This window comes from Camponotus vicinus, unplaced genomic scaffold (genome assembly GCF_025532165.1).
Source record: "Camponotus vicinus isolate PSW18456_S1 unplaced genomic scaffold, iyCamVici1.0 SCAF_6, whole genome shotgun sequence".
Classification (NCBI taxonomy): domain Eukaryota; kingdom Metazoa; phylum Arthropoda; class Insecta; order Hymenoptera; family Formicidae; genus Camponotus; species Camponotus vicinus.
In genome coordinates, this window is record NW_028141978.1 from 3,952,385 (window position 1) to 4,060,479 (window position 108,095).

Genomic DNA, 108,095 nt, shown 5'->3' on the forward strand with positions numbered 1-108,095 from the left:
TCAAAATGATTATTTAATATTTTGGATTCCTATCATTATATTTCGATTCTCGATTAAATTGTATATTGTTTAATTAACAAGGATTGAGAAAATTTAAAGCATTGTTCGAAATATATTTAATTATAATATTGTTAAAGAAATATTATAATAAGCATCAATGATCGAAAGATCATAACATAATTAATTCTCTTATCCCTTTTTATGTATCCCCTGTTTCAATTTTTATTTAATTAATGATTGTGATTCGATCAAGATTTCGTAGACAATAAATTCAGAAATCAAAGTCGCGCGAACGTTGAGCGTAGTAATGGCCATGCGCAGAAACGAATGCGCACCGGTTCGGCCGCCATGTTAGTTCCGCGTTGTCTACGTCATACGTGAATCGGAGTCATACGCAGTTCGTCGTACCTCCGCATTTTTCGCGTCTTTTAACCGTAAATAAACGAATATCGCGAGTGAACGAGCGTTGAGAGTGTCCAAGGATGATCGCGCGACTTTTATAACATGTCAGTGGAAGCGCGCAACAGCTGTTTTTGACAGTATTCAGTGATGGCGTCATCGCAAAAGTGGAACGAAGTCGCGACGCGTTTTTCGCGCCCTTGATGATAATTATCGGATGCGAACGAGTATCGGGAGTGCCGAATAAAGTGTCGCGCGTTCGCGTTGGTGATATCGTGAGAGTTTGTGTGCATCGAGATCGCAATGGGACATCCCGAGGCGAGTGAAGGAGCGACCTGTGGAACAGCCGGTGAACGGTGAGTTGATTTGATTTATCATATTTGCGTGACAATTCGTGTTCATTCGATGTTTATACAGCATCGCGATATCTCGAATTACGTTCGGGCAAATCGGCGCCGCATCATAATTCGATGCGACGCAATGCAATTCAAATAAAGTCGATCGCGTGAAGATGGTTAGGCTAGAAGCGATTTGAAATTTACTTTGTATACGCGCGCGCAGTGCTTGCGCAGTCTATCTTGTAGGGATGCCAACTGTCAAACATAATTTTCGATCTAACCTAATCTAACCTAGTCTAACCTCTGACCAGGAAATCGATCATGAATCTTTTTCCTTAGCGAACTCGTGAACTCGTGAAAAATGAAAAGTTTCATTGACGAATTCAGTATTCGTAAAAAGATTCATGATCGATTCCAGATGTCGAATGTAAACACGAGCATATGTTGCGTGGATTTACCATGCTTTTAAAAATAATATTTATAATTATTAGTGTAGTACATTTTATTACATAGTATATTAATCGTATTAAGTGTGCGACGTAACAGTGGTACAGTTTTATACATTTTAATGAAGAGCATATAATATAATTAGTTAGGTTAGATTAAATTAATCAAAACAAGCTAGTGTGATGATACATTTATTTAACATAATAGTATTCATTTGACGAATGTGCAGCTACTGAAGTTAAATGATATATTTGTGGACATATTTTTAAAGTAATCATAAAAGTCTCGTATCTCAATTACATGAAACTAAACTACAAAATATTCATGTATTCCACATTAACGTTATTCATTACAAGTACTATATTATTTTTCTTATATCTCAATCGTATTCAATCACATTATTTCATCGATGAAGCTTTTCATATACTGCAGACAATACGATACTCTGTGCATGGAATTTTACGCAGGTAATACATGGCAGAAAAATAATTTGCTCTTGTAATGAAATTTATGTTTTTATCCTCTTTACTTTAATTTTTATTTGTGATAATAAATAATTCCATAAAAATTTATCAAAATAGTTTCGTGTACATCAAGAGTTTAATAATCATTAATTATAATAATTATAATATTAATTATGTTTCCATATTAATCACAAGCACGTTCAGATGTATTGCTTTACTCTTCGAGAGTCGCCTTACGAATGACGAGACCGTAATATGTAAACATTAACGCGTTACTGTTTATGTTACCAAGGCTGAACATGTTATTGATAATTCGTTATCGGAATATTCTACGTATTATAAGATAAAAGAAAAAAAACGAGCAATATGTCTATTTTAAATAATATAATATGATAAATAATTTATATAAATTATATATATATGGCACATGTATGCTCCGTATGTTGCCCGATGTTTTTCCGGATCTGCTTTTCTTTGTTTACACATCCTTTGCTTTCTTTCACTCATTCGCGAAAATACGATCAATGATTATGTGGATTATATCGAATACGTGGGATATTTTGCATGGCACTTCCGATCATAGAATGATTACACTCATATACTTATTTTATTATATCGTAAATGAAAAAAAAACATTTACAAGAATCAAAATTATGCTCGATTACATCAATGTTTATCATTGCTATTGATATAAGTATATGCATTTATATATATTATATATTTATTATAATATTAGATATCAATAGCATTTTTAGCTTCGGTCTGATCACGCGATTATACAGATAATAGATTATACAGATCTTTTGGCATATATATAAATTCTAAAGGCGTTGATAAATTTCAATGATCGATAAATCGAATATTAATACATAGTTTACAAATTTAAAATAATAATTTTCTTATAATTAGTAGTCTTTCTTATAATTAGTAGTCTTTAAAAAACGCACGAAAATTAGCAAAAAAATTGTATTTTATATTTTTATACTTTCTCCTTTCCGTAAAAAATTATTTATTTACTTGCAGCAATTTACTATACATCTTGTATAAAATAACAAGATGTTTAAAACCAATGGACTTCTTTTTGGTCCCAATCGAATCACTTTATCAATTAATTTGTACTAACTGGTACATACTTTTATTGAATCGTTGTGAAATGTAATTTCTGTTTTGATTTGCGATTATGTATTGTGTTACTATATACATAAATTATCATTTATAACTTTAAATATATGTTATTAAATTATACAAATACAAATTATGCACCTTTACATATCAACTGGAATATTAAAACCGAAATATTATACCAAAAAATTAATTTTCTGAAATATTTATCACAAATTTCTTTGTAATTTTTTCTTACATACTTCTTAAATATAAGATACAGGGAAAATGTGATTTTAATAAATTTTATACGAAAACTCTACATCATTCGCGATTTGCTAAGAATGATAATGAAAATTAATGTTTCTTCTAAAGGAGATTAGCACTGTTTTTCATTCTTTTTTCAAAAAATCCAACATTTATAAAACCAATATCTATTCAGTCGAACTCTAAGCAATATTTTAGCTTTATATTCACGCACGCATATGCATATACACATATATAAAATAAAAATTGTAAATATTTCTTAGAGAAGAATTTTTTATATTTTAAGATTCTTTCATAGGTCCATTTTAAGAATTACGAGGAATGCATTTTGTAAGAATTCTAGTCTAATCTAACTTGTGCATTGTATATAAATTCATTCATAATTTTCTTTTTGTCTACACACATGATAAATAAATAGGAAACAACACGGATATATATCTCTATGGTGATCTTTAACAGATAATTTCTTGATCATTAATAATAAAATAATGTAGGCAAGAAAAAATAGGAAAAGAGCAGTGAATCGAGTGAAACGAAGGATCAAGTGAACTAATAGAATACATATGTATTAAAATATGAAAATTCTTTTTATAATAATCGAATAGATTTAAAAATAAATTACAGAATTTTGACTAAATGTACGTATGTCTACATTATATAATTATTAACATTAAATATAATAATATTTTGCATATATTATACAAAATATCCTGCAAGGATTATAAAAATTATGCAATATAGACATTCATCTGTCTATATTACAAACCAGAGTCTATGCAACCAGAGAAAATTTACTTAATAGAATAAATTTCTTATTTTTACTGTTTCTTTTTCCTCTCTCTATGTTGTGATATATACAATGATTCTTTATGAAGTTACAAGTTACTGTGGTAACATATTGAGTCTGGCTCTTATAGCCTTAGATATTTGAATATTTATAAACATCTATTGAGATATACATATCATTTTTAAACTAATATTAATTACAATATTCATCTCGAAAGTAATCAACACGATCATTTATAATACGAGGAACAATTAATATTTATTATTATAATATTTATTATAATAATTATTCTAATAATATTTATTATTATAATATTTATTATAATAATAATAATTATTATATTTATTATAATTGTTGCAATTATAATAATTGAAGAATACAGCTTAAGTAGAACTACTTATAATTTATCTAAATCAAATAACAAAGAAAGGTATTCACATCTAAACGTAATGTGTTATACGAGTGTTATTGACTGAGTTCGTGTATTTGTTCACGAAGCTAAAAGACCAAAAGAAAAATAACAAGAGTTCAACGTAATTGCACGAAGACACATACTGCCTTCGCGTGAAACAATCTCATCCTTCTCATTCGATGAAGTGTCGTAATGATCACGAGACTTTTATAATTATCATCGATGCGAGTCACGCATCTCTTATATCACGACTAAACCGCATATAATAATGACAGTGATTTATTGCGATAGTGCTTTGCATTGTTTACAGTTTTCCATTCGTTCATTGAATTCCTCTATTTGTAACGTCATCTCGAAGAATTTGTATTTATCGTGGATATTTCTCGTGGCGGTGCGTAAGATATTCTGGGGACTCGCTCCAGGTTCTGTAAGAAACATTACGTTAAATCCTAAACGTTACACATCTTAATAAGAAATAAGTGGCACGAAATAACAAATGAAATGGACATGAATAATATTCATAATTATGTATATATATTGTTGCACAACGAAATTCATCAAGAAGAATTTATATAAATTTTTTTCTAAGTTAGAAAATATTGAAATTTAAAGGTTTGCTAAATGATTTGTCAAGAATATAAATGTTAGGGGTCTAAAAATATAAACTTCTAGCGTCCCCTGACAGAGTAAGATATTTTAAGACTCAAGAGTAATTGAGTTGCATAAGTGAAATACATAAATAAGAAATATATATATTGAATTATATTTTTAGATAAGAGCTTACTTATAGCGAGATGTGCCGACAGGGCAGTTTTGTCGAGCGAGAGCGCCCAAATTCTAAGATTATGAACCTTAACGACTCCATCTATTTGCATGAACGTATTTTCCACTTGGGAATATTCGAAACCTTTGGGAATTCCCTCCATCAGGACGTTAACTACGTCTTTAATAATCGCTACGGTAGTGAGAATAACTAATACGGAGAAGAGAAACGTGCATATCGGATCCACTAAACTCCACGTCGGCTGAAATGTAAACAAATTGGTATTTTACGTAATAGTATTTTTTAAGAGAAAACTGCAAAACTGCAATTTAAATTGATTTATCGAATTGCACATATACATATAAATATTAACTTTTCATCGTAAAAGATAACATAATGGAAAAATAAGATTTAATCTTTAATTTTTGTAAAAAAATTATAAAAGTATTACATATAAATTACATATTAATGAAAATTTGATACCTTGAAGTAAATGATTAATGCGGCGATGAATACTCCTACACTTTGAATAAAATCACCTAAAACATGAATGAAGGCGGCGCGTACATTGATATTCTTTTTCAACTGCTCCGCTTTGAGATCATTATCGAGTACATTTTCCAGGTCATTGTTCCCACCATGGTTATGGCCACCGTGGCTATGGCCATGTTGATGCAACGACAGGCCCATTCTGCAATGCCAAATTATTTATTGCATACGTCTCTCTTTAAGAAAAGGAGATACAAGTGCAGTTTCGAAAATTCTACTACAATCGATATACTTTAAATATGCGTACATTTTTAACGAATCTTTCAAATTAGTAGGCACATAATATTATCAGCATTTTTAAAGCATAAATTTCTCATCAAAATGACAGATTTTTATATTATTTACTCTCGCTTTAACATCACCGATGATTGTTTAAAGAATGATTCGATTGATGTTACACTATAATTCCGATTGTTATCAAAACTTTAGAAACAAACGTGCATGTGATATTATGAATTATATTATGAATTGAAAGCTGCGCAAAGCATTAAATAAATATTATCGTTAATATCACTAACACTAGATTTACCACAACACCAACTGCAGATGTGATCAGCATCACCGTCGCGTCCAACTCAAAGTTTTTGTGAACGATCCTTTCAACCGCGAGGTAGAATAAAATGCCAGTGACTACCCATATTAATAAAACCGAAGTCAACGCGCCGATAACCTAAATTAATATATAAAAAAATTTATCAGTTTTCATGTATAATAATAATCTATTATTTTTGCAAAATATATATATTATGTTACAGATTACGGAAACACACACTGTGACCAAATTTTATTAAATTTTCTATAAATAAATTTTCTATAAATATCCATATAAATCGTGAATATTTTTAGATTACATCAAAACAATTTTTAACTTTATACATTGTATGAAAAATGTACTTTTAATATTTTCAAGATAGTGAAATTAATTTAGATACAGATTAGCAATAATAAAGAATAAATATTTTTAACATTTTATATTATTGCTAATCTCTATCTGTATTAAATTCATAATTTACTAATATACATTTACTAATATACATAATGTACATAAAATATCGATTATATTCAATATCTTTTTTTAAAATTTGTCACATATAGATAAAAATATTGTTATATATACAATTATATAATAATTTTGTATATACGTATATACAATTATAATATATTGCATATATAATATTAATATAAATTTATCATTTTCATATTTATGTAAGAAAACTACTTACTTCTGCACGATACCAACCAAAAGGCATTTTTCTGGTGGCTGGTCTACTTGCAACCCAGATAGAAAAGAGAGATATCATAAACGAGGCAAAGTCAGTCAATAAATGTGCAGCATCGGTCGCTATCGCCAAACTATTCGATAATACTCCGCCTGAGAAAAGAAATTGTCGCTGATAAAATGATATAAAATGACTTGATTAAATGCCTGCCTTCGTAAATACATTCTACAAAATATTCTTTTATATTTTGATAAAGTCATCAGGAATTTTGTTTTATATTACCAACTATTTCTGCTATCATGAAAACGACGCAAAGCACGCTGGCAATCAATAACTTTCTTCGGGCCTTTTTGTCAATCTCCTCGTTCCTTTCTCTGTGACAATGATCTTCCGGAGATACTGAAAATATAAGAAAAGAAAAAAGAAATAAATAATATTTATTTAAAAAATAGTTCAAAAATTTAAATTCATATATAATTATTAAATGTCAATTATTTTGCATAAGATATATATTATGCTACAATTTTAAAAGGGCGCATTATGAGAAATGCAAATTTCTCTGCATACATTAAGTTTCTTTAACATATGAAATATATTAAAATAACTATTAATTACATATAATATATTATTCAATATATATTCAATTATTGCTAACTTTTATTTATTTAATTAATTTTTAATGCACACAATCGCAATTATATAAAACAATTTTTAATAATTTTTTGAATAATTTTTTATGCACACTATAGCAATCATATAAAACAATTTTTTGACTTTTGAACTTTTTTTATTTTTAAAGACCAATTGCTAAATCAATATTTTTTTATAAATATTAATTATTATTATTTTTTATTGTTATTTCCTGATATTTTTAATTTTTTTAAATATCATCACATAACTATTTGTTAAATAAAATATATTTTAAACATACTTGGATTCTGCTGATAATCCGTAGCTGCATTTTCATCAAGAGTGCCCTTCACCACTGTGCAACAGCCTGATAATTTTCCGTGAACGCAAAAGATCACCTTCCGCGATGATATTTCATTCTCCTCGTCTTCATTATTATTAGGCGGGATGCTTGTTCCGTAGCCATAAATCGCCTTGTCTTTAAACCTGTAATCCATTGTAAATTTATTTTTATTTCTTATTTTATTCCGTATTTAAATATTATCAAAAGTTGAATTTTGAGCAGAAAAATAGACGACTTTCTCATATAAATGTGTGCGTTGCTTACTTTAACGCTTTCAATTATGAGACGGAACACTTTCGATTATTATTTCTTATTTATCAAAAAGATATTGTTACTTTCTTCCTGATCTTGTCGCGTAAATAGTGCATGTCCGCTATTTCTCTCAAGTTATGTAACAAAAGAAAGTGATTACGTATTCACTGAATAATTGCATACAAATTAATATTAATGATCCAGAAATGAGGAAAAATTAAATATCTGTTTTGAGTTTCTTGATAAATATAATTAATTTCATCTTTCAGCCATCATTTTATGTCAGTTTTATTTTTATTAAAATTTTTTCCAATATACATCGAAATGATATCGATGATAATTAATTTGCCGGTTGACAAATTATGATGGAAGCACATCACAGTAATCTTTTAGTTATCTCTGATATCTTATACCTTTTATATTTTCTTAGATAAAATTTATATACAGATACAACTTGTATACACGCTTATGTGATAAAGAGAAACGATATAAATATTGGTGAAAAAAATAATAATGCGTTTGCTGATTAGAATCTAGAATAAAGATTTATTAAAAATCTGCGACTCGCGTACACAACTTGTAAACTTGATTCGCGTATACAACTATTAAACTATACAACTATACAACTTATTTAACTTGTTTTTCTTTTAGTTTTTTATTGAAATTTAGGCAGATTTTTTTCACAAAATCCACAAATATTTCTTATAAATAACATTTATAAGAAATCGGAAAAAGATGAAAAAGTATTTCATTTTATTATTACATCAAGATTTTATCCTAATTATATAATTGTATTAATTATTTAATTTCATAATAAACCTGATGGAGACATTTAAATTTATAATATGTATTGTTGATAATATTACACATTTGATAATGCTACACTTTAATAACATGGTGTGACATTACAGAAGACTTACAGTCCTTATCGTTTTCTATAAAGGGCCATTATCTATCAACTACATATCGATAATGCTATATGCACAAACATGTGTATAATCATTCATGTGTTTACTCACAGACAGTCCTCTATCGCTGGCTGTGGTTCAATGATGGTGGTAAATGATGCCGTGTGCAAAATCATACGATTAAGAATTATCGATAGACAGTGCTTTGTGCACTATTATATTAAAAACTGCGCAAAGAAAGTAAATAAAATCAGATCTGAATCTTTCTCTTTCTTTCTTTTTTTTTCTAAATTATATATATATATATATATATATATATATATATATATTTAATTTTTTTAAATTAAATAATTTAAGATATTTACAGAATTTAATTTAAACTTTATATAAAATATTATTATATATACGTTTATATATCAATTAATAGTGTGATGCTTCCAAATATTTTCAGATTGATCTGCGGATTGTAATAATTAATTAGTTTTATTTTTTTTTCACAATGAGATTGAGTTGTTAAAGTATGAGATTTATAATTCTCATCATATCACCATCGAATTACTAATTGAAATTTTTGTTCGCGTCCAGATTCGAATTAAATTTGCACAATGTTTGTATTCTTTTAATAAAATAGCCTTGGTCTCCATGGAGGCCACGCTATCTGATCTCGAAACTGTGTCCTTCGGTTAGACGAACCTATTACATCGTGATCAGATTTTTATATAGATGGCTTCCATACAGATTTTATGTAGATGGCTTGTTAAATCAAGGTAGTCTAAAAGTCCTTGGATTCAGAAGAGATGCATGAGGGTAAACGCAAGGGTTCGCATGAGATATTTATCTTGAGAGTTGTGATGAATATGTCTCGATGAAAATTTCTTTTGAAATACGCATGTCCCATTTCAATCCGCTTATCTTCCTTTTCCTACACGCTTGTCGCTCAATGTAAGTGATAATCAGTTTTACAGTTATATGAAAATTCCACTATTTATTACTCTTTTAAATAAAACCAATAAGATAACAGTCTTTTTTATACTAAATTGATGAATTTTGCAAAATAGTTATTTTGTTATTAAGAAGAAGATAGAGATAATTTGTCTCTCTTTCTCTCTCTCTCTGTCATAGCAATTATCATATTCAAAAATTAGCTCTTATTTTACAAAGAGAGTCCGATTTGAAGAGAAATAATTCTTATTTTATTAAATAAACTTTTAATTAATATACATGACTTATAATTAATATACTTGAATTATTATACGCATAGATTATTTTAATTAAATCATTAATTAAGTCAGTTTCTGGGATTACAATAAATTTATTTTAATATGTAATTTAACTTTTATATTTTAGTATTTAATTTTTTCATGTATATCACAATATTAAAAATCTTAAGGGAGTTTTTTATTTTTTGTTGGATTTTTTTATATTAAAACTAATTGAAAAATTTTATTGCGTAAATTCAATGTAGATATTCATATTTTAAAAATGCGAATTAATGCAGAATCTTTTTATCCTTCATAAAAATTAATAAGTAAAAAAAATTAAATAAATATATATGTATATATTAAAAAATACAATTACAATTAATAAATTTAACTAATTTAGATAATTATATAATAATATAATTAAATAATTGGTCATGCAATTATTAAAAATATAATATATAATTTAATTTTTATATTTAATATAAAAATTAAATTTATCTTTAATAAATTAAAAATTATTTTCTTGAGATCGTTCATTTGAATCATATTATACGGTCGAATGATTTACATGAATTATCACTGCGAGCTTCTATATAACCAGATATTAAATCAACGACGGTCGCTACATTTGTTGCACTTGTCGTTATCTTACATCATATTAGTTTCATATTATATATATATATATATATATACTATAATACTACAAGAACAATAATAAAACCTTGCTGAGAGAGAATCGCTCTCATGGGCGTCGACATGGAATATTTTATAGAAAATCACTGAAAAATAGCTGATGAAGACTATGACATAAGCTGTGACAGAAATTCTATAAAGTTATTAATTTTCTTTAAAAAAAATTTCTTAACATTTAATAAGACTCGAAAAATCTAAAAATGCAAACCAAACAGTTTTAATAAAAATAAAATCTGAATGCATTTAATGCAGATAAATGTAAAAATCATCGAAAATCATCAAAAATACATTAGCATTGTTTAGAAGACGAGAATACTTTTTTGAACATTCTAATTAATTACTCTGAAAAGTTTGACAGATGCGAGTGCATTTTTCGATGTCGCGCCTATGATCATCTCAGAATCGCACAATCGCAATCACACACGTGGACATACATATCCTCTTCGTGACAAGACATTATCATTATAGTTGTAAAAATATCCGCTTTGCAAATGCTGTGTTGCTTGGTACTTAACATGAAATGAAACGTATCGATTTAACTGGATTAATATGTTCGACATAGATGAATTAGCTCGTAAAATTAAAGCGGAACAAGTTCTGCAGGTGAGTGGACAATATAATATAATCGCATCCACAATTCTGATTGAACTTCGGATTAGATATTTCTTTATATATTTTTATAGGATGTAATAGATCCGATATAATATCGATAATTATCAATTAAAAAAATTTGTGGCACGGATGCGGTTTTACAGATAGTACAACGAGAAAGAAAGATTTTATCTAAGAACCGCGAACGTATTAAATTGCGATCATACTTTTTAAACGATCGTTTATTCCGTAATTAATTGACAGCGTATCTTTAAAGAGGATAGTACAACAAGATTATCTATTTATCAAATACTACTATTCAATAAATTTATATGACTTAATTGTCATCACTTTATTATATCTCTTACTGATTTGTAAAATTATATTTTTTTTAAAAGATCATTTATACTTTTTTAAATATAAATCTAAAGAAAATGTTTTCTTTAATATATAATTTCAGAAATAGATATAAATAACTTAGATGAATACATAGAAATCTTATATATGTATATTATTTTTACCGAATGTGCATCTAATCGCCTAATCAATTTAGTTAATCAATCTAATATACCTTTACTTTATTTCAAATTATTTAATAAATGAATGAATATAAATATAAATTCATGAAAGAGATATGAATATCAAAAAGTATTTCAAGGCTACGTGTTATAGGCACTGGAAGCAATGTTTTCGGGTCATTCGAAACCGGTCCGGTTAGTCTATCAATATTACAAGATTAGAAAATATTTTGTAATATTAGAAAATATTTTGTAATGAATAAAAGGGCGGAGATCATAAAAAATTGCGCTCTTTATCATTTTTGCATGAATTATAGTAATCCTTAAACTGCTTTATGACATAAATATCGTTGCAATTATATCTTGTAAGTTTGATATATTAAAAAAATATCGCGGGGAAAATGGAACAACAAACTAATTCCACGAAAATTACCGTTGGCAACACGAGATGATCGTTCTCGTCCACGATTCGATAAAATATTTCAATTCTTATCGGAATTTTATTTTATAGGAGAAATTTTGAAATATTTTATTACGAAATGAATCTCACATAAAAATCGATTTAAAAAGAAGTGTGAAGTAAAAAAAATTGCCTCGTTTTATACAAAAAAATCGCACGTTATCTTGGATCAAACATAAACAATTTTTGCGAAACAGCTGATCTGTCACTTTTACGCGCGAGAAATTTGTCCCACAACAGCTACGCTCGACCAGACTTAACGGAAAGAACCGTGCGTTTTTTTTCTTTTTATTAATTCTCGTTAAACTGGTTGCACGACCTCACATCATGTTCGAGATCCTGTCGCGCGTGCAGCAAAGTGAAGGGGAATCTCTCGCGGCCTTGTTGTTTGCGTAGAACTATATTGTATGCCGCGCACAGTAATTGCGGTAATTTTGGCAATCAGCGCACCGGCACTTTCCGACGCTTGTTAATCTGCAAAGAGACATTGCCCGAGGAAAGAGAAATCGAAGGGAGAAGCTTTCTCGCGTCGACGACACGTCAACAGGTGGGTCTCGTCGAACGATGACTCGTTAACGATTATACGGCGCTGCTATTGCCATATCGCGATAAACAGTAGGAATATTTCTCATAATCTTTTTTCGATAACGAGATATTCTCATATATATCGGATATTCCAAGAAACTCTGCTGCGCAATATTGTACTCGACATGGTGCAATATATGCTTCATAAATACATGAATTTTATAAGATTTAAAAACTATAAGATGCAAAGTACAAAATATAAAATACATTACAACTCTCGTTAATTCAGACAATTTTGTTAATAATTCGAAAATAATTGGATCTCAAGCTTTTTCCTTCTAAGATAATTTTCACTTTGCATATAAATAAGGAAATTGTCTTGAAACCTTTCATGCGATACTTATGAATCATCGTAGATAATGTGTTATCGAAAAACTGCAGTGATTAACGATATATTTGCAGGCATATAATTTCTCAAACTCTCCTCGTGTTATTTTTCAATAGATTCCAATTAGCACAATCACGTCCCATATATTTTCCTGCTAGAATTTGGGAGAGGGCAGGAGAGAGTACCTCTCGAGAATATACGCGTAAAATATTTCAAAATAGCACTCCATAAAGGATCAAAGCATGGGAAATGAGTGGGACATGACTCTGAAGAGATCAATTGATTAATTTTCCAAAAACCACTTCAATCGATTGCACACCACTCACAAAATTTTAACAGAGAAATCTCTTCAATTTTCTTCTAAAAATCTCAAAATTTAATTCACGGAGCACCGAGGGAACAATTAGGCACGTGACTAATCCAAGTATATCCACAGATATCAAATACGGCTCCGAAATTGAACGAATTAACATATTATCGCGTTGTACAGATCACATTTCGAAATTAAATAATAGTCTCCATAATTTCGTGCAATTTTGCATCGATTTTGTGTCGATTTTTTCGCTTTTTCAATCATGAGACAACGTCTTTCGCCTGCCACGCACAATGAAAATAACGAAGACAGATACACAAAAAGAACTCACAGCTTGATCTTTTCGTCGTCCATGATCGAACAAAGCTGAAGAGATCGTGAATCCAGTCAGCTCGCGGTCGGTCACCAACAATCGCGCAACGTCGTCACAATTCTTCCTCGGATAATCCGTCGTCAATTTTGTCGCTCGCGAATGCCAAGCGCCAAAAAAAAAGAAGATGAGAAGAAACGCGGATGGAGGCGATGACAACGAGGAATGAAGCGACGTGTTGTAATCAGCGAAGTCTTGTAATGTCGTCGTGCTGTCGTCCCTCGGATCGTAAAGACGCGAGTGGTGAACACGTGTCACTCGTCAAATGCGAATAACGAGAGTCCAAGCACGACATGTCCGTTGGAAGAGGATCCACGTCCTGCTCGGGGCCCCTTCGTCCAACAGATAAAACGATTAACATCGAGAGACCTCTCACTCCACCTCTGTTTCTCTTTCTCTCTCTTTCTGATATTTCTACCTTCTCGATCTCTCTGCTTTTCCTCTCAGTTAGTCTGTCTTTATCGCAAACTTCCTCCCACTCAATGATGCGTCCCTCTCTCACTTCCTTTCTATCTCTACTCTTTTTGTCTTTCTCTGTCTATTTTTTTCTGTCTCCGTTTGATGAAGATATGTCTCGTTACAATCGTGACTTCGTCCCACATTTGAAATTCGAGATATAGTACATATAATGTTTGGATGCCTTATAACGCTAAATGATGTCTTGCTTGAAGAAATAATTCGAAAATATGCCTACATGGCTATAAAAAATAACTGCTTTTTAAATGAAGATCTTTCTTCTTATGTGTTGTCTTTGAAATATTTGAAAATAATCTCGGAGCTTGAAGATTTTACACACATTCACTGATACATTTCGAAACGCGAATCTTAAATTTAACGCTTCAATATTCTTGAATCCATATTCGTCATTTGCATATCAATAAATAAATCGAATGCAGTTTATTAGGTCCGCAATGAATTTAAGAATCGCGCGATTTATTCATACGATTTATCGGCGAGCACGTGCGATCGATTGTCATTTATCTCTCTTTCTCTCTCACGCACTGACATCTTGAACAATAATCGAGTTATTTCTGATACTTGTCTTGTCATATTCATTCGAGAATCTCAAATTCGAGATATTTGGAACCGGGATTTTTAAAAAGTTGCTCATCCAGCCTTCCGCAGTATCAGTGATCGATCGTCCAGCGCGAATTGTCGCTCGCGTTTCTTCTTTCACGATTTTATAAAGAGAACAATCTTCCCTTGAAGATCGGTAATATATTTCTCTCTACAAGAGATCACCAATACTATACGATAATACTAAGGCGAGAAATTAATCCATTAAACCTCGAGCGAATAAGACAAATCAGTGATCACCGAACATACCGTGGATCACGGATCGAGACTGAACGAATGGCGAACGTGAAACGAACGCGAAACGTTCGCCACATAACTTTCTACAGCCAGGAAGAGAGGCACTGTCGGCGCACGTGTTGCACAAACAACACGTTGATTCAGAAATCGTTATACGCGTGCTGATTGCTCGTGGAAGCGAGTTAAGCAGAGTATCTCTTGAATGGGATGCAACCGCGCATTTTAACAGCGGATACTCTGATTAACGTGATCGATTTCTAAAGAGCTGATTTTAAAATTCTCAAAATGAATATTTAAGTATCGCCAGCAATTTTTATCTATGATAATAAATTAATAATCTTATGGGACAGAAATACGGAAATGCTGAGATAGAAAAACTTTCGATAAAGATGTTAAGAATTGGCGTAGTATTTTCAAATTTTTAAAAAAAGATATAATTATACGGAGAAAAGAATAATGAATTTATACGAATAAATAAAATAAATAATTAGTTTAAATAAAACAAATATTCTTAAAAAAATATATATGCTCTTTATATGAATATATTATGCTAAATATATTATATACAATATACAATATAATTGCTTTTTTTCTGAGATATTAAATTTTCGATGTAACATCTGTATGGAAGAGAGACAAACGAAGAGAAATTCAAAATAAAATTTTAAAAAACTTAAAACAAAAGTACATTTTTTCTTCTTTTCATTTATAATTCTAATAAAACAAATTAAGAGAAATAGCAATTAAATTAAAACAAATTAAATTAAAACAAATCTAATAGTACTAAAAATGTACTTTTGAAGTTTTAGTTATATTATTAAAGTATATATATGAAAGTATATATCATATATATATATCTGTATGTTTTAAATATAACATAAAAATTAAATAACCATAATTTTAAATATGCATGATATAAATATGAGATATTAAAAATTATTCATTCATTACAAAATTTTCGAACACGGTTTAACGTTACACAATCATAAGTAATTACATATGCAAATACATGTAATTAAGTAAAATAATAAGAAAAATGAACATCAATGACATAATTAAGCTCTATGAAATATATTTATGGATTATCTTTAATCTTCACCTTCATAAATCTTCACTTTGTTATCGTTTTGTTGATAATTTAAATACGTGAAAGACACGGAAGTCAATACAATATAATACGGAAGTCTTGCTTTTGAGTATGATATATGATCTACGAATTATTAAATAAATTTTCAAATACAACAAAATTATATATTTTGAAATTGCGACATGTTTTTATTCAATTGAAATCATCATTGAATTAAAATCATCATTAGTTTATTGAAATTAAGTTTAAATTATTTGTCGGAATAAAATTTTTCACAAATATGAAAAAGTGGAAGAACGTAATTAATCAATTTTTTTTTAAATTGTAAAGAATTTTTAAAAAAGAAAATATAAGAAAGTATTACGAATAAGTATTATATAATAAAGTATAAGAGTGTAATATATAATATTAAAAAAAATAATATATTAAATTTATTATTTACTCGTCGATGATGCAACCCAAATCCATTTTCGTAGTGATCGACATTCCGGTGCTGAAACGAAACTATCGGTTCCTACTAGTAGCGACAGTATTTTGTAATTCTTTCAGCAATATATATCGCGAGGTAGGAGTAGGGTTTCGTGTAACACAATTGGATACTTGGGACTATATTTTTACGTTTATACGGAACCGTGAAAAATGTCGTCAAAGTGTCAATCAAAAAGAAAATAATATTTATTAAAGAATAATCTTTCCCTCCCTTTTATCTCACAAAATAAATAAAATATAAACACGATCATGCATTATGATAAAAAACGTTATAAAATGATCATGGAATATTTAAAGGTTTGCGTGTCCCTGACGTGAACAATTTAATGTGCGCAATTCAAAATTTTTAAATATACTATATTTTTGTATTATGATTATAATATTATATTATGATCGTAATAATTAGAATATTAATTTCAAGCTAAATTATTATAAATATTAACAAATTCCTGACAACAATTAGTTGACAAACAAAATTGTTTTCTATTTATCATATTTTTTTTTTGCCAAGAAGAAGTTGATTGATATTCCATAATTTATAAAATAGTTGTAATTATAGATGAAGTATTAATCACAGATGAATTATTGGAATATCTTTGATACCGCACAAAACTTGATAAAAAAACGAATTTATTTATTTTATTCTATCAATTTCAGACGATTTTCTTTTCTGCAAAATTAAACTTTCAATTTCTTCCAAACTACAGAAGAATTTGACAGAAGATTTAAATATTTGCATGTATTCTTTCCTATTTAATTTTTTCTTTATTTGTGACACAAGTGTGTTATTTAAATTATTTGAATTTAAACTTATATTTAAATTAAACCATTACTTCATCGCGAAGCATATTTATAAAAATACTCATAAAATGTACGTGTAAAACTCTGTCAAATAAGAGGAATAAAGTGATTCTTTTGTTGTATAATAACAATAACACAACATTATTATCGAAGCGTGACTTACTCATTGGCTTTGTTGTTTCGCTCGACAGTCTCTAATTCCACAGAACTATTTCCGCTGTTTTCCATATCGCCCTGAATGAAGTTATGAGGCGGACTGTCGGCGAGGAGGAGCGCGAACGATGCGGGCGCGCGGACAATTGACAGAGGCGAAGCTGAGAGGAGCCAAGTTGATCGGCGGCAAATCCGCGACAGCGCGGGGATTACGATGCGTCGGGAGATGTCATTAGATGTGCGTGCTTGGCTCTCTCCTGACGTGTTTACATATAAATATTATGAACGCGGGCGAGAGAGGCGGACGACGCGCGCGCAAGACACGACGATGACCCGGATCGGTGTCCGTTTAATGATTATCTTCTATCCGTTTAACAAAGGCGTTTCTCTTTGATTTGATACAGACGATGCAAGATGATCGATTTGCATCGTTCCAATTTCACGCGTTTGTCGATTCAGAGAATCGAGCAAAATATAAGAGATTATAATAGATATAACAGATTTTTTATTGCAAAAAATTGATTTTTATTTTGCGCTATCGGCATATGTTTGATCTCCGATCGAATGATCGTGAAAGATAAGACGAAATAATTTCAAGTCGGTTGTCGCATCGTTGTTTTAAAGTTTCCAGATCGATATGATCGAGATCGAGAATTATTAGATTATCAATTGGAATGTTTTTCGAATTTCTTCGTTCGCTTCGCTCTGATTCGCTTCGTCGCCGCGGCCAAAATAAATTCTTTTGAAAAGAACAATCGTCATTAGCGCGTGAAATGATCTGTGTCGAAAAATGTAGACTATTGTAAAAAACTCATCATTAATAATGGAATTGAGTATTTCCTACGATCGAATATTATCTACGAATAGATTTACTCGTACATATGTCGCGCCCACAATGTATCTATTAAGTTTTGATAGTTCCTTTGGCTGTTTTTAAATTTTCTCTTTCTCTACATCTATTATATAAAAGGGAAATATCAAAAATATTTTACAAATGTTACAAGTTTATTCCTTATAACTATCGTAGTAGACAATTATAAATCACATTGGCTTAATAATGAATTGAACGTGCACGTTCATAAATAACCAGAAGAATACTGTAAACTCTCAACAATTATTAATTATTTCGGATTTTATCGAGTTTTCGCTTCTGAATCGAATAAATCTTGTCTTGAAGAAGTAGTAACCTTATTCATTATAAGACGCATTTCATAAAATCCATAATTTATGATTATACAAAATATGGATCTATAAGAACAAGAGTAACAAAAACCCCTTCGGCTTCGAATTGTTTCTGAGAGTTTATACGAGTACTGATGGCAAGTATTTACACAAAAAGTGCCAAATATCAGTTACAAAAGTGAAATATGGAAAATGTTATCAATACTTATTAATCTATTGCAAATGGAAATTTCTTTTTTTGAATTTCCTATAGAATTTTATAAAATTTTTTCATAAATTATACACAAATTTAATTTACAATTCTTCATGTTTCGAGACATCATCAACAATTTCTGCAATAAAAAATAAATGTAAAATTTTCGTGGAAAAAAGTACAAATACATACACATATAAAAACGTACCACTCTCTTTTTCCGTTTGTCTATTTGCATTCTCTACTTTTTGTTGTAGAGCTTTAATTTCTTCGTCATAACCCACCCATTCGGGCAAAATACGCATAGCTGCTTGTAATTTAGCTTCTTTAGTCATTGGATTATTGCACTAAAAAGAAAAAAAAGAAGTATTTGAGTAAATATAAAAATATAATTCATTATCATTCATCATCATATATTGATATATAAATGAAAATACATACTAGATCTATGGTTTTAGCATATCGCTTGGATGCATCATCACACCATGTTTCACACCACAGCCATTCCTGTGGTAATGTCTTGATAGCCACTTGATGAATCATATTATTTGGGAGATCCTAAGATTGATTATCGATTATTTTACAAGTGCAAAAAAATCATAACGATATTTTGGAATAATTAATAAAAATATAATCTATTATCTTCTTTTTATATTTTTATAAATATTAAAATCATTCGTTTTATGTACCTGATCAAGATTTGATAAGCTGTTTGGATCTTGACTCAATGCTTGATACTGTCCTCGCAATCTATCTCCGGCTGCGATACGACGGAACCGTTTGAGATCCACTACGTATAACGCACTAATGTGATAAGCCCGTCCTTGTAAATGATTTCTCCAATATCCTTGTTTCCAAAACCGGAATCCATCCATTTCAGTTCTACTATCACAGAACGGTGTATATGCATATGGCGCACCGCCGAGATCCAAGGTTGCTAGTTCCTTCAAATCTGCTCTTACCACCTGTATAAAAACGACTATGTGTAAAGCAATTTTATACAACAAATATTTATATCTTTACAATTTTTTTAAAATGTGTTTGAATTGTGCTTATATTATGTGTACCTGATCAGCATCAACGAATATTATTTTTTTAACGTTCAACGGGAATAACACGTCGAGGAACAAAATCTTGTATCCCCAAATAGTTCTCTGTTTCTCGGTTTGTTGATGAAGCCAACGAGGCCATTTGTATTGAACAAGTTCGTATTCAAAACCATATTCATTAGCCATATGTGGCAAAAAATCCTATGTCATGAAAAAGATTTTGATAATTATTTTCATAATTAGTATTATTATTTATAAAAATATATATAGATATACATGTTTCACTCTGCTATATGTCGTTAGTCACTTACTTTTACAGTTGGTGAAAGGTAATTCTTTAAGAACCAAAACTTCACTGGCGTCTTGGTATGCTTAATAACACTCAGCATCATGATCTTCAGAAATCTTTCGTATAAATGGCCAGAAGCAAGAGAGAAGATATTTAATTTTTCATCTTGATCTTCGTTTTCGTCTGTTGCGGTAAACGTCCTAGTTTTGAAAGTACATCAAAGTACATGTAAGATATATCAAACATTAGTAATAGTTTAGCTACTTGATATCAATCACGCGATTAGGTTTTTAAATCAATATAAATTACATTATCAAAGGAGAGAATGATATGTTAAGTTAATTAATAGGACAGCAGGCGAAAGACTAGAATACATATTGGTGACTTGGAATTAAAGCAGCTAATGTAAATGAATTAATATAATAAAGTTTAAAATACATTAAGATCGTTGATTAATCAAATGTTATAATTTCAAGCCACAAATATATTCGTTTTTATAATACATATGTATTTCCTGGATTTTTTGTCATTTGGTACTTAATTATATGTACTTATAGAAAATGATAGATGTACTTAACTACATAATGAGAAGCTTACCAAAATTTGGCAATGCTAAAAAAGAGAGAACAAATAAAAGTTAAGTTTAAAGGTAACCGAGAACACCATGCTACGCATTAAGTACTAACACCCAGCATTAGGAAATGTGGAATACAAAAATAGTTCAAGTGAGTTAAACGTACCTAGAAATAGAGTTCCACAATCCGGAATCCTTCTCATCGTCCGATAAAAGATCGAGTCTCGCCTTGTCTGGCTTCTTGGATACCTTGACTTTCAGCACGTGACTTCTTAAAGAGCTTATTAGAACTTTCACATCATTGCCGTTTTGAATAACGTCCTGTCCTTCGACCGTGGTGAAGTCGTATATTTCCGCGGATCTTCCCTGTCGAAGTCGCAGCACCCATTCGCCAGGATTCGCTTTGAGCTGGAAGTATCCTAAATTTGCCATTACTATAGTATCAACCATCACGGGTTGTTTCTCGGTGCCTAATGTGAATTGAAGGCCTCTCGGTGGATTTCCCATTACTGCTTCGAAACAATGGCCTTCGAGCAGCAAATATTCCAATTCAAATTCACTAAAACAATATACATATAAAAGTCAGTGAAATTGAAACTAAAAGATTGCATTGTATTTCGATTCTTATACCTATGTACGCCAATCGCGACGTTATCCAGCTTAATGTTGTCTAGATCATAAACACTGCGGACTACTTCTACCAGCCAATTTTCAGGAGCGTGAATATATTGTGTTAGTAATGAAGAAGTGGGAAGTTTTGTGAACTTTGCGATAGAGCCACTGATGTCTCCTTCGGTTGTGAATTGTAACTCAGGTTCGAGCACAAATCGGTAAAAGCTAAGATGAAATAGAACAATGTGTTATAAAAAAATATATATTATTGAGGGAAAAAATTATGAAGAAAATAAATATAAATAAATAATATTACTTTACCTCTTCAATGGCATGTCGCTATTCTTATCCAAGCAGTTCAAAAATACTTTTATATTACAATTTAAGGCTTGTTGTACTGTTTTCAATATTGGGCCCAATTTTTGAGCACCACGTGAAACCGGATCTACAATGGCGATAAAGTTGAAGGCAACTTTATCGGAATCGGCTGCTGAAATTTTTATGACACTGCAAATGAAAATAAGCATTTTTACATATAATATCAATATTCAAGAGTTTCACATGTGTTGTATTCTAAATTTTTGTTATACAGGGTGTTTCATTTTAATCCGACCAGTCGAATATCTCGAAAACCAAGCCCGGGAGAGAAAAATATTTCAGACAAAAGTTGTTTGGTTTCGAGGGGGCCATAAGATGGTATCATTGGTTTGACCTTGAAGAGTCATTTGAAGGTCACGTGAAGGTCACTTCAATTTTTTAAAATGGAACACCCTATATATTTTTGCACACTCTTGTAGTTTATCTCGAGAGCTTTCCAAAACACTATAATTAAGTACCTTTTCGTTAAGTACTTTTTGAGTTATGAGGGTTGAAATAATTTCTTAATTTTACATAAACCGTAAAATATCTTGTAAAATATTCACTTTTCGATTATCTTACCTTAATACTTTTATGTACAAAATAATGAGAGGAATCAATTGGTGTAAAAAAAACACATAGTTGTTTTTAAGAAAAAATATGGAATTGTTAATTGCAAATTACATATTTTTTCTTCAAAACAACTATGTGTTTTCTTTACACCAATTGATTCCTCTCATTATTTTGTACGTAAAAGTATTAAGGTAAGATAATCGAAAAATGAATATTTTACTAGATATTTTACGGTTTATGTAGAATTAAGAAATTATTTTAAGCCTCATAACTCAAAAAGTACTTAACGAAAAGGTACTTAATTATAGTGTTTTGGAAAGCTCTCGATGTCAGCTACAAGAATGTGCAAAAATATATAGGGTATTCCATTTAAGAAATTTAAGGTGACCTTTATGTGACCTTCAAATGACTGTTCAAGGTCAAATCATTGTCACCATCTTATGGCCCCCTCGAAACCAAACAACTTTTGTCTGAAATATTTTTCTCTCCCGGGCTTGGTTTTCGAGATATTCGACTGGTCGGATTAAAATGAAACACCCTGTATATATATATTTTAGAAAAATTATTTTACCTGTGATCATCCCCATGGAAAGGAACATCGTATCGATTTCGTGTTTGAGGACGTGGCACCAAGAGTGAAGTGATCTTCATAATCATATCATCCGTGATATTATTTTCCTCTTCTAGAAAATATCATAAATATTTTATTATTTCTATTACAATAATTGAAAAAATATTACAAATAATACATATTGTATATACATATTGTATATACCATATTATCATACCGTATTCATCTTCATTAAAGATTCGGTCCTTGATCAATTTCATAAATAATTTATCTCCATAAGTGCTTTGGCTAAATCTTTCTAATAAAGAAAAATCTTCGCTTGTAAATTCTTCGCCGCTATCCAAGGGACCAATAATACGGCCGTTGCATAAAACTGCTCTCGCTCCCGTTTCCAAGTTTAAGACATTTTTAATATAATGTTGATGTAACAATAATATTGGATTTTGATTTTCCAACAACGCCGCTACAGATTCATCCTGAAATAAAGTCGAGTTATTAACGCGAAATGATTTATAATGTTCAATATGTATATATCACTTAAAATACGTTTCTTACTTCAATCTCAAAACTACCATCAGCAATGAGAGCTGCATTATCTTCTTTAATTACTTTACGTGTGTAGAGTATAGCTCTTTCCGGTGACAATGCATTTAATGCAGCAAGAACAATTTTGTTAATATCAGATTTTAAATTCACGTTATCTTCCTCATTAATGATAATGCTAATTCGCGCATCAGTATTTGATTCCTATAGAAAAGTATAAGAACTTTATATATTCTGTGAAAGTACAGGGAGATTCTATAAAGTTTAATTTTTGAAATCACATACTACATATTCAAGTGCTTCTCGTAATAATTGTCTACCAGAAAATGATCTCAAATCGGTTACAATCCAAAAGGAATATAAATGATGCACGTTACTGCGGCGTGGTACGAAGAAATAAAGCATCTTCTTCATTAAATAAGTTGATAGATCTTGAGGACTCCACTTGGTATAATTGTCATCTTCAGGAATCGTGCCGATTAAATTTAACCATGCGTTCTTGTCCACTTTTAAAATACGCTCATTCAAACTAAAATACGAAATAAAAAGTGAAATAGTATATAAATTTATTGTAACTTGTAGAAATAATTAAAAGAATTATATTTACCGTGGCATAACATTTGGCTGATTCATGAGAAAATCAAGAACGTCATCCCCTTCCGTTACTTCACCGCGATATACTGCTTTCTGTAATGCAGGTGTTTGCGATATAATACTAGATAGTACTGCTTCCTCGTATGATTCGGTATTTATCTGACTGGGCGTCAAAGGTACACCATTCAATAGAGCTTGTGGGAATTTTTTGAAACCACATCGTTTTATAAAATCGCTAGCTAAATGGCGTCCCACATCGTATTCAGATTCTTCTCCGAGAATGTAAGGTATACTGGCAGATGAATCTTTAGATCTGATAACTTTTTTTATATCGTCTATGTCAGCACCATCAGGCCCAATGTAATTTCCTAACTAAAATAAAAATAAATTCATCTTTTCTCTTAATATAGCGAGATATCAAGATATCAAATAAAGTTTTACCTCCGATAAGAAATGTAAAGCCTCTTTAGGACTTTTATTGTCTGCAAAATAATGATATGCATTGTTAACTGCAACACTAGCATCTGTTAAACCTGTTATAGATGTATTAAAATTCGTCACAAAGACAAATCCGACTCTCAGTGGAGCAGAATGTGCATAAAGAGATTGTGCTAGAGCTATTAGTGACATGGAATCTTCACTTAGGGGATCAATAATTAATACCTAAAAAAAATCATAGAATTAAGTATTTAAAACAAAATATTAATTATTATCATTTAGAAGAGTCAGCAATACTAACTAGATTATATAAATTTCTCCTAATATTTCTGAGCATGCCAGGGAAAGTTGGTCGTAATAATTCTGTTAATGACCGTGACCATTTACTGTAACGTGAATCATTTTCAATATCGTTAATCCAATTAATCGCGGAATCTCTTATATCCATTGCAAAATTTTGATTGTCGGTGCTTCCAGATAAATCCAATGCTAACAATTTACTCATCTTTTTGTTACTAAAACCTGTAATAATTGTAAAAATATAATTCTTGATTTGGAAATATAATAATGAAGTATTTAACTGATACAAATATATAGCTCTTGTACCAATTTTATGGAGAGATTCCATTACTCGTAATTCGCTTCTCAAAGACTCTAAAAGAGTTAGTACATCAATAGCTTCCAAATCAAAAAATAAGCCATTAATAAAAAGCGCAGTGTCAGTTGGCTGTATATTCAAACTTGCCATAAATATTTCCTGATTTAATTTCATTTCCTTCTTCATATCACTATTCACTTTAGTTCTAATCAAAGATTTCGCCTATGATATAAAAATACATAAATTGTTATATGATTAAATCATAAATATTATAATAATAATTTGTAATGTATATACACTATGTATATACTTAATCATATTATCTTAAATCATATGTGTTTAGAATCGGATATTTTAAATAAATACCTGCATAGGAAAATTCTGCGATATATCAGTTAAAACATTTATTGCTTCTGCAGAAGGGGAATTCATAATCCTTTCAGCTGCCTGATGACTCAATTCTTGAAACTGCCATACTTTAAAAGCTCCAATCTCATGACTAGTTTCCAATAAATGCATTTGTATTTTATCCAGTTTAGCTTGTTGATCAGGATATAATTTTCTAGAAAGATGATATGTTATAGTAATGCAATGCAAAATATTATACAGAGAGATACAAAGCAAGTACTTTACTAACCACCTTACTTTAAAATCGTGAAGTTGATTCCTTCAATTTCTTCCATGCCCTCATTTTCCACTTCTGAGTCCTTTCCTGTGTTATCCTTGATATCAGAATCGTCTGTCGCTTTGTATTCTGTAGACTTCATTTGCAACTCTACACCATAGCCTGATAAACGTAATTTCTTATCTGCTCTATTCTGTAAATTGTTTTTAATATGAAAAATGCAATTGTTTTGCAATATATTAAATGTCTAGGATACATTTCTATCTATTGTTACCTTTACATAATGACGAAGGATATAATTGATCTTTTTTGTTTCTGCTATATTTTTTAATTTTTCATGAAAATCAATGAATGTAGAAGTTCCGATCTGACCGTATAGTATGATTGCTTTATGAGATTCTGAAGTATCCAAGTATCGATGGTCTACATCATATGTATCTGCAGTTTCCCATGTATCCTGAAAGAACAGAACATGATAATGATATCCTGCAAATTATATTGGAACAAGGGATTTAAAATTATAAATTACCAACCTGCTCTAATAATAATCTATCTATATCTTCTAAAGAACAAGTAAATGTTCCACCAATGTTAACAACATTGTTGCAGTCATATAAAGAAACGTTTTTATTCACAGCCATTTGAGAAAACATTTCAACACGTGCGGAATAAATACGTAAAGACAATCCTAATTTAAAAACTGCTATTTCTGATTCAGATAAATATTTTCTAGCCAGTTCCAGAATTAAGTCATAATTTTCTTTTTCTGTAGCTGTTTGGAGTAAATTACGAATATTGAGAAAATGACTATCTTGAGAATATATATTTTATCAAATCAATTAAATTATAACCATATTACCTATTACAAGATCACTAATTTTTGTGGAATATGCATCGATAAATTTCCAAAAGTAATTTGGATTTTCATCGCTGAGATATTCAGCTGCTTCGAGAACCAAAGGTGTCTCATTCCATTTGGCATTAATTAAAGTTGTTACATATTTATTAATCTTGTCAGCTCCAAGTTGAGTGGAGCATAACAAGAGTGCGTAAAAAAATATGAGCACCCCCATCTGCAACATGAAAAGAAATTATATAAAAATATGTTATCGAGTATATTATAATCTCATTTTTATTAACAAAACGATAGATTTTAAACAAAAAGACGCGTTTTTAAGTGTAACAAAGAAACTGTTTTGTTAACAAAATTTGGCACGATAAATCTTCACTGAAATTCGCTGTCAATTGTATTTTAATACACGTGCCGATCACATTCGACACATCAACATGTAAGATGTCAGATCAAATCCATACGTGCCACATCCGGTAATCATTGACAAGTACTATTACGTTTACACGATGCTCTCTAATTTCGCCGATAACCTAACAAGACTCTCTCTCTCGCTGAGATCCTTTACCTACCTCTAAAGCTTTACAAAAAAATTATTATTTTAACTACGAAGAAGATACATCAATGATTATAGTCAATCCATGCAGCGCACATGCCACGCGCGCAATATCTTGAGACAGCGAACAGCTGATCTATGAGCAATCGGAATCGGAGTATTCGGACTATCATACAGTGATGCAATGTACGCTTGTATATATCGTCGCTACTGCTGAGCTGATAACTGATGGCTGGTCATTAATCACAGATTTCAATGAAACAGAATGGCGCAATATTTTCGGAATACGTTCGAAAATCTGATCCGTACAGTAGCATTTAATTGACCAATTAGGATAGAGAGATCGTCTCTCTCCTCTTATCCTGATTGGTCAGTTAAACAATACTTTATCCTACGAGTAAGATTTTCGAACGCCCTCTCGACAGATCGTGTGTAACGCTCTACTAGCGCGAGAATCTTGGTCGGATTTTGGTATTAGTCGGATTTATCTATTCAAATCAAATCATTGAGCATTTTATTGAATAAAAATAGGTAAAAATAAATTTCATATTTACATTTGCGTATATAAAATAATTCTACATATTTATTTATTTCAATAAATAGGAAATTTGTTCCAAATTATTTCAGAGCTTAATTTCCATAAAGTCTAAAAAGAGTGTATGTATTATATATATATATATATATATATATATATATATATATATATATATATATATATATATTATATATATGTTTAGATTTATATATGTATAACTATTTGAATGTAATTGCTACATCAATAAATAGCAAGAATTATTTAATAATTTTTATAACAATTGTACTAATATATCGGACAGGCTCTCTTAATGAATTATGTTATATCAATTGATAAAAAATATTTTTAAGTTGTACTTAAGCTATCTCTTAGAAGGAGACCAATGTACGAATTGTATAATATACAACGTACAATCTATTTATTATTTACAACAATGTACCAATGTTACGTAAAATGTACCACATTGTGTTCTAATAGTAGATCGCTTATCACACTGTTTTTAAAAATCGCGCGTGATCGTGCTGTGAAGGGGGAGGCGGTTCTCGATAATGATTTCGAATCGACCCAAACTAGCGTAACTTTACGATCGATCGAGCAATTTCGCGCCTTTGACGTAACGTATGAAGTGCAACGGGACGAGAATCGCCGCGCGATAAACGTATTTCGTTTTTCATTCGTGATTCTTTTTAAATCGAGCAATCTTCGGTACGTTATTCCAGCGATAGTATCATCGATGTGTCAGCATTCGGTATGAATAATTTACATGAATTTGCGTAGGTTCTCTTCGCAGCTGTGTTTTGAGACTGTCGCCTTCCAAAGATGGACGATACTATCGCATTGATACAATTGCATCGCCCGAGGAGATCTCTTTGTTAAGCAGTGAACCCGATTATCTACGCATCTACTGTGAGTCTTGTGAAGTTTTTTTATTATTTTTGAATTTAGCAAAGCTGTAAATGTAAGAGAGAAGGAGAGAGAGATATTTGTGGAGGATTGATTTACATCGATCTAAATTCCCCCCTTCCCCCTCATTCGACAATATGAATAATACGTTGCACGATTGATTGAAATTTTTATATGGAAGAAAGAATTTTTAAACAATTTTGAAGTGAAAAGGAATATTTCAATATATATAATATACTGAATACGACAGTTTCCAAAACGCAGTCACAATATATTGTATAAATATTTTGTGTGTGGATGTAATATATATAAGATATCTGAAACAATATTTTAAAGATAAATTTTTTGAGCAAATTGAAATAAATTGTTCTCGAATAAAAATGACTAATGTATGTATATATACATACATACACATACATATATACACATATTAATAAATATAAAATATGCTAACATTTATGATAACAAATAAATTTTGTAATTTTATATTAAAGAAAATTTTAATTTTTTAAATATTTAATTATAAAAATTTTTAATGTTAAATATATTTGCATATTGCTACATTAATGTAACATCTAATAATAAAAATTGAAAACTTCCTTACACTGGTTCCTTACAACTTCCTGGTTAAGAAATAATTAAAATCGAATATTTCAAATTCACAGAACGCTTCCTGCCTTTAAAATATCATATGCTGTTTTATATTATGTTTATATTATAATTATGTGTATATATGTGTGTCTGTATGAAACATCTTATATAAATGTAAGGATACACATTTTTCGTGAATATAAGTAATATTATATATATTATAAAATATAATAATAATACAAATAATAGTAATATAATTTATATAGAAATATTTATCATAATAATAAAACAAATAATAACAAATAATTCGAGTTTTCTTTCTCAAAAAAAAATTTTTAGTAAAAAATTTTTAGTATCTTTAATAAAATCATTAGTAAAATTAAAGAAAAAATAAAAAATTTCTTTATATTTTTTATGAAAAATTATGTATCTTGCTGAAATTTACACTGTAAATCGTGTTTGATTCGCTGTATTTGACAATGTTCAGTGAAGCCCGTAATCCCCCCCTCCATGCTGATAATATATATTTATATATATATTGCTACAAATAAGTAATCAATAGAATCGTTTTATATATTTCGGCAAAAACACGAGGCGCGGCGATCTCAATGATAAAGGCCGTTAGATTTTTCGTTTCACACGTTCGTATTCATCGGCTCATTATGTTTATCGTGATGGCAAATTTAATGGCTTCTCACAATATGAATTTTATTGACATGTATGTGGCAAACGCCCATCACATATAGAAATATTTACGTGTCGCGTATATTCACACAGCTACATCCATACACTCATATCATATTTTATCATGTGTGTACGTGTGCTTGTGTATTATACAATATATATATATTATACATGGCACGTTCAACGTGACGCGTAAACAAAAATTAATTAACATTACAACCCCATTGTATTATCTCGCTGTTTACGTTATCTATAATGTAGTTAATTAACGTAGTTATATTTATATTTTTTTGAGAATAAAGAGAAGAGAAGATTGAATCATTTAAAAATAAACAAAAACTATACATGTATATATATATGTACTTTTGCAGAAACAATTTAAATGTGTGATATTTTGAAAGAGTTTACATATTAATGCAAGTATTAATTAATTCTTTTTTTATCCTTTTGGTGAAATTACTATTGTTTTTTTACTTTGCATTTATAATCTATTGATTCTTTCAATTTAATAATGCTCAGACTTTTTTTGCATAATACTCACCGATATAACGTTTTTTTTTTCATCACGATTAAAACAGAATTTTATATATATATATATATATATATATATATATATATATATATATATATATAGAAACAAAGTTATACATGTATATAGAATATATCTTCAATCATTACATTTTTGAATTAACAGTAAAACACTCGTGTTTAAATAATTAAGCCTTTTAAGAAAAAGATTATTCAAGAGAGAAGCTCCTCTTGTGCTTGAGCGCCATGATTATGCTTCTAACTTTCTAGCGATCATAACGATAACAACTTATAAACGCTGTGTACATTTGAATACTAAATCTCGCCCGCGAGAACCAAAGAATTTCATATCGGAATCCTAACACTGTAATAATCGCGCATGTTTGCCTTTTGTGACATGGACAGCCGAAAGGATGGACGGATGGCTGCCGTGGTATACGCGTGCGAGGGAATTTTTCGTTAAATTTAAAAGGAAAATGGACGAGTTTTATCCTTTGAGATTACAATGCGAACCCTGTCTCACCATGTGTCTTGGATTGCACAGGCTGAAAATACTATATATACAACACTATTGCGGTTTATGATTATAGGAAGATCACGATACGTTTAATTCGATTATTAACTCTCTCGAGTGACATAGACGGTTGAGAATAGTTGCGATTGTTGTTAATAAAAATGAATTTTAATGATCCTAAAAATTGTAACAAAAGCTAGAAAATTAAAATAGAATAAAAATCATAAAAAAATAAATTTCACAAGTATGAGCAAAGAGGGAGGGGCAAACAAAATATAGAAAATTCATAAATTAAAAAACGATACGTGTTTTTTACTTCATAAAATATTACTAATCTAAGATAAGATAGAAAGAAGGGAAACGCATTTATTAAATACTTTAATTATGTAAAATATAAATGCGTTAAAATAAAGGAATATCAAATAAGGTTAAATATATTAATATTCGTATTTTCATATCGAATTAATTAAATAAAGTGCTTAGTTTTCCTGAAATGAAACGAATCGTGATCTTCCTCGTGTGCACACTTGTGCCAGATATCCAAATATACAAACAGTAAATTCCTAGCCATAACACGCGTATACTAAATTCGCACACGCGTTTATATCTATGTGTAGAGATGAACAAACGCGCAGAGAGACGCATACACACATACACTCGCACACACAAAGCATATATTTTTGTTCGCACACACGCGCGCCCACACAAACATATATATATATATATATATATATATATATATATATATATATATATATATATATATATATATATATATATATATATATATATATATGTAATGTGTATATAAAAGTAACTTCGTAACATACAATAAATCGTATTTTTCTTTGGCACACACACCTCATCAACTATTGAATTTATAATTATACCTGGCTAGGAATGCACACATGTATATACGTATATATATACAATATATATGTATATGTATATATGTATATATATACATTCGCATTTTAATCTCTAATATTTACTAGATGTGTACGCATTTTTCTTATATAATATCGGTCCAGATGCATTTAATTATTCCTCAAATATTTTCAAATACATGAAGGAATTCGAATTTCGAAAACATTTAATATTTCGAGGATTGAGATGAAACGTGTTTCATCTTGTTATTTAAGGGAATTTAGGGGTTTATAAACTGATTTTAAATATTCATTCAAAGTATAAACGCGTATCCCCTTCTGTCTAATGGGAAAAGGAAAGAGTTGGAATGGAAATTCCGCTCTGTTTATGTATATAAATATTTATGAAAGTACTAACATTATCAGTTATTAAAATATACACCTGAAATACTTTATCAACTTGAAAAAATACCAATTATGACTTAGACCCTGGAAAATGCATCTGCATCGACATTATTAAGCATGCACTGCACAAATATTTCACCGAAATTAACATTAGTACGTATGTATTTTATATATATTATATATATATATATATGTATATATTTATGTCTATCTATATTTTTAAACGTACTTTCCGCATAATCAATTTTAGTGCGTTGTCGACCCTATCTATAACGCTAGAAAATTATAAGAGGAACGCAGTTAGATTTGTATCATTTATTTATATATTGTATGCCGTTAAAATGTTATTATATGTGCCGCGCCGAACAAAGAGCAGGCTTGGCAGGCGGACGCATCTGCGTGGGAGTCGCAGTCTCGCGAGCTCGCCGATCTCTTCCCGTATTTCACCGAAAAATCTCTTTTTTTTTGTAAGTCTTTTCCGATCTAAACCTCGCCTATCAAAGGCGAGTTATTGAAAACACGATAGATCGTTAGAAATTGCGTAAAATTGAAAATAATGACACGCATATATATATATATATATGGAAATTCGAAGGCTGCGATTCCTTTCCGCAATTTTGCGAGAATGGATCGTTTTTAGGAACGAGAAAAGAGATGAAAATTGTCGTTCGACGAGAGCGCGACTCCGTGGACCCATTCAGAAAATCCGGCGCGCAGTCGGAATTAAATCGTCGATTAGGACTTTTTGCATATTTTTTGTTGTGTTCTCTCTCTCCCCCCCTCTCTCTCTCTCTCTCTGTTTAAATAATATATATCCACGTACAAGGCACTCTCTGTTCAACGGAAGGGTTTTCGCCGGAAATCCTTCGTTCTTGCGCACCAACGAGTGTAGAGTCTTTGTTGCCGCGTCGGGCTTTCTCGAAAAGATCGAGTAAAAAATGGTCGGGGGTGCGCTTTAGAATATTTCGGTAGGAGCTCTCGCATGATCCAACATCGAAAACTCCGGGGGTTTACGGCTCTAGATTGGACAGATTTTACTTATAAAGCTGGTGAATTTGTTATTTTTTTTTTCTTCATCTTTTTCTCTGTCATTCGAAAGTCATAAAATCGAAGTTTGTTACCTACTTTCGAGAGGACATTGTTCCACTTAACTAATAGAATATTAATAACATCTCGAGCAAAGAGATTTCTGTGATCCCGTTTCGTCTATCGTAATAATCTAGTTTTATATTATGCGAAATAATGACATTTGATAAACGTACATCATATGCTTACAAATTTTCTCCCATATTTCTTTACTTTTTATCATTTTTCCCACGTTTATTGTATCTTATCTAACATTGTCGGAAAAGTGACGCAAAGAATGTGGCAAGAAAAATTTTGATAAGCTAAAAGTTTCAGTATTCAGCAAATGCCATTATTATAACCGTTTTTACAAAGAGTATAAGTAAATCTTTTCTTCGCTCATCTATACGACTAATTTCGACTAACTAACTAAAAGCATTAATGTACAAAGTCATTTTATAAGACAAGCATTATCAGAAAAATATCCGCGTGCAACGCGAATACATCACGACACTTTCTTCATCTAGAATCTAGACGATATATTGACGAGGTTTCAATTATCAATTTGTTTAATCTCAGAAGCAACGTAAAGGAATGTCACGCTCGTATCGAAAGAAGATGAATATAAAATCGTAATTATCTATCATTATACGAATTATTGAATCTGTTTAACCCTTTTAGTATCTACCGTGATAGTAATTTTTTATAAGTTTTTAATGAATGATTTTTTATATTTCTCTTATTAATGTGTGATTATAAATAAATACGTTCTTCAAGCAAACAAACAATTTGTGAAAAGTGTTAAAGAGTATCTTAAAAGTTGTATTACAATTTCAAAAAAATCGCGAAAATAAATGAAAATGTAGAACAATTTTTTGTTCAATATATTGTGTGTTTTAAATATTAATAATATTAAAAATTATTAAAAACTCAAATAAGAAAAATGTGTATAATATTTTGTTAAAGTATTCATATTCGATGTTTTACAAACATCTAATCACTCGTATGTAATATTTGGTATACAATACTGAAAGGATTAAAGCGAAATACAATGAACGCGTTATTTGCGCATCCATCTTTCTCACGATAGGAGCACGAGAATTGACGCCGTCGCAGAGAGAATCTCGCCCACGGGCAGGTCGACGTGCGTTATAAAGGGACACACTTTGTCCGTTTTTGGCTAACAACCGATCGGCAGTCGACCTTAGAACCGAGGGTGAAATTTTCCGGCTTGACGGTCTCCTCGACGGAGATTTTTCCGAGTCGCTTTTTAACGCGGAACGGCGTTGACCGAGGCGATATAATCTCGTAGAGATCGCTGGTGCGCTCTTGGACGTCTTCGCCTTTGGAACTGTTGATCCTCTGATCGATCGGAATAGCAATGTCCATCTCAGCGTAATGATTCTGGCTAGGCTTCCTTGGCTGTTCCGTCTCCGATATTAGTTCATCGACTTTTCTGTCTATCTCTTCTGACGGGGAGTTGAAGACGTCTGAGGAGCAGCTCTTCGAGTCGCAAATTAGATCGGGATAGTCGTCGGTCTCTTCAATTTCGAACGGCAGATCCTTCGTAGATGCCAAAGAGATAGCTCGAGCTTCCGGTTTCTGAGGCTTCTCTTCATCAGCGTAATCCAATGATAGGCATCTCTTCTCGAACAGAGCTGGCCCGGGTGATTTTCGATCGACTTTCGTCTCGCTATTCGATTGATTTTCCTTGCCTTCTTTATTCTCGCGATTCGACGTAACTTTGTTCTCGTCCGTGGTCTCCAGCGAATTGATCATTTTTGATGGTCGTCGTACGCTATTCTCTCGTTCCACCGAGAGGCAGAATTCCTTGTCCGTCAGCAAAATGCGCTTCGGCATTTGCACTGGCTTTTGATCAAGATCCAAATCCTTCTCCCAGGACGGAGTTTTCAGCAAACTCTTCACTTTGCGCAGTTCTGTTAGTAAATCCATGGTCTCCTGTGATGGTTCGTGAAAGATCCGTCTCTTCGGTCGTCTGATGGATGCGTTCGTGTCTGATTCGTGATCACTAAGATGATCGATCTCTTCCTGCTTTTTCAGAATAGCTCTCACCGTACCTTCTTGACTTGAATTTTGTTTCTCCTCGGCAGTTCCGATCGTATTTGTGTCAGCCGCTGCAACATCCTCCGTGGCGACCACGTTTTTGAAGATTATGTCGGATTCTGCTGGTAGCAGATTCAGCCTGTGTCGACTCAATGCGCCCTGAGCAGCTCGAGTGCGTCGCTTAAAAGCCGCGTAACTTTCCATAGGTATCTCCTGCAACTTGAATTTGTCCTGTAGCTGCTTGAACGTTTCCTTCGTATACTCGCTCCGATGAGTCGCCAGCGAGTCCTCCGACGAAATCTCCCGCGTTCTCCCGATGTCATCGGTTATAGTCCGTGAGGCAGTGACAAATGAGAGAGCGTCCTTTGCCAGAAGATTATCCGAGGAGATGCCTCGTCTCTCGAATTGATTGTACTTGATCGATCTGTGTGTATTCTCGATCCGTCTATCCTCGATGTTCGATCTCCTGGTTTTCGTCGGGGAGGAGATTCCTCTCTCCAAAATATTGTTTTCAAACTCACGATCGGGAGAAACGCTCGAAATAGGCCTTTTCGTGGGCGAATTCGGCGTGCTGTCGTCGCTACGAACAACTTCGCATGAACCCTGAAAAATCTTGCGACGAATCGGGGCCGATTCCTTCTTCATTCGCTGCATTCTTCGCGGCGAATTGCTCCAACTATTGGCGTCGCTCGACGAATTCAGACACGTGATAGACGAAGATATGATCTCTTCGCTGGTAGTCACTCGGCATTTTAATAACTCGGCGGTCACGCTAGTCGGTCGATTTTCCAATTCCGGCCTCGATGCCATTTGTTCGCTGCTATTTTCTGTCGGTAACGAGCTCGGGCCTGAATCCGGTACGTTGTTCAGAAATGAGCCGCGTAATGAATTCTTTACCGGAACGGTGGATTCCAAGTCCTCTGTCTCGAAGGAGTACATCTTTAGCAGAAACTCTTTACCTGAACGTCTTCTCTCGTGAGTCGCCGAAGTCTCTAAAGGCTTGCATTGTACCTCTTCTGAATGAGAAGTAACGAGTACCTTTTGAATAGTATTCTCGATGTTTTCCTTAGTAGCGATCATCTTCTCGGTATCGTGCCTTCTAACGTCGTTCATCTCGGCGTGATTTCTCACTATATCGTTCGTCTTCTTCTCATTTCTGATCTCATTTCTGACATTTTTGCGTTCATTACGCGGTGTCTCGAAGATAAATTTGTCCACGGTCTTGGATGAACCGATCTTCTCCAAGAACGGTCTTTCGACGGCCCTGCTGGGCCCGATCTTCTCCAAGTAAGGTTTACCAATAATTCTTGGCGTCAGCTTCGCCAGGAATGGCCGGTCCTCCGTTTTGGAGATGCCAATCTTCCACAAGAATGGTCTCTTCTTATCTTTGTCTTTGTCCTTGTCCTTGTCCTTGAGAGTCTCGAACGAGCGATCGCTCAACCGATCGTTGCTGTAGTTGGAGGAATTGTCGCTGCTCTTGGAGCGGGCTCTCTTGCTACGCGATGTATATGGCGTGAGCGGCGTCCTAGGAGTTTTCGGGGTGAGAGACGGACTTGGTTCTACATTCGGGCAGGTTTCGTCCAACAGCTCCATCGCGGCCTTCAAATCCATGCAAGCTCGCCGGGGAACAGATGACTTCGGCAATTCGCCTTCGATGCTGCTGTTTCTCGTCGAATTGAGATCCGGTCTGCCACCGTCGATGTGCGAATACAAGGGATACGAGCTCCGGTCGCCCATCGGCCCTGGCGATGTGTCCGTCGTCGAATAATCTTCCAGGTACCAGGGCGTCACGCCGAGGTCGTCCGGCCTCGCGGCAGGACTCTGCGGTGCTGTCGTGCCCTTGCTGACGGCGCCCTTGCCGCCGATCTTCTGCTGCTCCTGCTCCTGGCTCTCGGTGCCGCTCGACGATGGTATCGTTCCATCGCTGATCGATACCTCGTTTGACGTGCGACTGAGAAGCTGTCTACGATAAGTGGAGCAGGTAGCGAAGTGCGGCGGCGCCGGCCTCGCTGTCTCGATGACGACGCGACCTTGAGCGCAGGGCACGACCGGTTCCCCGTCCACCGGTGCCTCTTCCGGAGTCAGCGGCAGCGCTGCTCCCCGACCGAATTCGATGAACCATAGCTCGTCCCTCAACTCGCTTTCTCACTTCTTCTCATTCATGTCTTTGTTCAAATAGTGCAGCACGTAGTGCAGGACCAGATCGTAACAATACTTGTATTCCGTCTAGAAATAAATGTTACGAATGTTATTTACTTACTTTTTTTATTAGAACTATAAAATTCTCTTTTGTAAAGAAAAAGGAAGAGAAATATGTTATTATATTAAACGATATTAGAGATTTGTACATTAATGATAGTAAAGTCAATATATAATTTTATTTTATATAAACTCAAATCTTTAGCGAAAAAATAAAAATTTAAATCTATAAATAATTATTAGAGATTGTGTACTCCTTATTAGATAGTATAATTTGATAATATTATTTTAATTTTTTCAAATTGGTTTCTTATAATAATGGATCTAAGAAATATTAATCTCCAAAACCGACATATCGTGAATTATAAAAATATAATAATATTTATAGAGAAAAAATAGAGACGACACAGATTTAGAAATTTAAATTAAACAAATTAAATTAAGTTAGAAAGAGATATTGAGCTGTTATCTAAATTAGATGAAGAAAAAATATACATTAAATATATATTGTAATTTCATTGTGGTTTAGAGAAAAGTACATACCATATTTTCTATAAGCTGAGGTCTATGTCTGCGCACAGTTTTGACAGCCTGGAAAATGTCAACCTCGCCAACCTGAATAACCTGTTCTATGCACGCGTTAGCGGCACAATAGACTCCACAACGGCTCCTGCCATCGGGCGATACCACAGCTACCGGTCCATAGTCCGTTCGTTGCCTCCATCTCTCGACCATATTCATGAGCTCCACTAAACTATTTGTGGAGGTGGGCACTTTGTGGCCCATTGGCCAACAGGTCAGTTGGAACAGTTGTACGGTCTTTGGCGGCGCTTTCACCCCCGCCATAAGTTCCGTCAACGAAACGATCTTCTTGTTTATCCTAAAAACCTGAGAAACATAGTTCGTTGATAATTTATAAGTAGGAAAGTTTAGCCATTTTTTCATTTCTCCTAATATTTGTCGAATTTTTTCATTTGTGAAAAATTTCAAAAATAAAGCCAAAATGTTGGAATTATTTGGTACTTTCGGAGTTTTGATGATTGAAGAAAGAATCGGAGATTGAGTTTTACCCAGGTTTTTATGTTGATATAATGATTGTGGCTGATGTGGTCGATCGTAAACACGGGCCCGTATTTCTTGGAATGCCTTCCTTCTGGCCAAAAGCTGGGAAAATTTGTGGATCCCTGAGGCGGCACGCACAGCACTACTACTGCCGCGCACTCGTAGTCGTAAACCAAAGACCAAAATTCGCCGCACGTGTGTCGAAGGGGCCATTCCGTTACAATATATTCCCTCGGTTTCGTGTAGCCCTGCGTGGTATAGCAAGAGTAGATGAGTGTTTTTGGGGAGAACTTGGCAATGCACAATTGCCAAATGGATCGCGAGAAATATCGTATATATAACATATATCGCAGTTCTCTATCTATATATTCTAGAGCTTTAGCAATTATTGATTACCGAACGGAAATTATTGCTATTCGCGATACTAATGTAAATAAAAGCCTGGTTTATATTTATATTAATAATAGATAATTGTTTGCAGTAAATAATATAGTTGTCACAACGAAATTTTGTTATGATATTTTATTAAAAGCTTGACCTCGATTAAGAAATGCACCTTTTTTCGACAACGCGAAATAAATTGTAAAGATACGTGAAAAATGGAGAGATTTATATATTTTATTGACTTACGTCAACAAAAACGGCATTTATATAATCCGTGAAACTGTTGCCCTGGAAGCTGGTCAGGTACGGTCGAAAATTGTCCGCTATAAGCAAAAGAGGAAAATTATTTTGGTCGAGAGAAGAAGCCATTTTTTCGCGACTGCTGGCCGCGTAAAACTCACGTGGAACTACTAGAACGTCTCTATTTTTCTCTCTGTTATCAGCCCTGTGTCCACCGGCGCAATCGCCGATCGTAAAGCGCGGTGTCTGTTTGCAAATCTGCTGGTACTCTCGTTGATACTCGTTCATCTTGGTTATAGGGTTCTTTATGCTTTTCTGCTTCAAACGTTGCGACAGTTCCGCCACGGGAAACCACGACACACCGCACACAACGAATTCCTCGAGCGTATCATAAATGAATTTGTACTGTTCCTGTGTGCAACGTAAACTGAGATATAAGTTAGCACTATCAAAGCAATATACATCATATATATCATCGTATATACTATTATTAGTCAATCTCCGAAAAACAAAATAATTGAAATTAAAAGAGAAATTAATGATAAAATGTATTTATTGATAATTATCAAGGTGCTTCGTTAAAAATAAGATGTATTCGCGTTATACGTGAATTTTTTTAAACTTTTCAAAGTATGAAGATTTTCGGTTTACACGATAACTTTCGTGATATTGAGCAAAAGCTGGTGTTGTACCAAATTTTCTATGAGTCCTCTCCTGCTCTGCCTTAATTTCTTCAAATAACCAAACACGTCGAACGCATCCTCCTCTTCGGCCAGTTCCATGTTCGCGTCGATCGCTAAATATACCCCCGAACGTCCGCCACCATCACTTTGTACATTACAAACAAACAAATTTATTATTTCATTCGTGCGCCGCTTGCTTCTTCTAACAATAAACATTTAAATCGCGCCCTTACTTGCAATGAACAACCATAGGTCCGGACTCATTCTTTATGGTTGAGCCCACAACGGCTCGGACGCGCCGTCTAAATTCCAGCACCGCGTTACCGAAGGGACACGTGTGGGAGTGCCACTCTGTGTAGTGAAATTGCAACAACGTTCTTTCTTCCGTAATTTCCTGCGAAAACATGTTCACATAATACCAATTACGACAATTCATTTTTACTATAATTTTGATAAAAATTATTTTTATTCATTTATTAATTCATTTATTATATTTATTATATTTATTCATTTATTCATTATTAATTATTCAATCATCTTTTTCATTTTCATGAAATGAAATTGAAATCATTTGTATTTCATTTCCGTCCTATTTCGCACGCATATAAATACCTATATCTAATTATAATTTATTTATTTACTTATAATCTACTTTCACAAGTTATAATTGAAATATATATGTGAGATCAAACTGAAATTTATGATTAAAAAAGGTTGAAAGAATCATCGCTCGACAAATTGACGAAACGACGTATATACTTTTCGAAATCTGCGTCTTTGGAAAATTACTTTTCCGAAGATCAAGATTTTCCTCTTGATTGTTATCCCGACATGCTATGTTTAAGCTCGACAGTCGCATCTTGTTCGCGTCGCTCTCGGTGTCGCATGTCGAGACATTATACGTATAACGCCTCAGCTAGCTCTTTGCTACTTCCGGAATTGAGATTACTTCTCTCTCTTTCCTCTTTCTTTATATTAAATTTCCGAGTCCGTGAATTTCAAAAATAATCGTTCTGTAGTGTCTGTTGTTCGACAGACATCGTCGCGTATCGTCACCGGTTAGTTTTGTACGGGGATCATTAGTTAATATTCTTACGTCAAAAAGTGCTGAATGCGAGACAGGCGACGAACTTTAATGAGGTGTCACTCGTCTCGTGACGTGAGATCGCTCTTGTCTAGTTATGATTCTTCTTAATGATGATACGTTGCGAATAAGCGAGCTTATAGCTATTTTAGACCTTTAAAAAATCAAACGATGATGAAAAATTCGTCAGTATTTTGAGAAAAAATATATTAATATACAAATTCAAGATATAATTTGATAGATGATAATATGTAAACGAAAGTTTAATCGATGCTCTTTAATGTTTATCAACTTCAATCTACTTAATTATATCTTTAATCGTCTTTTTAAAACTTTTCGCATATTCAATTTTCCTATTTATAGAAATAAAAGATTTGTATACCAAAAAATAAGAAATATGTGCGAATGAAATCACAAAATAAATTTATTAAAAACATTTTAATATTAAAATGTTTTTAAAAACATTTTCTTTGGTGCGACACGAGAGAATACGAAGTCCAAGGATTAGAGACACGGTCGGAAATATTAACGCGAAAGGAAAGAGAGTGCAGCTTTAAAACATCTGCAAAAAAATATTTCCAAATAACAGAAAAAAAAGTTGAACGGGAAAAGGAGTAGATAAGTAACGACGCTGGTAGTGGAATTAGATCACAAAGCACGGGGCGGCTCGAAAGAGCTTTAAAAAGTCCCCGCAATTGTCGTTTCTCGTTTTCCTCTCTCGTGGATAGAAGCACAATTAAATTAGCCTCCGGAGTAAAAATTCTGTAAACGAATTTATCGTATCGACCGTATCGTATAAGCTCGTACATTTCTCATTCAGGCAACGCCCTGAAATGACGACGATCTCTGCCTATACACAGTTAATTTCGCCCACAACGCCTTTCGGCAAGTTTGTTTCTTTCGTCCTCGTTCTTCTCCGGCGACAATCTGGCGAGATCTCCCTACTTCGGGACAAGTTTTGCATCCGGAATTCGCTGCCGAGTCCAATGCTGTACTGTCCAGTTGTAGAGAGAGTTTTACACTCGCGAGTTTTTGGCGAATGTTCCGCGCGAAACTTTTTCGGTCAATAAAAAGGGGAAGAATCCCTAACGAATCCTCGTGCGACCGCGGATTATCCGGATAATCTTTGTTGATGTGGCGCGCGCTCCTGTAGACCCTCGTGATTTATTCACCATATACGAATATATCCGGATATTTAGAATCGTGTCGCGGTGGATTAGCATCGTCATCTCGTCAACGATGACAAAATAACAGAGCACGTGTATCGTGAGTTTTTTCAATTTGTATGTACACAAATTCTCACGATTGGTATGAATGTCTGAATGTTTTGTCGTCCGTTGAATTGCCGATCGATTTCCATCACGCGTATTTGCCTTCTTTCTCGTCTAAATATTGAATTTATTTACGTATTTGCGTATCCGCACGCGTTATTCTGTTGCTGCGTATGTCAAAAGTTATTAATACGAACGAAGGCTTGTATGTCGGGAAATAAATATTCTTTTTAATTTTATCCCCTTTTACGCTTGATATCATATCCGATAATGTAAAACGCAAAAATTGCTTGTGGCAATGATAAGTGGACTCACGTCATTCTCGTTCTTCTTGTAGAGCTTTATCGTCCTTATATGGAAATTGGCGAGTTCTTCCTCTTTTAGCACCGAAACACCAATACCGCCGTATTCCTCGTCTTTGTCCTTACTCGCAGGCCAATATTGCACGCACATTACCTGCGACAGAGAATTGCACTTGTGAAAAAGGTAACGAGCGGCAATTTACAGAATTTATACAATGGACTTTAAGTTTAATGCTAGCATGAAGACAATGTCAGTTTCTCGCAGTAAAACAGCAGGGCTTTTCCTGCGCGGTGAAATAACTTTAATCGACTATATTTCCAAATTTCGCATTCTGTCTATTCGCAAGAATTTCATTTTATACTAGGTCTTTACCTTGATAAAGTCAAAGGTCTTCGTCAGCATAACGATGCAGGAGGCCTGCTCTTGCCAGACCATCCGCCAGAATTCCGTCACTGTATTCTCTATGGGTCCCTGAGTGACGATGTAAGCGTTCGGTTTCAGTATACTCTGAAATGCAACATCAATATCGACACACTGTAATTCAACGCCTGCCACATCATTAATATACGCCTAAGCCTTGCTTGCGGATGGATAATCAGCTTGTAAAAAGGAGAGAGAGAGAGAGACGCGAATCCAAATCTGCCAAATCCCCGTCTTTCTCATGAGAAAAGACATGATTTCGTTGCAACATTGGATCACGTAAATTGAGAGCGCGCTTAATTTGTCTCCTCGAGAATTAATACTCGCATGCTTATTATCGAATATCGTGATATACTCACATCTACATAGGATGCATTAACGTAATCGGAATCAGGCTCGCCCTCTATCGTCTCCAATACTACCCTATTATAGTCGTCTATAAAAAGAAACGGAGAAATATATTTTAGAGCTCTTAGGTGGCGAGGCCACCTTATTCTAGAACGAAAATAAATTCTCGTTAAAGGAACAGCCGTGCCGGCAATTGCAACCGTCTTGTAACCATAATTTGTTTCCTGTTCCTCCTTGCGCGAGAAAGTTAATTAACGAAAATCCAGAAACTACCGTAAAACAGTTACTATTAATGCAATGATAATTATTTCTTTCTACCCGATGTATGTGATAAAATCATATTCAACACAAATTTTACAATTTTATTAGAGACACACGCTATTACAATCGTATTCGCTTGTCCGCGAATAATTACAAGAGCTCGTTATGCAGCTTTTCATCGTTTCGAATCGACATTTTATTTCATCGCGTCTGCAAATTGTGCGTGCAATCAACGTGATTCACTTCCGGAGGCGGAAACGGTAATATTCGCGGTGACGTAATAAGAGGCTCGATTGACGACTTACACGGAATACACTTTTGATTCTGATTTTTTGCCTTGTTCGCGGGCTTTGTGGCGTGTCTGCACGAATGCGTTTCCACCTTCGTCGCTGTCTGCAACATAAAAGTACAAATATGAAATTTATTTATTTATAAATATGAATTTATTTACATATTTGCACGCATTATTCTGTTGTTGCGTATATCAAAAATTATAAAATATTATTAAATAAAACAAATAATAACGATAATAAAGAAATTTTAATGTAATTATGGCGAAAAGAAAATCCAAATAAAAATAATAAAATTATAGAGAAATTTAACGACATAAAATTGTTTATCATGATAATATGTAATCGATTATATATTTTACGTCGAATATCATCGCGCTAAAGGAAATAATCACGAGTATTACAAATTGGACTATTTTTTATCATCGATATTCTTGGCTATGTTATAATTAAACCATTAAATCGTTGAATCACTGTATCATGCGTCAATAACGTGAATACGCGGATGTTGGATAAATCGAATGTTATAGAGCATTTGGAAAATCAAAAAAACTTTGTCAGTAAATGTATGAGATATTGTACAAAACAAGAAAAGGAGAGAGGAGTATTAAATATTTCCTTTCCGCGCTTTAATAACTTATTCTCGTGATAAAATCGACAGTTAATTATAGACGAAACTTTGATTATAAATATGCTTAAGATAAATAGAGAAAATATTCTTTTGAAAGTTTCACAATATCCGTATCGGGGAAAAAGTTCTTAGCCTATAACGTGATAACGCGAAAAACTCGTACACTTCTTCGCGATTAATGAATACAGATGATGGATTCAATTTTCCGTAGAAAACGCGTCGAAAAAGAATTTTAAAATACGCTCTCGCGTTGATTTAATTGGAATCGCATGAATAAACGTTGGCAGATGGCGCATATTTTTGGCGTGGTGAGCAGCTGCGAATATTTGCATGATGTATACACCATTGCGATATACAGTGGAAGTTTTCAGTAGCCAGAAAGTAGTTTTCTTTGGCGACTGTCCGACGTTCTAAGATTCGGTAAATGAGAAAAATCACGCGGCAGCCGCACGTGTCTCATTATTTGTCGCTTAAACTCACCGAGCTCGTCCAAGCGACGGTCCTCTTTAAAATGTATCGTCGCCGACACGTATGGACGATTTTCCGATCAATTTTGTTTCCGGTCGCCGAATATTTCGGATTTTACATGTCGATTGGACGCGAATACAGCTCCATTATTACCGTCACCATTAACAACTCTCCGCTGCTGAAAATTTAATTAATTCATGCGACGCATAAATGCGCAGCTCCCGGAAGTTTTTCGCATTCCACGCACCGCTTCATGAATACGTATGACGCTTCATCCGCCAGTATTTGTCGAACATCGGGAACTTTTATTTCCGATAATGCTGGGCGAGTTTAATTTAAAAATCACGCCCAGATGGTTTTTGCATCGCTGCGTCGCGCGAGCCGGATTAAAATTCAACGGCTGCCATTCCCACCCTTGCTTTCGTCCACCCTCTTTATTTTCATCATTTCCCGCCTGCTTTCGTTCTCTTATCGTTATCCGCAGATAACCCCAGATCTACTCCTTGGGGAAACAAAAAAAAATGCGGAGAAGAACGAGTCCCTTTTTTCGGCGAGATGCAAAATTTCTTGGAAGCAGAAACCGCCGAAAATTAATGTCGTGTAAAAAATAGGTAGATCTCGTTCGTATCCTCGGCGATTAGAAGAAATCCGTGCGCTGCCAGGACATCGGATATCCCTGAGATAATCTCCGTTGGCGTATAAACGACGCTCGAGGGCCGCATCGTCGTGCATACCGTACGAGAGCGGAGTTAAGAGCTTTCTCGTGTCGATGGTGAACGCCCGGAAAAAAAGCCGTTCGATTTTGCCGTGTTTAGGAAACGCTTATCACGTGTCAGGCGGATCTTTCACAGAGGCGCTTACACTAGCAGATGATATACCTTGGAAAAGACTCCTCGTCCCTTTCGATATCGTATCGTAAAAGCTATGATATGAACAGAGCTTGTTATTGGAACGCTTTTTTTTCAAAAAAAATTATTAAATATAAAATATCTTTGAATCCACCTTATCTCTTTCCTCGCGTCGCGAAGATATGAAAGATAGAATGGTCTTGCAAAGGCCTGGCGTCCAACGGTAACATGAATTTCTCAAAAGTGAAACTGCATACACGGGGAACAAGTATTTTCTTACTACAAAGGACGTAGATCGATTTTACGCTTCGAGAAGGAGGGATGTGAGAACAACTCGATGAAATATGTAAATATTCGCCTGAGACCTCTCGTCTTTTCTAAAACAGCAACGCAGGGTAGAACGTGTTGTGGCTGAGATATGAAGCGAAGAATGGAGATCAGACGGATGTATGTCGCTTTTCCAAGGCATTGCAGTTAAGAATTCAATTGTGTTTCGTCGTCCGCATGGGGCCTTATTTTATTTCTCGTGCATATAAACACACACACGTTACATGCTACTTGCATAATAATGGTGGCAAGGAATGTTCATGATAGAAAGTTGCGCTAGAAAAATTTTGGCGATGATACTGCGATAAAATACACGTTCCATCAACTTGAAATGTCTAATGAAAAAAATTCCGTTTATGCTTTAAACGCGAATAAAATCAGTAATTAAAAAGAAAATTAAAAGATGCTTCTCTGGTAATTTTTAAAAAAGAATCTTCACATTAAAAAGATAAAAATAATATACTTTAATTTATATAACCCTCTAAAGAATTTTAAAATTGAAGGAAGAAGGAAAACTAAAATTTTGACGTTTATATTTCAATCAGGCCAAATGTTTTAGGATTAACTTTATTTTATCGCGAGACGCAAATTCACAATATTCTTGCGGTAGAGCGGCTTATAATCATCAGCTTTGAATATCTACTTGAAATTGCCGGAATAAAGCATGCATATCTTCGTGTACCGCGGAATTCGCGTCCCGAATCGGGCGACGGTCTAATGAGAAACCGATAGTAGTGAATCTCGATTTCTCTCGACCTACTGAGAGGGAGTCGCTTTGTCTCTTGGCTGTCTACCTATCCTCAAGCACTGATATCTGCTTGATGTATGCTTGCACGTACGTACGTATGCAGAATTGACTGTGACACGTATTTCCGCATGCATCTATATTAACGTGTAGATAAACTTATTCCGACATATAACATGATCTACTGATCAGTGTTTGCCTTTGATATTTGTAAGAAAATTACGTGATTAAAGTGTTATTACAAAATAATTGCGTATTATCGTACTACAAAAGAGCATTGTCGGAAAAGAGTGATATTTTTTTAATTCACAACTACACGGACACGTCTCTTTTAAATATTAATTGTACGCTGTCTGAGAAACGAGTAGAATTAAATTAGTAAAGTATAAAATATAATTATAAAATACTATAAAATGTAATTATTGTTAATTGTCATTATCGGTAATCGAAGTATTGAAGTGAAGAGTAGCCGTAAAAGTTGTCGAAGCGGAAAGTCGAGCTCGACCTTTCCAAAAGGTGACCAAAGTTAAATGAGTAGACGGGAAATGGGATTTACGAGGTCTCACCTGAAACTCAACTCGGTATAGAACCGGGAATTTTCGGCGCAACTCGCAGAGTTTCGGAAACTGCGAGAGCTCAGTCGGTGCTGTTGGCAATGTGGTGCTTAATTTACTGCTTCCCAATTCTTCCGCTGAAAACATATAAAGGGGAAAAAAGATTAATAAGATTAAGAAATAGATAATAAGATAATTTAAGACAAGTTTTTGCAACGAGTTAAAAATAATATAATTTTAAATCAATTGGGATTAATATTTTAATATTTCGCAAATTAAAGTAGATATTTTTACCTTTATTTTATGTATATAAAAAAGTGAAGATTTTGTAAAACATAAACACACTGCAAAGTAAATTTTCTTGATATTCATAAAGTACGCTGTTCTCTTTTTATTTCATTAAAAGAGCTTTGAAGAAAGTTCAAATTTCGTTCTGTGTAATATTGAAAAACGATATTTTTTAAATAAAGTCTTTGAAATTGAATTAAAAGTTACTATCATATATGAATAAATAAAGCTAACTAAATACAATTTTCATGCACAAAATCCTTCTTAAACGCGTACGTGTAAATAGTCACAAAATTTTTGTAGAATTATTTTTGATATTCTTTTTACATCAAATTTTTTACATCATTGCATGTGTTCATTTAATTCGTGTAATTTTGTTCATTTAAAAAGAATATAAATGATATTTTACAATAGTTATCAACATTTTTAAAATCCCAGCTTTTATAATGTTATCAAATATTGAAGTCTCTTTCTCTCTCCCTCCCTCTCTCTCTCTCTCTCTCTCTCTCTCTCTCTCTCTCTCTCTCTCTTTCACACACATACACACACATATATGTCGAAAAATGTTTCTAAATTATCTCATAATTGTAATATTATATGCGAATAATAATAGAGCAAGATTCATTGGCAAAAATTCTGTCATACATTATGTTGCAATGTTATGTACAACGTATCATAGATTGAACTACATGTTATGGAGAAAGAATCGTGAGGGCAAATTGAATATTTCTTTGGAAAGCTGTTTTGTTTGCTCGCATGCTGCTAAAATTTCTTTCTCGCAGAGACAGAATCTCTCTCGAGAGTGGAAAGATGAGTGGAAAACCCAAGATACGAGAGACAAACGTGGGAGTGAGACAAACCGCTACTTCATTCGAGGAAAATTTGCAGCTGCTTGTCGTTCTCAGCACTTCCCACATACATACGTATGCATTCTCTCGAGACATGTACATTCACATGCAGTCGCTGCAAAATGTATATGTGTGTGTATGTATGCATGTAAGCATACTTATTATCGTTGAAAATTATTAATTCGTTAAGAAGAGCTCTAAAGCAAGAGATCTAAATTGCCTTAATTGGTTGAATATAGCTGATGTCAGCGCAATAGTTTTTGACAGTCTCATAAAAGGGCATATTCTCTAATATTATACTAATTTATATATCATACTAATATTAAAATACTAAAATTATTGTTACAAAATTTGCTCCAACCTATAATATAAAATTCAATAATGTAAAATCGACTGCATGATCAATGCATGTATAATGTTTGGCATGGATTATTTTAAAGAGATTAAAAGTCGGCGATTTTTTTCAATTTTTTTCAGTATTATTCATTTTGAATATAAAAGCATAATAAAGCTATAGATTCTATTTATATCTAAAGGGATAAACAGAATAATAAAAAATCAATTATTGTTATAGAATGTACAACCGTAAAAAATTGAAAAAAAATTTATGAAACTAAAAATGAGACTTTGTAAAGATATTTAAGCAGCTAAACTTACTAATTAATCGTTATATTCATACTTCACGCATGTTATATTCATACTTTAGAGCTGCATACACAGAATACACAACTTGTAACTGACATTTAAATGTAAACACGATTTATGCAGAATTTCGAGAAATTTCAATCGCTCGTAATGCTATGCTTGATGGACAGATATGAGTGGAAATTGAATTGATTAAAAATATGACAGATGCGCCATTCAATAACATCTATAACATGTATAACGAAAAACATGTCGACTATTGTAAAAAACGTTAAAGACGTAATTTTATAAATTATCTATGCACGCACTTGGACATGTGAATAAAACAATACTTTTGATCAAAGTAAATCGTGCAGTAAATAAACGGAATATAAATCTATTATTTTAATTATTTTATGATTTTGTTTATTTTGCGGATATTATTTGATATATTATTTGATATTATCTTGTACGCGTTCTTACGTTTTTAATAAGATTTAAGTGAATCTTAATATAATGTCCAATTTTGCGAATTAGACCTTCTAATTATCCAAGCATGTTCATATGAATACAAAGCTGTCTACATAAGTACGACAGCCTCATTATCCTTTGTCTCTTCAGAATACAAGAAACTATACTTAGCATATGTAGCAACACAACTGCTTCTATTTTGCATCAACTTAATGTGTCATCCTAAAATGTTATGAAGATATATGTTGATATCATATTTTTGGCAAAATATAATCGTTTTTAATAATCATATTTTCTTAATTAATAAATCTTTTAAGCAAAAACATGATAATTTAAAATTAATATATAATTTGTGTTTTATATTTAAATATTTTTAAAGCTATAATAATCAATATATTATATCATATTAATTTTAATCAAATTTATAGCGAAAAAATACAAAACACATAAATTATTTTCGTCTTTGCTCAATTTAATTTCTGTCCAAAATACATAAAATATTGCCAAATTTTTCGAACATTCCCCGAAAAGTTGCGTTAACATAATCAATTTAAAAAATGCACAAATTTTATTTTCTATTTGTTGTTTTCTGCCAAAATAACGCGTTGCATTGAGAAATCAGCATTGAATATTACGTTCTATCAAACTTCGGCATGTCGAAGCATGAAGTGCGCGTATTGGGTGGGTGGTTGTTTATCGGTTCGAATTTATCTCGACGGGATACATCTATTATTAGACCGATGCGTGTATATGTATAACGCACCAAATCAGGTTTGCTACCGCGCGCGAAATCTTGATTAGACATATCGAATACATTGTTAGGAATGGAGACACATGAGATATATATAACACACTTATGTAGAGAAAAATATAAAAACAAAATTGATGTATTGAATAATATAAACTCTGAAATTTTTCCAAAAAGAATTTGAATTTATTTAAGTTTATATAAGATTATAAGTTTCATGTAATCGTGTTCATTATTTCATCTATTTGTAAGAACACAATTTATGAAATTGTCATAAACAACTGCATCATCCAAAAGATATACGTAAAAATCGAAACAATTAAAAGAACGTTTAAGGGTGCGAAAAATGAACTGCTTGACATCCATAAACATCGCAGTCAATGACCGTGTTTTGCAAGAAGTAGAGTTTACTAAACTCATTAATCTCTTTCTCTTTTCTCTGACTCTCTCAAGGAGCAGAAAGCGATCTCTCACAGGCCGAACTTAAATATTTCTTTGAAGCTCCACATCCATCGATACAAAGAACAGACATCCTCGTTTAAATGCGGCCAAAAGTCGCGGATACTTTGAAGTTTGATTGAGTAGAGAAGAGGATCCCCTCTCTTGCTTTCGGAGGTGAGCAAACGGATCCCAGCATGATGAAAGTCGTCTCGACACGCTCAACCATTCCGCAATAAGGTGACCTTCAACATACACGTGTAAGCAGCACCAGAGATCTAATTAGATCTTTCCCTATCGTCGCGTATCTTCCTCTTTCTCGTCGAGCCGTCGCCGATATTGCCTATAATTGCCCCTCTTCTTGGCTTGGTTCTTCTCAAACCTCAAGAGCTCTCGCGGCGATCGTGAGATATTCTACCTTATATTTATCCCCTTTCTATCGCTATTTGAAGAATCTTTCTTTTTGAATAAATCTCTTCACGAAAAATCGTTATATTCCGCTCCAATTCCAAAACAAAGTAACTTACTATGTTTCTAATTTTAAAGTCGTGTAATTTTTACAAAAAAACAGAGGAAGAGAGATTCAATATAAAGTTATTTAACAACTCACATGTTAAAGTAACGTAAAAAATATATATAAATCAGATTCTTATTAGAAGAAAAGCAAGCAAAAGCAATTCATAGCTCTCAAAACAAGATAATATTTCATTGATATAGATGATCCTGAAGCTAAAGGTATTTTCGAGACACATTTCCTGAGATGACATTGGGTTAAAATAGCAAAATATGTAAAGTATCGAGCCATTTTTAGAAATAACATTGGACTGTTCGGCATTAAAACATCTTTTTACGCGAGAGTACGTATACATCGTGGAATTGAGCGTGTTAGCATTTAAAGAAAGCCACTTTCGTATCTGGCCACATTAAGCATTGTATTTTTAGTCTCCAGACACATTCTCTTCGACCCGACGCCAATCTGGGTGATTTCACCCTTCGACCGATCACTTCGAGGACTTGCATTCTTCGAGACAGCCGCAATGAATTCCAGCCGAGCGATTCGATCGCCGTCGAAAGGGTTTCGCAGTGATTACACAGAGTGATTGACCACAAAGAGTAACTCGACCCTCTTCGTAGTATTGACACGTGTCGTAGAGAACTTTCCCGATCTCTTCGAGATCGCTCATTCGCGTCGAGCATGTATTTCCTCAAAGAATTAAGCAAATACCTGTTTACCGCCTCTATTTATCGCGTTGATCTAATCGTACTTTATTCGCGAGTGTCATCAATTTCGCGGGAGATCTCGGTCGATATGTTTTCATCTTTCGCTCTCGCTCGTTTGTCGTAAATTCTTGCACCCAAAGTGCTTTTCTACCGACGCGAACAGAGAAAAGTAATCGGGTAATGCATCAGGCCGACAAATAGGGGCTGTAAGAAACGTCCCGCGAGCAACTCGCACGGTAAATGTACTGTTAAATTAGGCGTATCAAATTGGATCTTAGGAATCTAGATATCAGGCTGCCGTTTAGATGTCAAATCCCATCGACTTCGAAAAATCTGTTCGTAGTCGTGCACTCAGTTGTAATGAAAGAAATTTATTTTTCTATTTATGTAACATAAATATTAAGTTAAATATTATTTAACTATAATTTATTATTTAAATATACTATTTTTATTATTTAAATATAATAATTAAATAATACTAGTATGATTTAATATTAATATTATTAAATATTATTTAATATTAGTTTAATATTAAATTAAATATTAATATAAATGTAAAGTAAGCTTCAATGTGTTCAAATTTTTCTATTTATATCTATTAAAGTTTAAATATATAAATTTTCTGTTTTAAAATTTTTATTTAAATTTAAATATATTTCACAAGAAAGGAAGATATGTAGAGAAAATCTCTCAGAGTATAATTCTTAAGTTGAATGAAAAAGCTCTCTTTGTTGTCTGCGGTTACCGAAGCCAAATTTACGAAAATTCCTTCTTTTACAAAAATTATCTTTTACAAAAATTTCTTTTCCTGAATTTGTTTGCGGATTTTAATTAAATATTTCAATCAAAAGGTTCTAGCACAAACCGTTTCGTTCGTTTGAAGGCGAGGCTGATATTTTTCGCTCACAGTTGGGAAGCTCCAACTGCGCGTTATATCCAGCCCACACATTTACGTTCCGTCATAAATTCTAACTAAACCCATGTAATTTTTTAACCGGGCAACCCCAACTGCGGCGGTTAATTAACGAGAAACCTGATCAGTGCGCGTTATCTAATGCGAGCCCTGCAGCAATTGTTATTGTCTTGCGCTGATCGATTGGAGGTTTCAAGCCACTTAGAGGAAATTATGATACAATGGCGATTCATTACGACATTGGCAATTAGCGCGAATCGTTATTCTGTCACGCGCGTTACATCGCCATTATCGTCTCCCCTGATATAGTTTACTAGTTTAGTTATATTTCGTGTCTTGTGTCAACATATTATGCAGAATAACACGTAACATAAAAAACGTAACCACTGCCGCCAAATGTCATAAGCAGGATCATGTTAATTTTATGATTATGTGACTGCGCGTCGTGCATTAATTTTCTGTCACCAGGGGAGAGACGAGAGATGTCGTCTGTGATAATTACCAACAGTTTATAACTGAAGTTTCTCATTAATTCCGCGCAATTTAATTTTGCTTTAATTAAAGGCAGCATATTATACGTAATTAATATAAAAGATGATATGTATAATTTCTTCTCTCTCTGAAATGTTACAAAGAACATGAGAATATACTGAAACCCATAAGCTGAAACGTTATAGAGGATGAGAATTTTGAAAAACTGAAATAAAAGAAATATTTTCAGACTTTTGTAACTTTTGACTAATCGAATAAGACGATATAACTTTGTAATATTTTTTCGACAACATAAGGACAAAAAGTTCTAGCTGCGTCCTATATGTATGGTTTTTTTTGATATCTAAAATTCCAGTCAATTTACGCTTTTTATTTATAGAATGAAATTGATGATTCGATACAAATTAAGATGCTTGATTTGATGAATTCGACAAATTGATAACCTAACAAGAATGTATGCTACTGATTGAGAGACTCACATAGAGATAGCTTTTATCTTAATACATCGTTATATGTGTGTGTGTGTGTGTGTGTGTGTGTGTGTGTGTGGTAAGAAGGATCTCTAATATAATTGGAATTATTAAAGGATACGATTCTATAACGAGAGCTGTACACATTTGATTAATTCATATCCTAGTCTTTTTGCAAATTAGTCGCTATTGAACATGTTTTATTACAAAGAGGACATGAGGCAACGCAATGATCGAGTCTGTTATCAAGGGATCTAGAAACTCCCTCGATCTAAGAAGAGGGGGAGATGAAAGATCACCAGAACCATGCAAGACTAACTACGTTGCGCTACTTTCTTCTCAGATAGTTTTAATCGATTCTGCCCTTGCCACAACTCTCCAGGTAGCACTTTATTGACATAAGGGCCGAAAATACACACGATGAGAGATTTCGGTATCGTCGATATTTTCGCAAAGGAAAACGACGAACGCTACCAATTTTCCTCGCACTGTGACAATCGGTACAAGGAGAACGAAGCAATTCGATCGATTCGTTTCGAGTATACATCTTTGCTTCCTCGAAATTCTGTTTTTCTTTACTCCCAGAAGAACGGAAAGGACGTATGTAGTATTTCGTGTTATACTACGCGAAATTACCTCGCGTTGGGCGTCCCACACACATTGCTTATTGCGAATAACGTCATAAAAATAAATTATTACACTTGTGCTCCGTTTGTGTACACGCTGAATACATTCGAATTCAAAAGTCTAGTCCGTATATTGCAATAGAACTCTATTATTCGGGTTAATCGGGCAATAAAATGTTCAGATAATCGATCTTGCTGGAAATCGAACTACTATGTCTCTCTCCCTTGTAGAATATAAAGGTTTATCATATAATACGTTCTGTTTCTGACGATGTTTGACGGTCTGACAAAACAAAAATTATAATTTTCTTTTTCATCTTCCATTTTATCTCTTCAGTATCTGTCTGAGAGTTTACATATCTTTTTTTAATATAGTTATATTCAAAAATATACAGTTGTTTTCTTACTGTGTTTTATAAGATCCATTTTTAAAATAAGTAACACGCATGTAATTTAAAATATAGACATATACGTGATCGATGATATTATCTTCAGAAAAAAAAACATATTTTCTGTTTCCTTAATTCTTCTTTATTTCTGGTGTAACACACTGTAATTGTTTCATTACTTTAGGTATACATATATAACACTTAGGTACACATTTAAACGCAGAAACTGACATATATATACAATGTTTATTTTCGTTTCTTCGGATTATCAAACGTTCGAAGCTATGTTCGAATAAATGAACGTTTTCATCCTCACGCGATCCCAACATGCGTCTTTCTAATTCCGGAATGAATTGCGAATCGAGTGTGAATGTCAGATCGTGTAACGCGCATCTGGATTAGGCATGGCGTATGTGTGACGCACCCTCGATTTACGGTTCACGTAAGCAGCTACATTTGCTTGATTTGATCATCATAGAACGCTGATTACGCGGCAAAGCGTGTTATTCTGCATCGCGAGATTTAGGGAGGGAAAAACGAATTATGCCGGCGAGAAAAATTGGCGAACCATCAGCTGATCGCATTTGACATCGATTCTTATTTCTATTCACATCGCAGATTTACGATTGCGACCTGATTTTCGCTCGTGCATCGAGTGCGACGTAAACGAACCGAGAACGAGATTCCATGTGCATGTACATGTAAGTTTGTATACATTTACATGTATATACATGTGAGTGGGCGGTGAAAGTATTGCCAGATCAACCGATTGGCACGCGTTCGAGGACCGGCGAGATCAAGTTAATATTGTGCATTTGTTCGAGGGTCGCTCGTGTTCCGATTTGCGTAATGGAAAGTCGAGAACGTAATGTACTTTGCGTTGGCGTCGATTTCCGATGAATATTAGGTCGATTATATCACCAGAGAGCTTATGATACATTAGATAAATTATTCGTATGCTAAATTAATGTATCGCGACATAAATATCTCATAAATGCAAAAGTGTTAAATTACAAAAAGAAACACGAATAAAACTTTAATCTCGATCACAAGATAGAAGTTCTCGTAATTATATTTTTGCATTTTTAATTATAATTACATTTTTACTCCTCTTTCTCTCTCTTTCTTTCTCTTTTTTTTCTGGGAATTTCTCTGCGTATAAAATATCTAGATTCATTTTTAATGCATTAAAAAATATACGCTTGAAAAAATAATAGATTAAAATTCGAGATATATTTGTGTTGCAACGGAAAAATAAATATTTAAATATTTTGAAAAGCAACGTGTGTAAAAAAATTTCCAATATATTAATAATTTAAAATGATACTCTCATAAAAATTGTCTCACGTGATTTTTCGTGAGATTGCGAATAAACTTCTCGATTCATTGTTGTTTCGTATTATCGGCAAAATCTATCGCAAAATTTAAAATTCCACCTACGTCAAATTTTTTAATCTTTCAAGGAAGTTGAAGAAAGAAGAAGTTGCGATGCTATATCTGCCATAAATTATAGATGTATCTCATATATCGTGAAATATCGTCGTGAATTAGATGACATTTTACGGATTTCCATAAAATTGATTCAACTCTTGGCTCAAATAAAGTGTTGCCCTTCACTCTTCTATTACTTTTTAAGATACGTTTCTTCGAAAACTCATAAATTTACAATGTAATCTATGTAATTGCCTCGCATATAACAATCATTCGCGATATAAATATCTCATAAATCATTAGTTATTGCTCTTGTAGAAGTTTCGCAGTAAACTAACCACCGAGAAGTTTCTGAGTGTGAGGTATTAGGTGACTAAAGTCGCATATATGTAGAGCGACATGTATATCCGTAATAATAACATTGAAACTGTTTCCAGGTTTGCAAATATAAAATACAATTACAATGAAATATCGTGGCACAGAAATATCGTTCGTAGCTTTCAAATTAATTTAATTAATTTTATTGCGAACGTGTGTGGTTGGCTTGATATCGTCTATATTAAGTATACGTTATAAATATTAATAACTAACACATTTTACAATTCCTGTCTTCAAATTAATGTATATATATATATATATATATATATATATATATATAAATCAGCAATAATTATATTATTTAAATTGTATATCATTCTTGCTTCTGTTTTTCCTGACTTCTCGTGTAAAAGCTTTTATAGTTGAAAATAATGTCCATGTATAAATCTAGCTAAATTTATTTTCATACCCGCTCTAATACTGTATCTCTTTCGCGTGTACTACATAAAACGACATTTATGAAACCAGAAATAGCCCAATTAACATTTTATTAACATTTTACATGCTCGAACACGATATTTATGAGATATGTCGCGACATAAATATATTTTCATCTTATAGATTCACACATGCAAAATATTCCATAGATTATTGTCACCATCAAGGATCGTCATAAATCATACAGTCAACATCGGTCAACATTCGTTCTCCTGGGTAATCAAAACTTTGATATCGGTTCAAGATGAATACGTCTAACTCAGTTTCATTATCGTTTTATTTTAACAATATACATGAAACAGAAATAAAATAGTCTTATACGGGTTTTAACAAATTAACACAAATTGGAGCGGTATAAAAGAATAAAAAAATAAAAAAAATGAAAAAAAAACGAAGTACGCAATAGCCGTTATTTTGTATCGTTGTTCGGCGCAATATCGATAGTTATCCAATTTTGCATCATTGCTCGCCAATTTTGGCAATATTTTTCGAAAGCCAAACTTGATGAGCGGGGATTAATGGCGTATCAAAATAAGGCTAGCATTTTTCAACGAATTGCCAATAAAAAGAGTCAAGTTTTTTGGCGTGTCCCAACGCAATCAATCCCGTAAATACATATCGGCGAACGTAACGGCATGGCGACGATATCGATTGGATCGGACGGACATATCCGCGACGAGCGGAAGCTCCGCTGCCGTTGGCAGGCCGTTGCCTAATCACTTCGACTTGTCGGAACATAATGAAGCGCGAACTATCGTGATCGCGAAGCCAGATTGTCATATCTCGCAAACTGAAATCTTGTAAGATTTGAATTATAATTCCGCTATCGTTACGAGCATCCATAGATTAAACAAGAGAACAAATACATTTAAAATATATTATAATCCCAATAAAATAGAAAAAAGCTTTAAAAGCAAAATAATCAAAGTTCAATAAGCTGAAATAATAAAAAAATTTATATAAATGTTTTCATAGGTTTCAACAATGTTTTATAATTGAAATTGTTTTATAATTGTTTTTGTGCTGTTATAATTTTTTGCTTCTATAATTTTAATAATAAACATCTAATAAAAGCCAAATTAAAAATTTATTTTGCATTTAATGTGATACATTTTTTATAAAGGTAGGCAAGTTACTTTATATTCATTTTCTCGTTATTAGAATTTGTTTATACTGTATAAAAAATTATGTATAGCGATATAAAATATTAAAGTTGAAGACTAAATCATTGCCATAAAATTATCATTACGGATAATTCTCAATTACGAAAGAGATTAACGTAAAGCAATTGATAATATTCGAGGCTGTATACGAGAAATACATGTACATAAAAAAAAGAACGGTAATTATAAATCAAGTTGTTAATATGCGCATTTTATAATCCGCGAGATACTTATGTCAGCGAGATTCTCGTACACGTGTTGTTGTTAACGCACGTTGTTAATGATGAGTTAAGCGGAACGTCGAGAGCAAATTTAAGCACTGGCAGCGCAAACATTTGCGGTAATGAGTTCGTGAAAATTTCAGTTCAAAATTCCACAAGCGAGAGGAGCCGGGATCCACCGGAACCGGAGTCTCGAGAAAGCTGCGGCAAAGTCCGCGACATCTCGACCCACTTTTAATACGACGTATATCCTTTGTAACGTTCGCAGGTTCTTTATTCTTGGAAGAAGAATCTGGTTTCTCGAATAAATAGTCAAGTCACTCTCGACGACAATTACGTACATTAGAATAAAAGAATAGTATATTATTCGCGCGAAGATCGAACGGTAAATTACAATTAAGATCCGCGCGATCGCACAATTACGCGGACATTAATGTATTGTAGAAATTGCAGAGAAATGTATTTTCGTCTTTTATTCAGCAATTTTCATTCGACGCAAATTAGGTTCTCTTTCAACACTGCGATTTAAGAGCGAAAAAAGAATGGCAAGGTAGAAATCTATTATATAAAACGAATTCTATTATATAAAATTAAAATAGGACTCCAATCTTTAATTCATTATGTGTGTATGCTGAATTACTTATTTATTTATTTCATTTGTTTTTGTACAATTACGATTTCAAACAAAAATTCACAGTGTTTACACCTTTAATTTACACTTTATTCGATGCGCAAGAATTTTTAAAGTACAAATTAATTCTTTAATTTATTTCTTTAATTGTAACTCAAATGCCATCTAATAAATATATAGTCTAAAATCGTAATAAATCATAGAAAGCTAAAACAAAGTCTCAGAGTTTAACAACAAGATAGTTAACAAACGGCAGGAGTAATGCATTAACGGAAGCAGAGGAGAAGATAACGTATATAGTTCGACTCGGAGACTAAATCGAGTCACTGGGCGAAAACAAATCGGCGAAGTTGTCGGATTCAGTCGGTCGGTGAGGAACGATAACGCCACCTCAGGGTGGATATTCCCCTTCGCTTTGTCGCGGTCGAATTATGGAAAAGAATCCGAAACTAAGGATAGAAGGCTGATTTTCTTTAAGATCACCCCATTCCCCGTCTGCTCGGTCTCTTTTTCTCGCGGCGAGGAGAATCGGCGAGCAGAAAAAGAGGACTCGTTGTGCGCTCAACTCTGAAAGGAGAGATAGATAGATCCTGCTCTCTCCTCTATTATTCCTCCGGTTCATTTGTACTCCAGCGGAATCCCTCGTTTGCCAGGCGACAGCAAGACGGCGAACGTTCCTTGTCCGGGAAACAGTTAACGGGCTAAATCTTGCTTTCAAGTCGGTGACAAATGATATCGAGATATTAATTGCTGCTCAAAAGAAGCACGTGTTGTTTTATCTTTAAATATTAGTGTATCGCAAGAATATGTTTATCCACAACCAAAGTAAGTTGGGAGCAATCATTCGCTTCTTTATGCGTATATTCTCGTGTATGCTTGTTATATGTGGAAAAAAGGGAGGCGAGTCACATAAATAGAGACGCATCGCTTGATATTTTTTTTTCATTTTGATGCATTACTCTCTCGAGAGTCTGGAGGATTGATAACGCCCCGCGGAATTGTCGTTAGAAAAATTTACCGCGAGTCGTTACGTGATTTAATTTTTTTATCCTGGTATTTTCTTTTCTCCTTATCTCGCGGACAATTTGAACGCTCTCGTCGTTTATAAATGGATCTGTGAAATTTTAATTGTACGCCACGGTCTCCTTGGAGAGACGTTACCTAATCGATACGTTGAAACTTCTCAAGGAACGATGCGATGAGAGAATGCGATTATTATTACCCAAAGGTATTTAATATCGACATAGAGCAGTTTAGCAAGTATTGCAAGCTAGCGATGATTAATGAGCCTAACTAAATTAAATTCGCGATGTAGAAATACGTATCATACATACAAAAAGCAATTATGATGAGTGACACGATGATCAGATGCATATTTCGTCTCGAAATTCTTGCGCAATATTGCGATGACTTTATGCATGACTTCCGGGAATTTCAAAGAGAGAGAAAAAGGGAGAGAAATGAAACTATGATATTAAACATGTAAGTTTGCGCGACTTAATATCTTTTACACAACTCTGTATATCTAACGCATATTATGGTCGACTATAAAGAGAGCACAAAATGTTCAAAAAAACACGAAAAAATGATGTCGAGGGATTTATTAAATTCCTACTCTCTGTATTATACGGTATCGTATATGTGTGCGCATTTAATAATAATAGCAAAAATTACGATGAATTTTTAAACTCTTGGTTTTACAATGGAAATTTAAAATTTGTATCTTTAGGCAACACTATAATTGCGTTTTTTAAAAAAAGTATATTTAATATAATTAATCTTTAAAATATATTTCCCAAAACATAATTTTTCTTTTATGTTTTCAACCTCATTGTTCAATTTAGCATTTATTTTGATATTTTAAGCAATCGGATCATCCTATTTTTGAAAACTATTTACTCTACAGTTTTGCTGAAAGCTTTTTTTTAAACTTCTAAATGAAAAACTGTTCGTTTGCTGTCTATTTAAGTGATTTATTTAAAATAATAGTTCGATACAATTTCTATAAATAAAACGTATTAAAATTTTTCAGTTTCCAAATATGAAAAAATAGAGATTGAAAAGAGAAGCAAAAATTCATCTAGGATTAAAATAATCGTGTTTTTTAGTTAACAATAAAATTAATTGCATCGCTCCTTGAGCTCCTTGAAGGCTTCTAGTACAATCTGGTATTTCCTCGGCAAAGCTCCTACAGGAACGGCCATTCTTAAACGCGACATCACCGAGCCGTAGAACGTGCCTTTAAATTCTCAAGTTCGTTTAAACCCAATGCACCATAGGACACGTTTGTTTTTTAAATCGTCGTCTCCTCGCTTAAACTCGTGGAACGTGGCGCGATGCGCTATACATATGCGAACCAATATATGGGAAAGGGAATCCCGATAAATTTACTGGCGGTGAAGTAGCCGCATTATAAATTTCTGCGTCAGGCGTTTTTCCGATAAAGCGTGTAGAGCTGGCTACATCTTTAGCTCAGCCCGTGATCCACAAATCGGAGACCCTCGTAGAATCCTAAAGAAGCGCGAAGAATGTGTGCTAATAAGTTTGCTAGCTTGTTTAACAGCGAAATGTGAGAGTTTGGTGATAAAAATACAAAAACCTTTAACCTGTCCTATTTATTGGCAGGTCTAGAATCGTTTAAATTTCGTAAAAATAACACAAGATCTTTAAACTACCCTTCTAAATTTAGAAAAATTCAAAACAATGCAATACAGTCAGACGATATAACCGTGCGATTAGCATGTAGGAGTAAATTGCGCCGATTTTCAGCATGTGCAAATCCCGAATAAAATATTTCGGCCAGTAAATTGGGCGAATTTCGCGGCGGAGCGCGATTCGGCGTGGCCAAAGTTATTTCCCGATTCGTGGGGTTCTCACAGTTTCCAGGAACGACCGAAATCGATGTCCTACATTTAGTGGGGACAGGAAAGGATCGCACGGTCCAGTCCACTCTGGAATGTTCCAAGGTGCCGACGTATATTTTACCGACGTACTGATTGCCGACGAAAAACTTACTCGCCGCTTCGCATGCGAGTCTCGGATGGGCGATCGAATTTATTTCGTGCTCTCTATCGATCGAATTTCGCCGACGGTTTTAAGAAAGAAAAATCACCGTTCCGCCGATAACCCTTAACCCTTTCTCGCCTGGTATCACGAGTAGAGACGGGATAAAGTACTTTATCGCAGACGCGATAAATCCTTGAAGAAGGATCGCTGGAAATTGCAAAAAGTCGCGGATATAGTCTCCGTTTGAAATCAATTTCGCATCTATTCTCATCGAATCAGAGAAGTAACGTCGATAATTTCCTTCGCAAGGAATCGGATTGAATTTATGATGGTGTAACATTTCGCGATTGCCAGACACTTGTAATGATGTCGATCGCTAACGCTTCGCGGATATTAATGTGGCGAGTGCGTTGCGGTAATTTGGCCGAAATTAGGCCGCAATTTGGACTTTCGGATCGTGTTTTCCGTACGATCGGGTTATGCGTACTCGCGCGAGATAGTTCTCTGGAATACAAACGAGTGGTCTCGAACGAGTCGAATCTTTGTCGAGTGCGATGAATCGATAATCAATATCCCGGAGATCGGATCGCATTTATCGTCGAACAAATAGCGATGATTTACACGCGTGGCCGCGCGAATATTTGCCGGAGATTCGCGTATTAGCGCTCACTTCTAATTCAGGTTAACCCTCCATATGCCTGTTTGTAATCGAGCACAATCTGTCGTCGAGCACGTGCCGAATCCATTGATGTTTCACGTTGTATAACGTTTTCGCTCGCAAAACCATCGAATACTCTTCACTCGACGCGTTTACGATCACGCATTTGTTTTCAAAATATTGTTTATTTCATTTCCCTCCCTCTCTTTCTTTTTTTTATCTGCAAACTATTCTCTATATTTATAGATTATATATAAAATATACATATATATATAAAATATTTCGTTCAATATTTTATTTTAATCCAAAAAGGTCCCGACAATTAATTATTATAAGGTGACAAATATAACAATTAAATTCTAAATAACTAATATGAATAACTAATCAGTTGCTTATTTCTTGTGAGAAATATTTTTTTCAAAACTATTAATGAAATTTTTACCAGAAATTTTGTCCTTCGAGACAAATTATACACGATCTTTATCTTCTCAATATTTCACTTAATTCAAGAAGATTTCGAATTATTAACAAAACGTAATTGCAATTATTAAATAATTAATATAACACTCATAAAAACATAATTTTTTTAACAATATATTATGACTAATTCCTGAAATAATTAAAAAATTATTAATAAATTTTTTATTATAATGATTGCTTTCTACCTGTGTTTGCATCAATATTTCATGTCAAATATGCGAGGAAAATCGAAGAAAAATCGAATTGCTGGGACGCTGTACCTAGACGCGGTATGCACTAGTACACGTACAAATTAGTACTGTTTACACGATCGTCCGCTGTGTCTACCTAGGTCAACTCGGTAGTGATTAAGCTCGCAGTTGACATAGGTCGTTACGCGGACGTTTGTAAACAGTATCATTGTGCCGCCTACCTGCGTACTATTGTGTACTTTCTAGTATGTGGACATATACGCGTGAACGTACATCGTATAACGCGAAATCTATGCGCGAAATAGTCGTCGAGATGCGCGGATATAATATTTAGAGTATTTTTCTCAAATGACGATGTAAGAATTGTGTGCGATTCGCAAACTTGTGCCGTCTCTTCATCATCTGTGTTAAATAGTGATGTGTCAAAACGACCAAAGAGAAAGAGAGGAATAAAGTACGTAGTTTTCTATCAAACACTGCGGGAGAGATCAGTCTCAGGGATTCGGATACATTCCCAGCGATCATTCGGTATGTATGTTCGTCTTTCCGTTTGTGATACTTGAGGCGCGATACACGTAATATAAACAGATCGAAAAGATAGTCTTTGAATATCGCTTTACATTCAAAATGTACGTGGTACAGTCCGAAAGAATCTGCGGTGGATATCGGATATATTCAAATTTTACTGCTTGTCGAAGCCTTTCTCCCCAATTTTCCTTTGTGGAGTATCTTTCAGATATTCTGTCAGATTCCGTACAATAACCATAGAGATTCGATTCGAGACATTCAAAAGACTGTTCATAATACAATATATAGAAAAAAGATAAAAGAATTAGAAATATATTGAATAAAAAAGTGTATTTATCTTTTATATAAATTTTGACGTCTTCATGTTTTATATTGAATAAAAATAAAATAAATTTTGTACACATTACCACGTGAATTTGTACAGAAAAAAGGACATTCTTGTTTTGAAGATATATTTAATTTTAACATGGAAATCTTGAAATGAGATTATATTGCGTTAATTAAGGAAAAATATAATTGCTTGAATAATTGCTTACTTGAATGAAGCCATTTTATATAGTTCAATCGAGAAAAATATATTTTTATGATTTAAGATTTAATTTTCTTGAATGGAAAAGAAACAATGTTAGATAGAAAATAAAATTTTTAAATCAAAGATTATAATTTTCTTAAAGTAGAATTAAATAATTATATATTCTTGAGGTGACAATTACAATATTAAAATAAGACACTATAATATTGTTAAAATTTAAAATTATTAAATTCTTCTAAGAAGATTATAAATTATTGCGTATATACGAAACAATGAACGCGTTAGTTTAAGTATATATAAGTTTTGATTTGACATTTATTTTTTTTCTGTGTATGTATTGCAAAAATCTTAAAATTATTTTGACAAAAGCGAACACTGCCGATTGTAATAAGTTATATGTACGTCGGAGAGAGTTAACCGAACATGAATAAAACATTTCTCTCACACATGTTGAAGCCAGCGATGAGCGAACGGTGCGATGGTTTCATGATATTAAACTTTTATCCGACAGAATTTAATATTTAAAATTTTCGTGAAAATTAATATAACCAGATATTAGGATTTAAAACAAAAAAAAAGTCAATTTAGATATATGAGCGGAAATGCATAAAAGTCGGAGATGCATAAAAGTCATGCAAATTCCCATCTTCCTTAGCCGATCAAGATATTTTGAAGCAACAAGCAAATCGAAATGACTTGAATTAATACCAACGCGATGATCTCCGATGACTGATAATTATATCCTCGCAAGGAGAGGATAATTCCTTAACGAGTTGCGTTGACGAGTTAAAATTTATCTGTACCAAACGAGTTTACCGCACGTGCGTCCCCGTGCAATTAACCGGAAAGGACGCTCGGCAATTAATTCAATACTCGTCGCGAGAGTTAAAGTCGCGACGACCGAATACGATACCGTAGGGGATCGTTCTCCCGTAATGGGCTTGTCGTCGAGATGGAACGATGGACATTCGATGTTGCCTTTTTGCCTCTCTGTTCCTTTATAACAGCTACCGATAATGTACAGAATATGCGGGAAAACGTAAAATCTTCGCGTACAATAGCGTTGCATAATATCAACATCAATATTGTAGAGACAACTTGAATGCAAAATAAATCGAAGTTGCTCTGGTATTCATCTTTCAAGGAAGACTCGCCTCGACGGTATGATTTATATGATAGAATATTATAAAAAGGAAAATTAGAATATCAACGAGGATAGGCTACAAAATTATATTTCGCATCTTTGCGAAATATATCAATATTTCGAATTCCTTTTCCGATTTTGGGAGCGTGTTATGCATCTGGTTTGGCATTTCAAGTAACTCGCGTGGGAAATAGGAAGGGAACGGTGGAAAATAAGATCGAGTGCTTTCAATCCGCGAAAGAGGGATGCCATCAGGTGAGAAAATGCATGCGATAGTTTTATTCTCAAACAGATTGAATGTATAGAATGGATAAGATCTCTCCTAAGAAGCGTGACGTTGAAGGCGTGATAGATCTACGACGCCCACACATAAATAAATGCATTTAGATTAAATTAATTTATTTTATATTGAGGTTGCTTATTAAAATTTTACTTTCATAATTCGCAAATGATTAATTGTGCATTATTCCGTTTATATATTTTGCATTATAATTAATATAAAATATTTTTATTATTTATTATAACAATTTGTATTATCATAAAATTTTAAAAGAAGCAATAAAATGATTAACATTGTAAACTAGCTTATTTTCTGAAAATTTTCTGAATGAGCATATTTCAGATTTTAAAGTGATTTTGAAGCAACTCATAGTCATATGATGTTATAGAAATATTATTCGAGAGAGAGAAAAAGACAGGAATAGAGAGAGAGAGAGAGAGAGAGAGAGAGAGAGAGAGAGAGAGAGAGAGAGAGATATAGCTACAATGCACACGTTTCTTTCTGAATCCTTTCTCGAGTAACAAACTTTTCAAGGACGAGACGAAAATGATTAGCGTAAAAAGAGAGCTCCTGTTTGACCCGCTTTTTAACATCTCGTATACCATCGTGAAAAGAGCACTCGGGGGTTAAGCCGTGATCAATCGTTCTCTCGCTACGTGAAAGCTTCAAAGCTTGCATAAAACTAGAGAAAGTGATCGCCTGGCGAGAGAGAAGCGACAAGGGAAAGAAAGCTTCGTGTCGGGGAGGGATGTACTAAAGCGGAAGCCTTTAGCTGAAACCTATTTCCACCCGGAGAGGAGGAAATGTTTTCCTCTCATCGAAAAATATAGACGGAACGACGTAGGGGATGGAAGGAGTGCTAAAAGATATTCGTAGAATGCCGGGAAGGAAAGGGAAAAAGAGAGCGGGCGGACAGCGCATTCTCCGAGGTTTTTCTCCAACTTCGCAATTTTCCCGGCGAGCGCCCAATCGAATTTCCGTCTGTAAAGAGGATCACGGGGGACATCGAGACTCTCGCCGTTTGATCATCCAACGTCTCACCGGGTATTAAATCGCGAAATTACGGAAAAGGTTTGAATTTCGCGCTAACTTTCGCGTATATTTGAGAGACGTCGAAAACTTCATCGGCTTCGGTTCGTGATCTCGCCCTCGCGCGAAACTTTAGCGTAAACTAGAGACACAAAATCGCGGCGAAAGATGAAACTGAATTTAAATTGCATTTTTTATATAAATACATACGTATTACGGCAAGCAACGTACACAAGTTAGTCGCTTATATGACAGGCATAATTCTTATTTTTTTTAAATAATTGTTTTATTACGATCTTAATATTCATAAATATTTTCAAATATAAAATTTCTTCTTCTTTTTATATATAATTGTATTAATATCGTACATTTACGATGTATATCGTAATTTATTTTTTGAAAATATACATTAGAAACGTAATATGATGAAAACTAGTTCTCGGGATATGTATACGATTGATCAAATGACTCAATATTTGCCTTTCGAGGATTAATAAGCTCTTCAAAGAAAAAAAATGCGATTACTTTAATCGTATTAAATTTTTACGAAATAATAACACGCGCGCATATTACCTCTTAGGCATTAATTAAATTGTAAATTATTTAGCATATCAACGTTATAGTCAATTTTCCTTAATGCTGATGGATAGAAGAAATACCACTCTTCCCTTTTCTAAAAAATTTATGTGGCTGAACTTAGCTTCCCTTCCGGGCTTATCAATTATAAACAGTCAAGCTTCGCTAACTGTCCATAAATTCCAATTCTCCAGTAACATTAATGTTAATTTCTGTGCACACCGAGAGGGAGAATGATTACCTCTCTCTCTTTCTCTCTCTCTCTCATTTTTTCTACCTATTTAATAAATTTCTGATCGCGATGCGGAAATAAATGGCGACAAGTGGCCGCCGGAGTCAGGAGGAGGATTTCTGTCGAGAGAAGGAAGAGGAGGAGAAGGTAGATGGATCGATTCGGGGAGGTAAGAGAGGAAGCGACTCGTAGGAGGGTCGCTGAAATCGTTGAAGCGACGCTTTTCCAAGTTCCATTGCCGATCGATCAGCACGGCAGCAAAGTACACGGTCGCACTTACTCTTAGGATTACGCTAAACCGAAAGGGAGGTGGAGAAGTCGTTTCCTTTAAAGACAATGTCCCGCATTATTATCGAAATGAGGAGAAGTTATCATTCGCGGGGCGTAACCGCGCGGTATCGAGATCGCGATAAACGAAGACCGAAGAAAGTATTTGTGTCAACCCTTTGGGAGTTGCTGACGTGAGACGATATCTTCGAAACGATCCAAGATTTTTTCAAACGTCACGCGATTGAAATTATTTTTAACTATTTTCAGAATGATGAAATTTTCTTAGCGAAATTTATTAAGCAATTAAAAATACACGTGACGATTTCCCTTCTTTCTTTACGATTGCGATTTCAATGAATTTCGCAGACCCATCGTCGTAAAAGCAACGTCTCGCTTGCTGGCGAGCAATGCGGTTGAAAATCAGCAAAAACAATTTCCGACATTGACGCCAGCCATATTTCAGCGGTTGCTGTCGCGTGAAGGAAATGCATATACTTGCAGTACTTTTGTACAGTAATTTATTCTCCTTGGTTTCTCTCTCCATGCACGTTTCCTCAGGCAGAAACCACCGTCGCGGTTGTGAAACTTTTTTTTTTCGGTAAAAGCGATGCATTTGAAAGAACTTCATGCGCTTGAAAACGTAACACTTACATTCAAAAACTCCTTTAGAATAAAATTCCATATTTTAGCAGTGAATCTAATTTCAAGAGCCGCTATTTATTTTGATTTGTTTGAGCTCAAGGAAGACTGCAGTTGACTGTAAATTTGTAAAATGATAGTACATATATTCATCTGCGTTAAAATAATTATTATATATGTTTATTAATTAACAGAGAAACTTTGATTAGCGAATTATTACGTTGAGATGGAGCTTCGAAGACGAAGCATAAGATAATGAAGCAGGAATGCAAATTTAATTAAAAATGAGCGTGTACCGCCTTCTGAATAAACGGGCTTGATACATCGTGCACGTAATTCGCAATGCGATCAACGCTTGCCTTGTAATCCGTCTCTAACGTCACGCTCTGTTGATCGCGTGTATTAGTCTGAAATGCGAAAAGGAGCTAACTGCCGTCTCACCGCACCGCTGTGTTTACATAATTCACACTACATATCACGATTACGTTTCATATGCGAAACGCGAGGTTGCAAATGGGTCAACGGGCGTCCGTTTATCCACACGTGGTTTTTGCCGGCCATCGTCGATTGCGTATACGTGCCGCGGATCGATATTTCTCTCTCGCTCTCTTGCGTCGCAAACGATAGGATTTGAAGAAACCTTCGTACACGCGATGCATCGGATATATCAGCTGACGCGCGAAGAGACTCGGTTGAAAGATTCGAAGATAAAGTGCTGGTCTAAATCGAACACTCTCGCTGCAGATTGCTGTTATTGTGATCGTTTTGGAAACGCGCCAAATTTCGAGCCCTAAGTAGCCATCTCGAACTAGTTCGCGAAAATATTCGCGTGTCGTAAAAAAGAGAAAGAGAAGGCACGAAAAATAGTACCCCCGTTATTATTTGCGTCGATAACATCGTCCTCGTTTTACGTGAAAAAGGAACAAAAGAGAAAGATATGATAGATATGCTAATGTCGCGTTTGCTCCTGTATTACTCCATATTTTATTCCGGAAACAATTAAAAGTAAAGATAAAGCATAAAGGACGCGTAAAGAACAATTTTGAAATACAAGAATCTCTATTATTCGAATTAATCGATGGATAAAGTATTTGGATAATCGATTTTTCTGGATAATCGAACGAAACCATATTTTTCTTTTTAAAAAAATTATAAAGAAAATTTATTTATTACAAAATATATATGTATACAATCTGTTAATGTATATATACGTATAACAAAATTATAACATTAATTTTCATCCTCCATTCTACTGTATCAGTCTTTTTGAAAAGTCTGGTTTATGTATTTTTTTAATGTAACTTCATTTCACTGCATTTCATTAGAACTGCTTTCTTTCTGTGTGCTTTGTAGTCTACAATGTCTTTTTAAAGAGTACTTCAGATTAAGAAAATGTTATTCACAGAACATATTCTTTTTTCTCTTCTCCGCTGTTTAGTTATTTTAATAACTACAGAATATTAAAGAAATTAAACAGCGCATTGGACGCGCGTATGAAATGTTTTATCCAATCGATATTCGAATAATAAAGATTCACTATATTTTGATTCTGAAATATTACGTGTCATTTTACAATCAATAGTCAAATTTATACACATCAAATATTACCGATAAATATTATGCGATTATGAAATTACTAGAGGGCGGTTTTGATTATGAAAATCATCTTGCACATCAAATGTATTCGGTTAGAATTAACCGGCAAATTATAGATTAAGTAATACATGCGCGCACACAGTGTATGCAACATATGTTAGCAATTGTTAACCGATACAAACAAAAGTGGCCAACCGTGTTATAACCATTTCAAATGTATATACGTAATAATATAGTAACTATTACAATATCAATTATATTTCGTTCATTTAAATCATAATCGTCAAAATTTCTCCTGTATTCTATTTTATATAGTTTTCGATTACATAGTTTGATGTGACGAGAAAAGTCTTGCGGAATATTCGAAAAATAATAAAAAAAATTCTCCGCCAGAGAAGAGAGGCCGCGCGTAAGTGGAAATGAATGTTACTACAATCGTGCGATTTTATGGAGCGTATTCCATCGAAAGGTTATCGTCGTAATATCATTTGCCCCTTTCGCTTTTCGTCACTGGAACAGTGCTAAGCGAATTTATTCGTGGCGAATAAATTTGCGTAATTCGAGACGTTGAGTCTCGTCAGACGAATTCGGTAGATTATGCGGTTTCTCTGGACGCCGACACATTTAACGCAATCTCCGAACTTGTCCATCTTCGACTTCTCGATGTCCAATAATGAATTTAATCAAGATTTATTTTTTCTCGAGTATTTTCAAAGCAAAAAGATCTATGGAATTTTTAGCAAAAATTATACTTCGCCAAGATATTTTTGTATTTGCTCATTTCTTCTTTTTTTTAAATTTTTTATCTTGGAAAGAAAAATATTTAAAAAAAAAATGCACTTAAAATGTAATTAAACAATTAATAGCAATTGTTAATTTAATAGAATCTGTTCTTTTGCTAGTTTATAGATCATTGCTTTGAAAATTGTTTAAAATCCTCAATTGTAAAAGTATGCAACGTTATTTTATATGACTATCCGAATTACAGGAATATTTATGAAAGCCGGGTTCGCGTAATCGAAGACAAACGAAATATCCGTATGTTGATTCAACGCGATCACGATCAACAGAGACAGTTGAAACTAACGCACGAGTACGGCCAATGTCCATAAGAATAACGATCGATTTCGCATTCGATCGAGTAATATCGCTGGCATGCGGAAAACACGAGGTCACTCCAGTGACAAGGGAAATACAATTATCGGCTAATCAACGTGCTTACCTACCACCAATCTCTCTCTCTCTCTCTCTCTCTCGATTACGCGAAAATGAGAGGTAATTGCGACGTCTATCCGGCGTAGACCCTTCGATCCTGCTTCGGATTGCTCGTTTTTATCACGATATACCGTTATCGGAAGCTAAATACCAATACCTGATTCGATTGCGAGTATATCATGTGAATATTCGCAATGCGTGCGTTAATTAATTTCTCGCAAAGGAAGGGAGCTTCGGGAAGGATTGATTTAATTATATCTTTGAAGCAGGATGTGGTTTGTAGATGACGTCAATATCATTATCTACGTCTTGCAATTCATGATTAATTATCGCTTCGATTAATGAAATAATCAAGACTGCTGTTTATTATTTAATCGATCGATTATCACTCAATTATTAATCAAAACCCTAATGGATATATTTTTGTTTTATTTAATTTAGAGTAACCTGTAAATTTTATTTTGTTTTTAGAAACTTTCATGCATATATATACAATATCTTTCAATAGGTCTTTGCATTTAAACTTTGGATCGATCTCTTTAATATTTATGAAACATATATATTTTGAATAACTATTAAATGCTACGCGACACAAACTTTGTATGTAACGCGAATGAAGAAAGTTGTCGACGTTAGAGCGCGTGTTTAATTCAATAGATAGATGAGGAAGTAAAATCTTCTTCAAGAAATTGAATCAGATGCATGTAGCTGCATAATTTGCATACAAGGATTCGGATTCGAGCGATATTTTATATTTGTACAACCCGACAATCTTTCAATTTGAATTAATTTGTTATAATTTCGTTATCACTTTCCTCAATTCAAACAATTTATATTTTAAAAGGGATAGAATTTTTGTCTTATTAACAAGAAAAGAAATGGAATGAAATTAATTTATATAATGTTTTTGTTTTATTTATATCAAACTGCATAAAAATAAATTTCTGTCTCTTTATCTTTTTACATGAGTCAACAATAATAATAAAGTATAAAATTAATGAAATTAATTTATATGTTTTTGTTTTATTTATATCAAACTGCATAAAAATAAATTTCTGTCTCTTTATCTTTTTACATGAGTCAACAATAATAATAAAGTATAAAATTATAGAGATTTCTGCACACCATGTAAATACACGGGTTGCACACTGTTTATGTCCACTTTACATCAAATCTACATTGCTGAAATTTTGCAGCAAAACAATGAGCTTTGCTCATGATAATATTACGCCAACGGCTATATGCAAAATCCGATATATAATAGTAAGCCAGAAATAGTTCTCGAGACTTGCGTCAGAGAGAGAGAGAAAGGGTCGCCCAATCTCTTGGTGCGCACGATATCTTATTGATTTCAAGAGATCTTGTCGTAAATCGTCCGAAATCAGCACATTAATCTTTTATCGATCCTTCACTTTTCATTAGCATTAATCGTTTACAATGTTTTTATATTTTTAATATTGTATTATTACATATTCTATTTTAAATTATTTTAAATTATTTAATTAAATTATTTTTAAAAACTTAGTATTTTTTAATATTCACATAATATGTGCACATTTGTCGAACAGATTAATTTTACAAACAATAATAAAATCTTTTAGATAGAAATATTTTCAATTATAAATTTCAATCTTTAAATGTGATGTCCTTTTGCACGAAGAGATTCGTCAAGTAGCGTGTATCACTTTCAAAAAAGGGGATGAAAATAATAAGAACGAGAGAGATTCGATGGCTCCAAAAGAGAGAGCGAATCTTGGCTGGAACGAACCTGATATGTGACAAGCTGACAGAGGAAAGAGGGAAGAGCTGAATTTTCTCGTGGGCAGCTGCAATATATTTATATCTCATAGCAACCACAATGCAAGCGCGAGCGCGTTACATCTTCCTTTTCCCCCTCTCTTTTGCCCGCATATTTATCCGGTCATTTCTCCCGTCCACTTTTCATTCTCCATCGCGCTCATTTCATTAACTTATGACAAATATGAATAGCCGACCATCGAGAATAAATATCTGTTATCTTCGCGATAACGATGCGTTAAAAGCCAATATTTGTGAAAAGTTTAACAACGAAATGATGGAGAGCTAGCAAAACACATGTATTTTTTGTAGGAAAAATTTTACAACAAGAGAAATATTTATAAAAAAGAAGTATTTTTTACTATATATTTTTATAAATATTTTTCTTGTTATAAAAATTTTATAACAAGAGAAATATTTATAAAAATATAGTAAAAAATACTCCTGAATTTTGGATTGGAAACTTTTGGTCGTATAAGAAGGTGTGAATAAAAAAGGATCAACTTAGCGAACTCGTCCTCTGTGACATTGCTGCTATCATGATTATTTGAACTCGACTGACGGCGGGACGAACGTGGTTAAGTGATGGGAAATTTCTTTGGACGCGGACGAGTAGAAGCCTTGCGGGAAGTAGTACATTCCCTCGTTGGGTCAGGCACCTTTAATCTGACAGCGAACGAAGTACGGCTCGCCCGCTCGTTCGTTCGCTCGCCGACCCCGCAAAACCCTTGCGCCATTTGAAATCAATCGCAATCTATTTTTAATCTAATAGAGATTGCTAGCCGTCGCGTGACCACTGCACAAAGTCGATTGTTTAGAACTGACATAAGGAAGAGAAATGAACTTCTCGATTAATAAAATTTAATCTTGCGCGATGCGCGACGCGATACTTTTGCATGTATCGCATTGAAATTAAATTTTATTCTTGCAATTAGACATGTTCGTAAAGTCTCATTATATGATACATTACATGGAATTTAAATGTAATATGTGATTCATATTTGGGAACGTTAAATACCGATATAAACAGAAATTTTATATAATTTTTTGACATATATTATATATATAGTATAATATATAATTTTATTAGTGTTATTATTATTTTATTAAATGTCAATATTATATTAAACCAATTTTTGATATATTTCTAATGTATAAAAGAAGCTAGAAATAACGCATCTGTGTAAATTCGAAGCTTTACAGTTATACAATCATACTGTTATAATTTTGTATATTTTAAGAATTGAAATATGATATAATTTTAATGGTTTCTATTCCCGATGTTATAGAAATATAAAAAGACATATTTTCCTTGTTATATAAATTTAATGTTTATAGTATTTTTACTGATTATATATCAACATTGTTGTTATTATATGGTATACATATATGGTATATATTGTATATATTATTGAATATTGGTATCATCAAATGAAAGTCAGTAAAAATATCATAAAAGTAAAATATTTTGTATAACGATAGAAATGCATAGTGACCATTCTTAAACATGTATCGGTTTTATCGAAAAATAATGTATGTAGAGATATTGCGTCATATCAATATGTGTATGATCAATCGGTTTTTTTATTTCAATTATTACATAAAACTGAAAAGCACCGACATATAACCGATATTTTTTACATCATTTTCAATCGCCAGTGAAATATACTACATTTGGCAGAGATATCACGGGACATTTCATGTCTGCAATAAAATTTACGTGCTCGATATTGCAGTGAATAGTTATTCTCTGATTGTGAGTAAACATGGATCGGCCTGTTCGTCTATAACTGCATCGACTTCTTGAAATTTTCGTAAAGGAAAATATGAATGATATCAATGTCCTGATTGTCAAAGGTTCTGAGGAGTTTCATTGTCTAGTCTGCGAAGCAAGAAGACATCAATCCTCGTAACCGTTTAGAAATAGCTCGCAAAAATCAAGAGCTTTATCGTTGATGTAAATAAAAAACAAGTGCGCAGAAAAATAATGGAAATCGCTGCCAAGGATTTCGAGCCAAATCGAATTTTGCCAGCTTCTTATATATATATCGCTGTCAATTAGGAAACAACGTCGTCTCTTTATCTCATTGTCAGATAAATTACCATGAATTCTTGAAAATCTGTAAAATTATTATTCCTCCTCGAATTGAGAAGAACAGAGTGATTTTTCTTTGTATTTCGCCGCAGATTCGTGTGGATTACACATATTTCTGAATTGATTCTGAGCTGTATGCTCTTTTATAGGAATAATCTGCTTTCATCAAGCTACGTAGAACATTTGCATACATTGCCGTTTAAGCCTTCGCCAATTTCTATGATTTTCTCCATCTGAGAAAATTTCGGCGAAAAGAGAGAGAAAGAAACGTTCTTTCCCTGGAATCATCTAATGCAATCAGAACAATTTGAAGCTCTAATATTCCTTTTTGTTCCGCTGCTCCCTTGATGGGATAATAAAAGAGATAATCGACAATAAAAGATAGAATCTCTGACGATAGTAGTAGTACATGTACAGAAAAATAATTAATGGCTAAAAAGAAAAGTATTATCACGCGAAACTAATATGACAAGACAAGAAATGATGAGAATCGTGAATCAGTAAATATAACGCAGCATAGTTTGATAGATATCGCCATCCGATTTGTCTTCAAATTATCTTCTAATAATTTTGGCTAAAAAGAAATTAAAATAATGACGTTACTTAAATAAATAATTATTATATTAAATAGATATAATTTTTATTCTTCTTCTCTCTCTTCTATTTTGATTATTTATTTAAATTATCTCTCGAAACGATTTTCCTCTTATATAGTGTATTATATATTATATATTTATATATTAATATATGTGCAAATCATACACATGCGTTGCATATGGATTATAATCCAAAATTAATCATTGCACTTTCAAGCTTTTCAACACTTTCTGCGTTAAAACACAAGCGTATAGTCCATTTCGAAACACAGTTGTTGCGTCTGGTATGCTAAAGATTAATGGCAGTTTCTCCGGTGATGTACTGCGTCAAAAAATTTGACAGACACTTCTGTAAGCGTTATGAGAGAACATATCACCCTAATGTTCCATGAGAAATTCTATCGTAGCTAAAAGAGGCTTGTGTGTCATGATATTCTCATTTCTAATTATTACGGATTATATTAGTTTTATCCTCAAACTCTCTGTTAATTAAAGCTTAAAGTTTTTATTATCACTTGAATTTTGCATCTATAAACATTTTTGCACATCGATTAATGGACATGACAAATGTTACAATTTTATCAGTGCGAAATCTACGCGCAGATTTGATGCTAATCGTAAGCGCTTTGTCGTTTAACTCGAACATCAAGAGACGAGGGGATATTGAGGGACCATTAACGAGCTACAAAATAGGGCTCGATACGCTCCCTTGGAGACATTATTATGCACTCTATGCGAGACAAGAGAATATCTTTTAGAGTCCACCAAGATCTTGGAATAGGACCTTATCAAAACGAACTTGTGGAAATAGAGGTCAAATTGTGAATTTGATGAAATTGAGGTCAGCGCAGATCAGTGAATCCAGATTTAACAAGAGTCTCTGGATACCGAGCTCTCAAGGGTGATCAGGATCATCAATGCTTTGTGACTCAAATACGATAAATTTTTTATAAATAAAATTATATATAATTGTATATAATATATTATATCAACATGATGCATGCACGCACACGCACACATGAATATTATTATATTTAGTTTTATTTAATCCATTTTTTGCTTTTAAAATATTCTTTTAAAAGATAGATACATATAATGTTTTATATTTTTAAAGGATATTTTTGTGTGTGTTTGATTAAAATATATAGGATTTTTTGAAATATAATAAATAATTGCAGAAAATGAATAAAATAAACACGCATATACAAAGTAAAGTTGAATAAACGTTTCGAATAAGTATATTTTTTCAATAATTGTGTGAGATGATCGACACGATCAAAGGCAAAAAGATATATAATATAACAAGCGGAAAATGTGCAAAATTATATGTCGGATGAGACCAGGCTATAACAGGTCATTGTATATTACATTCTCGGTGCGAAAATTATAAAGTTACGAGCGACTCGTGAAAAGTTAAGATGCACTTTACAATGAGAAAGCGTCTTGAATTTTATATCTCGTAGAGAAACTCACGTATCCAAGCAATATTTAAGAGAGATATCTGTCAGAGCAAGAGAGAGAAACAAAGAGACAAAGAGGAAGAAAGATAAGGAATGAAAAGGAGATTATGGATCGACTTATGATGGGAAAAAGTAAGGAAGAAAGGATAAAGGTCCGCTTTAGAATCGTGGTTTTCGCATAGAAAGGCAAGATGCTCACTTTCGACAAAGAGAGTTTTTAATTGACCCTTTGTTGTTGGTTCAAGCAAGGCCTTTCTATCGGAGATAAACGATTCTTGGTTTATTGTGGACATATACAGGATGAATCACGAGAAAATCCACACTCATTTTTTATTATAGTGTTAAAAAAATAATGCTCGCTAATAAAATTAATATCGCGATATAATTTTGTCGCGTAGATAAAAAAAGTATCAAAATCATTATATTTTCCGCCATTTATGGGAAAGTTTAAAATGAAAATTGGTTTCTATAGATATTTATTAAAGATTATCTGAAATTCTATTATAATTTTAATAACATTATTTCAATTTTCTGAAACTTTAAAGCAAAAATTAAGATCTCTCTGAGATGAAACTGCTTTTTCTAAATCGATAAAAACTGAAAGCAAAAACCAAGTTTTAGAAATCTACAAACATTAAAGAATAACATAACATTTTCAAAAAAAAAGATATTATTTAGATTATATAATTCACAATAAAGAAAAAGACATTTATTAATAAAGAAGAAATTTTTAATTTCAAGAATATTATTGATACAAGTTAATGTAGCATATAAACAATGTAGCATATGAAAAGAAATATAAAAATCATATTTTTGATGAGAAATTATATGAACCAACTTTAAGAAAATGTAAACACTCAATTATTGAAAATAATTATCAAATTTATATTGATTTAAAAGAACTTATGTTGATTTGAATATCTTTCCTCTGTTATAAATTATCAAAATCAATTCTATTTCTTTAAATTAATATATCACGTATCAATATATGCGACAATTGTTATTCATGCATAACAATAATACATCATTTTCGAGAATTATGCAACTATTAAAATATTATCAATTCTCGTAATTCTTTAGTTTTCCATATTTATTTAACACGGATTTCAGATATTTATTTATATGATCGCAATAAGATTATTATAACTAAAAAATCTCTATTTGTCACTGAATAGAATTACACTTGCAATTATTAACCGCAAATTGACCAGATTAGCGCGCGCGCTTAAATGAAAACATAAAGTCACGCGATAAATTCGTTCCCATGAATTCGCTCGTATTCGTAGCGCCTTCGGGCTAGATTAAACGATCGAATTGCGCTTGTGCACGATTTAATTTGATTTCGCAATCAGCCGCTTTATTATCGCGCGCGCGACCGAACAGGGATCAGAATTTTCGATCGAAATTGTGCGCGGATGCAACGTGATACGTATGTTTCACTTTGCGATCGCTCGATATGATTCGATCAATTATCGGTGGACACGCATACTCATTTTTGTCGCCACACGTCTGTATGTCTGTGAATCGGTATATTTTATTAATGACGACAAGAGAGCTTGATTAAAATTTTCCTGCTTTATTTTCTTCTTTTTTTCGTCCTTTTTCTTTTAAATATGTATACAATATATATATACATGTTTTGTAACTAATGATGAACAAGAAAAAATATTAATGATTTTATATAAGAAATATTAAAATGAAATTTTCCCATAAAGATTTATTTTCGAGAAAATTGAAATTAAAATTGAAAAAATAAAATCTCATATGAAAAAAATGTATTTTATATTTTTAATTTACTTTTTCACGAATCATTCCCTTTCTTCGTATTGTATTTAATTGATACGAGACATTTATAATTATATATAATGTTTTTTATATCTATATTTAATACAATAAGATGTATTATTGCTTTCTGTAGTAAAATAATATTAGTACACTGTATTATTCCACAACTACAAGTTGAAGAGAGATCCGTGCAGACAAGTGCAGTGACCCGTTACTATTTAGAATTGAAATATATCAATGATATTGTTTCGCAGCGACAATCTAACATGCAGAATCTGCATTATAATTATTGAAATTCGTTACATTGAACGCGAGTTGTTGAACGTCTATACTCGTGCACTATTGCACAGCCACGGTTGCTAAAGTCTGGCAAGTACAATGAACCAAACTGTATGTGGACATAGTCGCGGCAATAAACATAGATGCCTCGACTTCCGTGAGTTCGACGGGACAATTCTATGCTCCCACACATGTATATTGACGCTTACACTGTCTATATCTTGTCATCGAACGCAACTCGGTATCAACTTCCTGCATTCGTTCGATATTACGTCTATCGCACGAATATGTATCGGACTTACATCCGATGCTTTGTTCGGGGAAGATATCGATTACTGACGAGAAAAATTCTCAGGTATTCTATAAAGTTCACAGAAGTGAAGTTCTGCGATTATATTGTCAACCGTGTGAAAGTTCGATAAAACAAGAATGATGGGCGAAATGTATTAACGCTAAGTCAAAAGAAAAAAAAATGGAAAAAAGAAAAGCTTCTCCCTTTTCCTCTGCAGCTTGTTTCCGCAAGAAATTGCATTCGTGACAGGTAATAAAAAATGTAAAGAAAAGTATTACCTAAAAAGATATAAATTCTTTTTTAATATTTTACTTTCCTTTAATATGTTCATGCGCGTGAGAGAAAAGGAGAGAAAATCCGATTAATTAATCAGCGATGTAATATTATAATCTCGTCTTTTAGAGAGAGAGAGAGAGAGAGTTGAAAATCATAAAATATCATTTTCCACGAGCGTCCATTTGAAAAATATATCGAACATTTTACGTATTATCGCACTTGTATCAGGGATGCAAATAAACCTCCCTCCTGCCTCAATTTTCACTGTCGTGACAATCGGCGAAAACGTGTCGATGCGATGGCAAGCACCGGCCATTATGTCGGTAACGGCTGACTCCGAGCATCGGGTATTATGCAGCAATTGGCCTTACTTGGCTCCACGACAAGTTCGCATTTAGCATTGGGCGACAATGTGACACCGACACGCACACATATCCACATACGCAACCATACACATACGTTTCATCGGGATAGGCTGATAGGTATAGGTGTGCGCCTTCTCTTTTGGAAATTCCACGTTACGAATGCATCGAGAATGCCGGGAATGCACGACTCTTTCCGCCGAGCCTCCGAAATGCGACAGAATAACAGGTGGCACGAATAAAGCGCGAGATACCGCGTCGTAGGTAGGTAAATATAAATGTGGTCGAGGCTTAACGACCACCCACAAAGAGCGAGAAAGGAAGAGAGGAAGAGAGAGAGAGAGAAAACGAGCAACGGGAATGAAACGCATTTCGTATCATATGCGAGGCAGTCGAATGGCAGTACAATTTTCCTCACTTTGAGAAAAACAACAGGATTCGCAAGGGGATGCTCGACGCAACTTTATCGTATTATCTTTGTATTATTCTTTGTAAGCTGGAAAAAATTGAAATTTTTCCTATTACATTGAGATAATCGAATGCGACGAATCTCGATAGAGATAGAGATAGAGATAGCTGCCACGTGCCATTTTATGACGATTACACGAAATAATTATCGTGTATCTCAGGTATAGCGCGGCGCAACCTTAACCGGCTACGATTTATTTATAAAGCGCTCTTGAAACCGCATACACACCGGCGAGAGAAATATATTTTCGTTTTATCTCGACGCCCTAAATACAAGCGTTCTGCAAAACTTCGGCAGATGCGGAGATGTGCGTCGCGCGGGGAGGGATTTTCGCTGCCGAGTTATTTTCGCCGGTCGGTTTATTCGACGCACCATCCGTCACCACATCGATCGAATAGATATCCAATCATGCCCAGTAATCAGAATTACCAATTTGCAAAGAGAATCGATCGATCTTACGGGGTAATGTACGCACGTCGTGCATCGTGAGAGCGTGAGCCGACAATTTCCAACGCGAGAGATTATTCTCGAAAGAAAAGATTCTCCCGCCAAGTCAGATTTATTATAGATTTACATTTTGATGAAGTATCTGCCAAGCATAACATGAAAACTTCAGGAAAGTCATAATAAAAAAAGTAGAAAAAGAAAGCAACACTAATATTATATGATAAAATAATAATATTATATAATATATATATATATATATATATATATATATATATATTTATTTATTTATTTATTTATTTAATGCTTGAGTTTAATTATTTGTTCTGTCAAAATTGGATGAGATGATCAAAGAGACTTTATGGTATTGAAAATTTTGAAAAAATAACATAAAAAGATATATATATAAATGGACGAATCAGAATTCCTTAGGAATTATCAGAAAATGATTAATTTCTTTCTGTTAAATTTACCAAATTTTCTTGGTAATAATATTAAATTAAAAAAAAAATGCCATCACTGTGTCCATAGTTAATATAACAAAAAGTTATTTACTATTCTATATCTTTACTATTAATTTACTCTCTATTAATAGATATAAAATATAGAATCCAACTAGAAAATACTAAAAAATCCTTATAATAAAGTCTATTAAGCGTTCTAATTATAAAAAATCAAAGTATCTTATCGTGACAACTAGAAATTCTGCTTGGTTTATTAAAATGCCTTCTATCATATATGTCTTGTTGGTACAATCAAATGATTTTTTTCAGTGTATATATGTATAGGAAATGCGTTTTCCACATTTGTTATTTTGGCAGAAAGATAATTGTTTGTCACGCACATTTTTCTCCCGTTCTGTCATTCGCAGGTGGATGTCCGATGGACTTGTTTTCAGCCGGTATCGCGCCAGGGAAAATGGGTTAATAGGCTTCAGGCCGCGCGCGGGCATTTAGTCAGGATAAACTCTCTCGTTTAAGTGGATGTGCAAATAAAATCCTAGTATCAGTTATTGCGCGTAACGCACGCATCGTTTACTTCGTGTCACCGACAGGATATCGTTCGACTGTATAATACGCGTCTCCCCGTATGATTATGCAGCCGACTCGATACCCGATAATCACGCAATAATTAGATCGAGTTTACTCGCGTTGTTTGCATTGCAACTGGAGAATTGTTTGTCGGTAAATAATCTCGTATTTATGCTAATATGGTTCGAAATGTAATATGTCGACTATACACAATTCAATAAAAAAGAAAAGAATAATGATCATTTCTCGCAATTTCTTTTACGATTCCGATTTTTAAAATTGCTCCATCACATTACAGTTTTAAGAAATTTGCGGTTAAAAAACAATATACATCAAATCATTATTCTCGCTTCCCTGTATTTTATATGAAAAGATATTTATGTTAAGAAATTAATTATTAATTTAATAATTATATCATTAATTATTTTCTTGGCGAACTATTAATTACGCTCGTGAATATATTGATCTTTCTATAGGAATTAATGACGAAACTTTTCCACATCAATAAAAATCAACACAAATTTTTTTCCCACGTAAACTTTCTTCATTAATATGTTTCTTGGGGTTGTAAAAAAGATAAAGAAAAAGCAGGTGCTTAATCTATCTTAATAGTTTTCTCAATTTTACTAAAGAGCTTTCTTAAAAAAAAAATTCGTCAAAAAGGACAACTCGTTTACGAGATGCATATGCATAACATATGTGTACTGAGAGCTCGCTAAGAGGTCAAGTGCTCCAACAAATTCCAGCCTGTCGTCGTCGTCATGCAATGTGGTAGTCGTCATGCTTGTACTTCGCATCCGGTTCACGGACGTAGGTCGGATGAGTCAACTCGGAAAAGCGTCGTTTTATTTCCGTTGCGAAAGAGGCTCGCTACCGACGACGATGGCGATGACGATGATGCTAAGGCACAACTTGCTCGTGGCAATGGATCGCTCGCATTTGTGTCAAGATCAACTAACTTTGTTCGTCGTGTGACAGCAGCATCACATTGCGGACCAAATGTTATGCAGTTCGGCGTGAGCCTCTCAGATGCATCGGTTTAAAAATATCCGAGATGCACCGCATCTCTCTCTCTTCATCGCAACACATTCCTACGCTCTTCTTTCCTCCCGAAGTTCGAGTAATCCGTAAATCGAAGCCAAACATTTTCAACAAACTCAAGGTGATAAAGCAGTAGAGAGGTAACTTGTATTTGTTTTAATATTTTTAAGTGTCATTTAAGCTTTTTTTAAACAATTATTAATTTCGCGTCATTTAAGCTATTTTTAAAAAATACGAAAACATACATAATTTATTAATTATAATTTAGTGTTTATACTGTTCCCTTGGGAGAGGGAGAACGGTGCCGAAAATTATTATAAGCCGTACATCATTTACTATTAGCAAACAATACATAATTTATCAAATGCAAACCGCAGTAACGGCAATATTCGTGATTTAATTCACGTTTAGTGAGTCAGGACTATTTTTCCATTTAAAACTGCGAAACTTTAACGCGTTAACTCTCTCTCTTTTTCTCTTACAGAATGAAAGACAACCGCGATTTAATCAGAAATATCTGTCCCCCTTACGACATAAAATGGAATGTCGCACATATCGTACGATTTCAACATTCTCGCTCGCCCTGCGCGAGAAAAGTTTTCATTACAAGGCTGTAAAAATGCATGAAGCCATTTACAATGCTCAAGGGCGCTCTCACATTTCTGAAAATAAAACTGATACGAGAGATTTACGTTTCTCTCACTATCTTCTTTAAACTGTATGAGATACATCGACACGATATGAGAAATTAATCATTTTAGACAACAATAAAGAGCCGGCTATCACACATATTCACTTTAGATGCGTATTTGATGCAATGTTTGCGTAAGACTTCCCTTATTCTATTTTTTTTCTGTATTATTTTCATTAAGAAAGTCTCATCATTTTCCGGGGAACGGTCTGTCGTATGAAAGTAAAAAATACACGTCAAGAAGCGCGATACAATTGAAAATGCGTAACTGGCAGTGTTATTGTCTCAAACGATGATTAACATATCTCGGTCACATTGTCCATTCGAATAAAATGACAACGCCATTCATATACATCGACAACGGGAAATGTTTATTCATTGAAAAAAATAACGCGCGTAAGCCTTCTTCGCGATGAAAGCGAGAAAATATAAATGATCCGCTATCTGGTTAAACGTTAAGCTTTAACGTTCTTAAGAGTTTTTTATTTTTCGCGATAATATATAACGCTCGGTCTTTAATGACCCATTAAAGCGTTATCTATCCGTTGAATGAAGAAACGCCCGCGTTAATTGGTTTCTTGCGTGACGATGGCAGGTGTCAAGGCAGATACGTCATTCGTCTGATTACACCTGAGGATAAACAGTCTTCCCACCTCTTTCTCTCTCTTTCTCTCTCCGTCTTTCTTTCTCTTTATACTTTGGATGAAATTTCCGGCGCCCCCCAAATGTTTATCTTCCCGGGCGATTCAACGATTCGTAAGGACGCTGTTGAAGTATAACAAATATACCCTCTAGCTACTCTTTCCCACAAACAATTGAATTTATTGACAGTGTAATTCTAACGCGTATTTTGCCTCTCCGAATCAAAACCACCGCACGAGTTGTAAAACATTTGAAAATTATATTAATCAAAGTTAAATGGCGAATATTTGCACTGCGTTATTATTATGATTTGTCTTTGTGATAAATTAGTTGTCATGTTATTTCGATAAATTCTTCTACCTTTTGTGTGCATTGAATTGTTATTATTTTCCTTTCAATATTACTCAATAACTGGTTTGCTGCATGAAAGCGCTTTTATGTGATTTAAACAATATGCATTAAGAACGATGGTCCATTCGAGAAAGCTTTACTGTTCGATGTTTGCATTTTATACTTCACTTATAGAATTCAAAAGATATCTCAAATCGTCATTACAGATATGGATCGAAAAGCGACGTCAATGTTGACTTGCTAATGATGGAAGATTTCCTATTCAGATCGACAGAACGAGATTCATTGTACATCTATGAAAAAATATTGAAGAGGTACTTTAAAATCCGGTGAGACATTAATAATTTGAAGACAATTCTCCATAAAGGTAATATAATTCTGATCTTTCTGATAATATTACTGAGCGCTTTTACAACATAGCTCGTTTTCAAATTGAATCGCGAGTTTCTTTTTTGCCAGGGTATCACAAAATCTCTGACACAGATCGCAAAAATCCTCAAAGTTACGAGATTTTCAATCCCTCGAAAATTATTCCAAGTTTTAGCGCGAAGCTTTCGAGAGTTCTGAAAAGATTTAGAGTACAATGAGTCTCTTCTCGAGAGTCTAGAGTTCGCAATTGAAAGGCTAGCGAGAATTTAATGCCGTAGGAGCTTTGATTTTTCCGGGTTGCGAACAATGCAAAATTAAAGCTGGGAAATTTAAAAAAAGAATTGAAATATTTTTCAAAAGAGATACGCGCTCGTTCATCGTTCCAAGGAAGAAAGAGAATATAACTTTTTCTCTTTTTTTTGTATTCACGTGATACAAAATGCCGGACGGAAAAGTTTCATAAAATGATATGCCGGCGATGAAACAGTGAGCCCGACTAGAAGCTAAAAGCTTCTAATATGTCTCTAAAGGCCTCGAGGGAGCATTTCACAGCTTCATTGAATTATGCGCTTGATGTTCTTCACCGAGTGTCAATTGCGCAGTCGTTAAATGCCTTCGGATTCTCCCCGGCCTGAATGCATAAAATTTATTTCGACGTTACGTTGGAAATGTATTTATAACACCGACGCGGAAATCTGTGTAATTTCAACGCGAATATGGCGTAGTTTCTCGTATATTTATATACAGGGTGTTCAGAAATTCAATCGACAGATTTTCAGAGATTGTCGGGGGCACCATAAGAATCATTTTTTGCAAATGAACCTGAGGTCGGAAACGTGTCATTACATTACATCGCTACGACATACGGAGTGTTCGAAAGAGTCGGGACCTCGAAATATCACAAAAAATAGAAGTTTTACAAAAAATTGTTTCAAACAAAAGTTGTAGGGTGTAAAAAGGTCTATTTACTGGCGCCATGTGTTTGACCTTGGATGGCGTCGCCAAGGTCACGACAAGGCCACCTTGAATTTTTGAAATAGAACCCTCCACTTTTTATTGCATATTCTTGTAGCCCTTCTCGAGACCTTTTCAAAGCACTAATTTTACCAACTTTAAGTAAGCCGTTTCGAAGTTATTGAAGTTATAAAGTTTTTCCTGATAAGTCGACGACTGTAGCTATCGTATTATTATCCGCGAATGAAGGTAGAAGTGGTAAATGATGGTGGATCTACTTTTATAACCGATGCGTATGATATTTTGGGCCATTTTTTATTATAGACATTCGAGCAAATAAAAACCTTCATTTTTTTGTAGACTTGAGTTTGTACTCCAAATAGTACTGTTGTGCACTGTTGTTAAAGCACGTATCCGATTGAAATCATCATCTAGAAAATAAAGTATTTTATTTCTGATTTCTAATATGCAATAAAAAGTGGAGGGTTCCATTTCAAAAATTCAAGGTGGCCTTGTCGTGACCTTGGCGACGCCATCCAAGGTCAAACACATGGCGCCAGTAAATAGATCTTTTTACACCCTACAACTTTTGTTTAAAACAATTTTTTGTAAAACTTCTATTTTTTGTGATATTTCGAGGTCCCGACTCTTTCTAATACTCCGTATGCCGTAGCGATGTAATGACACGTTTCCGACCCCAGGTTCATTTGCAAAAAATGATTCTTATGGTGCCCCCGACAATCTCTGAAAATTTGTCGATTGAATTTCCGAACACCCTGTATATATTTATGTATTTACGAAGATAATACTTAAACAATACATTCCATTCGATTACAATGAAACATTTATTTATTATTTGCCGTTTTATTGTATTATACTTTATTCACGACGATTTCATAGCTGAAAGAGTGAACATGAATTTAACATGCCGATGTATGAAAAATATATAAAGCACATGCGTAGTTAATATCGCATGCGCGCGTCTCGCCCGTGTCAATAATTCATTAATGAAAATATCGTAAAATGTCACAAGACCGGATCCGTATTTTCATTTTTCAAACTATTTCGTGACACTGCATTCGAAATTATCGATAAACAGCGTCAAATATTTTTTTTTTTTTTTAATTCATTCTCCTGCTGCTCGTGCTGTGCAAATTTTACAATTCGTATAAATGCGAAGGCGTTTATTTCGCGCGTAAATCGCAAAACAACAAAGAGGAATAAAGAGGACAATTGAAACGTCTCTCTTTAAATTTTCTATCCGCAAAGTCCGTCTCTCAGTCATTAGTATTGTCTGGGATTAACTCGGAGGGGGCGTGATTCATTAAGTAGAACGGAATTGAATAGTCGACTCACCGAAGGAGATGAGGCCGCTGTTCAGCATAGACAACTTGATCTGACTGGGAATGGAGGCGAGACTCTGTCCGGGATTTAGGTGACGCTTTCTGGGCGGTTTCTCCGGGGCTCGGGGCGCGCTTCTGCTTCTGTGATGATGATGATGCTTCCTGTGCGAGTGGGAATGCGAATGGGAACCGGCGGCAATCGAAGTCGCGCCTGTACGATCGGAACCGATGCTGCTCAAACCGAGAACGCCACCGCTAGTCGATTGCGTTCGTAGAGACGACATGTTCTGTAAAAAAACAACGAAAGGGAGCAAAATTAATAAAATTATAAATTACATCGGTTTAGATTGTACTAAAATGTATATAAATGCATAACACAGTATTTGTACGAACAGAGAAAGTGCACAAAAGAAATAAAAGAACGAATAATTTATTTGAAATTTAAATTTTATTTATTTATTAAAAATAATTTTTCTTTATTTTATTTTGTTTTTCAAAAGATTTTTAATTCTGTACATATATTTGTAATGATACTTTGATTCTTTAAAATTGTTAATATTTCTAAAGTTAATATTTCCAAATCCTTTTATATACAATTGATTAAATTAATTTTAAAGCGACACAAAATTTAGAAGTATTTTATAAAGTTAAAGATTGACATTTTAAACATTTTAAAATACAAAAATAGTAATTAAAATAAAATAAAGTTTTCTAGTTTAAATTTAAAAAATATAGTTAAGGTACATAAATGATATAAATACATTGAATCCCTTAACCAAACACACATACACATACATATACAACTTTACAAGTGCACTAACCGAATTTAATACATATATATTCCTCGCCATTCTCGTACGAAAAAGAAAGATAAACATCGAAAAAGAGATATCGAATATTAATCCTTCAATATTTACATGCAGACAGCCTATATGTTCAACGTTAAGCGGCGATCGACATTGTTTGTATGTTATACACACTGTTCCCCGAAGGATTATCATTGTCCTCGTTACGATCCATCGCGTCCTGGAGCATGCCGAGTGACGCGTAAGCATGTTGATGAGAGCGACCAAGGAAGTGAGAAGCATCAACCGAAACGATGAGATGATGCGGCTCTCGCATTTCCCGGAGAACATATATTTCAAGCGACAACGAATACTAATGCTCGAATGCGACAGGACTTATTAAAGACATTTGCGACGACGTAATTATGCATCCTCGTGAACGGGCTTATTATTCTTAATCATTTCCCGGAAAATTTCTCCTTTCCTCAAGCGAGTTACTGAATTTCGCAGACAAGCGTCTAAAGCAAATAGCGATCTCAGCCCACTGATCGTTTCACGTGACATGGTAGAAAATAGAGACGACCGGATACGGTCAGCTGACAACGTGACGCAGAAAATCGCGCGTCGTATTTCCTGTGTGTTTCCCCGACGACTATATTTATCGCTGCGGCGTAATAAGTTAATAACCTGCGTGCCCTCGGTCTCGCTCTCGGACACCAAAAAATGGCGTTAACGAGTTAAGTGCCAGTGCCATTTAATTTTAATCTGATAATAATATAATCCAATCAATAACTAAATAATGAGAGAAACATTATGAAAAAATAATTATTATACTGTTATTATTTTAAGAATATACTTGAAATTATGGTTTGAAACACTCGTTACATCTTATTCATGTATCTAAGTAATTTTGGTAGGCTACACTTTCTCTAAAATTATTATTCTCACGCAGTAACCAAACGTAATATTAATGGATTAAATTCGAAAAGTATTTAGTTTCAATTTACAACAGTAGAAAGTTACAAAAAATTTTTAATATGGAAATTTTTCTAATTATTCGAAAAAATGCTGTAAATGGTTGTTATATTTAAGTAATGCGTATCTAATTAATTTATGTATATTATAATAAAAAAGAGATACAGATTAAGTATAACAATAATTAGAATAAATACCAAATTAATTTATTAAAAAAATTTATATATATAGATATATAAAATTTTTAAATATATTTTTAAATATATATTTTAAAATTTTTACAACTTATATTGTTTATAATCACATTCTCATTTAAAAAAATTTTTAACAACTTTGCTACTCTTTAGAATTCTCTTATTGTAATTATCGAGTCTATTGACAAGATAATATTCTATGATTGTCTTGTTCATTCATTGCGTTTCATTCAGTAAATGCTGCCCATGTCCCTCCAGTTTCTATTAGCAACGATGTACTTTTAATCGCATTTGCATCCAGGAAAATCCGAGAATATATAATACTATTAAAAGTTACTTTACTGGGTCTAACATAACTTTTTTAATTGAGGATATACAGAGTGTCAATTAACAAATTAAGAACCTAACTACAAATGCTATTCTTATAATGTCTTTTATATTAAATTAATTCTTTCTCTCTTATTTTAATACAATATTTAAATCTCATGAATATTTTTTATATTTTACACTTCTAATGCATTTTTAACGAGATTCACATAAGGGAGACTTATCTTTAAAGTTTACTTTTATTTATTTCGAATATATATGCATATATATGCATGTATATGAACAAAATAATTTTCAACACATGAAAGTTTAGGAAAACTATCTCGCGTATAGTTGCTAGTATGATACAATTGAACTATTATGCACATGCAATTAGTACAAGATGCAGGAACTATTTCTTCCTCGATGTAGTGCTGAATTTCCCTTATTCATTTTCCCTAGCGCGCAGGATAACTCGGATTACTTGGACTCGGAAACACGCGCGGCTTCTAAAAGGAACAATTTGTAGAGACGATATTTCTCACAAAGCTTCGTAATAAATCTCTCATGCAAATTGCTCAAAATATTTTAATCCTTCACAGGCAAAAATATGTGCCTCTACGAATAATGACGAACCGTTTTGATATATAATGTAAATATGACTGTATCTTTTTCCGTTCATATTAATCAAATCGAATTTTTGAGAAAGGCGCAAATCAAAGAAGCTAATAAAAAATGCAATTTAGAACTTATATATATATATATGTGTGTATTTCTGAAAAGTTTTTATAAAAGTAAAGATAGAGATGTCCATGTTTTGACGCAACTTTCACGGAAGCATTATTTATTGTACACTTAGCACCGCACCTCTTAATTTATCGGCAAGAAATTGAAAAGAAGTTAGAAAAGAGGGAAGAAGGGAGAAGTGGACAATACGATTTCTTCTAAAAGTATTTAAATTAGTGCTGCAACTGGGGCAAATTTCTTTCTTTCGCAGCTGTTCGATCTCGGTCGCGGAAAATTTCGATCGATCGGCGTAACGTGTATTCGATCTCCATATATAATTATCGAATTACGTCGCACTGATACTCACGAGTTTAATCCGTCACCGTCGCGTCCGATGATGGATCTCCGTTGTAATGGCATGAAACAACTTCAACATTATCTATCCGTACGCGGCGTGTGTTTTCAAGAAAGTTAGAATCGTTTCATCGCGATTGAATTTGATTTCCCGGGCTCTTTCGTAATTTCTATCAAGTTGAATGCGATTAAATACACAAACGCGAGTTAATAGAATATCGGCAGCATCTAATTACAGTGTGCAATTAAACAGTGATTCTATATACTCAATTGATCGAACTTCGTATGCAAATACATGCATCAAAGTAATGCGTTTTACCAAATGTGTAGAGTGTAAATAAAAATAAGAATCATATATATAAAATTCAATAAAATTTTGTATCTGATGCTTCATAACTTTTAAATTATTTGTACATTTTTTAAATTTATATCAATATATTAAATATAATTTTTTTTTAAATAACTATGCGCTAGCTAATGATTACAATTAATAATTTTGTAATATGTATATTATGAGAAAGAGAAAGAGAGAGAGAGAAAGGATGGCCCTTTGTTTGCTTAATCGACCGAAAACTACAATTAACAATTTATTTCTCTGTATCTAAATTTCGATCGCGTTCTAATAGCTAAATCAATTAATAATTAAGCAGCAAAGATTATGCTCGATCGAACGGAAAAAGCTAACAATACATTTTGTCGAGCTATAATTTAGATGTTGATCGTTGATAACGCATTAACTATAATTATTAATGGCGCTAACTTAATTAAATGATTTTTGCATACATTAATCACCATCGGCGCTTAAACAAGTCGTTTATCAAAATGTACAAGGCTCGTTTATCGGGATCTTTATTATCCGCGATAAACTATTCGATGGATGTACTTAATCGTGTTTTGCCTCTCGTTCACAAAACGCGGTGGGTAATAAATTAGAACTCAAAAGTACTTAATACCAGACGAGCCATCATTTCGTTGAGGGCGGACGTAGAAGGGCGAGAAAACCACGTCGTCTCTTTTTCTCCTTCATATCCCTTTGCCAAGATATATATTGTTTTTGCCTACGATATACCGTTTGCTTCTTTAGGAATCCTCGACTTTATTTTATCGTCTGACAGCTAGAAAGGTGGTGGGAGGGAATGGTAGTACAAAAATACTCGCAAAAACATCGACTAAGATAGTACTCTTTCTCTTTCTCTCTCTTTCTCTTCGCATAGACCATTACGATTTTCGCAACCGCATACCGGATGTTACGCAACTTCCTCTGCTCCAGATTAATTTCTTCATATTCGTACATTATTCCGGTAATTTATCATTATCGTTACGATGTTCGTTAACTGTATGTTATATTTTACGATGTTCGTTAACTGTATATTATATTTACCCACTGATTAAATTTAATTCGGTGTCTCGTGATTTAACTTTTGGATGAATTATTCATGTATGCAACATACTGCACCATTGCGCGTATTTCTTCAACCTGGGAAAAATTCTAGGAAAATACGCGAGGTGGGTTAATTATCGTTTTTGCATACTTTGCTCGCTTTTAATAACTTTCGTCGATCGGATGAGAATAATTTCACAAAATCTCTATCGTATTCTAATTTCAATTTAAAAAAAATTCTTTTTCGATCTATCAAGAAGAAAAATCTAATTTTCAAACGTATACAAAATCAGTGAAATTTCTTTAAATCTGTACAACGATGCAAGCTAACTTATTTTCGTGAGTGAATCTTACAAGGTCTTCGGTTCTCGCTCGAAGCGGTACTCCTTTTGTAAATTTAAATAGGACTCCAAGTTCTGCTTGGTGCTCGCGCGAGGATTATAATTGCTCTCATTTGCGTTTCACTTCTCTTTACATTCGCGAACGTGCCCTGGCAAAACTTTCGTAGTTCTTATTTATCGCTCTGTAAGAAAGAGCGTGAGATTCTTTCTCGAGCGATTGCACTGCTATAATTTTACAGCAAGTGTGTGCTGCATATATGTAAACATACGCAAACAACACGCATTCACATCCGGCACTTTCGAATAAGCCTTTTTCATATGGCGTTTATATATATAAGTTGATGGAAATGAACAGCGAGAATCGTTATACGATCGCGTCGCCTTTATTGGACCTAGCAGTCGCGAAAAAATCGATAAAACGCTCGAGGTGAAGTCAATCGCTTCTTCATGTCAATTACGCGACTTGATTTTCTACAGCGATGGATTCTCTTCGTATTCCTAAGATAAGATCTTAATACCATTCGATTTCTCTCGAACTAAAATAACAAAACATCAATACTTTTTCAGTCTATAACAATTTTATTTAATAGGAAAAAAGGAGGTGTACGTAGATTCATTTTTCTACATTTATTACTTTTTTCTCTCACTCATTATAATTTTCTTGCAATAATCGTATGATATTTTTTTGCTTCTACATTAGACGTTATACGCAAACATAATTATTTGCAATATAAATCTAAAGGAAAGAGCAGAGACATGTTTAAATTAGAATTACGAGAACGAAAATTGCACATTACGCGCAGAGACAAATAAGTACGCGAGAGAATTTTTTTCTCAAATATATTACGAGCAGCGGTAAACAAGGCGATATGTCTCGGAATAATTCGCGGCATTTCCTTCGGAAAGTTCGTAAATAACGAGAAAGGGTCCGACAGCCTCATGAGGAAAGTTCTCAAGGTTCCGCGTGGGCATTCGTGCGATCTCGTCGCGAATATTTTTAAACGTTTTGTAAGCAGTTATCCCCCTTTCCCTGCCAAGAAAAATCCCTTGCCTCTTTCGAAGGCCGGTTATTGACCAGTATATCGGCCTCTGCATTCTTGTTCGAGGCTGTTATCGTTGTTCCGCCGGATACAAACGCATTGAACGTGTTGACGCCAATGTTATCAGTTCCACTTCACAAAGGAAAAGTGTAACGATCGCAGCAATTTTAGCTCCGATTCACTTTGATATTGTTGCAAGCGAGATGTATCTTCAAATGTCGCTGGAAATGCTGTATAAGAGTTGTTAGAAAAGTTTTGCAATTCAGTGTTTGACTCTCCATAATCAGATATCATATTGTGTATTGCCCGTACGTGTTAAAACATACTTTTGTGAATATTTTTAAATTAATATATATCAATTTATTAAAAAATTCAATTGTCAATCCGATCTTTTATGAAACGATAATACGTTTATGATTTTACATAAACAGAAATTTAAAAAAAATTAAATATGCGGTCTACATTTTAAAATAATTTTTGCAACCAAGCACATTTCTTGAAAGATCATTGAAAAATTCCTAAGATACAATTTTCGGTTTAAGTTTCCTCGTGATGTTCTAATATCACTATGCTGCAGTGTGATTCCAAAATCAATATAAAGCATGGCAAACAAAACCCAGATGTTTGGCTCCACGTCAAGTCAACGCACGACGGAAATCATTTATTTACTCTCAGCACGCGTCATGATCGAATGACCAAAGCAAAATAGCATTTCTGTTTTAACCGGAATTATATTTCGAAAAATTCTTTTAAATAATTCACTTTAGCAGGAAAAAAATATGGTAAAAAATATTTCAAAAAAATTATTTTTATATTTTTCAACAAATTTGTATTTTTGTAAGAAAGATAATTCATTGAGGGATTTAAAGACATAAGATTAAGATGAGAGAGAGAGAGAGAGATTTAATTATTATCATTAGAATTTCTCTTACGTTAAATATAGAAGATTATATGACAATTATAAATTAATTAATTTTATAATTCAATATATATATTTATTTAGAGGAACAACGCGAATCTTGAAGATGCGAATAATTGTACTGTAAAGTACACAGATGACAGTCTGCTCATATAACAAGTTAATCCACTGGCAAGGCTGGTCCACAACCTTCTGCGTCTACTAGCTTAAATTCGTACGTCATGCCGAGATTATATCTCTATTCATCGGTTCCATTTATAATCATTTATTCGAAACAAATTTATATAGATGAAATTAGTTTTAAAAATCGATATCGTATATCCTAATGATCATTTATAATTTTGATAAGAATAATAAAGTAAATTTGTAAAAGACATCGAGTTTAGGAAACTTTCGTATTAAAGGTACAAATCCAAAATCGAAATCGATTTTTTCGATTGTGCACATGTCTTTTAAGCATATCTTCTACATATAAAAATGTAGTTTCACAAATATGAAAGTCGATGAGCGCACTCGATCCGACAGCAGGAATCACAATCTCCGCTTTCGTGAAAAATTGCAGTCACGTATTCTTGCCTCTATTATTACCAAATACAATTTTTTTTCCTCTTCTATTGTAATTAAAAGAAAATTAAGAGAATAATAATTTTATTATTTTAAATAAAGGGATTTTTTATTTTAAATAAAGAGAATTTTTTTGTTTACTCTTATAAATATCTCATTAATATAAATATTCTAGAATCATGTAGAGTCTTGTTTCTTTTCTTTAGAAATTTTGATATGAATCAATCGTTAGATACTTTTTCAAAAAGCATATTTGTAAATGTTTCGAAAAAGCTTACTTTGCGAAATTTTCGCCAAGTGATATAAGCTCGATTGTAATTACAACTTGATTGTCGCCGTTACAAGCGTCAAAGGACATGGCTAACGTTACCTTTGAAACACGATCAAGATAAGAAGAGAACGTGTCGCGTTTCTAAAGAGAAGACAGAACAAGCGTGATGCACCCACAACAACTAGGCCTGTAAATTCTGGGGTCGAATCGTTTTCACGCGCTAATTAACAAAACGGATTACAGGCTTTCCCGCGAGATGCTGCGTATTTCGACGATTTATCACTGAATAATAATCACATAAACGCTTAAATCGGAGAGTTACAGCTCTCTCAGGCTGGTTGGCCGCTCTTAATGCTCGTCACTGAATAGTAGTCGGATTTATACGTTTGCAGGAACGCATGCGAATACACAATCGATAATCATATGGAATTCACATATATACATATATTTAACCACTCTGCAGAATTACATTCGTATGTAATACCGGTAATTTGAAAGGCATTCTTCTTCTCTTTATCGAGACATGCGATCGCTTTATTATTATATTATTTTGTATTTTATTTTAAATATGCAATAAAATAGCTGACCCATATAGAGATCGATGACGAGAACGTTTCTCGTTATTGCAAGAGTGAATTTCGAAATGTTTAATCTCATTGGAATAATTATAAAAGAGTTTAATTTCATGATAATTTAATTACATGAAAATATCTATATAATTTTTTATTTAATTTTTTCCTTTTTGTTAATAACATCTTTTATAATTTTATCCACTTAAGTTCTATATTCCATACAATAAACTTTGTTGCTTGGTAAATTTGTGTACATAATATAATCGGACACGTGTAACAGGCAACGCGGCGAGTAATTTAATACCATTTCGTTAATTATGCAATTTACTGTCGTAATTTCGCATGATATACAGTACGTCGCATTCAACACGCTTCTCACGAATCATAATCATCATTAAATAAAGCAAACATTTAGAAAATTACGATAATGATCCGCGGAGGGAATAAAACTTGCAACAAAATTAAAGAGAATCCCAGTTATTTATGTATCCTCTTCTCTTCTCTTCGAAAACTCACATGATCGATCAGAGGCGATATTTCGTCTTATTATCGTGATTTCTCTCCGCGTCCTCCGACTCGCATAATCGTTCACGCATCTCAGATTACTCGGCCTAATAATTTAAATTGCGTATGAATCAGGTGCGCGGAATCTCGCCGAAAATAATTCGGCGACTCGGGGATGAAGGGTGGGAGATAAGAATTGAGGGGAATTAATGTTTCGGCGTACATATATCAGCATCAGTAGCGAAACGAAAACCGACGATAAATCCTGCGAGAGTGCCTGCGAGATATATAAGGCGGTCATAAATATAAGGACGCGCAAATAACTGGCATTTTTAACCGACCGATTCTCTCCCTCCGCTATCCCCCGTTTGTCAGAAGGCAGTCACCCCCTGCGAAAAATCGAGCGATACATTGAACGTCATATTGCCTCCTCCACTTCTATTCTATCTACTCGCACATATATCCGGAATATTTCTTTCGCTCGGAGTTCGCATTCGTCGGCAAACGCAGTCGCTGATGCGTGTAAATAAAATGATAAATTTACGACGATGGATTTCTTTCCCGGCCTGGATAAACATACTCGCCAATTGTCAGATACTCAAAGTCTGGACATCGAATGTTCCCTTAAAATTCTCTTAAGACGTTGAAACTAATCATATGTCTAATCATACATTTCTTTAATAACTCGATCATTTTATATAAGACGCGATATAATTGTTTATTATCTCCTTTGTTAGTACAAGAATTAACAACATTCGTTAAACGATGATCGATCGATCATTTACTATGAAAGTTATTATTGCGAAAGATATAAAGTTACGTCTACAAATTGTTAGATCTGTAATTGGATCGATATAAAAATATATAGTTATCAAAATATTGAAAACCTGATATAACTATCAATACTGAAAATATAGAATAGAATCAATTCAGTTTATTACCTTCACTTTAGTAGGTATCTTACTTTGAAATGACTGGCGTAAACATTAAACGAAAGATTTGCGGCGAAGTCAACAATTGACGCGACACTTGCTGCCGCAAACACTCACATGAAAGCTATTGTTTGGATTTCTCTTCTGAATATCTAAGTCACTTTTAGAGCAAAGAGAAATTCTCAAATTTGGAAATTTGGAAATCTTTATGCGAAAAACGAAGAATTCTTAGATGTTTGAAGAACGCAATTCGCAATAATTTTGATAAACCCTTATATTTACATTATATTAAAATATTATAATTTATAATTTATAAAATTTATAATTTAATTTATAATAACTAATAAACTTTTATATTTATATCATGTTAAAATATCTTTTATTATACATAAAATTTATAATTATATATTTTTTTATATCACATAATATATTATGTGATTTCTATATCATAATTTTATATGCGACATATATTAGAAGCGATCGCGAATGGAATTCGGCAATAACTAGAAATAAATTACGACTCGAGTATTTCGCAGAATATTGGCAGAAAATATTGCCAACACTACGAGGTCCACTAGACGCGAGTATCTCGAATTTTCCGATATGCCTAGACCACTCGTCGATATTTTCACAAGCCGTGCATCACTTATGACACTTAAATCATGTGCACGCGCGACACACACGTATATAAAAGGCATGTTTATGCATTAGCAACTTTATAATAAATTAATAAGAATAATAGGGGTTCTAGAAAATAATATTTAATATCTTTGTTCCATTTCTACTAAAGAGTTCGCTTCACTATAATCCATTAAAATTTATTGATTCTAATTCCTCTTACCCTTGATTATACTTATTTCCTTAAAATTATTGACTTAAAATCTTTAAAATTTTTTCCATAAAATAGGAATGTAATTTTGCAACTTTTCGATAAATCTTCTCCAACGAAATATTTCAATTTCGTATTTATTGAAAAATTTTTGATTTAAAAAAAAAGGGGAAAAAATCGTGCGACACTTTACTACGTTTGATATAAGCAGACGTTTGATGGCATACTAGAGCCAAGAGGTGTCTCACTGACTAAAAATTTGTACATGTATTGCGAATTATCAGGTAATTTCAAGTAATTCCATGTAATGCACCATGTACTCTAAGTAATGCGACGTAATACGAAACAATTCCATGAAATATAAAGTAATTCTATGTAATGCAAATATATTTATTTATAATTTTTTATTTTGCAAAATATACATATTATAAATTTAAAAAAATGTCTTATTTTAAACTTTGTTCCAATTATTAATTAAAAAAAAATCTTTTATTTTAAACTTACGAACATGAACACATATAAAATACAAATAAAATTAGTACAGATCGGAATAAAATCATTAATGATTTTATAAATTATAATATTTAGTTATACATATATTTTTTAATTATTCATGTATATATTTATTTTATATATATATATATATATATATATATATATATTTTAATTATTCATGTATATATTTATTTTATATATATATATATATATATATATATATATATATATATATTTTAATTATTCATGTATATATTTATTTTATATATATATATATATATATATATATATTTTAATTATTCATGTATATATTTATTTTATATATATATATATATATATATATATATATAAAATAAATATATACATGAATAATTAAAAAATATATGTATAACTAAATATTATAATTTATAAAATCATTAATGATTTTATTCCGATCTGTATTAATTTTATTTGTATTTTATGTGTTCATGTTCGTAAATTTAAAATAAAAGATTTTTATTCTAAACTTATATATATATATATATATATATAAGTTTAGAATAAAAATCTTTTATTTTAAATTTACGAACATGAACACATATAAAATACAAATATTTGTACACATATTTGAGTTACGTATAGTTAATCATTATATATTCTCTTTAATTCTTTGTATCTTTTTTCAATTAATATTTTTTTATGTCTATTTAAATAAAACGGTTCGGTTCCAATTAGAGTAACTGATCCAAAGAATAAGTATTCATTTTGTACTATTTGAATATCTGTTTCTTTAGGCCATTTATAAACATCTAATTCGGATTTTAAAAACTTAATTTTTGTAGAATTTTCAAATATTTCAATGACTCTTCCAATATAGAATGTGTTATTATAATAGGCAGCATAATATTTTTCCTCATCCAAAAGTCTTAAATTGGAAACAAACTCTTGAGAAATTATTTCACATTCATTTACATGCTGTTTGATACGTTCACAAATTTCAACAAAGTTTGTGATTTTTGTTTGATTTATATCTAAAACAAGATTTCTTTTTGTCTTTGTTCGATCTAATCTGCTTGGAAAATTTGTTATTTTTTGTGGAAGCTAGATAATTTCATCAGAATTGCTGTTGTCATTTTGATTTGCCTCCTTAGTAATTTCACTCTTAGAAAAATCCGAGGAAAAATCCAAGAAAAGACTTGCATTATATGATGTTAGTTGATCATCCGTATAAAGTTGAGTACATATGAAATTAGAACTTTGTGATACATTTTCAATAAAATGAATTTCTTTTTGAATCGAATCATCAACACTTGATGAAGAACATAATGAGACACTTGATAATTTTTCAGCTTCCATACATGTATTTTCTTGAGTGCATTATCATACGGAATTATGACGACATTATTATTACATTCATCAGGTTGTTCATTAATATTTTTTTCTATTACATTAGATTTTGGATTTACTTGAAGAAAATTTAAAATATTAGAATTTTTTACCATATTTTGACTTTTTATTTTTAAAATGCGTTTTAAAATGCTTATTAAAATTTGAAAGAACCCATTTATATTTATTATTTTCAATTTGTGTAAATGTTTTAGAAAAAAAATTGCACTCTGTGCAATTTACATAAGCAGTTTGATTTTTTATTTCTATGCTAATATTATCTAAGTTAGAAAGAGTTTGTGATTTTTTAGCTTCATCATAATCGATGTTTTGTAGGAATTTAATATTATATGTAGGAATTTAATAATATAATTTGAAACTACGTTTTTAATATGATTAACAGCTTTAGATTTATCGTCTTCAGTTAAATAAGAAGATTTGTTTTTAGATGTCTTAATTGTATCATCAAAATTATTTTTATTACGTTTTATATTTCTATCTTTATTTAAGCATTTACGTTTATTAGACGTGCTTTGATGTTGTGTACTAACGTCACATAAACATTCTAAATTTTTTTCTTGAGTTTTTTCAAGAATAGTAGATTCAAGAAACTTTTTACTACTTTTAATTAATATATTTAATAATTCTTTACGCCTAAATAAAATTTCAAAATATTGTTCTTTTGTCGTGTATATACCAAAAAAATCTTTTTTTTCTTCAGGAGTTAACAATAAAGTTAACTTTTCTTTGGCAAAAGTCTTTCTTCGTTTATTTTGCTTATTGATATGATATTGTCATATCCAGTAAAAAGGAGAAGTTGCTTCAAATAATCAGGAGATACAATATCTTGTAGACTGAACTTTTCTATAAGTTTAACATCGACAATATGTGAGTGGGAATGGTTCTGAACGGCCGTACATGCATACAGACACTGTGTACCGTCCAAAATGACCCCCACTCATCCCCATTCCTATGCTATCGATGCTGCTTCAGACGTAAGCGCGGTAAAATGCGAAATAATACAACGTAATGCGAAGTAATTCGAAGTAATGCAAAGTAATTCGAAGTAATTCGAAATAATTCGAAGTAATTCGAAGTAATGCATAAGTAATTCCAGGAAAAATGTACATGTATTGCGACAGTGAGACACCCCTTGACTAGAGCCGTTGCACTTTTATACGCGTCAACGTCGAGAGATTGATGTCGACGAGATTTTGGCGAGAGGACATTTCGCAAAAGCGCGGAAACGAGACGCATTGCATTTTTCTCCGCACATATCGACTTGTAAAGGAAAGAAATATCCTTCATTTCATGATATTTTCTCAATAAATTATTTCTCGCGGTTTTCTCGAACACGAGAAAATTGTGATATCTCATAATATGTGGCAGAGAGATGTACATTAAACGCATCACGATCGATTATTAGTACACTAATAAATATTTCTTGGAAATTGCAATTATTTTTACAATAATCGTTATAGAATAGAACTGGTCGCAAAAATATTATTAATAAATATTGTTTATAAATATTATTTATAAATATTATTAATTTGAAAATGAATCAATTTATATATATAACCGATAATCTCTCAACACAAGCAATTCTGTATTTTCAACTTAATTTATTCAAAACCACGACCTTCCTGTTTTAAATTAATTCATAACGTTGTCTAATTAGATATTCGAAAAAATTGTACATTGTCGAAACAATATGGACAGTGTACTATCTCTGACTTGACATAATAAATGTCAACATGAGAGCTTTGCGTCATGTGCCAGCGTTCGGAAGCGTTATAATTTCATCGGGCATAATTTTCGGCGCCAACGGAGAGAAGAAACGCGGTGGGAAATAAATTTCCATCGTTTTGGCTCGCTGAAAGATATATATATACATAAATTCGACAAATTTTTAGCATAGAAACCGATAAAACACTCGTAATAATATTGATTTCCGTAGATTATTTTTTGCGTGTGACGCAGAGACTAAGATGATATATATGATATCAGACAGCATAATGGTTATAATTAATTTTCTTCCTTTGTTACATTTTACTTCTTATTACGTGAGAATTAAAATGACTTAAGATTCATGATCGAGAATGAAGCGGAGAATCGGCCGAAAGTTAATTATTGAAGATCGTCGGTAATCGAGCCTAAAAGGATTAATTAATTAATTACATCAATATATGAAGATTAACTAACTCCAACTCTTCCTAAATTACAGTTACGACGAAACGCGATTAACAGAATTTAATCAACGTTAACCCACTGACTCTAAAACCTTTCGTCTCGTTTATTCGCGACCCGATGTCTGATCGAGCGCGATCCGCTATCACTTCCCGAACTCGCTATCGCGAAGGAGTTGTCGCGCCAACGTCCTGTTACTCCCTCGTTCTGCGTAATCGCGCAATTTTAATTAGGGGATTTCCCGCGCGAAAATATCCCCTATATATATATATATATAAGAACATTGAGAACATTTCACTCGGCGCCATGCCGAGTCTTGCGCTTTTGTAAGCCATCGTCTCGTCGTCGTCGTCGTCGTCGTCACGCAGTTACATCATCGAAAACAACGCGTAAACGCGTCGCGTTTATTTCCTACCCAGCAGCAGGGCAGAAGGAGAAGGAGGGAGGAATGCGAACGCGTAACAAATTATATCCTCGCGAAATTTACGGCACGTGAGCTCGTCGCGAATTCGTCTTCCCCGTTCGTGCTCCGACCAGCAACGTATAGAAAAATATTGTACGATGAAAAATTAAGACTTGAAAATAGATTAATCGTAGATATTCATTCCAATTTTCTCTTTGTAAGTTATATGAATCGCATAACTTAGATTAATAATAAAATTAATAATAATTAATAATAAAATTATTATAAAAATCTCTTCTTAAAATGAAGACGTTTTTTCCGATTTTTTTTATACTTGTGTTATCATTGTGTCGCTATTTTTAATCGATTTATTACAATGTATTATTGATTAGTGATTATTAAAATATTTTAGTTAGTGATTATTAAAGTATTTTTATTTTTGTTTATTAATGTGAGGTATATATTGTATTTATTTTAAAGGCGTTTTTCTTTTCAGCGTTACTTTTAAAAAAATATCTATACCTATTATATATTATTTAAAAATATCTATTATACTCCTAATGAACTTGTATTTCATAGAAAAATATATATCAAACGCGCGATATCTTGAAGCAAGATTAAAGAAACGCTTTTCTTAGACTTGCGAAAATCGCGCGAGTTTCAACTTATATCCGGTCTTATCGTTCCGCCTGAACGTACTTGGTACACTTTACATATAGAAATATAATCATACGTCTTCCGCATACATCGTTAAGAGTTAAATGCGGGAACGTGACTTGGCTGAAAACCGCGAACCCGACTAGTCACGTTCGGCATTTCTAGTCGCTGCCGCGCAAGCACCATTCCACTCATTTACACTAAACCCAAACAAAGCTTTGACACTTACTGCGGCCGACGCTACTACTCATCTCTCCCTCTAATTCGTCTCTTCACGACCAGAAACACGCGACGTCTACTGTAACACATATATATAACACACCGGGTGGCTGTAACGTACCATATGACGCGGCTGCCTGCGAGTTTGACAAATTACCGCGAGTTTTCCCCGCGTCTCCTTCGTGCGGTCCTTCCGGGATGCTGGGGGTCTTGAGAGAGCGTTCTTGACTTCTCTTCTTCTTCTTCCTCCTCTTCTTTGATCAGCACCGTGCACCACGCGCCGCAAAAATACCCCGATCGCACCACTACCCCAATGTCAAGCAACAATCCCCAAAGATGAAGACTACCCTCGTTGCGACGCAACGTGACGCGATCCCGCGCGCCCCCGGATTGCTCGATGCTAATGATCGATCGATCGATCACCGCGCACCTGGATCACCCTCGAGTCAACGACTGTTACTATGCGTGCTTGCGTGGTTTCCGGCTATCTCTGTCTCTCCTTTTCTCTCACGCGTGCACTGATCACTCATCCATCACCACCACTTCCAGCGGCACGACACGACGACGGGCGGCGACGACGACGACGACGACGACGACGACGTGGACGATCGCGAGGTCGGTGGCGGACTGGCGCGGGACGACACGCGAGTCACCGTCGACGACGAGTCGAGTCGCTCTGACGAGGAGATCCTGGGGGGCCGTCGGGCTGGCTGGCTGGCGGCGGGTGAGACGCGAGGTGGGTTGCTCGTGGAGAAAGAGAGACGTAGAGCGAAGAGAGAAAGAGAGAAAGAGAGAGAGGACGAGCGGCGACGGGGGCGGACGACCTCGAGAGGGGAGGAAGGGACGACGGCGTCGGCGTCGGTTCTTCGCCGAGGGCGTGGTCCTGATGATGAGCGCGTTGTACCGGAGGCAGAGACGGGAGAGCCGAGAGCGCGGGTCCAGATGCTGACTGCTGATGCTGACCGGTGCCGGCAAGATCTTCGCGGTGATTCCTGACCGAGAAAGCCGAGCGTCTCGATGCTCCGATTCCGTCTCATTGTGACTCTGCGAGATTCGAGATTACGTAATTATTAAATTTATCGCGAAAGATGCACCTCAGTAGTATTGCATAACTGCTACTCTGTAGACTATTTTCTTCTCTTTTGCTTGTTATAGCCGCTGTATTGCTTTTATGGAGGTTTTCACGCTTCAGAATCTATTCAGAAAGAGAACAAATATTCTTCATATTTCGACGATATTCTGATATATCTTTGATGTTTGATCTAAGACGAGTTATGATATAATCATGAAGCTAATATAAAAAATTAATTAGTAGAGAGAGATTCATCTGTGTCACTCAAAAATCAAAGATTTTAGTAGACCAATCAAAAAATCAAGTCTTCTGAAAAATTCCCATATTATCGATGAAAATTCACTTTATTCTAAACACGTTGCTGTTATCTTTCCTCACATTCGTTTCGCCAAGATTTCGGAGCAGTATGAGGCACACATTCGTTATCGTCGTGTTTCTTACTCGAGAACAGAGGGAAACAGAAACGGGAATGAAATATCGTCTCGTTACACTTTGCATCCTCTCTTTTTCCACGCAACTTGCGGCACCCATATTCTTCGTTCATTGGAGCGAACGACTCATCTCATTCTCGATGTTCGAGATTTCACGGTGTTTTTGTTTCGCGGACAATGTTTCATTAGTGCAACGCGTTCGTTATCATTAAACGACAAATGGCACGACGGGGAGCGCGTTCGCGTTTGCCGTTATTCGTCGTTTCGGAGTCGTTACACAAGCTTCGCTACAACAGAAATTAATCAACGTTGTTGTATAAATCCCTTTTCGCCCTTGTTGTTTTATCACCGACGGATTGCGTCGTAGCGCATGTTCGTCGTAAACCAAAAAAAACGCAATTACCCCCGCAAATGGCGATGTCTTTCGCACGTACGTATTATGTGCGCGTAAAATGGACTTGTACGCCTCATATATAAGATATCATAAATCTTTATACACAAATTGATGTCATAATTTTTAGCAAGTCATATTTAACAATATCGTGATAAATGTTACCAAAGAAATTTTAACGAAATTATTAGAATAAATTGGAATCCATAGAGTAAAGTTTACGACGAGAAATTCTTTTCTAGCGAGAACAAAGAAGAAGATATAAAAATGTATAGTTCCGTAAATTGATTTCAATTATTTTGGTAGCAGTTAAAAAATGTGTTTGCCAATGTAATCCGATTTCAATCTTGAAATCTGGATTGCACAAAGATGGAATATTTCTTTCTTAAATATCTTTTAAATCAAAGCGATATTTGTAGATCGTTTACGATATTCATAAACGTAAAAACACCTTCTAGAGAATGGATTTTAAAAAATGTCCATCGATTACTGTGCCTGTAAATTCAATTCCGCATGTAAGTATAACATTCGTGCGATTGATAGTCACTAAGAGAGACAATGCAAAGAAGTAGCAATTATAATCTTCTGATGCAATTGTGTCTCGATTGGTTTGAGAGCATCGCAACGCGAAAGTTAGCATGTAATTAAAGTTTCATGTTTAACTGAAAGGGCTCGCATCTAATACATAAATTATTCAGATCGATGATCTAGAGCTGCAGATATTATAGTAATAAACAAAAAATTTATGCTTCAAATAATTCGCACGTATCATCTTATATTCATATATATTATATATACATATGTATGCATACAACAAATATATAATAAAAGAGAACGCAAAAGATTGATATAAGATATATTGAATGAAAATAAAAAAAGTTTCAATGTTACGTTAATATAAAGAAGTTTGCGAAATAAAATCATAAAGTTGTAAACAGAATTATATATACTTTTGAGACGATTTCTATTAATCAAGATAGTCGCAATACACTCCTTTCATCTCTTGAAAGAAGTTTTCCAATTTTCTTTCTAGAAAACTGATGTATAATATACAGCGTGTCTCCCAAAGTTGAACAATCAAACTTTGCCAGTATGTTCTATGGATAAAAACAAAAAAAAATATTATTATAAACAATGATCCCAAAACGCTTGTAATAAAAATATTAAACATGGAAGACATAGCAAACTCGCTGTTGGAATATAAAGGTATAAAAATAAATGTTTATGTATTCTAATTTATTTTAGCTATGTTTCTTTTTCTAACTCGATTTCTATTCAGGATATTCTATATGCATAATTTATATATGCATAATTTAATAACAAAACGAAAAATCTTTTATACCAATTGACAAAAACTATTCTGTGAATAGTTTCTCTTATTGATACATGTCGCAGTTGCTTAATTTCGAATTTTTAACGTTTTATTTAGACAACTAAAATATATTTAACAATAATTAAATTTTAAAAGTTACACGAATATAGACTTATCTCTATCTGACATTCAATTATTCATAATACTTTATCAGGTTTCTGAAATAATAAAAGTATTCTAAAACTGTCTGTTAAATTTTCTCTTTTTAAGCACACCATTCACGATGATTGCCATTCATTCTGAAGCGCAAAACGTGGTCGCTTGTGCGAGCGCAGGCTCGGATTTAAAGCGTCGCAATAAATTATTACCGGTATTATTCCGTCGCGATGGCAAAGCTAGAGAAAGAGGGAGGGAGGCGCGAGTTTAATCCACCGTCAGAGCTTCTGTCAGTGGCAGCTCGCGAAACGCGCTCCGAAAAGCAGACGTGGACCTGACCCAATTGGAAGCGCATTTCGGGGAGCACACACACACACACACGCACACATACACACACACAACACAGTCGTAATAAAACGGTTAGGTGACATGCCTGACGGTCCACGTCGGGCAAGGTTAAACGCCGACCCTCGCGCCGAACTTATAAATAACCGCGATATACGCGTTTCCTTCCTTCTCTTTCTCTTTCTAGCCGCCAACGCGCCGGGAACGAAAGAGAAGCTCGCCTGCGAATATGCATCTCCTCGTTTCCCGATCTAATTGAGAAACG

General features: G+C 33.4%; 4 protein-coding genes and 1 long non-coding RNA gene across 12 annotated transcripts; 1 reads left to right on the top strand and 4 right to left on the bottom strand.

Annotated features, from left to right (window-relative positions):
* Positions 1 to 381: 381 nt before the first annotated feature.
* Positions 382 to 107,211, top strand: LOC145973514 (uncharacterized). 2 transcript variants are annotated; one of them, XR_014439495.1, is made up of 3 exons: positions 382 to 755; positions 28,701 to 28,829; positions 104,673 to 107,211. It is a non-coding gene; the product is annotated as an uncharacterized LOC145973514 (long non-coding RNA). The 2 variants fall into 2 exon arrangements; XR_014439496.1 differs by lacking the exon at positions 104,673 to 107,211 and adding an exon at positions 95,210 to 95,395.
* Positions 3,579 to 18,028, bottom strand: LOC145973513 (proton-coupled zinc antiporter SLC30A2). Of its 4 annotated transcripts, XM_083102979.1 has the most exons (9): positions 14,359 to 15,273; positions 13,902 to 14,272; positions 7,679 to 7,863; positions 7,030 to 7,146; positions 6,751 to 6,899; positions 6,046 to 6,197; positions 5,462 to 5,669; positions 5,000 to 5,240; positions 3,579 to 4,640 (listed from the first exon to the last, which is right to left on the bottom strand). In XM_083102979.1, the coding sequence occupies exons 2-9, from the start codon at positions 13,922 to 13,924 to the stop codon at positions 4,495 to 4,497; spliced, it is 1,221 nt and encodes a 406-aa protein (XP_082959105.1). In that variant the 5' UTR covers positions 13,925 to 14,272; positions 14,359 to 15,273; the 3' UTR covers positions 3,579 to 4,494. The 4 variants fall into 4 exon arrangements, with proteins under 4 accessions (XP_082959105.1, XP_082959102.1, XP_082959103.1 ...); XM_083102976.1 differs by lacking the exons at positions 13,902 to 14,272; positions 14,359 to 15,273 and adding an exon at positions 17,795 to 18,028; XM_083102977.1 differs by lacking the exons at positions 13,902 to 14,272; positions 14,359 to 15,273 and adding an exon at positions 16,784 to 16,848.
* On the bottom strand, positions 18,769 to 27,625 carry Uggt (UDP-glucose-glycoprotein glucosyltransferase). Of its 3 annotated transcripts, XM_083102969.1 has the most exons (24): positions 27,405 to 27,625; positions 26,842 to 27,055; positions 26,516 to 26,754; positions 26,257 to 26,439; positions 26,003 to 26,175; positions 25,724 to 25,919; positions 25,366 to 25,579; positions 25,061 to 25,281; positions 24,763 to 24,984; positions 24,335 to 24,693; positions 24,013 to 24,256; positions 23,740 to 23,931; positions 23,402 to 23,660; positions 23,185 to 23,296; positions 22,005 to 22,190; positions 21,702 to 21,908; positions 21,238 to 21,630; positions 21,095 to 21,109; positions 20,520 to 20,697; positions 20,227 to 20,409; positions 19,849 to 20,124; positions 19,601 to 19,717; positions 19,368 to 19,506; positions 18,769 to 19,298 (listed from the first exon to the last, which is right to left on the bottom strand). In XM_083102969.1, exons 2-24 carry the CDS (start codon positions 27,053 to 27,055, stop codon positions 19,261 to 19,263), a joined length of 4,560 nt encoding a protein of 1,519 aa, XP_082959095.1. In that variant the 5' UTR covers positions 27,405 to 27,625; the 3' UTR covers positions 18,769 to 19,260. The 3 variants fall into 3 exon arrangements, with proteins under 3 accessions (XP_082959095.1, XP_082959096.1, XP_082959097.1); XM_083102970.1 differs by lacking the exon at positions 21,095 to 21,109; XM_083102971.1 differs by lacking the exons at positions 26,257 to 26,439; positions 26,516 to 26,754; positions 26,842 to 27,055; positions 27,405 to 27,625 and having other exon boundaries at positions 25,995 to 26,130.
* LOC145973158 (uncharacterized) lies at positions 31,896 to 37,685 on the bottom strand (the record flags this gene model as incomplete). Its single annotated transcript, XM_083102401.1, has 1 exon — positions 31,896 to 37,685. A coding segment is annotated over one exon (3,057 nt), but the record flags the coding sequence as incomplete, so codon positions are not given.
* Positions 37,634 to 104,764, bottom strand: Ptp36e (protein tyrosine phosphatase 36E). Of its 2 annotated transcripts, none has more exons than XM_083102972.1 (14): positions 104,245 to 104,764; positions 88,118 to 88,391; positions 47,674 to 47,798; positions 44,104 to 44,191; positions 43,549 to 43,625; positions 43,142 to 43,276; positions 42,782 to 42,922; positions 40,345 to 40,505; positions 40,121 to 40,256; positions 39,590 to 39,839; positions 39,435 to 39,511; positions 38,813 to 39,052; positions 38,286 to 38,630; positions 37,634 to 37,769 (listed from the first exon to the last, which is right to left on the bottom strand). In XM_083102972.1, the coding sequence occupies exons 1-14, from the start codon at positions 104,245 to 104,247 to the stop codon at positions 37,689 to 37,691; spliced, it is 2,133 nt and encodes a 710-aa protein (XP_082959098.1). In that variant the 5' UTR covers positions 104,248 to 104,764; the 3' UTR covers positions 37,634 to 37,688. The 2 variants fall into 2 exon arrangements, with proteins under 2 accessions (XP_082959098.1, XP_082959099.1); XM_083102973.1 differs by having other exon boundaries at positions 104,134 to 104,764.
* Positions 107,212 to 108,095: the final 884 nt, after the last annotated feature.

Coding starts and splice junctions, on each gene's coding strand:
- LOC145973513 (XM_083102976.1), bottom strand. CDS start 17,859: ATGGAAAACAGCGGAAATAGTTCTGTGGAATTAGAGACTGTCGAGCGA. Junction 7,147..7,678: donor GGATTATCAGCAGAATCCAA/GTATGTTTAAAA, acceptor TTATATTTTCAG/TATCTCCGGAAGATCATTGT. Junction 4,641..4,999: donor GTCGGCACATCTCGCTATAA/GTAAGCTCTTAT, acceptor TGTTTCTTACAG/AACCTGGAGCGAGTCCCCAG.
- Ptp36e (XM_083102972.1), bottom strand. Junction 40,506..42,781: donor ACAAGAAGAACGAGAATGAC/GTGAGTCCACTT, acceptor ATGTTTTCGCAG/GAAATTACGGAAGAAAGAAC. Junction 39,840..40,120: donor GAGGACTCATAGAAAATTTG/GTACAACACCAG, acceptor CGTTGCACACAG/GAACAGTACAAATTCATTTA.
- Uggt (XM_083102969.1), bottom strand. CDS start 27,055: ATGGGGGTGCTCATATTTTTTTACGCACTCTTGTTATGCTCCACTCAA. Junction 26,440..26,515: donor ATAGATTATTATTAGAGCAG/GTTGGTAATTTA, acceptor CTGTTCTTTCAG/GATACATGGGAAACTGCAGA. Junction 23,297..23,401: donor CTTTAATGAAGATGAATACG/GTATGATAATAT, acceptor GATATTTTCTAG/AAGAGGAAAATAATATCACG.